General features: G+C 47.7%; 1 protein-coding gene across 3 annotated transcripts; it reads right to left on the reverse strand.

Annotated features, from left to right (window-relative positions):
• Positions 1 to 30,868: 30,868 nt before the first annotated feature.
• Positions 30,869 to 85,465, reverse strand: LOC133358640 (galactosylgalactosylxylosylprotein 3-beta-glucuronosyltransferase 1-like). Of its 3 annotated transcripts, XM_061577025.1 has the most exons (8): positions 85,416 to 85,465; positions 60,974 to 61,217; positions 59,467 to 59,659; positions 56,203 to 56,461; positions 43,867 to 44,064; positions 37,900 to 38,088; positions 36,195 to 36,299; positions 30,869 to 33,465 (listed from the first exon to the last, which is right to left on the reverse strand). In XM_061577025.1, the coding sequence occupies exons 2-8, from the start codon at positions 61,176 to 61,178 to the stop codon at positions 33,379 to 33,381; spliced, it is 1,236 nt and encodes a 411-aa protein (XP_061433009.1). In that variant the 5' UTR covers positions 61,179 to 61,217; positions 85,416 to 85,465; the 3' UTR covers positions 30,869 to 33,378. The 3 variants fall into 3 exon arrangements, with proteins under 3 accessions (XP_061433009.1, XP_061433010.1, XP_061433012.1); XM_061577026.1 differs by lacking the exon at positions 43,867 to 44,064; XM_061577028.1 differs by lacking the exons at positions 60,974 to 61,217; positions 85,416 to 85,465 and having other exon boundaries at positions 59,467 to 59,692.
• Between the last annotated feature and the right edge of the window lie 49,270 nt (positions 85,466 to 134,735).

Genomic DNA, 134,735 nt, shown 5'->3' on the forward strand with positions numbered 1-134,735 from the left:
CCCTGCAGGGTGACCTTTTCCTCCCAAAGGGCCGCCTCCACCGCCGCCAGGTCCGGGTCCCGCTGCTGGGCCTGTCTCAGCTGCTCGTCATCCAGGCTGGGGAACGCACAGCCGACGTCCTCTTGGATCTGACCGGGCCCTGGGGTGTAGGCCCCCCCTACGCGCGGTCCACTGGGTCCCTGGCTCCTTCTGCAGGAACCTCTGTGGCACAGACGGCACTTTGTCTCAGCAGAGGGGGGTTAGTCTCAGGGTGCTCCAGGGGGGCCATTGCCTGTCGGCAGCGTCCCCCCATGAAGCATGGGCAGGCCTCCTCCGCCCTCGTCTCGGCGCACACCGCGGGTCGCCTGGACAAAGCATTCGCGTTTGCGTGTGTCCGCCCAACCCTGTACTTGATTTGCAGGTTATTCTCCTGCAGCTGCGTCAGCCACTGGGCCATCTGCCCCCGCGGTTCTTTGAATGTGCAGAGCATAATGGTCAGTGGGCACGCAACATTTTCTGCCGTACAGATACGGCCGGAACTGCTTACATGCGAAAATCACGGCATACAGTTCCTAACAAGTCACGCAATAATTCAGTTCGGCCCCGCTCAGGGTCCGGCTGGCGTATGCGATGACCCGCTCTGTCCCATCCTGCACCTGTGACAACACCACGCTCAGCCCACTGCTGCAGGCATCGGTGTCCAAAATAAAATCGGTGGAAAAGTCAGGGAAAGCCAGGGTGGGGGTATTGGTGAGGTGGTCCTTGAGGGTGGTGAATGCAGTCTGGCAGGCCTCCGTCCACTGATCGGGGTTCTTAGGGGAAGTGAGTTGGGTTAGGGGGCATGCAATCTCGCTGAATCCCTTCACAAATCGACGATAATAAGTGGCTATCGCCAAAAATGACCTGATCTCCGTCAGGTTCCTTGGCCGTGGCCATCCCACTACGGTGCATACCTTTTCCGGGTCGGTGCGCACCCCTGCCCCGCTGACACGGTGTCAGAGGTATCCAAGCTCGCGCTGCGCAATATGACACTTACGCGGCTTGAGCTTCAGATGGGCTGCTCGCAGTTCATTGGAACACGTCCCGTAACCTGGATCAGTTTTCAGATAGGGACCTATTGAACACTATCACGTCATCCAGGTAAAATAGGCACTGTTCCCCATTGCAAGCCCTGCATCACCAACTCCATCAACCACTGGAATGTCGCAGGTGCGTTAGTGAGTCCGAACGGGTGTACTCGGAACTCGAACAGTCCCATCGGGGTGGTAAATGCGGTCTTTGGCCGATCCTCCTCCGCCATCTCCACCTGCCAGTACCCAGACGCTAGATCGAGGGTGTAAAATACCGCGCCCCTGCGAGGCTGTCAAAGGTGTCATTGATGCGGGGGATGGGGACGGCGTCGCCGAGGGTAACTGCGTTTAATTTTCGATAATCAACGCAAAACCGGGTCGACCCATCCTTATTCGTCACCAGTACAACCGGGGCAGACCAAGGGCTCGCTGAGGGCTGGATTATGTTATCGTGGAGCATATCCACGACTGCCTCTTTAATCTGGGCCCGTTCAGATGCGCCCACTCGGGATGCGGGGAGTTTAATGTGTCGGGCAGCACTTGTGTCAATTTGGTGCTTAACGAGGTATGTCTGGCCCACATCCGAATCGTGCTCACTGAACACGTCGGCGTACTCCCGCAGTAACCCTCGTAGCTGATCGGCCTCCCCCTTGGGTAAATCTGTCCAAGGTACATCTAGCGTGTCAAGCAGGGGGACGACCTCGGCTCTGGGAGTCGGGCCGACTCGCCATGCCAGTATGTGGTTGTGGCCATGCAACCCAACATGTGGACAGTAAAAATCATCGCAAGAGAGCGAGCGATTGCTGGGTCGCAACTTTATCGTTTTATCGTGGATTACACCCTGTATGTGCGTAATGTGTACACACGTTGTTTGCCTTAACACGTTCATTAAACGTACGTATAAAAGAGCAGTGCAATAGTCTAGTCAAGAGAGATACGCGTTACTATTATATCCATATACTGACATAGTAAAACCTGTAAAAAAACGACTTGGATGTCCAACAGAAGCCAATTATTGCGATGTTGAACTCTCTCCGGTTTCGTGTTTTTAAAGTTCAACCGTTGACGTTTTCATTTACAGGAAAAAAGGGTCACATAACACGTAATATCAAACACGTGTATTATATTTTAAGCCACTCATATTATTGTAATATTGTGTCCTAAGTGTCTGGTGACAATGAAGGGGTAACGACAGGGGTGGAAAAAAACTATTTTTTTTCAGATCCGAATTTGAGGTTTAAGGTTCAAACCTTAATTAACCTTACTAAACCTTAATAAACCTAATAAACCTCATGGTTTTATTTGCGATACTCCCAGATTAGTACTAGTCCTCCGAGGAGTACATGTCGTCGCCCTCGGACATATAACTGCATTCGGTGAACGCCCCATAGTTGCTCTTGAGGTAGACCAACTTCTCCCCCGATCTGGGTGCCAAACTGTTCCTGAGCTTGCTATGTGAAGCCCATCGTTGAGAAGTTGCGCTCCGAGGCTGCAGAGGATGTCGCCATCGTGAACAGCTTGACGCCGATCTTATGAAGATTGGGCCAGGCCATGCCGTCAGACTGCCCATACCCCAAAGGTGCCCTATGTCCCTTGAGCAGCATAATGAATCTAAACCCGCTGGCATCCTTCTCCTGCTGCGAAGAAACGACGTACTCAGTAAGAATTCTAGATTTGAAGCTTTCGTGACTGCAAGGATTCATATTCTTAGGTTTTTTCGGTAAAGTCACGTAGGTAAAACATCAAAATTAATAAAAATAAAATAAAACAAAAATCACGACGTTTCGGAGGCAACACAAGTCTCCGTCATCAGGTGGGACCGTCACAGCCGAATTAGCTGCATCAAGTGAGGCAATGATTCAAGATGTAATCCCTTAACAAGCAAGTTGAGGGGGAGGAGAGGGGGGGGGAGCTAATCAGAATGTGGTAGCCAATGAATGGAACGTATCGGGAGGGAGGGGGGGACTGGGGCTCAAAGACGGCACGGAGTGCCAACGTACAACGCATCGGGAGGGGGAGGGGGGGGCGGGGCCAAAACTGTGCAACGCATCGGCAGGGGGAGGGGGGGCGGGACCAAAGAGTGCACGACGGCATCGACGCTGTTGCTGTTGCACAACGCCAACGCATTGGACAGAGAGGGGGAGGGGAGGCCTGATACACATGATAGAAAAGAACAACAATTCCCATGTTTATACTAATGCTGGCTGAACAATGAAGAGAGTACTGTTAAATACTGGGGATGTTAACACTCGGTAAAGTAAAGTAAGATAGTGCCTGTCAGATAAGATGGTCCAAAAAAGTGTAATTAAGTCTTTTTTGCGTGGTTAATAACATCTTTCCAATGATTACTAAGTTTGTACCCATCATCACATAATTTCAACCGTGATGATGGGTACAAACTTAGTAATCATTGGAAAGATGTTATTAACCACGTAAAAAAGACTAAATTACACTTTTTTGACCATCTTATCTGACAGGCACTATCTTACTTTACTTTACCGAGTGTTAACATCCCCAGTATTTAACAGTACTCTCTTCATTGTTCAGCCAGCATTGGTATAAACATGGGCATTGTTGTTCTTTTCTATCATGTGTATCAGGCCTCCCCTCCCACTCTGTCCAATGCGTTGGCGTTGTGCAACAGCAACAGCGTCGATGCCGTCGTGCACTCTTTGGTCCCGCCCCCCCCTCCAGATGCGTTGCACAGTTTTGGCCCCGCCCCCCCCCTCCCCCTCCCGATGCGTTGTACGTTGGCACTCCGTGCCGTCTTTGAGCCCCGCCCCCCCTCCCTCCCGATACGTTCCATTCATTGGCTACCACATTCTGATTAGCTCCCACCCCCCTCTCCTCCCCCTCAACTTGCTTGTTAAGGGATTACATCTTGAATCATTGCCTCACTTGATGCAGCTGATCAAGCTGTGACGGTTCCACCTGATGACGGAGATTTGTGTTGCCTCCGAAACGTCGTGATTTTTGTTTTATTTTATTTTTATTAATTTTGATGTTTTACCTACGTGGCTTTACCGAAAAAACCTAAGAATAGTACTCAGTAAGCTGCATAAAAGGGCCGTCCATAAAGGACGTCACGCACCCAGGGGGGGGGGGGGGGGTCAGACATTTGTGACGATGTGTGACGAGGTGGGGGGGGCAGGGTTTGAGAAATATGACGTCGCATTAAAATGCGCAACTTTAAATAATTATAGACAACAAGTTCTATTTAATAAAATAGACTTAAAAAAAAAATTCTCGTACAACATCAGAGTGCAGCGCCACATAAAATACGCACTACAATGACAATAGTTCAAAGCGATTTGAAGCATGTTTTATTTTTTTGGTGGGGGGGCAGAGCTTTGTGACGTCATATTTGAGGGGGGATCTGACTTTTTGTGACGTCGTGTGACCGGGGGGGGGGGGGGGGGGGCAAAAATCGTCCAAAATCGCGTGACGTCATTTATGGACGGCCCCTTGTCACGTGGAAATGTCTAGTAGCCATTACTCTAAAAACGCTTGTTGATTCTAAATGTGGAGGGAAAAACCGGACAACCCGGATAACATTCCACGGGATCACGGGGAGAGAGAAAGAGAGACATGCAAACTCCAAATATACAGCAGGCGTCAGGCTCAGGATCAAACCCACGACCTCCTGTACACCAGGCGAGGTAGTTAACATCTCTCCGTACATCCCCCATACACAGAGAGACTGAAATACGGAAAGACGGAGACACGATATACAAATATCAATCAAACAATTCACGATGTATGCTATTTCATGTAATTAATAAGCAACGTTGCCGGTTTAACGATGATGTTAACCGTGGCGGTGCCGTCTCCCTGCTGCGAACGCATCGAGGCGGCTGCTGCGAGGTTACCCTGGCAAGGGCGCGATTCACCTCCCTATTGCAACGGGAGGGTGCGGTGGGGGCTATTCAAGATCCGACTGTGGGCCCCCCTCCTTTTTTCCCGACTCAATTTTACGGAAATAGCTACGGATGTTTTTAAACGGTATACAATGATATGTAGGCTATAACTATATATATATTATTTTATTGCATCGTGACAGTAATAATAAATAAATATTGAAAGGTACAATACTCACAATTAAGTTATCGTGCGTCTTGCTTTCAAACACCAGCAGTAGCGCTACTAGATTTGACGCAAGGTTTTTTTCGAAAATATTACTTTTGCATTTTAACAATGTTTTTTTTCGCATTTATGGATGTTGTTGGAATATTTTTTCTCAATAATTTTTCGTAACATTGTTGCTACTTGTTTTTCTGTTCATTCGGGGCCGTCTTGTGGCTGATTGGGCCCCGATTACCCCCATAATTGCGCCCCTGAACCCACCAACCCCCTGTTGCCTCCACAGTGCTGGATTAGAGGCCCTTTGCATAGCCACCACTGCCCACCCATCCAGGCTAATGCTGAATTCATTGCAGTTAAAGAACTTTGAAACGATCTTTACTCGTGCTGCAAGTACAAAGCACAACAAAAATACGATCACAAAATATTTTTAAAATGCATGTTTTGCCACAGGTATGTGTGGTTAATGCAAGCTTGATGCCATGCAAAATGTATCTATTTGGTGTTTGAACATCTTAACACTTCCTGTTTTATTACCAGAAAGGGTAAAAACTACTTGATACAGTAAATTTAGCTGTGACGGTCCCACCTGATGACGGAGACTTGTGTTGCCTCCGAAACGTCGTGATTTATAATTTTATTTCTATTATTCTTTTATTTTTATTATTTATTTTTACCTACGTGACTTTACCGAAATAACCTAAGAGTATGAATCCTTGCAGTCACGAAAGCTTCAAATCTAGAATTAAAACCTAGTTATTTTTCATCAGTTTTGAAATACTATTACCGACTTCCTGGAAACTATTGACGAGATGACCGTCATATTGTGACATTTTGGTATCATATCGTGAACAGTGATATCTCAACAAACTTACTAGCGACACTAGATCCAAAATTTACGAAGAAACAAACACGCGAAGAAACAAACACTTCCCGAAGAGTAACATATCCACGCATATAATAGGCGGCGTTTTCTGGCAATGGCCCTTCTTAACAGAAAAACAATCCCAGTTGCCAAAAATGGACTCCCCAGTCCCGCCACGAGGCGGTGCTCGTGTCTTTATGCTGGTTTCGCGACTGCAGGTGAAGCTCGTGGTTGATGAAGTGCCTGCTGCTGCAGTTGTTACCTTGGCTGTGGCACAGAATGCGCCTCTGATCGTCAAACCGACATCGTACTACCGGATCCATGGTCGAGAATCACGGAGCCGCGTGATCACAGCTGACGAATATGGCCATTGGTTGGGACTTTGTCATCAAATACAGGCGCCAGCTGACATTCCATTCTGCTCCTGGGCACGATGGTATCAAGGGCCGTCCATAAATGACGTCACGCGATTTTGGACGATTTTTTAACCCCCCCCCCCCCCATCGTCACACGGCGTCACAAAAAGTCAGACCCCCCTCAAATATGACGTCACGAAGCTCTGCCCCCCCCCCCCAAAAAAAGTTTAACATGCTTCAAATCGCTTTAAACTATTGTCATTGTTGTAGGAGAAAACATTTCTCAACCCCCCCCTCGTCACATATCATCACAAATGTCTGAACACCCCCCCCCCTAGGTGCGTGACGTCATTTATGGACGGCCCCTCAGCAATAGGTAGATGACAATGTCGAAGTCTGCTCACCACCACGGCAGGGCTTGAGGAGAGAGATAGTTCGTGTAGTTATCTATGAGTCTCTGTGTATCTCTATGTGGTCTTTGGGATTGTTAAATGCGCCATAGTATGGGTTGCCTGGCCACAATTGCACCACACTGGCATGTGTCTTTCATTTTACATTCGTGAAGGAGAAGCGTGCCCTGTCGACGTTCTGATGCGGTTTGATGGTTACAACGGTGTGTTCTAGAATTCGCTGTATATCCCGAATGTCCGTGTTGTTCCACTCTGTTCGCACACCAAGCGTTCTTCTGGATCTGGGTAAGAGCGTGTGGGGTAGAGGCTACAGGCAGAGTGGAAGATGCCGCGGGGCTGTGGTGGGAAATGCCCTGCGTAACTTAATTGTGAGTGTTATATATGAAGATATGTATTTATTAATACTGTTACTGTGACACTGTCTTCCTCGAAAGACAATACACGGTGCAAATAAAATAATATTTATAGTTATAGCCTCCATATGATTGAATACGAGGTTAAAACCAACCATAGCTATTTCAGTAAAAGTGAGTCGGGAGAAAAAGGGGAGGGGGCACAGTCGGATCTTGCATAGCCCCCTTCTTCCCCCGTTCAAATAGGTAGCTGCGCCCTTGGCCAATATCACATTCACATATATAGAGGATTGCAGAGCTTGGGTGGGATTTGGCACCTGCTCACCTCGTGGCTGCTGCTGCCCTTCCTGCCCGTCTGTGGATCCTCCACCTCCTGGAGTTTCTGAGTCGTCCTCTCTCGCTCTCTCTCTCTCCCTGGGAGTGAGCTGAGGCACGTCGTTACAAGTCGAGATCATTGCTCGTACTCGACAATCTGTAACGCTCGTAACGCACGTGCTCTCAGTCACACGGACACATTAAAACAATGCACTTGACTATGAAAACAATGGCATCATACGAAAGTCACGTCACCCATTGCTCCGATAAACATTTTAACGGGACTGAAGTAATGCATCATAGCTATTTTATGAACAACTCAGTTTGCTTAAGTTGCTATACCAGAATATTTTGTCACAAAAAGAAAACAAATTAGCAACGAGAGCCACGATATGACGATATTTTGAAAAAAACAGTCTTGTTTGCGACTCAAACAGTCTTGTTTGAGACTAGACTCTTTAGAAAGCTGTCTCTGGTGTGGACCAATCAGTTTAAAAGACAATGCATATATTGTCAGAGCATGTTTTTTTTGTTTGCATATTCACCACAAGTATATGTGGTTAATGCAGACATGATTCCTTGCAAAGGTTTCAGTTGGGTGTTTTACATCTTAACACCTGCTTTATTGCCAGAAAGGGGAAACCCCTATTATCATAATTTAATACTGTCAAAGGAGGTCTCATGATGAAACTTACGATTTAATTATAATGGACCCTATGTTGTACACTATATTGCAATATCTCCAGCGTAGGTGAAGTGTGGTGGAACAGCTTCCGTGGTGGACACGGCTTGGGAGCACGGGATTTCAAACGCGCTTGGAATTATTTGAATCGTTAACGATCATGTAAAGGCCGTTGGTCAAAATGTTAAACTTACATTGTGAGATAATGTTTTGCTGAATCGCACGTGGAGCTGGGGAGATCCCCGCTCTTCCACGTGGTGGCTACGCGTATCACGATTTTGACCCGCACGATCTCGCCAGCATCTACTGTGCGCAAGACACTTAAAGAACTAAACTAAACATTTTGTTTTATTTTACCATGTAAGACCCTACTGAGCAATGTAGCTCTTGTTCTAGAAGCGACCTGGCTATCACAAATGAAAGCTCAATAAAGTGTGGCTGATCACGTTGAAGTTTATAGCAGCCAAATTATCTAAACGCGTGATGTTGATTATAAATGTGGAGGGGAAAACTGGAGGACCCGGAGTAAAATCCACACCTTCCACGGGGAGAACATGCAAACTCCAAATATTACACGGCAGATGTTCGGACTGGGATTAAACCCACGACCTCCTGTATACCAGGCGACGTAGACATGTGAAAGAAATGTTTTTATTGCTTATATTTACGTATTTACGTGGCGTGGCGTCCAAGAGCTAACGTAAACAGATGCCCCATACACGTCTGGCAATTCACCAGCATTGGTTCGAGCAAGCCTGACTCTGCTGATGAAACACTGAATGTCGAAACCGATCCAGAGTTTTCTTTCGAGTTGAACGAAATCTGCCAAATTACGCACTCACGAAAAGGCGGTGTGGCATAATTGGATGCGTACAAGATATTCTTACTTTACCGCGGAGGGACAGATGTAGAAAGGATACATCTCAATCTGCGTGGTTATTCTGTGACTAGGTGTTCATCCCAGCACAAAGAGAGCACTAAAGCGCTACAGCAGGGCACCATCAGGGTCAATGTCAGAGCATGTTACATCAATAGACTGCGGTCCGGGATTATGGACCACATTTGAAATACTACCGCAAAGTTACTCATTTGCAGTTTATAAACAGAGAAATAATCGCGCCACTCCCCCCGACTGAGAAAGTTTGGCAAGACCCTAGTGGAGAAAAAATAATGAGACTCAATGACGCTATCCTGGTTAAACAAACAGAATAATCCATAATACAGGGGGGGGGTGGGTTAGATCGCGTGGTGGCGGGTGTCACGACACATTTCTATATTTACGTGATCTCACCCCCCAAAAAAACCTGTATTATGGATGATATTGGTCGCGAAACCCTACGTGTTAAGCAGAATAATCATCATCAGGTAGGAGCTTAACCCTCGTCACACAGTTACAGACAAATGCCAACAAGGTCGAGTTTAACAAAAAAAAATGTTTGCACGTGCATCGTCTTCTTCTTCTCGTCGTCGTCATATTCTCCTGTTAAACCCCTCCGGTATTTTCCCAACATTCTGCACAGGCCACTGCTTCTGGCGTTGATATTGCTAAATCTTGAGGAGTGCATTGTGGGTGCTGCACGGTATCTCAGGAGATGATCCATTGTCTGCTTCTCCCGACAAGCCCATTGGTCGGTTGTGTAGAAGCCCCTCGCCCATGATTTCATGATATTCTAGATTTGAAGTTTTCGTGACTGCAATAATTCATACTCTTTGATTTTTTTCGGTAAAGTCACGTAGGTGAAACAAAAAAGTCACGACGGTTCAGGCGCAACACAAGCGCCCGTCATCAGTTGGGACCGCCACAGCTAGAAACAACTGCTGGAATGGGTAAGAGAGCTACAGTGAAACAAGGCGCTATATAAATAAAAGAGGTGGGGGAGGAGCCAAGGAGGAGATACAGAGGAGGGGGGGGTGCATGGGGCGAGGCGCAGGGAGATCAAAGAGGGGACGGGAGGGAAAAGGAAACCGACAACGACAGCCGGAGGGGACGGGAAGGAAAAAGGAACCGACGACGACAGCCGGAGGGGAGGTAGGGGGGCGGGGGAGCAATCGGGGCTGGGAAGCTGAAGACACTGGAAATGCGGCAAAAAACAACAACATAACGTAGTTATGGTTTACCTGGTTAATAACATCTTTCCAATGATTGCTCAATTTGTAACCATCTTCTCGGTTGAAGTTATGTCTATGTTTGTATATCTGGATCGCTACATGAACACACCTTTGATAGTAGCCAGACGGTTTGCAGAGCACCTTGTTCTCGGAAAAAAACAATATCATGAGAACCCACAGCATTATAGCAATGATCAGCAACGGCGGAGGAATTACTTCTGCCGTGTTTCAAATCTGACTTGTGCTCGCGGATACGGTCAGAGACATGACGTTTCGTTTCGCCAATGTAACAATCACCACAAATGCAACTTAGTTTGTAGACACCAGGGTATTGTAAGTCAGGAATGACATCCTTCACAGATGGGATTAGATCACGGATTTTGTGTACTGTACTGAATCGGACCTGGATCTTGTGTTTGTTTAAGATTTTGGGAATATTTTTGGTAACGCCTGCTATGTATGGTAACGTGATAGTTTTGATCGGTGTCTTAGGGGGTTGTTTCTCCATGGTTGGAGAGACAGCTTTGCGGATAATGCTGTCCGAGTATCCATTCATCTTAAGGGCCTGGTGTACGTGTTCCAGTTCACTGGCTAAATACTCTTAACGCGTGTTGTTGAGTTTAAATGTTCGTTAAAAAAAACTCTGAGGACCAGGTGAAAAATCCACACGACCGCGGCGAGAACCACATTGAGTGGGATTTGCTAGATTCAGTAGGGCATTAATGTCGTGTACGTCGAAGTGGATATGGGTTTGCATAACACTACATCTGATGTCGATCACGAATACAAAGAAAGACGGTTGATGAGGTAGTTTAGACACCTGGTAAGGGGCCATCCATAAATGACGTCACGCGATTTTGGACGATTTTTGACCCCCCCCTCCTCGACACACGGCGTCACAAAAAGTCAGACTCCCCCTCAAATATCGCTTTAAACTATTGTCATTGTAGTGCGTATTTAATGTGGCACTTCACTCTGATGTTGTAGGAGAAAACATTTATTAAAAAGTATATTAAATTAAGTAGAACGTGTTGTCTATATTTATTTAAAGTTGTGACGTAACATTTCTCAAACACCACCCCCCCCCTCGTCACACATCGTCACAAATGTCTCCCCCCCCCCCCCCCAAGGTGCGTGACATCATTTATGGACGGCCCCTAAGAATGCCCCCCGAGAGACTCACCCTGAAACTCTCCCGGGCAGTAGCACTTCCCACTGGGCTATGACCCCGGGGCGGGCCCAGGACACGCTGCTTGCGGGACTATGTCGATCGGCTGCCCTGGGACCGCCTGGGAATTCCCCAGCAAGAGCTAGAGTCTGTGTATAGTAGTATAATATATGGTGTAGTGTCTAGTAGTATAGTTTATAGTGTAGTAGTGTATAGTAGTAGTATATCGTGCACAAGTGTATAGTAATGTAGTGTATAGTGTAGTAATGTATAGTAGTATAGTGCTGGAGTCTGTCGTCAACAACCAAGGATGGTCAGTGCATCGCGCGCTCTCAGATGTGCTTTTGTGGCCATCTGGAACGCTCTACCTTCCGACATTAGGAAGCCAATGAAACTTCTTCTTCCTAGCTTTGTTCCCGCTGTGGCGCAGGGTCCGCTTTTCGGCATTGTCTTCTCCATTTGGCTCGGTCCAGGGCATCTTCAGGGGATGCGTTGACCGTCTTTATGTCTTCCTTTATTCGATCCATCCATCGCTTTTTCGGACGTCCGCGTGGACGGCGGCCCTCTGGCTCAATACGCATGGCAGTCTTGGCCACTGATGACTCTTCACTTCGCATCACATGGCCGTACCACCGAAGCCTTGCCTCAAGCATCTTATCCGCAATGGGGGCCACACCAAGTCGCTTCCCAACGTCTTCGTTCATGACACGATCCCATCGAGTGAGTCCGAGGCTCCATCCGAGCATCCTCATCTCCATGGTGTGGAGAGCTTGTTCGTGTACAGTTGTGGCTGGCCAGCACTCGGATCCATAGAGTGCCACCGGTCAGACGATGGTCTTGTAAATTTTTCCCTTCAGCCTATCCGGCATTTTCCAATCACAGAGGACTCCGGTGACTTGCTTCCACTTCATCCATGCCGCATTGACTCGTGACCTCACATCAGTCGTGATGCTACCATCTGAGCTGATGGTGAAGCCCAGGTACTTAAAGTCCGTCACTTTCTTCAGATCTTCTCCGTCAATGCTGATGGTGCCGTCGGTTTGGGGGCCACACTCCATATACTCCGTCTTTTTGATGTTGAACCTCATCCCGTTTTCGTCCAAACGTTCCTTCCACAGGCGCGTTTGTCTTTCCACTTTTCCTCTCTCTTCATCTGAGAGGAGGACGTCATCCGCGTAGAGAATTGACCATGGAAGGGGCGTGTGCAGGTCGGCAGTGATCGTGTCCATGCACAGGATAAACAGGAGTGGTGACAGGGCCGATCCTTGGTGCACTCCAACGCTGATGGGAAATGGCGGTGATATGCCCACTGCACACCTGACTGCACTGGTGACGTTCTTGTATAGGAGTTGCACCCAATGCACGTAGGTTTTAGGGACTCCATGGGATCGAAGCGAGTGCCAGATGAGGTCGTGGGGGACCCTGTCAAATGCCTTTTCAAGGTCGAGGAACGACACGTGCACAGCTTTGTTCTTCTCTCTGTGCCTCTCCAGCAGAAGCCTCGCCGCGAATATGGCGTCCGTAGTGCCACATCCTTTGACGAAGCTGCATTGGTTGGGTGATAGGGTGATGATGTTTCTAATCCTTGTGTCCAAAACTCGCTCAAAGATCTTCATCGCATGACACAGGAGCCGGATTGGCCTGTAATTCGAGCATTCTGCCACGTCCCCTTTACCCTTCCAAATTGGAACCCTCGTGCTGTTCGACCAGGCTTCTGGGACCTCACCGGTGCTCGTGATGGTGCTGAAGAGCTGGGTAAGGAGGGCAGCACCCTGCCTGCCAAGGATCTTCCAGGCCTCAGCAGGGATATCGTCCGGGCCAGTCGCTTTCCCATTCTTCATTCTCTTGATAGCTTGTTCCACTTCGGTGATGGTGATATGTGAAACCGGACCGAGGACGTGTTCAGCGCTAATAATAGGTGGGTGGGGAAATTCCTGGTTGCAGATTCCAGAGAAGTAGTCGCTCCAGCGTTGAAGGATGGCAGGCGGGTCTCTGAGAGCGCTGTGATTCTCATCCTTTATGCATTTGACCTGACCAATATCCTGAGTCGTACGATGGCGCGCCTCTGCCAGTCGATAGACCTTCTGGGGTGTCCAGTTCGACATACAGTTGGTCGTATTGAGCAAATTTCACCGCTGCTACTACTCGCTTCGCTGCCGATTTGCAGTTTCTGTATTGTTGGTAATCCAGATCTGCGAGCGTTTGGCGCCACTTCTTGAAAGCTAGCTTCTTCTCTTTCACTGCTAGTTGAACTTCTTCGTTCCACCACCATATTTGCTTGTCAATGAAGTGTTTTCCTGGCTTAGTTAGCCCCAGTGCTTCCGTTGGTGCTGTGCACAGTTGGCCGGCGAGATCTTCCCAAATCGCATTCGCTGGTCGGTTGGTGTTCACGTCAATCTGATTGAGGGTGACTCTCAGCTGATCCTTGCATTCCTTCATCCGCCACCACTTAATTCGCTGCTGTCCCGTTGTTGGTGGGCGATGTCGCTGGCCAATGTCCATTTTCATGTCCATGACCAGGATGCGATGTTGTGGGGCGATGTTGTCCGATGGTATGACTTTAGTGTTTGTCACCGTTTTCAGCTTATCCCGCTTGACAAGCTAGTAATCAATTTGAGTTGATCTCCCACCACTGGCGTACGTAATGAGATGGGACGGTCTCTTCTTGAAGAAGGTCTTGGAGGGGACAAGATCATGGGCTTCCGCAAAGTCCAGGGCTCGGTTTCCCTCATCGTTCTGGGTACCATATCCTTGGCCACCATGGTTTCGAGGGTATCCATCCCGGGCGTTTCCAATGTGTCCATTTAGGTCTCCACTAATTACTAACTGCTCTTCTCCATTTATCGATTGCATGTGTCCATCAAATTGTTCCCAAGATTCCTCCTTGGTATCTGCTGGGCAGCCAGGCTGCGGCGCATAACAAGATACCACCCGGAGGCGTAGGTCGTTTGAGTCGATTTCGATGGACATGAGGCGGTCGGAAACACGGTGGACGGCCACGACGTTGTCTCGTAGATTTTGGCTGACTGCGATTCCAACGCCGTTCTTGGTGTTCCTTTCACCGTTTTAGAACAGTTTGTATCCTTCTCTAATCTCCCTGGCCTTTGCTCAACTCCGCTTCGTTTCTTGGATGCATACGATGTCGATACGATGGGCCTTTAGGGCAGCTGACAATTCTCGACTTATCCCTGTCAATGTTCCGATGTTGAGTGTTCCCAGCCGTAGTCGGACTAACTTCATTAGCCTGCCCCATCCATGAGCAGGTAGCCCTCGTCCACTTCTCGCGTCGTTTGGGCGAGGACGGCGCCCTAGCTTGTTCCAAGTTGATTTGACGTTGCCATAGATGCGACACAGAAATACTTTGGCCGGTGGGTCGCTCCATCTGACGCCAAAGACCCTCACCGTTGGTTGGAATCCAGCCGGCACCGCGTGGAGGTGGTGATGGGATTTTGCCGGCCAGGAAGCCAATGGAACTATGCGATTTTTAATCTAGATTGAAAACTAATTTCTTTAAATCTGCTTGTGTTCATTTTCCTGTCCTTCACCCATACATCCGATTAGCATGGTTGGCTACCTTTGGTGTGAAAGCAGTTTAACATACATACATATAACCCTGGCTTGTTCCATTTTTTTTTTTTGCCATTGTCTTGGGCAGGACTTAACAAGGGACAATGGCCGGTGGTCGAGACGAGTGGGAAAATGGTGGCTAAATAATACAGGTAGGAACAATGTTCCACACTGCCCACCAGGGATTTTTTGTCTGTCTGTCTGTCTGACTGTCTGTCTGTCATGCATAAATAAATATATAACATAAACAGCTCTTTGATTGGTGGAAACCTACTGCCGGGTACGGAGAGGGGAGGTGCCTAAGGGAGGAGGGTCAGGGGAGGGACCTAAGGAAGGGGGGAGTCAGGAGAGGGGCCTGAGGGAGGGGTCAGCGGAGGGGCCTGAGGGAGGGGGGGTCAGGGGAGGGGCCTAAGGGGGGGGGGTCAGGGGAGGGGCCTAAGTATATGGGGGGGGGTGCTCAGGGGAGGGGCCTATGGGAAGGGGGGACAGGGTTGGGGCCTAAGGATATGGGGGGTGGTCAGGGGAGGGGCCTAAGGGAAGGGGAGTCAGGGGAGGGGCCTAAGGGAGGGGGGGGGATAGTTAAGGGGGCTGTCTGCCTGGCTACCTAAAGTCAAGTTATCTTTTATACATACAGGTAGGAACAACAGGTTCCACACTTGCCCACCAGGGATTATTTGTCTGTCTGTCGTGCACGAATGCGCTGTCCAACCAAGTTCCTACCTGCCCACTTCGAAGGAACGCGTTGGACCACTCGTGATGAGAGGACGACAACTGCAGCCATGGAGCGATGAGATCAGCTCAGCGCACTAAATGGGTTTTGGCCTTTTCGGTCCCTTGAAATCGCGACATAGGAAAGCCTTCAATCCAGCAGTGGATGGGCAATGGCCCGCCGATAGATCCAGGGTAGGGCGCTAGTAAATCAAACTCAATAATAGCGTTCGTTGTCTGTAAGTGTAATCAACAAAGTGCTCATTGCAGAACTGCTTTCCAGCTGCACGTGCCTGGCTGGCAACTCACAAAACCAATCAAGGCTGTTCTGCAGCTGATTCCATTGCAGGTTCAGCAGTGTGAGTTTAGTCAGTCTGTCAAACACACCAGGTGGGAGAGATTTTAGCTGGTTTTGTGTCAGGTATAGCTTATACACGTATACCTTTCGAATCACAGTGTTAAAACTTACATCATAATCGAATACTATAATAAAGGGCAATGTGGATAAACAGAACAATGTTTTCATTCACTTTGTGAACATGTCTGTTTTAACATCTGAGATCTTTACACAGGGATGCTGGTATGGTGTAACGATTAGCACACCGGACTTGCAATGTAAAGACAGCTGGTTCGATCTCTTAGCGCGGCAGTTGAAACAATGAACATGAGCTCGAATCTCGATACCTCCTATCCGTCCAGCAGTGTAAATGGGTACATAGCGGTGTATTGGTCAGCAGGTCTCACCACAAGAAAACAACGCCAAATGAAAAAAACTCCCCTTCATAGTTGTAAAATATAAAGTCTGCTTTCCTCTATGATTACATAATTAGTTCTGTACTCAAACTACTGATCATCAGACTTCACTACCGTATTTTCCCGCATATAGCCCGCATACACATATAACCCGCAGACGCATATACCCCGCAAAAATAGCGTTTGTGTAAAACAAATTCAGGTAGCTCGCACCTCCATATACTCCGCATGCATTCATATATTTAACGTCGTTACCGCAGCTTAATTCCATCATATTAATACGAAGTTTATATTTATAATGCATTCCACTATCAATTGTTAACATTAAAATCATAACGTGCACAAAGAAAACAAACGAACCGGAAACGAGTGAACTTAACACAGTAAATACGTAACAAAAGTAAATATTCAATAAGTAACACATAACTGGTAGATAAGTACAGTTTAAACACTGGTATTTGTGCACTGCGTAGATAATAGCGGCACTACGGTACGTCGTTGCCTCGCCCCCAACCCCTCCCACCTCTCTCTCCCCCCAGCTGCCCCACCTCTCAACCCCTCCCCCCAACCCCTCCATCTTTCCAGCTCTCCCGTCGCCGCCGCACACCTTGCTCTGCCCCACCCCCTAACCCCCACCTCTCTCGACCCCAGCTGCCCCACCCCCCAACCCCCACCTCTCTCTCCTTCCAGCTCTCCCGTCGCCGGTAAACCGTGCGCACACTTCAAACATTGTCGTTTAATTGTACAAACAATTCATTTTAAACGTGATAACGTGCAATTTTAGTGTGAGTGGTTTATTCAGCAGTACTTTAGTCAAAGGTAAGTGTTGCATAGTGGATAATCCTACCATGAAAAAATGTAAACGATTCAAGACATGTCACACGTGTAAAATATTTTTGGGATAGCCCGCACCTCCATATATCCCGCAGGGTCTTGTTTAGTTTGTAAAAAGTGGTATACCCCGCGGATTATATGCGGGAAAATACGGTAGTTTCGATGGGTGGCAAGACGAGGTTTTAAACAATTAGGTTTGATAAGGTTTAAATTAAAAACCTCAATATCCCGAAGGGCCAGTTCGGGTGAGGTTTTGAGCTTTAATATGAAAAGACGCCAATTTGGTTTTTGCAGGAAGTTTGACTGAACTAACGGACTGCAGAAGGCCAGAGCTCGGAAATCAGAAATCTTGGCATTACCTGAGTTACTAGTGTCATCAAACGAACCCAATTTCCACCGTGAACAGGTTCGTGGATCAGGACCTGGATGAGGATGTACTCGATTCCGAAGAATGTGATAGTGATGTCGTAATTGTGATGGAGAAGAATGGAGTGACCGACGCGGAAAAGGATGGAGTGGCTGACGAGGCTTCGGCGAATGCAGGGAAGGCCAAAGGGTGCTCGATGGGCCAGTTTTGGCACTACTTTACCGATGATCCGGAACCGCACATGTTGAAGAATGCCGTCTGCAAACATTGTCGCACCATATTCAACCATCACAAGAAGAGTGAGCAGGCGATGAGGCACCTGAATACATGCGCTGCTTTTCGGAGGGCAATGAATGGCACCGATATAGATCGTCCCAAGTGGTATGCATCGGGCGACGCCATCGAAGGCAAGTGGCAGCTCAACTCCATCTACATCGAATGCTTCGTCATTGGAGAGGGTTTGAACCCTGCTAAGCGAAAAGCGCTGGAGAACATCTTACTGGAGACACCACTCGACAATGAGACGACGGTTGATGACGAGAGGTGAGAGGCGCTCTTTATACAGCTCACCGAGTACGTCATTTCGGCGCAGCAGGAGAAGGATGCCGGCGGGTTTGGATTCATTATGCTGCTCAAGGGACGTAAGACACCTTTGGAGTATGGGTAGTCTGACGGCATGACCTGGCCCGATCTTCAGAAGATCAGCGTCAATCTGTTCACGATTTGGGAGGAATGCAAATAAAACCATGAAGTTTGAACCTTAAACCTCAAATTCGGATCTGAAAAAAATAGGTTTTTTTCACCCCTGCTAAATCCTATCCTGGGCCATCTCCACATCCCCTCCAAGGTCCTTGATGTCCTGGTTCACCGCTTGAAACCACCTGTTTCTAGGCCTGCCTCTCGGTCTCCATCCTTGTGCTTAATTATCCATGATACTCTTTCAGAAATATACACAAATGGCCTACATTCTATATCTCTCCTACGTAAAAAGTACAACTTATTTTCACACATATCACAAACAAAGCCTTCTTGGTGTGCATAAACTCATCAATATTAGTTTAGTTCAACACAAGCGAATACTGGACCGATTTTAACATTTCATCTTGTAATGTGGATTTCTCTCTTCTTAAAGAATGTCCTAACCAGCTGTGCCGAGTATATTTCAGCCTGCCTAAGATGGGCACCACCTCTCTCGCCACGTTCCTCGTCTGCTGATCTCCGACCCAAACCGGTTGTGAGGGATTGCTCATTTTTAACATGGGGTCCATTTTCTCTCCCCCGCAATTCCCTCAATGTTTTATTGGTCACCAATGTAGATTTTTTTAAGGTGCTTTAACGGCGACAGAAAGGACGATAATTCGATCCGGAATTTAATTAATTTTAAGATTTGGAATGTATTAACCATGCTTTGATTCGTCATGCACTATTGACGCTATGCACAAGGACGCGAACCAATTGTGATGGATAATTTATTGACAACAAAGCACAACCAATTATTAAAACTCGCGCAACAGGAACAGCACACATTTACATAACCTCGTAGTTTACCAGCTTAACACAGCGACCCTGCGTGTCGACAATTGCAGACACCACGGCGACCGTTCGCACCAACCCTTACGCATGCTTCCTTCATGGGTGACGAGGCAACAGAGCACGCAAATCCGCTCTCGAGGTTGTGCACAGCCTCAGGTATGCCCCAGAAACCAACGATTGTGCCGCGTGTCCAGGATTCAGCGCAGAATCAACCTTGGTCTTGGTTTGCACTCACAACAGTGCTTGTCGTAATGGCTACATACAGCGGCAGTATTGGGACTTGGTTGGCACTCACAACAGCACTCCGAGCGGCTCCACGCAGCGAGAGTCTCGGGACTTGGTTTGCACCCTCAATAGCGCTCTGAGCAGTTCCACGCAGCGATAGCCTCGGTAACTGAGCGACCTGCCCTGCAGTAGCACGTTGCAGCAGCTGGTCTTCACCAGGAATCCCTTGGTCGTGGTGAGTGCCGACCATTTCCCCCCTCCCCCCCATACACTGGTAGTGCTTAAGGGGCCATCCATTTACAACGTACGCAAGGAGGGGGGAGGGGGGTTAACCCAAATGCGTACGCTTGGGGGCCGTTCATAAATGACGTCACACGATTTTGGACGATTTTTCATCCCCCCACCTCGTCACACGGCGTCACAAAAAGTCAGACCCCCCTCAAATATGACGTTACAAAGCTCTGCTCCCCCCCCAACCATATTTCCATTTTGAAAATAAAACATGCTTCAAATCAATTTAGATTATTGTCATTGTAGTGCGTTTTTAACGTGGCGCTGCAATATGATGTTGTAGGAGAAAACACGTATTAAAAAGGAGGCGGAAAGCTTAAATTTTGCATAACATTCACTTGGAAATATTAAACGTATAATTAAAACTGCAGATCTTCAGAATATTATATAGAAACTATCTTATAATCTATATATATAAAATCGCAAATCTGTCTGTGTGTGTGTCTGTGTGGCCGGACCATACGCAGTTTCATTGGACGGCGGTTGCCCCTGGCAACGGGTAGCGACGCATTCGCTGCGGGGTGGACGCCATTTTGAATTCCCCTTAAAAATATGCGCACGCATTAACACGCGACTCTGAGGTAAATTCATCAAAGTTTCACATCCTCTTCACTCCCCCCCCCCCCCACCACAATGTGTGCAATTACTATTATAGGGTCGGTAGATAATAAAATTATAGCGATTAGACAATATTATTGTAGCGCGGGGGGGGGGGGGTGTACCGGACCCAGTACCCAGCCTCAGCCGGGTGGGCAATCTAGGCGAGGCCGGAGGCTCTGTATGGTACTAGGCCTCGACACCCACCACGCGACTCTGAGGTAAATTCATCAAAGTTTCACGTCCTCTTCACTCCCCCCCCCCCCCACCCCAATGTGTGCAATTACTCTTATAGGCTCGGTAGATAATAAAATTATAGCGATTAGACAGTATTATTGTAGCGCGGGGGGGGGGGGGGGGAATGGCACCCGTACCCAGCCTCAGCCGGGTGGGCAATTTAGGCGAGGCTGGAGGCTCTGCACGGTACTAGGCTTCGACACCCCACCACACTATAGGCCGTACATATTACTGCACAGCGGCCGAGGAGATCGTGGCTGGGGGGGGGGGTTATTAAGAAATATATTTTTCACCCGGGCAACGCCGGGTACTTATGCTAGTACTTATATATAAACACCCAGCTCTGTTATTCTGTGACTGTGTCATTGTGATTAACGCGGCACGGATTGGTTGAAGTGCGGCACTTGATCGCGAGCAAGCAGCCAACCAGAGGTGTACTCCTCCCAAACATGTATGTCCCCGGATTGGTTGAAGTGCGTCACGTGACCGCGAGCAATCAGCCGGGTGAGTGAGAGTGAGGAGACGGGTGAGTGAGAGTGAGGAGACGGGTGAGTGAGAGTGAGGAGACGGGTGAGTGAGAGGGAGGAGACGGGTTATTGAGAGTGAGGAGACGTGAGTGAGGCAGAGCCGTGCTCCGTCCACTGCTGCCCTGAGGGACCCCCGTGCTCTCCACTGCTGGCTGGAGGGAGAGTGAGGAGACGTGAGTGAGGCAGAGCCGTGCTCCGTCCACTGCTGCCCTGAGGGACCCCCGTGCTCTCCACTGCTGGCTGGAGGGAGAGCTGCGCTGTCTCCACTGCTGCCGTGAGGGAGCCAGACGCGCTCTCTCCACTGCTGCCCTGAGGGAGAGCCGTGCTCTGTCCACTGCTGCCCTGAGGGAGAGCCGCGCTATCTCCACTGCTGCTGTGAGGGAGCCAGACGTACTCTCTCCACTGCTGCCCTGAGGCAGAGCCGTGCTCGGTCTGCTGCTGCGCTGAGGGAGAGCCGCGCTCTCTTCACTGCTGCCCTGAGGCAGAGCCGTGCTCTGTCCATTACATTAGTACTGAAGTTTTTTTGTGCTTAAATCCACTGCTGGATGAAGGCTCACCGCACACTGTGCGAATGGATCGTAAGGATTTACTTGACGAGTCTGTTGGGGGCCGCCGCACGCTGTGGATGTTTGGGGCTGCCGCAGGCTGTGGTTGTTCGGGGGCGCCATAGGTTGTTCGGGGGCGCCATAGGCGCCCCCCAACAACCTAGTTATCAAATATTAAAAGTAATTATAACTATGAAAAAATCATTGAAACTTTGTAGTAGAACGAAGCAAAATGGAGAATACAATTATAACAATCATATATTCATTCCACAGAATGAAAAGCCCTCGTAGAATCATTAGAATCAAAATGTTTAATAACAATCAAAATTTTAAAAATGTGTGCTTCTCCATTCTCCCATGGAGAAGCAAAATGCTCCTTCATGGAATAAATAAAAGGTTGCGCATTTTTATGTGACGTCATATATCTCACACCCCACCCCCCCTCGTCACACATTGTCACAAATGCCTGACCACCTCCCGCCCCCCCCCTAGGTACGTGATGTCATTTATGGACGGCCCCTTGCATACGGGGGGTCTACTGACAAATTATATACGCATAGGAAACGGGGGGGTTGGTGAAGCCTCGATAATAATTTGTCTACATTGGCCTTCAAATTAGTTAGATAGTCCGGTGGTGAACTGTCTGTTTGCTTAAACACGTTAATATTATGAATCCTTGATCGTTTCTGCGTGGATTAAATATCGGCCGTTCTATAGGATTGGGGGGGGGGGTGCGTCAAGTGTACATACGCATGTGGGGGGGGGGATTTAAAAAGTGCGCGTGCGTACAGGGAGGCGGGGGGGGTCAAGTCTTGACAGATTTTTGCGTACGTACTAAATGGATGGCCCTTAAATACACAAATGTGGCCCTGCACTTACATCCTCTGTCAATAAACTTGTCTTGTGCAGAGCCTCCCAATCGGAACCCTATAAAACCATTGTATAAGCCCTGACTTTTTGTTGACTTCAATTTACAGCAATCACGCACAGCCCCGTCGACTAATCTAGGCCGCTGTACGTGAGCTGTATCGTTCAGTTTCGTTCCGACAAACGGGGCACTACTTTTTCTTTTGCTCAATATGTTCAACGTTAATAAAAGGTATCCAAGCAAAAAGTTCTCCACGCATTATCCTGCAGTTAATGAGAAAAGTGTAATTTATTGGCGCACTATATTGACTGCGTATTGAGACATAAAAAACTGTTGAGCTAGATTTTCAACCAATCAGCATCGAAAATGTAAGTAGGTCAGAGCCAAAATCAAGCCAATATCATTACGCACATGTAAACATGGAGGAGGACTTAAGCAGCGCAGCTTCATCTGATAGCGGCGATCAAACTCGATTAACACAGGTATGTTTACTCACTTGAATTGAATGTTATGCAAGTTAATATATTGCCAACTGGGTTTATAATTTATTCTTCATATCTTTAATATAGGACTTCTTCGTGAGGCAGCTCAAATGAAATCAGATCAGAGCATTCTGACACACATTCGTGGGAAAGACTGCATTGCAATCGAGGTCCGATACCACAAATCCTGCTATCGAGATTACGCAAGATTTCTCAGCAAAACTGAAAAACATATAGGTAGGTAAAAAAAAATGTTTGTTCACAAATCTGTGGGGTCACTCCAATTACATTTACATATTGCGTGTGAATGCAATGTAATTCCATAATCAAATTATTTCTCTATAGAAAGTAGGGCTTTAAATATACATGTCCTATCTAATGCTCTGACTGGAGCCTTCACTTAGCACCAGTGAGACGTATGCTGGCATGGTATTTTGCATATGACCGCCAAAATTATGCAAGGTACCTATCAGCATATTGGGTCGAGATGATCAATCTTCCAAAGACTCATCCACACTGCTATGAAGAAGTTACTGCAAAAGGAAACTGGACAGTACAGCGTAAGGATGCTAACAGGTTCTCATCCATAGCTTGTGACCAAGCAATAGAACAAACCTGCAACCGTGATTCAAAGACCAAGGGCGGCATAACTGGGATAACATTGAACAGAGGTGCCGTCCAGCGATGGATACTGTCTCATCCTGAACGTTCTGCAATCACAAGGCAGTGTGAAATGATGGCTGGAATGCAACATGAAGAGAGGGGTCATAAAGAGTTGGATGCAACAAGAATTGCAAAAGACAATGCTGCTGTTATATCTTTGGTTTCAGCGGTTGAGTCTATGATCAATCCCTTGCTGCCTCGTGAAGATCTTGTAGGTATTAGCTCTGGTGTTGTTGCTACAAAGACTGTCAGAGATGACATACAAAGTGCTTGTGATAAAGGTGAAACAGCTCTGAAAATTTTCATCCAAGATCGAGTCCAGTCATCAAAAACAGACTTCTTCTCTCCAATAAAGTCATTGAAGCTCACTGCGTTTGGGGATCAAATGAAGAAATCACCCAAGACAAAAGATGGAAATCAAGTCATTCTAAAAAATGACAGGAGACTCTTTGCACGACTGTTAGTGATAAGTCAATCCCTGTCTGTAAACTTGAAAGAGATTCTGACATATTCACTTGGCAATATCTCATCCCCGCTAGCAAGCACTGATGGTTCATTAGCCAAAACAAATAAGGCTGCTTTTCTAGCTTGTTTAGAATCAAAGAACAAGGACTGTCATGTGAACAAGACTGTTGGTGATAATGGTGCCCTACTGATATATGGCATGGCATTTGTAATAAAGGACTCGACCACGAAGTCTGGCTTGGTGTCCTTTATTCGGTTCTTCCTCGTAACCCACACGGCTGTCCTTCTATAAGGCTTCTATACCGATACTGATACTGCTGTTAACCCCGTCACGCCAACAGCTCCTCTGTTGGTTTCCCGTTGTTCTCGTAGCCTTGCTGGCTGTTACCCTCACGCAGCCCCACTGGTTGCTCTCTCTCTGCAGTTTCTCCTCTCGTCGCTCTCGTAGCCTCTCTCTCTGCAGTGTCTCCTCCCGTCGCTCTCGTAGCCTCTCTCTCTCTCTTCTCGTCGCTCTCGTAGCCTCTCTCTCTTCACACAGCCTCGCCGGCTGTGTTCACTGCAGCTCCTCGACCGCCTTCTCTCTAGCAGCCCCACTGCTGTCCTCTCTCACAGCTCCGCTGGCTGCTCCCTTAGCTGGCCACCGCTGGCCGCCGTGCCACCCCTCTTGGCTTCGCCCAACGTGGCCTTACTCTGGTCCAGTCTCACTCTCTCTCCCCTCCTCTTCCGGTCGCATCTCTTAAGAACCTTAACCTTGCTCCCACGTCACCTAACTCCACCTCTCCGTGACGTCACATCCGGGAGGTCGCCCGCGCCCGCATTACACATTGATCAGGAGTCTCAACACATTCGGTGAGCTTGCTGATGATCTTCTTCAACTTATGATTAAGATGGGTAGAAAGTTCAGTTGTCCAAGGGTCGATTTTGTCATTGATCGCTACCTGGCAGTGAGCATCAAAAATGCTGAACGATCAAGACGTGCTGTTGCTGGACAACAATTACTGCAAATATACAGCATCAAGCAGGTAGACTCCAAGTCAGTGGACCAAGTTTCTAGCCAGTGGTGAAAATAAAAAAGCCTTGACAGACTTTCTCTTTGAGACATGGAGAACTGTGCCTTTACAAGCAGCTGGAAAAGACATAAGCTATCTTTGTGGCACACAGAAATGTATGTCATCAACTCACTCTTAAAGATGGCATTATGTCTGTCAAAGAGGTAGAATCTTTGACTTGTGACCATGAAGAAGCTGACACGAGGCTCCTACTTCATGCAAAACATGCCTGGAGTGAACTTTATAATAAGATAATCATCCAGAGTCCTGACACTAATGTTGCTATCATTTCACTTTCAATAATGGCTAAGCTTCCCTCTAGGCCGCTGTCGGTAGCCTAAAAGAGGCCTAGAAATAGGGTTTCGTTCCACCAAGTGGGGCACTACCTACTTTTTTAATATTTAACATCAGAAATATATAGAGATTCCTTAGGAAAAAGTTCTCTGCACACAACCTTGCAGTTTTTGAGAAAAATGATGCTAAAGGTGCCCATTTTGAAAAAAGGGAAACCATAGGGAATTTTGCACTTTTAAACCTGTTTATCATATAAACCCAAAAATGCAGAATTACCACTTGAAGTACAAAATTAACCAGTTTGAAATGTGTGATATACCTGAAGTTGCTATCTATGCACAGTAAACATGATAAGATTATCAAGAAAACTTCTGCTGTAGCATTAACATCCCAATTACTTCTCATTACGTTGTTCCAATTGAAAGGTAATATTTGAGGTAAAATCTGAATAACAAATAGAATTAAGCCAAAATATAATATATAAAAAAGCACTTTTCAAAATAACACGTTTAATGGTGAATTGTCAATTCGCATACATGAGCAGCAACTGTACTACATGTACATATTCACAGCAATGATTATTGTAAACAAGATTGAATTTTGATTGATTTATATTAATATATATGTCCTATATTAATTTTTTTTATCATATACACATCACTAAATATCAAGATCACTGTCCTCACTATCAGATTCACATAAAACAATATCCTCAGTTAATCTCACATTGTCACAATGAACACATTTACATAGGTCAGTGCAGGCCAGGTCAGCCTTGTGGCATGAGCACCTTCCACCTGTACAAGTACGAGACTTACACCCACAGTGGAGTGACCCCAAAATCTGTTGTGAAGCTGGATCTTTAGTCATCCATGATATGATGAGATCACCATCCTTGACAATCCATCCAAAGCCGTCTGGACTGGGAGCATTTATAAAAGGATCCAATGCTCTCCTGTGGATTGCAGCTAGGTAGTTAGCACGCTTGAAGTGCTCTGTAAGTGCATCTTTTGTTGGAGGTAATGCCTGTTCGGAAGAGGCCTGGACACAGAACCTATTGTATCTGGCCAAATTAACATCCGATACCTTTTCTCCATACAGCTCACACACAAAACGTTCTATGGTCACAAATGTGGTGCTGTCCATTTCAAATTGCCTCCCAAGAGCAATAAATGCACGGATGTACTCTGCATTTCCAGACACTATATTTAGTGGTTTCTCTTTTCCTTTCCCATAAAAGGAACTAGTTGAGTCACAGCCAGTGAATGTGTGTAGTCCTATCAGTGCCTCTGTTAGTGAAGGACCCAAAGCAGAACCAATAGCCTGGAGATCTAACATTCTTTGCCTGTCTTTTGTTCCTGTCAGAAAGTACATCTTTGCTGAGGGAAGCTTAGCCATTATTGAAAGTGAAATGATAGCAACATCAGTGTCACGACTCTGGATGATTATCTTATTATAAAGTTCACTCCAGGCATGTTTTGCATGAAGTAGGAGCCTCGTGTCCGCTTCTTCATGGTCACAAGTCAAATATTCTACCTCTTTGACAGACATAATGCCATCTTTAAGAGTGAGTTGATGACATACATTTCTGTGTGCCACAAAGATAGCTATGTCTTTTCCAGCTGCTTGTAAAGGCACAGTTCTCCATGTCTCAAAGAAAAAGTCTGTCAAGGCTTTTTTATTTTCACCACTGGCTAGAAACTTGGTCCACTGACTTGGAGTCTTCTGCTTGATGCTGTATATTTGCAGTAATTGTTGTCCAGCAACAGCACGTCTTGATCGTTCAGCATTTTTGATGCTCACTGCCGGGTAGCGATCAATGACAAAATCGACCCTTGGACAACTTTCTACCCATCTTAATCATAAGTTGAAGAAGATCATCAGCAAGCTCACCGAATGTGTCTGGTATATTCTTGAGACTCCTGATCAATGCCATGCCATCTATCAGTAGGGCACCATTATCACCAACAGTCTTGTTCACATGACAGTCCTTGTTCTTTGATTCTAAACAAGCTAGAAAAGCAGCCTTATTTGTTTTGGCTAATGAACCATCAGTGCTTGCTAGTGGGGATGAGATATTGCCAAGTGAATATGTCAGAATCTCTTTCAAGTTTACAGACAGGAATTTACTTATCACTAACAGTCGTGCAAAGAGTCTCCTGTAATTTTTTAGAATGACTTGATTTTCATCTTTTGTCTTGGATGATTTCTTCATTTGATCCCCAAACGCAGTGAGCTTCAATGACTTTATTGGAGAGAAGAAGTCTGTTTTTGATGACTGGACTCGATCTTGGATGAAAATTTTCAGAGCTGTTTCACCTTTATCACAAGCACTTTGTATGTCATCTCTGACAGTCTTTGTAGCAACAACACCAGAGCTAATACCTACAAGATCTTCACGAGGCAGCAAGGGATTGATCATAGACTCAACCGCTGAAACCAAAGATATAACAGCAGCATTGTCTTTTGCAATTCTTGTTGCATCCAACTCTTTATGACCCCTCTCTTCATGTTGCATTCCAGCCATCATTTCACACTGCCTTGTGATTGCAGAACGTTCAGGATGAGACAGTATCCATCGCTGGACGGCACCTCTGTTCAATGTTATCCCAGTTATGCCGCCCTTGGTCTTTGAATCACGGTTGCAGGTTTGTTCTATTGCTTGGTCACAAGCTATGGATGAGAACATGTTAGCATCCTTACGCTATACTGTCCAGTTTCCTTTTGCAGTAACTTCTTCATAGCAGTGTGGATGAGTCTTTGGAAGATTGATCATCTCGACCCAATATGCTGATAGGTACCTTGCATAATTTTGGCGGTCATATGCAAAATACCATGCCAGCATACGTCTCACTGGTGCTAAGTGAAGGCTCCAGTCAGAGCATTAGATAGGACATGTATATTTAAAGCCCTACCTTCTATAGAGAAATAATTTGATTATGGAATTACATTGCATTCACACGCAATATGTAAATGTAATTGGAGTGACCCTACAGATTTGTGAACAAACATTTTTTTTTACCTACCTATATGTTTTTCAGTTTTGCTGAGAAATCTTGTGTAATCTCGATAGCAGGATTTGTGGTATCGGACCTCGATTGCAATGCAGTCTTTCCCACGAATGTGTGTCAGAATGCTCTCATCTGATTTTATTTGAGCTGCCTCACGAAGAAGTCCTATATTAAAGATATGAAGAATAAATTATAAACCCAGTTGGCAATATATTAACTTGCATAACATTCAATTCAAGTGAGTAAACATACCTGTGTTAATCGAGTTTGATCGCCGCTATCAGATGAAGCTGCGCATGCTTAAGTCCTCCTCCATGTTTACATGTGCGTAATGATATTGGCTTGATTTTGGCTCTGACCTACTTACATTTTCGATGCTGATTAGTTGAAAATCTAGCTCAACAGTTTTATATGTCTCAATACGCAGTCAATATATTGCGCCAATAAATGACACTTTTCTCATTAACTGCAGGATAATGCGTGGAGAACGTTTTGCTTGGATACCTTTTATTAACGTTGAACATATTGAGCAAAAGAAAAAGTAGTGCCCCGTTTGTCGGAACGAAATTGAACGATACAGCTCACGTACAGCGGCCTACTCAGCAAAGATGTACTTTCTGACAGGAACAAAAGACAGGCAAAGAATGTTAGATCTCCAGGCTATTGGTTCTGCTTTGGGTCCTTCACTAACAGAGGCACTGATAGGACTACACACATTCACTGGCTGTGACTCAACTAGTTCCTTTTATGGGATAGGAAAAGAGAAACCACTAAATATAGTGTCTGGAAATGCAGAGTACATCAGTGCATTTATTGCTCTTGGGAGGCAATTTGAAATGGACAGCACCACATTTGTGACCATGGAACGTTTTGTGTGTGAGCTGTATGGAGAAAAGGTATCAGATGTTAATTTGGCCAGATACAATAGGTTATGTGTCCAGGCCTCTTCCGAACAGGCATTACCTCCAACAAAAGATGCACTTACAGAGCACTTCAAGCGTGCTAACTACCTAGCTGCAATCCACAGGAGAGCATTGGATCCTTTTATAAATGCTCCCAGTCCAGACGGCTTTGGATGGATTGTCAAGGATGGTGATCTCATCATATCATGGATGACTAAAGATCCAGCTTCTCAACAGATTTTGGGGTCACTCCACTGTGGGTGTAAGTCTCGTACTTGTACAGGTGGAAGGTGTTCATGCCACAAGGCTGACCTGGCCTGCACTGACCTATGTAAATGTGTTCATTGTGACAATGTGAGATTAACTGAGGATATTGTTTTATGTGAATCTGATAGTGAGGACAGTGATCTTGATATTTAGTGATGTGTATATGATAAAAAAAATTAATATAGGACATATATTAATATAAATCAATCAAAATTCAATCTTGTTTACAATAATCATTGCTGTGAATATGTACATGTAGTGCAGTTGCTGCTCATGTATGCGAATTGACAATTCACCATTAAACGTGTTATTTTGAAAAGTGCTTTTTTATATATTATATTTTGGCTTAATTCTATTTGTTATTCAGATTTTACCTCTAATATTACCTTTCAATTAGAACAACATAATGAGAAGTAATTGGGATGTTAATGCTACAGCAGAAGTTTTCTTGATAATCTTATCATGTTTACTGTGCATAGATAGCAACTTCAGGTAAATCACACATTTCAAACTGGTTTATTTTGTACTTCAAGTGGTAATTCTGCATTTTTGGGTTTATATGATAAACAGGTTTAAAAGTGCAAAATTCCCTATGGTTTCCCTTTTTTCAAAATGGGCACCTTTAGCATCATTTTTCTCTAAAACTGCAAGGTTGTGTGCGGAGAACTTTTTCCTAAGGAATCTCTATATATTTCTGATGTTAAATATTAAAAAAGTAGGTAGTGCCCCACTTGGTGGAACGAAACCCTATTTCTTGGCCTCTTTTAGGCTACCGACAGCGGCCTAATCCCTCACCGCACGCCAACTGGCCTGACCTGACTGGCCAACTCGTGCCCCGCCCCCGGTCAAGGCCAGACTTCGTGGCGACTTGGCTTCCGGAGATGGGGGAATGGGGGATTTCCCCCCGTCACCACTCACCCCCCCCATTACTTTATGTAACCTCGGCCACCACACATCACCCCGGTGCGACAGCATTTGACTGTTACACCAGGTCTTGTGCTACCTGAGATCCATCTCGCCATTATCAGTTTGGTGGTGCACAAGACCTGCTCCTGCCTCGTGTTATATTTAATCATGCACACTCACACATCACCGCATGAAACCAAAGTAAATAGCATTTGATTGCAAATTATACACCAAAAACCTCGCAACACTGTGTGAGATAACATACAAGTTCAAGTTAATGTATTAGGTATAGCCCTGTGAGCCATTCGGCTCTTGAATCGGGTGCAACCGCAAAAAAACAAAAAACAAAAACATGAACAAAAAACATCTTAAAGTGAATATGTGACTGAGTGCAAACAGTAAAGCTATAAGGAAGAGTGGCTACACTGCAGGTGCCTGGCATCGATTTCCACTACCCTTTGTAGATAAACAATCTCCAGTCGTTTATTTATGGAAAATTACAGACCACAAAGATTAAATATATTGTTTTAGTAAACCATGGTGGTAGAAATGGCAGATCGCTCTGCGAGCATGTTTATCTCTCACACTAACAGCCACGTTGGGGCGCTGGCCGTGGAGGCTGCTCAACGATTTTACGTGCTCATTTTTACTTGGCAGCCCTGTGATTGGTGGAAAACCCACCACCGTCGCGGTCGCTGACCACATTAACAGTGGCTGCTGACATTTGGGCTATGCCAATTTAAAACCTTTATAAACAGTTTCCCTTTAAAAACTAACCCCCTCTTCCTGATGACGAACGCATGTGTTGCGATCGAAATGTAGTTTTTTGTTATTTTCTTTGAACCGATCTACGAGACTTTACCGAAAGACCCAAAGAATATATATTTCTATAACCGCAAAAAAGAAGTAATCGAAAATGATCACAGGAGTCCTATGGAGTAGGCGTGGCGTTGGCCGAAAGGGGCGTGTGCCCATATATGGTAATTGTGACTCGTGGGTTTAAATTGTATCGATTTAACACAGTCGATCAGGCAGCCATGTTGAAAATATAGATTCATTGGCAATCGATTACATTGGCCAGCGATACTTGGGATCGAGTGTGGCCCCGCTCCCTTTATTTGATTGGATATTAGCCCTGAGGCACAATGACATGATTAAACCGCAAATTATGATTAGGTATTTTTGTTTCCTTATACTATTATTATGCCCGTTTTCATTTTAAACGTTATTCAATGAATTATGTAAAAATCGCATGTCATTAAATGCACCATTGTTTTGTTTAATCTGTGAACAGCAGAAAGTAATTTAAGATTTAAAAAAAACTGCCATTTCAAAGAGGGCTGCTCGATCAACTTTCAGCTGGGTGCCAGATGGACTGAGCCGAATCGATACCAATGAAACCTCGATTCACGATGACTATACATGGGCAAGAACAGGCCCCCCTTTGGCTGACGCCCCGCCCACTTCCATATATGGGGGCAAATATTTGATCGGTGATTTCGTTGTCCCGCAATGCCACCCCACCAAGTGCTCGAGGAGACGCGTGGTCAGCCTGCTGCACGTTGCGCGGCGTGCTTCACACAACTCGTGCAGCCATGAGCCCTTTCTGCAACACGGTCATTAGGTTACACGATGCAGGTTGTGAAGTGACCCTCGATGCAACTTATTACGATCATGAGCGTCGTTGTGCAGAAAACGAGTGACAATAAACAGACAATATAGTTCCCACATCTGGGACCCATCAACTCTCCGATAGGGTGCTTGGAGATACACATCTGCCAGTTCACCAGTATTGGTTCAAGCAAGCCGGACACGACTGATGAACCACTGAATGTCAAAACCGGTCTAAAGTGTATTATTTGTAACCAATGCTGCTGAAAGATTGAACTCCCAGAAGGCCGTGTGGCTGATGGGATGTGTAAACACACTTTATTGACGGGGAGGCATACTCCATGCTATGTGAACATTTTAACTTTGTATTTGGAGACATAAAACATTCCATATGTGATCGACAATTAGTTCACATCCCATACGCTTACACGGGAGGATACATTATGATCTCCGGCAGAGTCAATTTAGGTTCCTATTTCTCTTCCAGCGGAGACTTGTTAAATGCAGTTAAATTAGGGTATCAATCATTTTAACAATTGAGTTCCACGTCAATTTAGTTTATGAGATTTGGGCTCTGAAACCAGCACACATAAACACGGTCGAATCGTGCAATTGTGACAGTGGGGATCTGTTCATTCATGCAAGCAGGTGCCAGATATGTTTAAGTGCTCATCGCTACCATTTATGCATGTTACTGAGAATATTTATGAAAAATAACATTATGAATCAAAACCATAAAACGGCTCAATGTAAATAACTTCCGATAGCAGTCACAGTAAGCACCGCAAAGCAGGCGAGATACACAAATCGCATTATTGCATCTCGAGCAAAGGCAATTACTTTCCCATGCAGAGTGCATTTGTGATGTGCATGCGATGGAATGGACATCTGTGAAAAGAAGCTTAATAGCCCATGATAATCATCCGGGATAAAGAAAGATTTTGATTCTGAATGGAATTGATAAAAAAATGTAACTAAACCACGCAATAAAATGTATTAGTCCAGGATAGGGAGAAACTCGACTGGAGAGTGAGCAACAAGGGGGCCGAGCAGCCACGTAATAAAGATGAGAATATAGCACTCTTACTAGCCTTTGTTTCAATCAGAGCACCCAAGTATGATTGTAATAATAATTACTTGAAATCTTAAGGTGCATTTCATCTGTAGAATTCCATGTATGTGCAGGGATCATGACGCAAAGCAGTGCACTACTTGTTTAGGCAACAGGACCATCACGTCGCATTAAACCGTGCAAAACCCAGCATCGTGCATGAAGCAGTCATCTGTCATTACACCTCCACATTGGGGTCAGAAAAACCTTTTCCTCGTTCGCCCTGAAAGATGGGTTTCGAGGTGCGTGTGTGCCACACCAGAACCTGAAGGACACACAAGCGTGCACGTCTTTCCATTGTTGAAACTCACCACTGCTTCCATAATTCACCACTGTTTCCATCACACCCCACTGCTTTCACAACTCACCACTGCTTCCATCACCCACCACTGCTTCCATCACACCCAAATGCTTCCATAACTCACCATTGCTTCCATAACTCACCACTGCTTACATCATCCTCACCATTTCCACTGACCACACCCAGGCATATATCTCAGTCACCCTAGGTATATCAAAACTGTGCAGTCATATCATGTAATAACATTCAACACAATCCCATTGAACCTGGAATGAATTAATTCATAAAAATAAGAAACACGGAGGTCCAGGCCACTCTTGCACAAGAGACACTGTTCCATTTTTCTCAATGGGTTTGTTTAATCTCCTGGTTAAATAGGAGATTGAACACGAACACAAATACCAATCTCTGGAACACCTAGCCTCTTCCCCTGGGTAGGGACAATGGGGGGATATATGTGGATGCGGGTTGGGCAGTTGGGAGGAGAGTCATCTCATGTTTTCTCTCGACTTGACCCAACGCTCAGGGGTCTGGGCTACTCACGCAACAGAGGATTGCTTGCATCGAACCAACTACAGTATGTACACTATCAGGTGGAACTCGACTAAACTGATGACACACTGGAAAGTCAACACCGGTCCACAGTTTCCTTGAGTTGAGTCAATGCTGCTGAAACGATTCACTGCTAGAAAGACGTGTGGCTGATGGGATGTGTAAAAAATACCATGTTCTTTATAAAGAGGAATATACAGTAAACCCTCTATATCCGCGAGGGCTATACGTTCTTGAAAATGCTCGTGAATGCATAATTCTTGAGTGCAGAAAATTTGTTACAATGGGAAAAAATGGGGTTACGTTCGTGGTGCGAGTGATTACTGGGACACTTGTGGACTAAGAGGGCAGCTGAGGGGACATGCCTAATCTTTGCAGTTTCTAATGTGTAGTGGCATAGCGCTGGCTGCTGGCAGAAATGTGGATCTGCGGCATACGGCAGTCCTGACGTCAGCAGGCCAGGATATACACGAGAGGGGAATCTAGGGGAAAGGTCACAGAAGGGGTCCACCAGGAATCCGCTAGTAGGTTCCAGAAAGGGAGCGTGGCCGAGGCAGAGCAAGGCCACGCTGACAGTTTAAGAGGGGCCCCTGTGGGGGACCTCAGGCCTGTTGTTGGAGTGGGATCCCGGTCGTGCTGCTGAAGTCCATCGTCGCCATTATTCTCGTCGTCGTCTCCATTTCTACCATCTCGGGGAGCCACTAGCCAGGCAACTGTCCTGGCTGAGTAGCGTCGCCGATAATAGATGGACTAAATATTAAATGTGTTAATACCGATGGTGCTCATTAATATAGATGTGCCTCTTAGTCTTATTGTCTCCGAGTTAGTCACTTCAAATGTAACAACATTCTGCACGCACCTCCCTGGTGTCGGTGATCTGGCACTACGCACACTCGCAAATACTGGAGTCTGGCGGGTGTCGCGAATAGGGAATAAGTATACATTTAATTGTTCATGAATGTGAAACTCGCGAATCCAGAACTTGCGCATAGCGAGGGTTTACTGTATTCAGGAAAGAGGTGTATTTGGCAGTCAAAGATGCCAATAGTTATCTGTTTTCAACACGTCTGTACAGTTTGTCAACTTTCAAGTGACAGTCTGTCTCCCCTCGTTTTGTTGCTTTGTTTCCTGCTGTTGTGCCTGGTCTCTCATTGACATGCTAATTTCTCTACCCCCCCCCCCCCTCTCTCTCTCTATTTAAGGCCTCGACACAGAGGCGTTGTTTCTCTGTGTGCCTATGTATTTGTCTCTCTCTGTGTGTCTCTGTGTCATCTCTCTCTGCTTATGTGTCTGTCTATGTGTCTCCGGTTCTGTGTTTTATGTCTCTCTTAAATTTAACAATCTTTGGAAGAACGTAATCAACCAGGTAGGGTGTTGACTGATAATTGTTTTTTTACCCTTCTATCTGGCAACAAAACTGACGCATTTTTACAAGGAGTCATGTTTGCATAGACCACAATACCTGCAGTCATAATGCAAACAAAAAACATAACTCTGATAATGTGCACTGTCCTTGAAGTTGATTGGTCCACACCCGAGACAGCTTTCCTTAGAGCCTAGTCTCACATGGGTTGGACCAGATGACGCCAAAACGCGCTTTGGCGTCATCTGGTCCAACCCATGTGAGACTAGGCTCTAAGGAAAGCTGTCTCGGGTGTGGACCAATCAACTTCAAGGACAGTGCACATTATCAGAGTAATGTTTTTTGTTTGCATTATGACTGCAGGTATTGTGGTCTATGCAAACATGACTCCTTGTAAAAAGGTGTCAGTTTTGTTGCCAGATAGAAGGGTAAAAAACCAATTATCATATTTTTACTGGCAAATGAGGTTCCCATAGTGTAGGGTGTTCACTGTTATGTTAGCCGACTATCTGTGTTGTATTGCATTATATTTCTAAGTTTACTAGGTTTATTTTCTCTTTCATTTGTACCTAATGATGGTTGCTTGTGTTGCAATCGAAACGTCGTATGCTATTATTTAATTTATTATTTTCTCTTTCTACGTGACTTTACCGAAAGAACCAAAGAGTAATTCCTGCAGTCACGAAAGCGCCAAATCAAGTTTAGTCAAGATTATCTCTGTCATGCACTGCTTAAATTGACCTATCTGACCGGAATGATTGATCGGACAAGAGCTCACCTTGGTGCAGTTGTCAGCTTTTGGCTCCAGTTGGTCTCTGGTCACGAGTTGCTCGAGAAGGCTGGACTCCTGGTTCCCACTCCTCGCGTGGAAATTGAAGTATGCCTGCAGATGCAATATGCTACTATCAGCAATAATCTCGCGAAATTTCGAGAGTTTACATTTAAATGTGCAATCAGCATGTGCACAGGAAATTTTAATTAAAAATGTTGGAAGTCTGGAACCGGCTGTCCAGACGACACGCGGTGGAACTGATTCACCAGGATTCTTCACAAAACGCCTCGATGAGATTCTAGAATGGATCTGCTACTCACAACCGAATTGAACTAGATGGAACCGAATGGCCTCCTCTCTTGTTTTAAATATTTCTTATTTTATTATGTTTGTAGAAGGGATGTGAGTAGTCTGCTGGGGTAGAATGTGCAACGTGGATAAAACGGGTAGTGTAAACTTGTTGGAGGTAGCGCTACGGTAGCCGAGGCTGAGAATGAATGGCAGAGACAACGATTGACATAGGTAGAGTACGCGCTGTCTATAGCTAAGCTATTCAGCTAAGTTATTTTTTATTGTATTACTTAAGGCCCAGTGAGCTATGCAGCTCTTTTCAGAAGCGACCTGGCGTCAAATGATAGCTCAATGAAGTTGCTAATTGTGTGGAAATTTACAGCAGTCAGATACTCAAAACACACGTCAAATATAAATGTGTAGGGAAAAACCGGATGACCTGGAGAAAAATCTACGTGACCACGGACAGAGCACGCAAATTCCAAATACAAAGGAGGTGTCAGGGTCGGGATCGAACCCACGACCTCCTGTATACCAGGCGAAGTAGGTGACATCTTGCCACCGTGGCACCCTATGGTCGTAATTGTGAGGAATAATGGGACGAGACAGAATAATGAGAAACATTTACACGTTAGTTGTGGTTGGAGGGTGGTGGTATGACTGGGGTTGACTGGATAGAGTTGGTCAGTCTACAGGAGTAAGGTTGGCTGGGAGCTGGGCACAAGACAGGATGTGGGGCTCCCAGTATGACCTATATGGAAATTCTGACTGGTGGCATGGAGAGAGTGATAGAGAATAAAGGGTCAATACAGCGGCAGGGACACAATCGTTAATTTGCGTGTTGAGAAACAAAACATCTAAGGAGACATCACGTTTCCTTCCCATAGCTATCCCTCTCCACATACAACAAACAATTGTATTTATTACCCTATTCCGTCACTGCCTGTGGAATGTGTGGCCAATGGGATGTTTAAAATGGACACTTTATTTCTTATTCGGAGGAACATTTGCGGACAGGAGATTAATTTTCTGCTTAGTTATTATGTTAATCATATTCTCAACAAAGGCATTGATATTTTTGAGTCACGTGTTATGACTCGCATATAACCATGCAAAAGTTACGCTGGTTAGCACACTTTTTATGAAATACAATATTTGAGAATTTCCACAATTTGTCCATGTCAGCATTTAAACTAAAATGTAATGCTCTAAGTAGGCTACATCCCGAGACTAAAACATATTCATATCCGACACTTGTGATTGGTCGATCGCCTGAGCAGAGTTTACCTGCTCGAGAGGACCCTTGGCACTCCGAGACTTTTTTGGGGAAAATATGTTTATTGGTGCACGCTGGGCATTCTCAAAGATCTGGCAATAGCATCCTTACCATTAGCTCACAGCACCGGTGTTAGCCACCTACTTTAGGATTCTGCAGGAGTAGGTTCAGGTTGATGGCAAAGCCGGCCATGTCGATGGCGAATGATCGCGTGGGGCTGTATGCAACCTTCCAGCCGGTGACCATGCCATTGGCCCCCACCACTACAGATTCGTAACGCAAGCCGCCCACAAACGCCACGGGCCACACGGACACATTTGTTGTGTGTCGCATCTGAAAGAGTGTGGGGGGTGTGGAGGGGGGTGTGCACAGGAGGCAGCGGGGGGAAGGGGGGTATACGTTTATGTGAAGGATTACATTGCCCGTGAATCTATTTAATTAGAAACAGCATCACCTTATGTACCTTCAGGAATTAAACATTCCACAGAATAATCGCCAACCATAGGCAGAACTTACTCTTTGGTTCTTTCGGTAAAGTCACGTAGAAAGAAAATAAATTAAATGATAGCATACAACGTTTCGATTGCAACACAAGCAATCATCAAGTACAAATGAAAGAAAAAACAAACCTATAGAGAGAGAGGGGGGCAGAGAGAGAGGGGGGGATAGAGAAATGAGCATGTCAATGAGAGATTTGGAGCTTTCGTGACTGCAGGAAATGATAGAGCAACAACACGAGAACACAGAGAGAGAAACACACTTAATCAAATAAATTTAGCAAAATTTACAAATGCTAAGTTCGTTTGATTAAGTGTGTTTTCTCTCTCTGTGTGTCCTCGTGTTGTATTTCCTGCAGTCACGGAAGCTCAAAATCTCACATTGACATGCTAATTTCTCTATCTCCCCACCTCTCTCTGTCCTCCTCTCTATTTAAGGCCTCGACAGAGAGGCATTGTTTCTCTGTGTGCCTATGTGTGTGTGTTTCTCTGTGTGTCTATGTGTTATCTCTCTCTGCTCATGTGTCTGTCTATGTGTCCGGCAAAAACAACCCCCTACCTCCTCGTGGTGCCGCACGGGCAACATTGTCGTGGACAGTGCTGTGGGGGGGAGGGCCAATTCCGATTGGCCTTTTCCCTCGGGGCGTTTGTAACCACCACAGCGGCTAAATGGGGGCTTTGGATGGGTGCGAGGGGCTGGTAACCCGTCCACCTTCAATAAATTACCACAAAACCACGTAAAAAACATCTAATTAATAAGCGTGTGCCGGAGGCCCCGGGGGGACAGGCGTCTATGACGTCTCCTGGCCAAACCCCATTTGGTGGAGCCAGGAGATTGAATCTTTCCCCTCGGAATGTTCAAACGCTCACTGCGGAGGAGTTGCTGCCACTCCTCTGTCGGGAGCTGGAACAGTACCGTCTGGATCTCTGTGGTAATCAGGAGGCCCGGTGGACCGGCTCTGGCTCCTGCAATCATGAGGGGTGGACAGTCCTCTACTCGGGGCAGGAGACTACCAAACAACAGGGAGTGGCTCTTCTTCTGAACAAAAATAATGAAGGGGGTGTGGGAGCGTGGCGGTGAGGTGTGGGAAGTTGTAAGCCCCAGGCTATTTTGGGCTCGCCTTCCCATCAACCAGAGGCGAGGAGTGGTGGTCGTGGTTACTTATGCCGCCACCTAAGACGAACATCCGTGGAGGGATGCAGGCAAGGCCGATGAGTCAAATGCCTTCTAGGACCTCCTGTCACAGGTGTTAGCTAAAGTGGCCCATCGGGATAGAGTCATCTTGTTGGGTGACTTCAATGCCCGAGTTGGTCATGATGCTGGCACCTGGTCTGGAGTGATTGGAAGGCATGGGCCAGATCAGCTCAATAACAATAGTAGGAGGCTGCTAAATTTTTGTGCAACCTATGGGCTTGTAATTACCAACACGTTGTTCCGGCATCGGCGCATCCACACAACATCATGGATGCATGCCGGGTCCAAGCAAGAACATCTGCTGGACTACATAGTGACGGAACAGCGGATGCGCGCCCATGTCCTTGACACCAGGACCTACCGTGGAGCTGATCTGCCCTTTGACCATCGACTTGTCATCTGTACGATGCGCCTGCCATTTTTCCACTCCGGTGGTGGGTGTACACCCAGGACCCCATTCAAACCTAAGGTGGCCTGGTCTCAGCTAGCTGATGAAAGTTGCAAGTGAACATTTCATCATCGCTTGTGGCTGGGGTTGGCATCGTCCTCCACTCCTCCAGTTGTCGAGGGTAAATGGGCGAGGTTTAGGACTGTGACTTAGGCAGCTGCAATGGCTGCTTTGGGAATGCAGTCCAGACCTCCATTAGAGAGCCTTGAGGCGCTGCAAGGATGGGTGGTGGTCGTGGGTTGCTGAGGATATGGAGTCTGCCTCAATGGCCCGCGATTACAAATCCCTATTTAACTCCATAAAAAAGTAACCTGCAGTGCCACACCTATTACCATAATTAGGGGAAAAACGGTGATCCAATCTCCGACCCCCAGGAACAGGTTTGCAGATTTGCTGAACATTTCTGTGAAGTCCTGGGGGAGGGGAAATCACTCGACATGGAAAACATCTTTGGACAAAATGGGGATGCTGAGGCTGCGGTGCCTCAAATATTGGAGGAAGTAGTTACCCTCTATGAGTGACTGGCTGGGATGCCATCTATTGAGGAAGTACTAAAGGCGATCCAGAGTCTGAGACCAGGTAAGGCACCGGGCAGAGATGTTCTCCCAAGTGAAATGCTGAGGGAGGGTTGCGTTTGTGCACAGACTGCCCTACATGATATCATATCAACAGTTTGGAACACTGGACGGGTTCCACAGGATTGGAAGGTTTCCCTTGTGGTCCCCCTCTTTAAGAAGGGGGACCGCGCAGACTGTAACAACTACAGGAGCATCTCACTCCTCAGTGTGCAGGGAAAGGTCCTGTCTAGGATTATTCAACATCGCCTTGCTAGGCACGCTGAGGAGAGGCTTGCGGAGCACCAATGTGGTTTCAGGAAGGGGCGGTCTTGCACAGACGCCATATTTTCTGTCCGTTTGCTACAGTAGAGGTGTAGGGGATTCCAAGAAGACCTACATATCTGCTTTATTGACCTGAAACTTCATTTAGCGCTTTCGTGACTGCAGGAATTACTCTTTGGTTATTTCGGTTAAAGTCACGTAGAAAGAGAAAATAATAAATTAAATAATAGCATATGACGTTTCGATTGCAACACAAACAATCATTATCAGGTACAAATGAAAGAGAAAACAAAACCTAGTAAACTTAGACATACAATGCAATACAACACAGATAGTCGGCTAACATAACAGTCAACACCCTACCTGGTTTATTACGTTTTTCCAAAGATTGGTCAATTTAAGAGAGAGATTAAACACAGAACCGGAGACACATAGACAGACACGTAAGCAGAGAGAGATAACACAGAGACACACATAGAGAGACAAACACATAGGCACACAGAGAAACAATGCCTCTGTGTCGAGGCCTTAAATAGAGAGAGAGGGGGGCAGAGAGGGAGGGGGGAGTAGAGAAATTAACATGTCAATGACCTGGCACAACATCAGGAAACAAAGCAACAAAACGAGCGGAGACAGAGAGAGAGAAACCACACTAAATTAAACAAACTTAGTAAAATTTGGAAATGTAATGCAATGCAACACAGAAAGTCGGTCAACACACAATTAACGCATGGCCTGGTTGATTACATTCTTCCAAGGATTGCTAAATTAAAAGTTAAGTTTCTGTATCTTGTCTCTCTATCAATTTTCACACATGCTAATTTCTCTACACCCCCTCTCCCTCTCTGACACCCTCTCTTTATTTAAGGCCTCGACACAGAGGCGTTGTTTCTCTGTGTCCCTATGTGTTTGTCTCTCTCTGTGTCTCTGTATTATCTCTCTCTGCTTACGTGTCTGTCTATGTCTCTCCGGTTCTGTATTTAATCTCTCTCTTAAATTTAGCAATCTTTGGAAGAACGTAATCAACCAGGTAGGGTGTTGACTGTTATGTTAGCCGACTATCTGTGTTGTATCGCATTATATTTCTAAGTTTACTAGGTTTTGTTTTCTCTTTCATTTGTACCTGATGATGGTTGCTTGTGTTGCAATCGAAACGTCGTATGCTATTATTTAATTTATTGACCTGGTCAAGTCCTATAATATCATCAGTAGGCCTGGGCTCTGAGTTGTTCTTCGTGCTTTCGGAGTTACTGCCCCTCTGCTCACGATCATTAAGGACCTTCATGATTTTGAGCGGGCCTGGTTAAAACTACATGGCCGGGAGTCGGAGCCATTCCCTGTTCACCTTGGGGTGCGACAGGGATGTCCTCTGGCTCCCACATTATTTAACATATTTTCATCCACGTAGTTCGTGAAGCTTTTGATGGCTGTACCAGAATAATTTCCATCTGGTACAGATACAATGAGAGGCTGATCGATGCCCGGGTGTAGTCAAGGGATGGCTCCCTATTGGTCAACCATGTTATATATGCCAATGATTTGGTAATTGCCGCTCACTCAGATGAGGAGTTGGAGGCGCTGCTGTTGAAACTGGAGCGTGCCGCTAAGAGTTGGGGCCTTTCCATCAGCCACACCAAAACTAAGCACCTGCCTGGGTATTTTGTACCATCAGGCACTCCACCTCCACAATTTCCAACCGGTGATGGGGCAGTTGTGGAGAGAATGGAGAGTTTCCCATACCTGGGCAGTGTGCTCATGACCGGCTCCGGTTTGACAGCAGAGGTCTCACTCAGAATCAATCGATTGGCATTGTTTTTTCATCGGTTGCATATCGCTGTGTGGAAGCTACCTGGTCTGTCATTCCGCACGAAACTTCAAGTCTTCTTGGCCACGGTCATTCCCTCCCTTCTCTATGCTTGCGAAACGTTGACCCCCCTAATGGAGCATCTTCACTGATTGGAAACATTTAGGCTGGCCTGCTTACGATCTATCCTGGGTTTAACCAGGCTGGATTGTGTGAGGAGCTCACAAATCCTTGAAAAATCTGGGTAAAGTCCCATCGGTGAGCTCCTCCGGCAGGCAAGGCTGCGTTGGCTGGGTCATGCAGCCAACATGCCCAGTCACCGCATGCCTAAACAGCTTTTGTTCGGCCGGATAGAGTGGGCTGAACGGGCGCGGCATGGGCTAGAGAAGAGATGGAGTGATGTGGTACAGGAGGATGTGGAGCTGAGTGGACTTGCCGATGACTGGTACCAGCAGTGTCAAGATCGGCCTCTGTGGAGGAGGCTCGTGAAAGACGCTGCTTGGCAATTGGAGGCAGTCACCCTCCAACAACAAGGGAGGGCGGAGGAGTGACGCTCACAACAACGAGCGGAGCGCCGGGTGGCTAAATCACAGCAAGTTGGCACAGTAGGGGGCACAGGTGGTGCATAAACCAGTTGTCTCAGTCGACCCGTGGCACCTGGGTCTGCCCCTTGACCTCCTGCCAGCGGGCGATCGACACTTCACGTGGCCTCAAGGTGCACATATCCTGGCACAGGTGTCGTTGTGACGTCACAGTCACTTCGTGGCGAATGGCGGTTGTTGTTGTGTTAGTGTCTTGTTTCTCTCTCAAATTTATCAATCTTTGTAAGAACGTAATCAACCAGGTAGGGTGTTGACTGTTATGTTAGCCGTCTCTATGTGTTATATTACATTATATTTCTAAGTTTGCTAGGTTTGTTTTCTCTTTCATTTGTACCTGGTGGTGATTGATTTTGTTACAATCGAAACGTCGTATGCTATTATTTAATTTGTTTTCTTTCAACATGACTTTACCGAAAGAACCAAAGAGTAATTCCTGCAGTCGCGAAAGCTCCAAATCAAGTTTGAACCATAGGCAGAGTTTGACTTCTATATTTGGGTGGGGGGGGGGGGCAGGGGTTCGCTTTGTTCCTCACATTAGGAATCGCGGTGCATATGATGAATTTATTTTTTATATTAATTTTAAACTACTGAAAATGTATTAATAGGTGTCCAATTTGGAGGGGCGTTGCCACCCTCATGCCAAAACTCTGCATATGTCTTTGACCAGCAATTCATACAGTAAATGGTACAACCACCACACCCTACAGTATGCGAAACGGACCTCACCTCCTCAAAGATGTCCATGCTGTAAGTGTTGTCGTCGTCTGCAAAATAGACGACCCCGTTCAGAGCCCGAGGATCCAAGCCAGACTCCCCGGTGGCATCGTGAGACCCATACCGGTTGCCATACGTCTCCCTGAGCCAGCGTAGAGCCTCGTTCCTCTGGAACGTGCCTCTTGGAAAAGAGGAGCGGCTTCTGTTGGGCTGAGAGCAGGCATTTCTTTACGTTTAAAAAAATGTATTTCACCTTGATGCATGATACAGAACAGATGTTTAGTGGCTGCGAGACTATGCAGTGGGAAGCACAGCTTTCGCTCTTTCACTCTTCTCGCCCCTCCTTCACTGGAACAAACTTCTCCAAATGAAGCAGTCACCTTCGCTCAGTAGTTTCCGCTCTTCACTCACAACTCACGTATTGTTTTCTAGCTCACCCCACGACCCCCTTAATGCCCCCCTCGTAACACCATCGTTACTGTTTTCTCTTCATATTCTCATCGTATGGCCGTGATTATCTTCCCATTCATTCGAACCAATCATCATTTATTGTCATCAATTTCGCTTTCACCGAATTCACGCATCATCACAGATTCGTCCCCATTGCTTGCTCTCGTCTATTTAATTCACCTCATTTCCACCACTACATTCACACACGATATTGTACCGTTCCTAATTATCTGCAAAGCGCATTGGTGAAGTCGCTATATAAATTATGCTAAGATAACATATGCGGTCGAGTTTTGCTCCCGCCTTAAAATCAGACTGACCAGCGTGGGGAAGTATGGCAAAAGAGCCCCTCCACGACCCGCGTGGCATAGAGGCCCTGATCTAGCAGTGGATTGACACAAAACGACGCACATGTAACCAATTAAGGCACAATACTGAGATGTACGAATATATTTTTTAGTCGTTTAACCAATCTCATTCGCGTTATTGTCGATGTTTCTGTTTGGTTTGTACAGCTTTGTTCTCTCTGTGAGTTTAAGTTTAACGAGCACACAGTTTGCATGCGGTCTTCAGTACAGAAGACTCTTGATTATCTGTGTGCGGTTTATCCAATATGTGTATTAACCGAGCACCTGAGATTTTGACATAAATTAATAAATCATGGATTTTTCCAAAGCCCAAATGAGTAATCTAAACAGTTTTACATTGTTATTTTTGGGAACGTTTATTGATAGTTACGTGCTTAAACTGAACAAATAAGTGCGAAATCCACGTGATTACCTCTATAGTACAGTAGTTGCATATCTTTACAACAGTGGGTGGAGTTTGATTGATGTTGATTGACGTGGCTCTGCTATCCACTTACTGGGTGGAATCTTCTGTGCTGTAGCAGGAAAGTGTTATCACTGAGCACGCTCATCGCTTGGTCGTTAGATCATTAGTATTCGTTCTAAATCTAAAACGTAACAAATTGAAATCGTTAGTGAGTGATTTATCCCATCATTTACTGAATGTCGAGGGTAAAATCTTCTTTAGGGTCATTGCCCAGAGGATGGCCGAGTACCTGCAAAGGAATGCGTACGTCGATACATCTGTACAGAAGGCAGGAATATCAGGGTTTTCTGGCTGCTTGGAACATTCCAGCATGATCTGGCACCAGATCCAAATGGCCAAGGTGGAGAAAAGGGACCTCCATATAGTCTTCCTCGACCTCGCCAATGCATTTGGCTCTGTGCCCCATGAACTCCTGTGGTCTGCCTTCAGATTTTTCCACATACCGGACACCATCACAACCCTGGTGAAGTCGTACTTTCAGGATCTGCAGTTCTGCTTCACCACCTCAGAGTTCACCACCTCATGGCAATGCCTGAATGTAGGTATAATGGCGGGAATGTACCATTTCTCCATTGGCATTCATAATGGCAATGGAGGTTATCATGAGATCCTCAAAATGGGTTGCTGGTGGATAGCGATTCGACTCTGGTTTTCGCCTCCCTCCACTCAGAGCCTACATGGACGACATTACAACATTGACCACCACTGTCCCATGCACCAAGAGACTGCTTAGAAAACTCGAGGAGAACATCAGCTGGGCCCGTATGAAGATTAAACCATCCAAGTCACGCAGCATCTCGATTGTGAAGGGAGTACTCTGTGACCTGAAATTCTTTATCGGAGAAGACCAAATCCCAACAGTGTCTGAGCAGCCGGTAAAAAGCCTTGGAAGGTGGTATGATGCAAGCCTGAAGGACAAAGACCAGGTGCAACAGCTGCGCAAAGACATCAGTAGTAGCCTACAGTCCATCGACAACACCCAACTACCTGGAAAGTTAAAGGCCTGGTGTCTGCAGTTTGGTCTCCTACCCCAGGTGTTGTGGCCCCTAGCAGTGTATGAGGTTCCAATCTCAACAGTGGAGAAGATGGAAAGAGGAGTCACGAGCTACTTAAAGAAGTGGCTCGGAATTCCACGATGCCTTACCACCATAGGCCTCTATGGAGATGGTATGGTGTCCTCAAGCTGCCCCTCACTAGTCTAACCGAGGAATTCTAGTGTGCAAAAACCAGGCTCCAGATGACACTGAATGAATCTCGAGACCCAGTGGTGAGCAACAACGCGCCAACCTTGGCAACTGGGCGCAAATGGAGGCCAGGAAAAGCAGTCCAGGAGGCAACAGCAGCCCTCAGACATGCTGACATTGTGGGTCATGTTCAGCAAGGGAGAGGAGGCCTTGGGCTAACTAGCCGTGCTGCTTGGAGTAAGGCCACTGCACCAGAGCGGCGGAAGATGGTAGTGCAGGAAGTACGCCATCAGGAGGAGGCTGCAAGGTGGGCCAAGGCAGTCTCTCTTGCCAAACAGTGTGGAGAAGAGGAAGATCAGTTGGAAGGATCTGTGGGCCATGGAAGCGAGGCGGTTGAGCTTTTCCATCAGAGCAACATATGACGTCCTTCCAACACCAGTTAATCTTCACCAATGGTATGGTGAAGATCCGGACTGTGCCCTCTGTTCCATGCCAGCCAACCTCAGGCACATTCTCACAGGGTGTAAAACAAGCCTCACCCAAGGATGCTACACTTGGCGTCACAACCAAGTCCTTAAAAACCTCGCGTCCACCCTGGAGGACAAGCGAGCTGCCACCAACTCCCTACCAACCCTAGCAGCATCACACCCCTTACGGACGACCTTTGTCCGCGAAGGGGCTAAACCACCGAAGATCGGCTCTACACCAATAGAGCGAGACCAGCTGCGCTTGGCCCGCGACTGGAAAATGCTAGCTGACATTGGCTGGCAACTTGTGTTTCCTCCGGAGATCGCAAACCACCACCCTAAGACCTGACATGGTGCTCTGGTCCCGTTCGCTCAAGAAGGTCTTCATCATTGAGCTCACAGTACCCTGGGAGGACTCAGTAGATGAGGCTTATGAGCGAAAACATCTGCGCTATGCCGATCTAGCTGCCAAAGCACGGCATCATGGCTGGAACACAGAAGTCCGACCAGTGAAGGTGGGCTGCAGAGGTTTTGTGGCAACATCTACAACCAGACTGCTTAGAGACCTGGGAATTAAGGGCCAGAGCCAGCGTTCGGCAATCAGAGCTGTATCGGAGGCGGCAGAAGGCAGCAGTCAGTGGCTCTGGATGAAGAGGAAAGACCCCAGCTGGGCCCCAAAGTGAGAGGGCCAGGAGGTATGCAGTCAACAATGCTTGACTCAGGGAGGAGGACGCCCCTGCCATGCATAGTCCCATGGGATGTTGGCTATCAACAACAAGGCAACTCCTATGACTAATTGGGAATGGGACGCAAGCGTAGGATTGATCACCCTGTCGCTGGCCACCTTTGGGGAGGGTGTATAGTATGAAAGGCTGAAACACCCTAGGAACCAAAGATTCACTACTGACGATGCGCTCCCCAAATTTCACCAGGCTCACTGTTCATGAACTCTTGGAAGTGCTTGCACAAAGGATAGTAACATTTCATCCTGTGTTCTTTGGAATCATGAATTGGTAAACATAATTTATGCCTATAATCGTATTTTTGGGATAGACAAATCACGATTTTTAATTATCCGCAGCCGTCCTCCCCATCGTTAGCATGGATAATCGAGAGTCTACTATAATTGAAAAGTCGCCCCCTTAAGCAGAATACTTGATCCATGTATTTGTGAGCTTTGCGTAGCCCAGGGCAGTGAAACACGTGAGAGGAGTCTCTCATTAGCCTTTGCAATAATAACATATACTGACACGTAAAATGCACATGCTGTCAGCTACTCGAAAAATTATCACAACTGCCATGCCACTACTTGCTTCGGTAGACATTTCACAAATGGTTATTGAGCATTTAAATAAAATATACATTAATTATATATGTACATCATGCAAATGTGCGTCTGCGGTCTGCCTGGCTAGTGTGTAACTTCCCTTTCTCCGACATGCATGTCGTGCGTCAGGCAGGCAGACAGAAATCCAGACAGGAAACCACCCAGATCACTTTTTTGTAATATCGTATGAAGTATGATATACTCTTTGGTTCTTTCGGTAAAGCCCCGTAGGTAGAAAAAATGATAGATCACGATGGTTCGATCACAACACACGCAATCGTCATTAGGTGAGACAAATACAGCAGAACTGCTGAGGCAGGAGAAAAATAGCGAAAGAGCTGCTGCAACAAGAGGTTATATAGGTTTGAGGTGGGCTCAACCCAAGGGTAAATGGGCAGAGCTAGAGATGCAATTTGCATGTAAATGTAAGAGATTAGCATGTCAATGTGAGATGGCTCCAGCCACAGCGGCTGTGTTAATGAGAAGAATAGCTTGTCAATGTCAGAGAACCGGGCAACAAAAAAGCAACAATATATAAAGTGACAAACGGGGGAAGGGGACAGAAGTACAGAACTCTAATAGGCAAAACGCAAAGGAAGAGAGAGAGAAGAGAGGATAAAGAGAGAAAAAAACAACACGCAGTAATACACGAAACCTCAGGACCCCCTCCAGCACAAGCATCTCCCACTCTCACCGTGTAACAACACCCACAAGCACAATAAAGGCCAGGTTCAGCCAATGACCAATATGACATGCCGAGTCTGACAACCAACTGATGGTGTGGGAGTGTGTGTGTATGGGGGTCGTGAAAACTGAGCAGTCTTTGATCGAGTCCTTGTGGCCGGGCCCCCAGGTGAGGTAGGCGTAATCTCCCTGGAGGTCCCGGGGGGAATTTGAAAATGTCCCGTCGAACCCAGCTCCTCATGAAGAGCAGTCGGCTGGGTAGACGGGTCTTCCGTTCCCATAACTTGAGAAGACAGGTGGCGGCTTTGGAGATGTTAAACGCGTGTAACCTGAGGACAGGATCACATGACTCCCCTGAGGACCAACCTCAGCAGGTACACACCTCAGCTCGCCTGACACACCCGAAAATCGGCTCCTGCGTAGTGGAGATGAGATGAATTAACGTGGCACGATGAAAGGCTTGAGGCGAGAGGGACGTACAAACCAACTCCGTCGACCCCAGTAAATTTGAACACACTGGGGCCGAACGACCCGAATCACATCAACCGGCCCCCTCCAGGGTTTAAACAATTTGGATGACATACCCAACGGTATTTGGGGACAGTGCAGCCAGGCTCTGTCACCTGGAGCCCACTCATGTCCAGAAAGACAAAAACCCCTCAGCCATTCATTTGCCAATTGGTGCGAATGGGAATTTTCTCTGGAAGCCTCGCGCGCTTCCGAAAGCCTCTGAAGGATGAGGTGCTTGACTCGGCTCATAATTGGACATCAATGGGGGGGGGGGGGGGGTCGTGTTCTCTCCCGTACATTAAAAAAAGGTGGACGCATGAGGGGCCATTCTGTAGGCAGCCAGGACCCCAAGTTGGGACTCGCTGACCTCATGGCTCCGTCTGGGGGTGAAGAAATTGTTTAACCCTGATAGGGGCCCCCTTGTCCATCACATAGCTGTCGAGGAATGCATCGGTGATGGCCGTGCGCACTACACACACCCTTTCAATACATTACTCCGACACGCCGGGCCAGAAGAAGTCGAGCTTAAGTGTGGCTAGTGTATTATGCACACCCAGGTACAGCAGTAGTTTGTGCATCGCCCAGATTATTTACCCCGCGGGCAGTGGGCACCACAATGTTGTAACGGCGCAACCCTCCATCCCAATGCATGAGCAATCTGCCTCTGAGGATGACAGAGATTACACCCCATCGATTCCCATCCTTGTCCGCCCCCTTGACATGGCGTCGTAGCTTAAACAGGGAAGCATCTTCAACTTGGAGGAGTCCCCACTCCAAGATGGTACAAGCCAATAACGGCATCACGCGCCTCTGGACCGTCGGATTCATCAGAGGTGTCAACCTTGGCCGACGCTGCAAGGGGAGGGTGCGAGTCCTCGGCAGGCGTCTTACAGTGCCCCGATCCCAAGAAACATGTGCACCCGTCGCTTGTTGGTAATCACGACAGGGCATCCACGTTCGTGTGTTGGCTACCTTTGCGTGAGGAAACAGTAAAGGAATAGTCCTACAGGACTTCCAACCAACGTGAAAGTTCGCCGGACGGCTGTTCAATACGCAGCACGTACGATAGTGCTGCATGGTCAGAGCACACCTCAAAGCATCTGCCATGAAGATAGGAGCGATACTGTTGCACAAACAAAAACAATAGCCAAAGTTCCCGGCGTGTAACACAGTACGTTGTTCGGCCGGAAACAGCACTCTGCTGCCATATGCTACAACACTCTCCGCACCATTAACTACTTGAGACAGAAGAGTACCAATTCCGGTGTTGTGCTAGCATCCGTATCAAGGACGAACGGCAAGGAAAAATCGGGGTATCGGAGGGGAGGGGCGTTCACAAAGCCATCACGGTGCAAAATAAATTAGGCCTACTCCTTCTCCCACCAATGTAACTTCTGACCCTTTGCCATTAGGGCGTGGAGAGGTTTGGCGATAGTGGCGAACCTGGCGACAAAACAGCGGTAATTGGATGCAAAACCAATGAAACTCCGCTCCTCCCCCCACCGACCTGGGGGTCGGTCAAGAACGCACACAAGCGGTGCTGTCCGGGTCCGTCGCTATCCCTGATTCACTGACTATGTGGCCAAGGTACTGAACAGATTTTTGGAGCAGGTGACACTTCTGGTGTTTAAATTTGAGGTTTGCTGCACGCATCTTAATAAAAACAGCACTTAACTGTTCCAGATGTTATTTAAACATACCACTAAAAACTATAACATCGTCCAAATATATCAGGCACGAGTCCCACTGGAGGCCAGCCAGAACCAGTTCCATAAATCGCAGGAACGTAGCCGGAGTGGAGTTAAGACCCATCGGAAGGGGATTTAATTCAAACCAGCCTTGTGTTATACAAAAAGCTTTCTTAGGCTTACAGGATGCATCTCGGGGCAACTGCCAAAATCCGGATATGAGGTAAAGAGTTTAAAAATAATGGACTCCTGCTAGAGCATCCAGGGAATCGTCCATTCGAGGAAGAGGATACGTGTCAGCCATAGAGATCTTATTAAGCTTATGGAAGTCAACACAGAAGCGCAAACTGCCATCCTGCTTTTTAACAAGAATAATCGGGGCTCCCCACGGTCTGGTAGATGGTGAGATAATATTGGCGGCTAACATTTCATCAACCACCAGCCGTACGTGTTATTTTTCTATTGGGCTCAGCCGGTAGGGGTTCTGCCAGATGGGAGCGGCATCGCCCGTGTCGATGTGGTGACTCAAAAGAGTAGTTCGGCCAATGTCAAATTTGCCCTTGCTAAACACATTGGATAATATGTGCAAAAGCGCTCTCAACTCCCTCCTCTGGGACTCGGACAATTCAGAATTCTCAGAACAAAGCGTATCCATCCAATTTTCATCGGAAACCTGTTACGGGTTCATATTTGATGCGACCCCCACACCGCCAACGATGTTTCCCTCGCGAAGTGCGGGCGACGTTTGGGCTAGCACGGTGTCCTCCTGAATGACAGATGTGTCCAACCCTGCATTCATGACCTAAATGAACAGTTCCTAGTCATTGAATACCAGAGTCTGGACTCCACCAACGTCAACCCACGAATGGCTTTGTTTGAGGGTCCTAGGAGGATTCCTCCTGCAGTCGCCTCCTGGTCAAGCGGCTTCCGCAATCGTAAAGGAACCAACATTTGCGTGCCTAGGGGAATCTTTACAGTCCTACTCGCAAGCACTTGCACATTAGTGTTGGCCATGCACAATCGATGGGAGAAGGCAAAAAAGCCATGCGATGGCCCAATGGTAACTCGAAGCACCATTGATAAGTCAAAATTTTCAGGGGCATCTCCCCCAGGAAGTCAGTCCTGAGCAAGCAAGGAACAGCAAGGGATGTTGATACAAGAACTGGTCCCATCAATTTGATATCTCCAATACACACCTCTGTTGTTATTTTCCCAATGATGCCCAATGTGCTGCCGTTTGCAGCAAAGCACAGAACCCCAACGGAACATAGGGTACGGCATTTAGGGGGCAGAATGTAAAAAGTCAACTCGGAAATTAAAGTTTCGGACACACCAGTATCGACGAGCATTGATTTCAACCCCCTCTATCATTCCGATAACAGCGGATGAATCTGTGGCCACGGCACCCACCCTATGGGCCAACTCCGACCACTCACCCGGTCAGAGCGGCCAGTCAGCCCGAGCAAAATCCGTACCCTCATGACCCGACACACGACGCGATGAATGAGGTGGATTCAGGTGTCGAGTGTGTGATGTGCCGCAACTCACCTTTGGATATAGTGGAGTGGAGACCGGTCGGGCGGATTACAACGGTGGTCCAGGGAGGCGTCGTTGTGGCACGCGGCAACCCGACGAGACGTGTCTCGGCAGGCCGCAGTTGTAGCACACGACGAGCCTGCTCCCAGGACGAGGAGAGGTCTTTCGCCGTCGAAATTGTTAATTCCGTCGCACCATGCCAACCCCCCACCAGCCTCCGCTTTGGGCCGAATTACAGGCTTGAACGGGCTACACATCTTCGGGTGTATCACACATCTCACGAGGCGGGTACACGCCGCCAACCCCTTGTGTCGTTGCAAAAGCAGGTGCGCCTGGATTCATCTTGCAACCTTGAGAGAAAACAAATCGTCTTCGTCGACAGCCGGCAGAACGATGTTGAGGTCACCATTGGAACCTCATTTGCCAGTAAAAAATGATAATTATTTTTTTACCCTTCTATCTGGCAACAAAACTGACACCTTTTTTACAAGGAGTCATGTTTGCATAGACCACAATACCTGCAGTCATAATGCAAACAAAAAACATAACTCTGATAATGTATGCACTGTCCTTGAAGTTGATTGGTCCACACCCGCCAGCATCAATAATCTTTCAAGGACCAGTGGGTCGACTCCGTCATGGTCCATCTTCAGAAAGGCAGCCTTCTCTAGTGCCAGTAGTACACTGCGGAAGGCGGGGGGCGTCTCGACCTTCCCCCTCGTTCGCGCAGCGAACTTATCATGAATATTCGACAGCGGTTTGTAGATTGCCACCATCTGTGCAAAGGCTTGTTGGAGCGTGGCCCTCTCCGACGGCGGGATAGTGCAAAATTCTGCCAAGGCATCATCGTCAAGCAGAGCAGGCAGTGCTCTCAGCGCCTCCACCTCTGTCCATCCAGCTAGGTCGCAGTTCATCTGGAACCGGCGCTTGAAGGCGACAGAGTCGCCTCCCGTGGCAGAAAATTATTGAACAAAAGGTAGACGTCGCCTAAGGGATGGAATCTCAACAGGCAAATTTGGCGCAGTCTTAGATTTGGCGGGCTCTTCGCCCCTCTCCCCAAACAAAATGGCGGCCGCGTCTGCTGCCTGCGCAACAGAGCTTTCCAGGTGGTGGGAAACAGCGATGGGATGGTCAACCCTGCGCAGCTCCGGTGTTCTATCCTCCACCTCTGCCTCTTCGCGGTCGAGCTCCGTGACCATCGCAGCCACGGCCTCAAGGATTTCTGCGAGGTAGGTGCAGAACGTGTGGCGCTCTTTCCTCGACGGCGGTGAGCTGTCGCTGAGATGGCCGTCGCGATGCTCTGCCAGCTGCGCCTCACTCCCTTTCTCCAGGGTCGCCATCCCCAGTGCTGTCTGAGGAATAACGCCTTTGTCGTCCTCATTGTCCGACAGCGTCCTGGTACGTAGTCTGCTTCGCGTAAGCATAACCTTTTCGGCCAATCTTACTGACAAAATAACGTTTGGCCACTTTTGACACGAGTTGTAATGGGTTCAACCGAGTCGCAGACATAGACTTGGAGGCAACACATTTATTCAGTTCCAACACACAGGGTAACTTCCCCTTAACAGAATAACAACCTATGGTGGTGACCACCAGGCTAACTACACTAGTTACAACGCAACTGCTGCTATGGAACGAGACCAACAGCTTTAAGCCCAGGGCCACGTGTTGGAGACTCGTAGAATGGAGAACGTCTGCGAAGGTTCTTCCAGGATGAACAACAACCCCAGTCCCTCTCGAGACCCGACTTATAATCTCTGTGGAGTGGCCAGCTCCGCCTTTGGCCACGTCCACCTTCCAGAATCCTAGAGATATCTGGGTCCCAATCACATGACCACCCCCAGCCCCTTCCTGGGGCCCCTTTGTAGACTTAACTGGTCACATGTCCTCCCGGCTCAACCAGAGTGCAATGGCCTCGAGTAACCTCATCCTTCGGCTGGCACCCACACACCCTGTCCTGTAGGGTCGGCACTGCACGCAAAGCGCGGATGCCATCTAGCGCTATTATTCAGCACTCACCAGGCCCCTCTAGGGCCAGTACTACACCCACACCCCTGTGGTATCCGCGATGTCACTACACCACATGCCGTGCCTCTCTAGGGTGGGCACTGCACGCAACATGTTGACATCCAGCGATGTCACTACATCTGTGGAAGAAAGTGGGCGTGGCATTACCCATAGAGGCATGTCTTTCCAATATGTAGTCTTGTGGAAAATGAATCGTGGTGTCTATTGCATCGATTCTGCTCAGAGTCAATCCGCCAGCCACATTAGCGTATCGATTCATCATGGGTTAATCACTATATTGATTGGCGATCTACGGATTGAGTAATCCCATTGAATTGTACTATACAGCTTCTCGCGGAACGTGTGTTTACGGTAGGCGGTGGTTAATCTTATGCAAGCTCCGACCGAATGCACTGTGGAGTAAATCAAATATTGTATGTTTTATGCCATTATGAAAAGTTATTATTTGTTTTCATAAAATGTTGAAATAATTTATCTTGTATACGGAATCATTATTAAAGCCGTTACTGATACCCTAATGAAGCCCTCATATCGCTTATAGGTAAAAGATAGCGGTCCGGATCGCATCTCAATTGGAGCGATGTAATAATGGCCTCCTACAGTGCTGGTTCATGTAGCGCTCCGTTTGCGACCACAAACTAGCACGAATGGCTACATACGGTGCGAAAGAGGTCCACACCTACCGAGAACGAAGCCTGAGGATTATAGGGGGGATGCCTGTAACTTACAATGCGCTGCGGGAATCTTCTATCATGGCTGATTTCGCATTATTTTGTGTATTACCTGATGTCTTATAATGATAATGTTCTTCTAAATCCTGCTCATAAGTGCAAGCCCCTTAGATAAAAAAAAAATCGAGGCTCTTGACCAAATAATGTCTGGCTCACAATAGCCACTGGACATGATCATGGTGATGATGAAGAAGTTTGTGTTGTATGATGATGATAGGTGTGTAATGACCAAAAAATTACCCCAAGCCAATGTGCAGCCTACAGGCTATTCGAAGATAAACCAAGGTTTCCATTTGGTGGAAAGAGGCCTCTAGAGGGATCGGGAGGCAAGCTTTTGAAGTGATTGGAGGAATGGGTCTGAATGAGAATTGGTGGGAAACAAAGTGGAACCCCGAGGCGACGATTGCGATCCGTTAGAGGGGAGGGACAGGGATTGGCTAAGGGAAATACAGTGAGGGAACATTCTAGGAAGGTAAGTGGAACGATATAAGAGGGCAAAGCACAAGAGGGTGGGACGTTCGAGGGAAAGTGCAGCTTCAAGATCAAGCACCAAGCCCGGACCAAGATTGTGTTGCGTAAAAAAATAGTCGCTCCTAGTACTTCGTCGTCCGACTCATTACAGGTGTACACTGAACAAGAAAGACACTGACTGCCCAGCTACATTGCACATAGAAACATTACAGACAGTTTTGCTTATATTCATCAGTGTTCATGAGCTGAAAATGTTACGTATAATAATGTTAGATAGAATAAGAATAATGCTGCTAAATATTGGTGTCATGTGTTTGTATTTTATGTTTTGTGTCTATCATATTGGAGGCATTTGTACAATCGTTTGACCACGATGATGATCAAGCTGATGATGATGATCAAGCTTATAATGATTGTGATCGAGCTGATGTTGGTCACCTTAAGGGGGTCCTGTTTAGGTGTCTCCATGTGCAGGTGGGTGTAGGATAGCGGCCAGGCGTTGCGGAGCACGGCGGAGACGAGAGCCGAGGGCGCGGGCGCATCCTCCACGACCAGCCAGTGCAAGTTGGGCACCAGGGCCATGGTGTGCGAAAGGCGCGTGAGATCCGCTTTCTGTGTGGCGCGAGCATACGTGGGGGTCACGGCGAAGATAACGGGAAGAGCGGGGTCCCAGCGAGAAGTGCAGAGCCTCCTCCACCTAATCACCATCACCATCAGCACAAACATAATCACCACCATCACCACAATCACTACCATCACTGTAATTGTGATGCCGCCGCCGCGAAGCCGTTCGGCAGGCACCCAAATCCCCGACCTCGCCACCACCAAGCAACGGAGCCGACCCCGCGTCCCCCTCACCTCACCTCACATGAACACACCCGCACTCATTTCCCCCCCCCCCCATAGAGCTCCGAGGGGAGGTCGCCTGGCCGACCGGTTTTTTATCCGAGAGACCCTTATCGGGATTAATTCTCACGGTTTCCGGCGATCAGGGAATTGGATGACCTCCCCCGTGCTACGTGGCACCGCGGCGCTGCGGCCGGCCTTAATATGGTGTGGTCGCGGCGTGGGGCATTCGGCCACCGCGGTTGAGGCGCATTTCCCCCACACACACCCCCACGAGTCGACGGGGCAAGCAGGGGAGGCACGGGACAGCATGAATAGCGGGATCACAGGGGCTGTTGCGCATAGTCATGGAGGGTTGGGATAATTGCGCTTGAGCGCGCAGGCCCCATTGTTAGGGAGGGTAAGGGGTTAATTAGGATGTACGCCGCCAACGTCGCTCACTGATTAGCATATCAACAGCGCCCGGAACCGCCGGGCGCGGGCTCGAGGTGCACGAGCCCATTGTTCAGCGCAGCATCCCTTTGAGGTAGGGAGAATAAATAGGGGGGGCGCAAGGGGGAAGGGGCTCTCTTCTCTCCAGGCCAGCGGACCAGCAGCAGCTCCAGCCAGCGACCCGGACGTCCGTGCGACGCATCGAGGTACGCTGTTAGCGCAGAGAGCAGCGAACCTCCGCGGGCGCCAAACAGTGAGTGGGGAGGTGAAGTAGGATAATAGTCGATAAATAGGGAATAGGTGCCGGTTTAGTGGAATAGGCCAGCCTCGTCGACCCACTGATTCAACATTAGTTACCAGGTAATAAATCATTAATAGCGAAGCGTGGTCTCGCGTGATCTTGTCGTGCAGTGTGAGCGTGTGGGAACGCGTGTGGTACTGTGTATGCGTAAGCTCGCGGCGTGCGTAATCGGCGTACCCCAGGTGCGCGATCATAACGTGAGCGGCCAGCAGGCGGCGAGCGCTGCGCAGAGCGGCGCAAGAGTGGGTATCGCGTGTGGAGCTGTATGCGTGTGTGCGCGCACGTTCACTACGTGTATAATACAGGTGCGCGCTCCTAACGTGAGTGGTCTGTATTGAGTGAGTGCCGCGCAGAGCTGTGTGTGGGTGCGCTGTGTGCACAGTGGTTCGCCACGTGAGTGAGCGCTGCGCGGAGCCGAGCGCGCGGGTGAGCGTGTGTACGCAGTGGTTCTGTAGTGCTGCGGCTCGCCTCGGGGGAGCGCTGAGCAGAGCGGTGCGAGAGTGGGTGTCGCGTGTGTTCACCCCGTGTGTGATACAGGTGCGCGATCATAACGCGAGTATTCAGTGGTGAGTGAGTGCCGCGGGGAGCTGTGTGCATGAGTGCGCATACGTTCGTTACGTGTCGGATACGGATGCGTATTGGTAACGTGGTTATTCGACGTGGAGGCGAGTGCCGCACAGGGCTATAGACGGACACACGCTCACAGTGTGCGAGAGCTGCACGTAGCGGTGTAAAGAGGGGGAGTGTGGCGTTTGATTGATGATGCTGTGCGCACGTATGCTCGCAGCGTGGGAGCGCGGCGTGAGGCTGTAACAGTAGGGGCGTCATGTTCGAATGCTGGCGAAACCGTAGCGGGTAAATAGGGAAGTGGGGTAACGTAAACGAAATAGGGGATGCAGGCGGGAGGGACCCCGGGGGCCAACGGCCCCCACATAATCACCACCATCACCACAATCGCCACCACATGACCACCAATCCGATGAACAACAATCACCGTTCCCCACTAAGTGGTGGTGATGTCACCACGGCGCTTTTTGGCAGTCTCGGTTAGTCAACTTTCAGATGGTCAATGAAGCGGAATTTTATTCCATCAAATTTTCTCGAGTAATCATCAGAAACTATTTTTGATGGACATGTAAACGATGTGCACGGACTCACAGCCTCGTGTCTATAGTCCTGTATGCTATGTGGCTACCACATTGCTGGGAGGAGCTGGCAGGAAATTCCTCTGTCAGCTGCACCTACTTTCACGTAACCAAGCCCACTTGATCACGAGCCCAGTCTACACGGAGGGGTCTTGCTTTTCCTGACGTCGGCCCGACCTACTGCTTCATAAGCCCTACCGACGTCTCTTTCAACTTGGGAAGCCCCTGGAGCTTTGCACTTTTAAATCGAGATGGAAAATTAATTTCTGAAAAACTGCGTTTTCTGTTTAGTTTGTTGTCCTTTCCCTGCACCTCCGAATAGCACGGTTGGTTGAGTACGGTGCAAAAGAATTTCAACATACATACATACAGACATGCATACAACTTCACAAACTTCTCGTGCAACACTACCCCTTGACCATCATCATGAGTTTAGGCATGACACCAATTGATGTTCAAAACTCGCACAAAAAATATCGTTTTTTTTTAGATAGTAATTCTGGCTACTGTGACAGACATTGTAAATAGGAGACTGCACTCGGCCAAAAAGCATACATTATGACAGCATGATAATTTGTCAAATGCATTGCCCTTTGACAACCCTGACCCTTCTCTTTTGACCATACAACTCATTTAATGGTTAATATCTATGGAACCATTGTGCCAGTATAAAAACTGATGAAAAAATTGGAATAGCTTTGACCCTTTCTGGCAATGAAACAGGTGTTAAGATGTTCAAACACCAAATCGATAATGCTTTGCAAAAGGTATATATTTTCGTGGTTGAACATCTTAGCGCACCTGAATGGCTAATGACACCCGTTTAAAAAAAATAAGTCCTACGTTTTTTTTCTGAGTATACCAAAATAAGTGCGTTTCTGCAGTGCACTAATTGGGGCCCTTTGCATCAATGACTCCCACATGCATTGACATGAGCTGTTATTTGATTCAGTGTAAACTGTAATACTGAACATGTACCTTTTTTTGGAAGTGTCGATGCTATTCGTGTCGTCATCATCATGAAGGTCTGTGTCATTTAAACCATGTGGTGGGCTGCTTTTTATTCTCCGGGGAAACATCTCCTGCCTCCCGGAAAAATCTTCATCACCAACTTCATACGTGCCGAGGTCATCGCGTAGCCGCGTATTACACTGGGGATTTTTTCCTTTACCTGTGAACGCATTTACAGAACGTGGAGCTCAACTTTCACAGCAGGTGGTTATTGTAGATTTTAGTTTTTTTATCCCTCTGCCGTGTGCTCATTTTGACAAACAGGTCCCGCAGTTATAATGTCAAGCCTCTAAAAGACAAATTGCCACGAGACTAGAGATGGCATCCAGCACCCCAGGCATGTTACAATGTGGTCATTATTTAGTCCCAGCAAGAAATCATCGTTGCAAGTCTACTCTACCACGACCTCAGTCTGTTATGATAACTTTGAAAGATATCTAGACAAGCTGAAATTCAAAAGATCAACTTTTCTGTAACATCATTTCAGGCAAACGGGCGTATTGGCGGTACACTGGTGCAGCATAACACACACCGGGCCTCATAAACCAGATCCAAAATCTAAATTTGAAACGACATTCGTGTTCACTGCTTCGAGATCACGATAACTGATTTTGTTGACGCACCAACACCACCCCGTAAGATTTTCTGACCGGGTTTGCAAATCGCGGGAAAATAAATTTAATTGCGAATAATGGTATTTCTTTAAACACAGCACTTGTTCATGTGTAGAGTAGTATGACGATGTGATGTAATGCGTGCTGAGGCGCAATGACGTCATGTCTCGGGAGCTACTTATTGGGGACCCGGTGACGAAAGCGGGGTCGTTGTGGGAGCCCTGGTTTTGTTTTCTCTCTCATATTCCAATTGTGTTATTGGTTTTATGTTATGAAGAATTATTTCAGAAATCTCACGGAGTACATATATAAAAAAAAAAATAGGCGATCTTTTCATTATCATGGAGGAGGGAAGGGAGTCTCATGATCTTTAAGAGATTATGTCTGTCTCTGCTCCTTCTTTGTACTCTATGGCTGTGCCATAGCCATGTGTGTTTTATATGCACCATGCCTTAACTGTGATTTAAAATATAAACCGTGTTCAAACATGCCCACAAACTAAAGACGTGCTTGTAGGATGACTACTTCAACATATCCTTCGTGGGGAAAAACATGTACAAATGGACACTTAAATCATCTAAACCTGGACAACTCGGTCAATTTCTGTAGGGAAAATAGAATTTATTCGTGGCCATCTTAAACAAATGGCTGTCAACTTGGATTTTCAAGGGGCTAACGATATCTTGTCTGAAAAGACCCGCCATTGTGGACACATCTTGCATGTTTCCTGCTTGCATCACAATATATAAACGAGTCCCGTGAAAATGTTTTTACTTCTCTGCTTCCCTATAAAATATGTTAGTGAGTGAAAAAAAATGTCATTAGGCACAACAGAATGAACCCCTAAATAAGGGGCTCACATTTGCAGGTGTGATAGATTGTGTAGTCTGTGTCCTTCGTCCAAAGAATAATTATCAGCAGCGTCCAAAGGATGATGAACAGCAGCGCGGCCAGGCCAATTTGAGCGTGTCTCAAGCCACACTGAGGCCACCATCGCATCAGCCTGGGTTTCTTGCTGCTTTCTGTGTCTCCCATGAACCGTCTATGTTCACCAGAGGCCACCATTTAACGTGGTCCACTTCCAACAGTCGCCCGGGAAGAGGTCTACAAGAGAGGAGCAAAAGAAGACAAATAGCAAGAGACAGGGGCTCCATAATTTTTCTTTAGTCAACATTTGCCCTTACATTATATAATTAAAGTGATGAATACATCTTCTTGGTTCTTTCGGTAAAGTCACGTAGAAGGGAAGTAATAAAATAATAAAAATAAAACATAATAAAACAATTCTCACGACGTTTCGGCCACAATGCAAGCAGCCGTCCTCAGGCGAAGAATGAAACACCACCAAGCTTGGAGCGTATATTTAAGCTGGGTTAGAGGGGGGAGGTGGGAAGAAGAGCGCCTAAACAAAATAATTTGCATATCAAGAGGAATTCAGCATATGGAAAATGCGTAGGAGGTGGGCGGGGGGGGGGGGTTCCAAATCAATACTATGCCCGTGCATTATGCAGGATTAGCAGCATCAAAGGGGGGGGGGGAGGGGGTAGCATTAACAAAGGAAAGGAATGTTAATAGTATATAGCTGCAGTTACTAAACAACCACGTAAAAAACTAAAGTATAAACTGCATAACAAACTAAAGTATAAACTACATAGCATCATCAGTATACTTACTATACTCTACAATAAGCTGAGTTACTAACAGTAAGTAATATATAAAAAAACTCTACGTTGTAAAAAATTATATAATATGCTTCCATCTAAACTTTATTCTCTTACATCACACGCGTCTATACCGTACTATATACTGCCATAGGCAAACCCAACATTAAATTACATACTGTATTGCTATAAACCATCAAAATGGTTTATTACGTCCTTCCAGTGATTGCTAAGCCAGAATCCATCTTCTCGGTTAAAATTGTCTCTGTGTTTGATACACATTAGGGTGGGTAGAATAATACATAGTGTTATATTAGCAATACAGTATCAAGCAGTATGTAATTTAATGTTGGGTTTGCCTATGGCAGTATATAGTACGGTATAGACGCGTGTGATGTAAGAGAATAAAGTTTAGATGGAAGCATATTATATAATTTTTTACAACGTAGAGTTTTTATATATTACTTACTGTTAGTAACTCAGCTTATTGTAGAGTATAGTAAGTATACTGATGATGCTATGTAGTTTATACTTTAGTTTGTTATGCAGTTTATACTTTAGTTTTTTACGTGGTTGTTTAGTAACTGCAGCTATATACTATTAACATTCCTTTCCTTTGTTAATGCTACCCCCTCCCCCCCCCCCCCTTTGATGCTGCTAATCCTGCATAATGCACGGGCATAGTATTGATTTGGAACCCCCCCCCCGCCCACCTCCTACGCATTTTCCATATGCTGAATTCCTCTTGATATGCAAATTATTTTGTTTAGGCGCTCTTCTTCCCACCTCCCCCCCTCTAACCCAGCTTAAATATACGCTCCAAGCTTGGTGGTGTTTCATTCTTCGCCTGAGGACGGCTGCTTGCGTTGTGGCCGAAACGTCGTGAGAATTGTTTTATTATGTTTTATTTTTATTATTTTATTACTTCCCTTCTACGTGACTTTACCGAAAGAACCAAGAAGATGAATCCCTGCAGTCACGAAAGCTTTAAATTGATGAATACATCTCAAGAAGTGTGGGAATAACCCTTCAATATTTAAAGCATTGTTTTCTCTCTCGTATTCCAATTGTGTTATTGGTTTTATGTTATTAAGAATTCTTTCAGAAATCTCACGGAGTATAAATAAATAATAATTTAGGTGATCTTTGTATGATTTCCAGAGAACAGGTCACAATTTTTTCAGATCCATTGTTAAAACCGCAGACTTGAAATTTCAGCCAAATTAAGTAAGATAAAAATAATACATAACAGTTTGCTCTCCTGTCATTGAGGATCAGGTTAAGTCCATGAACTGTTTGCATTTGAGGAAATGGTATCATAGGTGGCTACTTGGATTCAAACCCATTATCTCAACGATTCTGGCTGAGCACTCTGACCCCTGAGTGACCCGACCTGTTCTCGATCATTACTGTGCATTCAAACATTTTAAACAGCATTTTCACAAATGTTGCTACAAGCTTAGTTATTATTGTCGTGCAGCTTCCACAAACAAGAGTTACGCAGCAGATGAAAATATCCTGCCTCTTGACTGATTCGGAGTGAAATCTCTAATGCCAAATCGGAATTCGTCAAAAAGCACATTTTCCATGTATGGAAACGCGTCCACTCTCTTGACAACTGTCCCATCACCCATGCGGAGTTGAAGTGCTGAGTTTTTTTAAAAGCGATTACCAGGTCAGATCAGCAGCTTGCGTAATATGTTTGACCATATTGAGTCATCCTTTAACCTCATACCGGGCATCGATTAGCCTCCCATTGCATCTGTACCAGATTGAAATTTCCCTGGCACAGCCATGGAAAGCTTCTAAAACTACACGATCAAGCAATATGTTAAATTGTGTAAGGGCCAAAAGACATCCCTGTCACACCTCAAGGTGAACAGGAAATTGGTCTGACTACCTGTCAGGCAGCTTCAACTGGACATGCTCACCATTATACAGTTAATTAATGGTTGTGAACAGGGGGTATGGAACACTCCGTTTCTCTCTCTTTTGCCTCTCCCTCTTCGCAGAGTTTTCATAATGGTTGTATATACGTAATCTTTATTGAATAAGACCTTGCTTCATGTACATTCAGGTTTATTCATTTTAAGCATTATATTACACTGGTACATGATTCACTGACACTGGTTCGTGTTTTGATGTAGATTTTGAAAATGTGCACGTGTGTTAAATTGTGATATCTCCTCCACACTACGCTTCCTTATCGCGCCTAAAATAATTAATCCATCCAGAACTCTCAGAGAGCAGTGCAACCTATAGAGGATGGTCCGCGGAAGCATATACTCCTTCTGAAAATCCCTTCAAAAGGACGTATGGTCCAAACAGTATGGGACATTACTATCGCACCGGAACTCTACATCTCCACTGCTGCCATCACCTATGCTCGCTCAGGCCCGCTCGCTCATCTGTCCTGGGCGGGGGGATCAGCCAACACCCGCCCGGCGACGACGTGAGGGTTGAGGTCCTGTTGACGGCTGGAGCGACAGCGGCGAGATGTCTTCACTCTTCGTCCCCGGCAACAACTACCCCTCCGCTCACGCACACACCCTTATATCCCTCTGCTAATTATCCAAGACCTCTCGTCTCTTTAAGCTCTCGCATGGCCGGCGCCTGTTGGCCCATCACTCAACCCTTATCTCCCATCTCCTTGGCAACACCTCTGGTCTCAACGTGCACAACCGGTCGACCCCGTTTGCACCTGCTTCGCCCCTTAACAACTGGCGGTTTGTCCATGCAAACCTCATGTTCACACGGGCACCTGTTTGTCCTCAATTGCCCTCGGTTAACTGTGCGCACCGCGTATTTCACTCCTCTATACTAATATTATCGCCTATGCAACTTCCATAGCAAAGTGTAGATGGGAATTTTTTTCACTATCATAAATACACAAAACATTTCCGAAAAAGGGGAATTTTGTCCGCACGCAGTACATATTGGCACTGCAATATGTTCACTCAAAAATATGACATTTTGAACACTAACAATAAAAGTTACCAACATGAATGTGCATGTAGATATGGCAAGAAATGTCATTCCTGTCACATCACTTATGTCATCAACTCGCCATAAGCCTCACTACTAATAACCAAAGGACACTTGAAAGTGGTGGAAAAGTCACGGGACCTTTAAAACACTGTCTCTGCTAACATAATAACCTTGTGGAGAGAGGTAGGGAAGACATACATGTGACACTTTATATTCTAGGTTGAGCAGATTCCCTGAAACGTGGGATTAACAATAAACCAATGCATAGCACCTACCCAATTATTATGGGATGAACGCTTGAGAAAACTATCCTAGTGAAGTATGGGAATTGACGGCAGGAACTTCTTGACGGGTAACACACTTTTATTCAATCCTTTAGGTATCACAATACAACGTGTGGTCTCTCTTCTTCCTCCGACACACTCCACTAATCTCGTGTAAGCTCTAGGCCTCTGGCTACACCCGATACCCTTGACTCGTGTAGACCCTATGCCTCTGGCTACACACAATATACTCGACTCGTGTAAGCCCTATGCCCTGGCTACACATAGTACATTCGGCTCGTGTAGACCTATGGCTACACCCACTACACTCGCCTCTGGGTTACACAGAGTCCCGGTCCCCTTAGGACAGCGGGGCTAGGTACCGCAGGGCTCTAGGTCTTCATCCCCGTCTTCCTTCTTCGCTGGTTACACACTGCCCTTACGCCTGTGTGCATCCCCTTTTATAGCCCCTGCTCACGAGGGACGGAGCTGATGCGGCGTCGACGTGAGCGTCGTTCCTTAATGACCCAATCACGACGCACTCTCTCTACGATCCGCTTTCCCCAGCGCGTGTTAACATTACTCCACCAATCACACTGCGCTGCCACCTGATCACTCCCTCTCAGCGCGTCACCGCCCACAGCCAATCGGTACCCCGTAACCCACGACCCCGCGCTGACCCCTGATCCTCCACCGTCAGCGCGCGTCACCACCTACACAGCCAATCATCACGCACTGTGCCTACGATCCTTAATCCCAGCGCGTATCACCTCTACATCACCCCCTCCCACATAGCTTGCAGCCGGCCCGGCTGTTAACCTACAACACAACATAACGCAACGCAGTAATAAAGAACTCCACATCCCAGTGTGCCCCGTAACACAACAACAACAACATAACACAACCTTAAATATGAAGCAATATACAGCCCGACGAACAACACAATAAAAGCGAACACCGTAAAACGAACGCGCCAAGTGTCACTGTGACCCACGCAGTGCCGAGGCGCTCCGGCTGCCTCGACTCCGCACGTGGTAGGTTACACAAAGTAGCGCGACCTAGCGCGAGTCCGTCTGGCCGGTCCGTCGTATGGAACGGGACGTTGGCGACCGTCCGGTGTCTCCGGCAGCTCTAGACGGCACGGGTCTGGCCTGGAAGGACCGGCCCCGCCGTGAAGATCCGGCCGCCGGTGGTCGGCAGCAGTCAGTTCCGAGACACCTGGGAGCGGATCAGGCGGAGACATGTGAGGAGCAGGCAAGGACAATTCCCCCTCAGGGTCGTCGGTCACGTCACATGCTCGGCCCTCACGACACAAGGGGAGGCCATACGGAGGCGAGAACGGTTTCAGTCGGGAGGGGTGGACGTACCAACGGCGTTTCCCCCATTTTATCTGAACGCACTGGGGGCGTGCCACCCGCACGACCTCCACGGGTCCCCGCCACGGCTTCAACAATTTAGGCGACGTGGCCAAAGGTGCCTGAGGGCAATGCAGCCAGGCCTTGTCACCTGGTTCCCAATTGTGCACGGACACCTTCCGTGCCCGCAACCGCTCGTTCGCAATTTGGCGAGCCCGCGAATTAAGCCGTGCGGCCTCCCTTGCCTCTGTCAGTTTATGAATATTAAATTTAATATGCTCTGCCAATTTAGAATTAGTTCGTGGTGCGGGCAGACCCAGCTGCGTTTCCATGGGCGGGTCGGCTTCCCGACCGTACATTAGAAAAAACGGGGAAAACCCCGTAGCTGCATGGGGGGCCATTCTATACGCGGCAAGGACCCCAGGGACCTGCAGGTCCCAATCAACATGCGACTCACACACCTGCTGGCACAGCATAGAGGTCAATGTCCTGTTAAGCCTCTCCACCATCCCGTCCGTCTGCGGGTGGTACGGGGAGGTACGCACCTTTTTGGTACCCAACAGGTCGCACACCTCCTGCAGTAATTTACTCGAAAAATTTTTCCCTTGGTCAGTCAGCAAGCGTTCGGGAGCCCCCTTGTCCAGGACATAGCCCTGGACAAAGGCGTCCGTCACAGCCGCCGCCGACTGGTTGGCGAGTGGCCACGCCATAGGCCACCGGGTAAAATATTCGACCCCCACCAACAGGTACTTATTACCCCTAGGCGTGACCGGAAAGGGCCCCAGAATATCGAGTGCAACGAGCTCGTTAGTGCGCGAGACCTGAATAGATTGCAGCGGTGGATTAGCTGCCACGGGCGGTGGTTTCCGTCTGGCGCACTCAACACAACCCTTCAGAATATTCACCACGTCACCCCCCATTCCCGGCCAATAATAGTCACGCTGAAGCAGGGCAAGCGTTTTGTTAACCCCCAAATGCAAGAGGCGTTCGTGTGCGGCCAAGACAACCTTCCCCCTCACAGCAGAAGGCACCACAATCGCATGCCGCCGGGACAAACTGTCCCATCTCATCAACAGGCCCTGCTTAAGCTCGTAGGAGCCAGTTCGGTCGTGGCTACCTTCGGAACCCTCCGTCTTTCGGCGCAATGCCAGCAGGGAGCTGTCCGCCATTTGGAGACGGCCCCACTCAATCAACGACAGTGAGAGCAGCGAGTCCTGACCCCCTGGGGTAGCGGGACCATCCCCAATTGGTGTGCTCGCGGTCGCAACCAACGCCTCCCTACCTTCCGTAACCGGAGGTTTACAGCGCGCCGATCCCGATAAGCACGCACATTTGTGACAAGGCAACAACCGCGACAGGGCATCGGCATTCGTGTGTCGCAACCCTTTACGGTACGTAGTCGTGAACTGATAGTCCTGGAGGACTTCCAACCACCGCGACAATTGGCCCGAGGGCTGGGCAACCCGTAATGAATACTGGAGCGCCGCATGGTCCGTCCGGACCGTGAAATGACGACCATAGAGATATGGCCTGAATTGTTGTACAAAAAAAACAATGGCAAGTAGTTCACGACGGGTGACGCAGTAGCGCTGCTCTGCCGGCGACAACACCCTGCTACCATAGGCGACCACCCGTTCGACCCCTCCAACGACTTGGGACAGCACTCCCCCAATGCCCGTGTTGCTAGCATCCGTGTCTAGCAAGAAGGGACTCTCAAAGTCCGGATAGCACAAGGGTGGGGCCCTTACCAAGGCGTCCCGGAGGGAGCAGAATGCAGCCTCCTCCTCCGGTCCCCACCGGAACTTCACTCCTTTTGCCGTTAAAGCGTGCAAGGGCTTTGCAATGGTGGCGAAGTGCTCAACGAATCGGCGATAATACGAAGCAAAACCGATGAAACTGCGCACGTCTGACACTGACGTGGGCGTCGGCCACGAACTGACACAGTCCGTCTTCGCAGGATCGGTAGAAATCCCCGAAGAGTCGACAATGTGACCCAAGTACCTCACGGATTTACGAAAAAGATGGCATTTGGCCGGTTTAAACTTTAATTTAGCCGATCGCATTCGCAAGAACACCCCTCTCAATCGCTGGAGGTGTTCTTCGAACGTTTTACCGAAAACAATGACATCGTCAAGGTAAATGAGGCACGTCTCCCACTGCAAGCCCGACAAAACCAATTCCATAAGACGCTGAAACGTCGCAGGAGAGGAGTGAAGTCCCATGGGTAACCGGTTAAACTGAAACAGGCCCCCTGGAGTCCGGAATGCAGTCTTAGGCTTAGACTCCTCGTCGAGTGGCAACTGCCAAAATCCGGACAATAAATCAAGAGTCGAAAAGTATCGCGCACCGGACAATGCATCGAGAGACTCGTCCATCCTGGGGAGCGGATACGCGTCGGCCACCGAGATCTTATTCAGGCGGCGGAAATCGACGCAAAATCGCAGGGACCCGTCCTGCTTTTTAACGAGCACAATAGGTGCTCCCCAAGGACTGGAAGAAGGCGAAATAATGTCGGCTTCCAGCATATCGTTAACTGCCGACTGAACATGTTCCTTCTCAGCAGGACTCAGTCGGAAGGGATTTTGCCTGACCGGTGCCGCATCGCCCGTTTCAATGTGGTGACGTAGCAGGTCCGTGCATCCGATATCATACTTATGTTTACTGAAGACATCCGAAAATTCAATCAGCAACCCGCGCAACGCACCCAACTGTAGCGCTGACAAATCGTCAGAGTCCGCGCACAGCATATCAATCCAATCTAGGTCCTCCTTTGATGGTACGCTATTCGTGGGGCTCGGATCAGCCTGCGCAACCAGCCTCTCCTCCGCAGGGACCCGTGCCGCGTGAGCCAGCACGGTGCCCTGCTGAATGACGGCCGGCCGCGCCCCAGCGTTTAAAACCATGACAAACGGATCCCTGTCTGCCCCAACCAAAGTGTGAGCCACCGATAAATCGAGACCTCCAACAGCCCTATTAGAAGGACCCAAAAGCATGGCCTGTTCCGAGGCCTCCTTCCCCCATGGCTTCCGTAACCGGAGGGGAATCAACATTTGTGAACCCGGGGGCACGTGCACGGTCTGTGTTGCTAACGCCTGAATGGTAGCGCACGCCGTCCGAATTACATTAGGGCTCGTCAAAAATGAAATACGGCGACCCGATGGTAATTCAATGCAACGCTGATCAATGAGAATTTTGATGGGCATTTTCGCCAAAAAATCAGTGCCCAATAGGCAAGGAACCGCCAGGGAAGATGAAACGAAAACGGGTCCCGACAATTTGATATCACCAATGCAAATGGACGCCCTAATCTGACCGATAATGCCCAACGATCCCCCGTTAGCGGCGTAAAATGGCACATCCACCGGAAGAAGCGGACGACATTGTACCGGGAGAATATTATAAATGAGATCCGAAATAATAGTCGCCGATGCCCCCGTGTCCACTAACACCCTGACCTCGACCCCATCAATCGATCCGGTAACGACGGATGAACCCGCTGAGGCAGCCACTATTCTGTGCCCCAATTCCGACCATTTAATGTCTCCCCGGTCCCGGCCGAACCCCCCTCTCCGAACCGAATCCCCGAACTCTACTCGGCTCTCCCTCGTCGCAACGCGACGACCCATACGTGTCGAGTATGCGGGCCAAGCATGTGAGGTGCCGCGACTTGCCGGGGTTTGCAGTGATGACTTGGGGCCTTGGTCGTCGTCCAGCCGAGGTCCCATGGCGCGCTGACGTGGGGCGCGGCAACCGGAGGCCACGTGGCCACGAAGGCCGCAGTTATAGCAGGTGATGACAGTAGTCGGAGATCTCGGTTGCTCCAGCTTGCGGGCCGCTCGCAGAGGTGAACGACCCCCCGACCTCCAGTCCCCCGCTCGTCCCGCGATGAACGCGTCCTCTCGTGGGCTGACGACTTGGGGCACGGTGTCAACCGGACCCGGAGTTGAGGCCACGGCAGCGTTGCAGACGACCCCCTGCTTTCGTTGAAGGACCTCGTGCGCTTGCATGCTCGTGGCGACCCGTAATGAAGAAATATCGGTGTCGTCGGCCGTGTTGATGGGGACCCCCAGGTCCTGCGCCAACTTGAGCAGCTGCTCCAAAACCATCGCATCTTGGCCCTCCTCGTCCATACGAGGGAACGCGGCGTCAGCGAGAGCGAGCAACGCCGTGCGGTAGGCGAGCACGGTCTCCGTGTCCGCCTTCCGTCTTGCGTAGAAATGATGGCGGCACGCCGAGGGAGGACCGTAGACTTTGGCCATGAGAGCCAGCGCATCCTTGAGCGTGGAGCGGTCCGACCTGCGTGCGGACGTGAAGGCCGCGAGCGCGTTGTCGTCCAGCATGGCAGGCAGTGCCCGCAGTGCCGTAGCGTCGGACCAGGCGGACATCTCTTGATGCGCCAAAAATCTGCGCTGAAATTGGCTCCAATCCCCGCCTTCCGCCTTGAATGCTGACAACGTGGGAAGGCGCTGCTGAAAGATAAAGTCGTCCTCCTCCTCGTGCTTCCTCTCTGCCCCCCCGTCGGTGTGTAAGATGGCGGCCCCAGTGGCGGGTGTGTGATGGCGGTCCGCCGCGCGCGTTGGTGACGTCAGCGGCCGCGCATGGAGAACCGCTGCCACGTGGTGATGGCCGTTCCCGCCAAAAGTTGGAGCGGATGAAATGGCGGGAATCGCCAAATCGTTTTGGCGGGAATCTGCAGGGCGACCCTGTAGCACGTCGGCCGCCGTCCCCGCTCCTCCCGACGAGCTGATCTCCGCCAAGATGGACGCGGCGGCGAGCAGCAGCTCCCCCAGACGGGAGTGTGCCTCGCGAAGCACGGTGTCAGTCCCCCGTCGCTCGACCGGCGCCGTCGGTGGATCCTGCCCCGTGGGCAGCTCCTCTTCCTCACCCCCTGATGCCCGCTGGCCCGCGTCGTCGAGGTTGTCCTCGTGGTCAATCCCGTGGGTCCGACGGTTCCTCCTTGTATCCATGCTTGGAGGACCGTTTCACTTCTGACGCCAGTTGAAGTATGGGAATTGACGGCAGGAACTTCTTGACGGGTAACACACTTTTATTAAATCCTTTAGGTATCACAATACAACGTGTGGTCTCTCTTCTTCCTCCGACACACTCCACTAATCTCGTGTAAGCTCTAGGCCTCTGGCTACACCCGATACCCTTGACTCGTGTAGACCCTATGCCTCTGGCTACACACAATATACTCGACTCGTGTAAGCCCTATGCCCTGGCTACACATAGTACATTCGGCTCGTGTAGACCTATGGCTACACCCACTACACTCGCCTCTGGGTTACACAGAGTCCCGGTCCCCTTAGGACAGCGGGGCTAGGTACCGCAGGGCTCTAGGTCTTCATCCCCGTCTTCCTTCTTCGCTGGTTACACACTGCCCTTACGCCTGTGTGCATCCCCTTTTATAGCCCCTGCTCACGAGGGACGGAGCTGATGCGGCGTCGACGTGAGCGTCGTTCCTTAATGACCCAATCACGACGCACTCTCTCTACGATCCGCTTTCCCCAGCGCGTGTTAACATTACTCCACCAATCACACTGCGCTGCCACCTGATCACTCCCTCTCAGCGCGTCACCGCCCACAGCCAATCGGTACCCCGTAACCCACGACCCCGCGCTGACCCCTGATCCTCCACCGTCAGCGCGCGTCACCACCTACACAGCCAATCATCACGCACTGTGCCTACGATCCTTAATCCCAGCGCGTATCACCTCTACATCAGAGATTGAGAAGGTGCTGGCCGTGAGGATTGATGGATGCATGGGTGGGAGAACAGTGGAGGGTCTTATAGACTAGAAATACAACTAAGCGACATGTCTCGGACCGTGTCCGTGAACATAAGGCAGATTTGAAACATGGTAGGACCAATACTTCTGCCATGGCTGATCATTATTTTAATGCAGCTGGCTTACACGAAATTGATTTCTCTAAGACGATGGTAGTTTGCAAGCCTACTGGCTATCAACAAATATTCGTTCATGAAGCCATCCATATATACAGACACAGAGACAATTTCAACCAAGAGGAAGGTTATTGACTCAGCAATCATTGGAAATATGTCATCAACCACTTTGGGTCATGACTTGATTTGTGTTTTCTTGTCAACTTCCACTGTTAGCAGTGTGGATGTGTGGAGCGAGGTGCAATGTTTTGATTGGTGTAGACCTACTGCCTGTGTCGGAGCTTTCTCCTACATTAACATTAGCTGCCCCACCTATCTCTAAACCTTTATAAACAGCTCTTTAATTGGTGTAGACCAACTGTCGGTGTCGGAGCTTTCTCTTACATTAACATTAGCTGCCCCGCCCATCTCTAAACCTTTATAAATAGCTTGCCCTCAGAGGCTAACCTCCCTGTTCCTGATGATGACCGCTTGTGTTGCGATCAAAACGTCGTGATTTTTTTATTCACTTTATTTGTATTATTTTATTGTTATTTTTTCTATCTACGTGATTTTACCAAAATAACCATATAATATGAATTCCTGCGGTCACGAAAGTTCAAAGTCAAAAATAGAAATTCACGTGTTAACCAGGACCGATCAACCTATTTTTCCTTTATACGTGCTGACCGATGACACAACCCACCCTCCCGAAAGAGGATGCATCACGCTCGGCATTCCAGCCGCGAGTGCCTTGGAAAATTTGTGTGGCACTTCTTCCAAGTCTTCCAAGTGGTAACCCTGCAAAATAACCTCCGATGGGACGTCGGAGGCCCTGGGCCACGATATTGACACCACTCGGGTGGAATGGACCCCCTAGACCCACAGGGAAAAGCTCCCCTGGATATATAAATTTTTCATACAGACCAAAGGGGATTTCGAGCCTGCTCGTTCACAGTTAGTTTTATATATATATACACTTCCCTTTAACCCAGAGCCCTTACGCAGAACATTGATTGATGATAACACCAAAACGCGTTTGGCCGTGGGGGTTTATGTGAATATACGGCACCACCTTGGTTACAGTGGCTAAACTATGCTGCTTATTAGTTTAAATTTTGGTCAGTGCTGAGTTCATATGGAGAGATTGACTCGACGCAGTTCTGATGCCACTTGCCAATGGTATTAGCCACTCTGACCTGGAATCGAACTCATATAGATGGCTATGTAGGATTCTGTGCTAACCGCTGCACCACAGCTCCCTCAGTATACGCCCGCCTACACGTATACGTCCAGCAGAGCGATGTGGTGTGCTGTGCTAGATGGCTTGGATAATAATTGAAGCATAACTCACACACATAAGCACACATGCGCACACAAACAACAAACATGTATTTTTTAGGCTGAGTTTAACATGTTTAAATGTAATTAATATGCTTTATCTTCTTGGTTCTTTCGGTAAAGTCACGTAGAAGGGAAGTAATAAAATAATAAAAATAAAACATAATAAAACAATTCTCACGACGTTTCGGCCACAACGCAAGCAGCCGTCCTCAGGTGAAAACCAGGTCCGTCGAGGCGACAGAGTCTGATACTGCTATATGATACACATTAGGGTGGGTAGAATAATACATAGTGTTATATTAAAATGGATAAGGCAGCAACTGCAGCAGCAGCAAGTGCAGCAGCAGCAGCAAGTGCAGCAGCAGCAGCAACTGCAGCAGCAGCAGAAACTGCAGCAGCAGCAGCAACTGCTGCAGCAGCAGTAACTGCAGCTCCCTTTGATGCTGTTATTCCTGCATAATGCACATGCATATGCAGTACTAATCACATTCCTGCATTTCCCATAAATATGCTAAATTCCTGTTGATATGCAAATTCATTTGTCAATGCGCCCAGCTTATATATATGCTCCAAGCCCGTGTGCTGTTTCATTCAGACTCTGTCGCCTCGACGGACCTGGTTTTCACCTGAGGACGGCTGCTTGCGTTGTGGCCGAAACGTCGTGAGAATTGTTTTATTATGTTTTATTTTTATTATTTTATTACTTCCCTTCTACGTGACTTTACCGAAAGAACCAAGAAGATGAATCCCTGCAGTCACGAAAGCTTTAAATCGAAATTTAATATGCTTTGTTTAATCGATTGAACAATCTGTTTTTTATATATATTGTTCTTTTTTAGTGTGGTTTTCATATAGCCCTCTTGGGCTTTCCAACCTCACCTCATGACCTTTTTTATTTGTACATTTTGTCTTTATTCAACGGTTTTACTTAACGTGACTCCTATGTTTGTCGTGGTCAAATCTTGTAATCAAAATTTAGTCTACTCCTGTTGTCCAATGCATTACAAATTTTGCACACGTACTCAGATCCGATTACAATACATGCCTGTATCAAATAATCAATTAATTGGCTCTTTAAAAGCAATTAACATTTGTGTCTTAGGCGCGCCGGCTCCGTGTCAACGAATTACGCAAGTAATCAATTCATTCGAGTAAGCGTTGATGTGGAAGCAGGCGCCGCATCATTGAAGTACTTCTCGACCGCGAGTTAAACGAAGTTGTTAATAACCCGTTGTTTTAAAAAATATATGTTTTTAAGGAGTTTATTTCTACTCTATCGACTAATAGGTAATTCTTCACTTACCAGTGTAAACAGTGTTAATCAGCAAACATTGCAAAATGTAAATTCTTATCAGGCCCCATGGTGTAAAGTACATTCTCCTACAAACTTGATTTGGCACTTTTGTGACTGCAGGAATTACTCATTAGTTATTTCGGTAAAGTCACGTAGAAAGAGAAAATAATAAATTAAATAACAGCATACGACGTTTCGATTGCAACACAAGTAATCATCATCAGGTACAAATGAAAGAGAAAACAAAACCTAGTAAACTTAGAAATATAATGCAATACAACACAGATTGTCGGCTAACAACAGTCAGCACCCTACCTGGTTGATTACTACGTTCTTCCAACTGAAGTACTCTTGAAGACGCGTGGACAACGTGGTAAGGCACACGTATTTATTTGCACAATGTCTTACAGCACTGGAGGGATGTATCGGCCCCCTCACCCGTACAACTGGGAATTCACCCCTAGCTAGCCTTCCTAGCCGAGTCCTCCGCTAACGGGCTAGGGGAGGCTGTCTGGCCCGACACTGGTCAGTCGGGCTACGGTACCCGGAATCCCAGAGGTCTAACTCTGGTTCCGGGACCACGCCACTGGCTCCAGCCTGCACTGCCCTTACAAGGGCGGCGTCCCAGGGGGAGTCCAGGGCCTATCTGGCCGGTCTTCTGTCTTCCCTTAACTACCTAAGACTGAGCCCCGAGCTCTCTGGCTCATCCCTTTTTATACCCCCCTAGAGGATCGAAACCCCCCTCACGCCGTCCAGTGCGGACGTCGTTGCGGGCACCACCCCGTGTGCTCACGGAGTCCCCGCCCACTGTGTTTGTTATCCGTTAGCCCCTATGCAAACAGCCCTACACAAACAGCCCCTCTGTAACAGCCCTACATCACCCCCCCCTGTACAGCTCGCAGCCGTCCCGGCTGCAACAACTTTAATAAAGGTTATTTAACCCCTGGATCCCCGCGTGTGCCTTAAAAAAAAGTTTTTAACGCTAACATGAAGGAAACAACAGCAACAACGACAACAACAACAACAATGACAACAACAAAACCCACAACCCCGAAGGGAACAATCCGACGCACCCCCCCTGAATAAATACGAATACCGTAAGAGCGACGTATATATACAGGTATAGCAGGGAACTCCCAGCACGCATGCAACACACAAAAAAAAATGTGGTAGGAGCTCCCCACCGACGCAGCACCACGCAACCGTACGTAAGAAAGAAGAGAAAAAAAAAATGTTCGTCCAATGCATTATAAGAGTCTGCGCATTTTTGCGCGTGTCCTTGCTGCAGGCCCGTCACACGGGGCAATCCCGGGTGGCGAACCCGCCGGTGGCGGTTGTTCGTTTTGTATAGAGTCCGCGTCTGACGTCGCGAGACCCTCGGCGTCCCTCGCAGCAGTAGGTGGGTGCGAGCTCGTCAGTCCCGGTGCACCTGTGGGTGGGACAGCCGGCGATACGTCAGGCGAGGGCAGTGAGGACGGACCCTCTGAGTCGGCCGACCCCCCACATGTTTGGCCATGCGTGTGTGGAGTGGGGCCTCGCACCGCAACGAATGGTTTTAGCCTCGAGGGGTGCACAAACCACCGGCGCTTCCCCCATTTGATGCGAACACACTGAGGCCGCAGAACCTCGACCACCTCCACGGGCCCCCTCCACGGCCGCGCCAGTTTAGGGGATGTTGCGAGCGGTACCTGGGGGCAGTGCAGCCATGCTCTGTCCCCCGGCTTCCACTGCAGCACGTGCGCGCGACCCAGTCTGAGGCGCTCGTTAGCTTTTTGACGCTGTTCCGAATTTAACATGGCAGCATCCCGTGCCTCCGTCAATTTTTCAAGGTTAAATTTGACATGGTCAATTAATTTAGTTTTTCCTAGTGGTGTGGGGATCTGCAGCTGCGCCCGAATGGGTGGGTCAGGGTCGCGCCCATACATGAGGAAGAATGGCGAAAATCCCGTTGCAGCATGGGGGGCCAATCTGTATGCTGCCAAGACCCCTTGGATTTTCAAGTCCCAATCCGTCTGTGAGTCCGAAACCTGCTGTGATAACATAGACGAGATGGTACGATGCAGACGCTCGACCATCCCGTCAGTTTGCGGGTGATAGGGGGAAGTACGAATCTTTTTCGTTCCTAGGAGCTCACAAACCTGTTGGAGGAGTTTTCCGGAAAAATTTCTACCCTGGTCGGTCAGCAGCCGTTCCGGGGCACCTTTGTCCATGACATAGCCTTGGACAAAGGCGTCGACGATGGCTGCTGCCGACTGATTGGCCAGGGGCCAGGCCATAGGCCAGCGCGTAAAATACTCGACCCCGGTTAACAAGTATCTGTTTCCCCTAGGGGTGGCGGGGAATGGGCCCAGAATATCCAGCGCGACAAGTTCGTTTACTCTGGAGACCCTGATAGACTGCAAGGGCGGGTTAGATTCTCGCGCTGGTGGTTTCCGCTGTGCACACCTCGGGCATGAAGCCAACAGATCAGGGACATCCCTTGTCATTCCTTGCCAAAAGAAATCACGCTGGAGCAAGGCGAGGGTCTTTTGGGTACCCAGGTGGAGGAGGCGCTCATGAGCAGCCCACACCACCCTACCCCGTAAGCCCGAAGGGACCACCAGCCGGTGTCGGTGGGATTTCCCGTCCCAGTGCAACAGCAACCCCGCGTGCATTTCCCATGCGTCGGCATCACCCGATCCCCGCCCTGCCTCCCCGGCGCGACGACGCAACGCGAGGAGGGAGGTATCCTCCATCTGGAGGCGCCCCCATTCCTGGATGTGCAAACCCAACAGGGAATCTTTCCCTTGTTGTTCAATGGAACTCAGAACAACTGTCCCGCCGTCGGCGGCAGCCACAAGGCCCGGAACCGACCCGTCCCCTGCTGGTTTGCAACGTCCCGACCCCAGGAGGCACGCGCATTCCGAGGTGGTTGGCATGCGCGACAGAGCGTCCGCGTTGGTGTGGCGGACGCCCTTACGGTATGTGGTGTCAAAATCAAAATCCTGGAGGATCTCCAACCATCGGGACAATTGTCCCGATGGCTGTTGAACTCGCAGGGCGTACTGCAGTGCCGCATGATCTGTGCGGACGGTGAAACGCCGACCGTACAGATATGGGCGATACTGTTGGATGAAATAGACAATTGCCAACAGTTCTCTGCGGGTAACACAATATCTTTGCTCTGCTTGAGACAACACCCGACTGCCGTACGCAACCACCCGTTCGACGCCGTCAACCACCTGGGAAAGCACGCCCCCAATACCCGTGTTGCTCGCATCGGTGTCGAGCAGGAACGGCTTTGAAAAATCAGGGTAGATCAAGGGAGGAGCTTTTACCAAGGCGTCCCGAAGGGAGCAAAAAGCAGCCTCCTCCTCTTGACCCCAGTGGAACCGGACCCCCTTAGATGTTAATGCGTGTAGGGGTTTGGCAATTGTTGCAAAGTCGGCGACGAACCGTCTGTAATATGACGCGAAGCCGACGAAACTCCTGACCTCTCCCACCGTGGTGGGAGTTGGCCAGGAGCTGACACACTGCGTTTTGGTGGGATCGGTAGCAATACCCGAGCGCCCTACGATGTGCCCCAAATAACGCACGGAATCGCGTAACAAATGACACTTTTGGGGTTTGAACTTCAAATTAGCAGCCCGCATCTTTAGGAAAACCGCCCGCAACCTCTGGAGATGTTCGTCAAAAGTTTTAGCGAAGACAATAACATCATCCAAATAAATCAGGCACGACTCCCATTGCAATCCAGCCAAAACCAATTCCATCAAACGTTGGAAGGTTGCCGGCGCTGAGTGTAAGCCCATCGGCAACCGGTTGAATTGGAACAGGCCGTGCGGTGTACGGAAAGCAGTTTTAGGTTTCGATTCATCATCCAGAGGAAGCTGCCAGAATCCCGAAAGTAAATCCAGCGTGGAGAAGAATCGCGCTCCCGCCAAGGCGTCCAGCGATTCATCCATCCGTGGGAGCGGGTATGCGTCGGAAACCGAGATTTTGTTAAGGCGCCGAAAATCAACGCAAAACCGCAACGAGCCGTCCTGCTTTTTAACCAGGACGATCGGTGCTCCCCAAGGGCTGGTAGAGGGAGAAATGATGTCGGCGGCTAACATGTCATCCACAGCCAATTTGACATGGTCCTTTTCGGCGGGACTCAACCGAAACGGATTTTGGCGAATTGGCGCGCTGTCACCCGTGTCAATATGGTGACGCAGCAGATGAGTGCAACCCAAATCATATTTATTCCGACTAAAAACGTCGGAAAACTCCTGCAGTAGTGCTCTAAGCTGTTGGCGCTCTGAATTTGACAGGTCCGTCGATCCCGCACAAAGCGCGTCGAGCCACCCGTCATCGCTGTCCGAATGTGGGTGCAGTCGGGTGGCGGTGCCGACGTGATTCGCAACCGGTTCCTCGCAGGGCATTGGCGTCGCGTGCGCAAGCACCGTCCCTCGAGGAACCACAACAGGTTGCGATCCCACATTGAGGACTGCGATGAAAGGGTCCCCATCTCCCCTCACAACGGTCAGGGCCGGGATCAATTGCGGTCCACTAACCCCGGCCCTAGACGGTCCCAACAAGATCCCGTGGGCCCCCATACCCTCTGCGAAGGGCCGACGAAGTTTCAGAGGTACTAACATCTGAGCCCCCGGCGGCACACGAACGGTTTCAACGACGGACGCTGGTATGGTTACGAACGCCGTCCGAATCACCGAAGGGGAGGGTAAAAACGCCATGCGCCGTCCCGACGGGAGCTCAATACATCCCTGGTCTATTAAAATACGGATCGGCATTTTTCCCAAGAAGTCTGTCCCCAGCAGGCACGGAACCGCCAGTGAGGAGGAGACAAAAATCGGGCCTGATAATTTGATATCCCCAATACAAATTTGCGCTCGAATTTGTCCAATAATACCAAGGGAGCCCCCATTCGCCGCATAGAATGGGACATTAACTGGTAGTAAGGGACGGCTTTGGACAGGCAAAATGTTGTAAATCAATTCGGAAATAATGGTCGCCGATGCCCCCGTGTCAACCAGGATGCGTACCTCAACCCCGTCAATAAGTCCCACGACGGCCGACGACCCTGACGATGCGGCCACAACGCGATGGGCCAACGCGGACCACTGCCCGGGCTCAATTCGAGTCCCCACAGTGGTACGCGCCGGCCCGTCGCGATGCAACGTCGTCCCCCCATTTGTTGCGATGCGAGAGTGTGCGACAGGTGTGTGTGTTGGCCAAACATGTGTGGTGTCGCGACTCGCCGGATCATGCTGATGGAGCTTGGGAGGAGGAGGAGGCCCGGCGTCCTGGCGAGGCGTCGTCCCACGCTGTCGGGGAGAGCGGCACCCCGAGGCGACATGGCCCCGGACGCCGCAGTTGAAGCAGCGCGGAAGCGGCGGCGGCGATGACGGACGGTCGAAGCGGCTCGACCCATCCCGGGCCGGCCGCGCTCCCGTCCCCTGCTGCCGACGATGGTTGACGGCGAAGACCTCCTCCGCCGGAAGGGTGGCTGCCGCCACCGCACGCCCAGCCGCTGCCCTGCTGGCCTTCCGCCGCTGCGACAGCAAGTTGGCGTGGAGGAGTCGCACCGCTTGTAGAGAAGTCATTTCAGAATCTTCCTGTGCCACGACGGCGATGTCCAGGTCGTCTGCTAGCAGGAGGATCTTCTCAGTTACCATGGCGTCGACCCCGTCCTCGTCCATGCGAGGAAAGGCTGTCTTGGCCAATGCCAGGAGGCTTGTTCTGTAAGCCAGCGGCGACTCCTTCGCGCCCCGCTGGCGGTCGTAGAACTGCTGCCTACACTCCGCGGAAGGCCCGTAGACTCCGGCCAGCAGCTGCAGCGCCATCGGCAGCGTAGAGCGCCTTTCCTTCGGCGCCGATGTTAGGGCGGCAAGCGCGTCGCCGTCGAGGAGCGCCGGCAGGGCGCTGAGAGCTTCAGCGTCTGTCCATTTGGCCATTTCTTGGTGGGCGAGGAAGCGTCATTGGAAGCCGCCCCAGTCGCCCTCTGCGCCCACGAATTCTTTAAGCGGGGGCAGCCTTTGGTGCAGCGCAGCGGTTGCCGTGGAGTCCCGTGGGCTGCTGTCTCCCCGACTCGGCTGTGTCTCGGCGCGAACGGCAGATGGTATCGCCTGTCGCAGCCTTGATGACGCGCCCTCCTCCGTCGTTGATGCGGCAGCCCCAGCGCGGCCGATGTCGGACCCCAGGTTGAGGTTGGCCACGCCCCTGGCGGTCGCCGCGTCGATGGCGGGAAATTCAAAATTTGAATCTTCAGAAATGGCGGGAAGGCGCTCCGGACGCCGGCTCCCCTCGCCCCGCGGTGGACCACCAGCCCCCAGCCGTGTGATATTTTCCAGCGTAGCGGCAGCGGCGTAGAGCAGTTCAGCCAGCCTCTCGTGAGCCAGCCTCAGGTCGTCTGTCCGCTGCTCCTCTTCATGGCGACGCTCCGGTAAGAACGCGTCCGGCCCCGGCTGCACGTTGTCTTGTTGAGCCATCTCGGGCTCGACAATTTCGGCGGCGTCTTCCGTTTGCTGTTCCCTTGGCTCGAGCTGATTGGCGCGTGTCCATGTTCTTAGTTCTTCTGACGCCAGATGAAGTACTCTTGAAGACGCGTGGACAACGTGGTAAGGCACACGTATTTATTTGCACAATGTCTTACAGCACTGGAGGGATGTATCGGCCCCCTCACCCGTACAACTGGGAATTCACCCCTAGCTAGCCTTCCTAGCCGAGTCCTCCGCTAACGGGCTAGGGGAGGCTGTCTGGCCCGACACTGGTCAGTCGGGCTACGGTACCCGGAATCCCAGAGGTCTAACTCTGGTTCCGGGACCACGCCACTGGCTCCAGCCTGCACTGCCCTTACAAGGGCGGCGTCCCAGGGGGAGTCCAGGGCCTATCTGGCCGGTCTTCTGTCTTCCCTTAACTACCTAAGACTGAGCCCCGAGCTCTCTGGCTCATCCCTTTTTATACCCCCCTAGAGGATCGAAACCCCCCTCACGCCGTCCAGTGCGGACGTCGTTGCGGGCACCACCCCGTGTGCTCACGGAGTCCCCGCCCACTGTGTTTGTTATCCGTTAGCCCCTATGCAAACAGCCCTACACAAACAGCCCCTCTGTAACAGCCCTACACAACGATTGATCAATTTAAGAGAGAGATTAAACACAGAACCGGAGACACATAGACATGCACGTAAGCAGAGAGAGATAACACAGAGACACACAGAGAGAGAGACAAACACATAGGTACACAGAGAAACAACGCCTCTGTGTCGAGGCCTTAAATAGAGAGGGGGGGGGCAGAGAGAGAGGGGGGAGGGGGTAGAGAAATTAGCATGTCTCTCTCTCAAATTTCACACTTAACGTCTCATTTATCAATCTTTGGAAGAATGTAATCAACCAGGCCATGCGTCAATTGTGTGGTGACCGACTCTCTGTGTTGCATTGCATTACATTTCCAAATTTCACTACGTTTGTTTGATTTAGTGTGTTTTCTCTCTAACTGTCTCCCCTCGTTTTGTCGCTCTTATTTCCTGCAGTTACGCATGTTTGAACTACCTCTAAGGGTAGGTTTTAAGTTTTTTTCTCTCTATCTGTGTTTGTGTTGTCTCTCTCTGTCCGTGTATCTGTCTTTGTGTCTCCGTGTCTGTGTCTTGTCTCTCTCTCAAATTTCACACTTAACTTCTAATTTAGCAATCCTTGGAAGAACGTAATCAACCAGGCCATGCGTTAATTGTGTGTTGACCGACTTTCTGTGTTGCATTGCATTACATTTCCAAATTTTACTAAGTTTGTTTGATTTAGTGTGGTTTCTTTCTCTCTGTCTCCGCTCGTTTTGTTGTTTTGTTTCCTGATGTTGCGCCTGGTCTCTCATTGACATGCTATTTTCTCTACCCCCCCCCTCTCTGTCCCCCTCTCTATTTAAGGCCTCGACAGAGGCGTTGTTTCTCTGTGTACCTATGTGTTTGTCTCTCTCTGTGTGTCTCTGTGTTATCTCTCTCTGCTTACGTGTATGTCTATGTGTCTCCTGTTCTGTGTTTAATCTCTCTCTTAAATTTAGCAATCTTTGGAAGAACGTAATTAACCAGGTAGGGTGCTGACTGTTATGTTAGCCGACTATCTGTGTTGTATTGCATTATAATTCTAAGTTTACTAGGTTTTGTTTTCTCTTTCATTTGTACCTGATGATTGCTTGTGTGCAATCGAAACGTCGTATGCTATTTTTTTATTTAATGTTTTCTCTTTCTACGTGACTTTACCGAAAGAACCAAAGAGTACATTCTCCTACTCTTACTGTCGAGTCTCTCTTTCAATAGCCTCTCTATGTGCTATGAAAAAGGACTATTGTGCAAAATGTTGCATATTCTATATACAGTATTAATTTGAAGATCACAGTGTTATTGGCGAGTATGTTTGTGGAGTTTTGTTTCTTTTTTGCTTGTGCACCCATTGCCATGCAGCATCGCCAAATACTGTTTCATACATTATGGAATGACTGGCCTTGCCAGGTGAGTGTAGATTTTCCACCACAATCTCAGGAACGCAATCAGAGATAGAGCAACAGCAAGTACAATTTGAGTTGACTCAAACAAGAAAGCTGATAGTAATGACGTTTTACTGCTGCTGCTGTTGCTACTGATGGGAGCGATTTTACTGCTGATGATGTTTCTGTTGCTGATTTATGTTGCTGATGAAGCATGAGTGATTGTGACAGAGAGGCTGAATTAAATTCCAATTATGTTTCAGGAGGGTTATAATGCTTATATATGTACAGACCACTCGAGTCGAATATTTATGTATAAATCAAGATCTAGAAAAAAATGTTCCGTCCGAAATGTTTCACTTGTAAAGGATTAAGGCTCAGCAGAACGTTCTAAACTGATCTCCGTGTCGGTGCTGAACGCTTCAATAACACAACGCTCGTCATCTGTGAACCCAGTAAAGCCCTTGTCGTGGAGCGAGACGCTAAAGCCGATAAAACGATGGCAAAGCTCGTTATCGGATACGCGTGAACAATAAGTACCCCCCCCCACTCACCCAAACAAAGACAAACAAAGACCTCCCGCATAGCCCTGAATCAATCCACAGGCACGCGTCGCACCTGAAGAGAATATTACCGTACTCTTTGGTTCTTTCGGTAAAGTGACGTAGGTATTAAATAATGGTGATTTTATTTATTTAATTTTATACATACGTGACTTTACCGAAAGAACCAAAGAGTCTGGATCCCTGCAGTCATGAAAACTTAAAATCTAATATGACCTTATTGGCGGTACATCGGTGGTGCGTGGTATATAAAACATCTCGCGGGGTGGTGGTGCGTCAAAACCAGTTCAACGCACCTTTCGGAAGACGAACGTTGCATGAATTAACCTTAAAATCGCGTCAAACTTTCCGACATGGTTAATTAAAGACTGATGTGCTCATTCATTTTTTTTCAGACTGTTTTATGAGAACCAGTTGATCATGCTGGACTGGTGTACCGCCAATACGTCCATATATCCATTTGAATACATCAGGTTATTTTCACACCCTACCACTGATTGTCTGTGATGTACTAACGTACGTATTGTCGTCTTATTGTAGTCCTCTCAGAATATTGCTCTTTCCTATTGTAATAATTGCTTTATTCATAGCAAACACGTAATTGATATTCATATGATAATTAATCATCTTGTATTTACCACGAAATGGATACCCATTGTAATGTAGATACATTCATTAAGCCCCTCTGCCCCTTCTCACGTGAAGGGCTCACAAGTGACTTCATCACATCTATCCCTCCATTTAAGGAACGAAACAGGAGGATTTATCAAAAATCTGGTTGTCCGCCTGATAATGCTGGTTGTAATTACTAGGGAAACGTCGTACTCAGCTTGTAAATGTTGTGGATTTACTCTCCAACACACCAGTGTGCTGTACTAGTAACGAATTAGCATGTTCGTTTTACGTGACAAACCTTACTAATTGACTTTGTTGGGTAGTGGTCGGTTTAACTACACATTTATATTAACGTGATCTGACCGTAAAAAAAAACCTCTATTATAATCATCTTCTGTTCACTTGTCAGAGTTAAGATTGTGTTGTTCACTGCCAGGTTGTCTTTTTCCGTGTTGACATTGTTTTGTCTGTCGCAGCATTTCGACGCGATTCTATTGCGAAAAGGCTCCGTGTGATAAAATTAATAAATACATACATAAATCCCATATGCCGATGCTGCCGCAGTCGTGCACAAATTACAAACAAGGCGAATATTCATAAAACCACAGACACTGCCCAACAGGAAATATATTACATTTGATTTCTCATCAAGCACACTTGGTGTTAGCCTCCGACCCTTATTATTAATAGTATACACTGTGTCTCTGGCCTCTGTTTACGTGATATAAAGGGGCTATTTCCCGAAAACGTGACATTTTGAATATATTTGTTTATTTTAAGGCCACAGCGCTATTGACAAAAGTGTTGAATCATATATATGTAAAGGTCGATTCATCGACGATATAAAACAGACTAGTGAATGTGCGCGTTACACTTACACTCAAACGCACATCACTTCAGCCGACTCCGCGTGCCCTGCAGTCTCAGGGGAAGTGCCACGTCCCTCCTCACCCTAATGCCCCTTTTAAACAGGAACAAAGATCCCCCGTGTAGCCTTAACAGACTGTTGGGGCAAGTGCTGTTAGCGTGCAGCACCTGTGGGGGCTGACGCCCACCTCCCTGCTCTCGTGAGCGGGAGGGGCGCGGCGTCCACCCCCTCCACTCCCCCCTCCTCCTCGTCGGCCGCCTATCGCCGGGCCCCCGCCGATCGCCGCCCCCCCCCCCGCACCAGCACCCTCTCTGAGGGACATGGCTCGCTGGCTGGCTCACCACCGCCCGGAGTTATCCCACACATTTCCACATACACCATCTCTCATGTGGAGGTGGCAGCGTGCATGCGCGAACACGTGCAGGCGCTCGTTGTACACACACACAAAGGCGAGCGATAAAAAATATCCGTATGAAATGCACACCTCCCCTCCAATGAGCCTTAATCCGCTGTACAAACAAAGGAGATGAACTGCGGCAGGGTGCAGGTCTCGCCGTTAAGGCTATTTTACACGCTTTTTATTTAACTCACTCAGTCTGTTGTATCCTCAACTCTGTCTGTTGTATCCTCAACTGTCTGTTGTCGTATCCTCAAATCTTGTAACTCAATTTTAACCCACTTTCCAATGTCGTATCGACTGCAAACTTGGTATACGTATGTCATACTGATGACAATACTATAGTCTATCATTAAAAAAACTAAATCTATATTTTTAAGCGATCTTTTTTATATCTTGTGTTTCGGCTTGGGTCTAATTGTCCACGCTTAACTCACCTTGGCTGTAAATCACCACAGTCCCTTACACTATGGCAAGCTTCGGGGCCACTTCCTGGAGTCGTGGAGTTCTGCAATTACTCGTACGGTACATTTCATTAAAGCGTGTTTAAAAAAAAGTATTTTTAAATATTACTTATTTTATTATTACACGATTTTATTTAACTCACTCTGTCTGTTGTTGTTGTATCCTCAAATCTTGTAACTCTATTTTAACCCATTGCCCAATGTGGTATCGACTGCAAACTTGGTATACTTATGTCATACTGAAAATACAGACACCACGCCGAAGTTCACCCACACACACAGAAATCACACTACACTGATCTTCTGAACTGAAATTTATTAATGACGCGTCTAAAGAAAATCCTGTGCAGCTCGGAGTAAATATTCTACGAGCAGCGCCTAGCATATCCTTATTCAATCCCTGGATGTACCCCCACTCTACGTCTCACCTCGCAGACTCACTCACGGTGTCACATGGACGCTGTGGGAGACGAATGGACGATGATCTGAGAGGAGAACTGCTTAACGTTTTTCTGTTCCCTCCTTTAATGCCCTCGGAATCCAAAGATCCAGGGTCACGCGGTGTTATCCTGCACGGCCAATTGGGCGCCTACCTTTCGATTTTAAACTGATGCATTGCTTCCCATTATGCCTCGATCCATTGTCGATGCCCCCGTCCTCCCCAGACTCAACCGGTTTGATTGGGGTGGCCGTCACGCAGAATACACATCTGCAGTGGGTCCAGGAATTTTCCTCCCACCTCTTATGCACTGCTCACATAGTGTTTGCCCTCGAGATCCTATCTCCCTGTGCTGTGAGTGTCTCATTGCGGTTAGCCCGGTGAGCTTCGTTGCGCCCATACAATTTTAAGCCAATTCCCGGGGGCCGCAATGCAATTTGGCCTGGGGGGGTCGGCCAATATCCTGGCACTGAGAAATCGTGGGACATCCCCGCTAGGGGCCCCTCTGGGAAAAAAACCCATGTTACCAGGTGACCCCCCCATGAGACCCTACGTGGGTGCGTGTGTGTGTTTAGTGGGGGTCTGCGTGCGTTCGTGTGGAGGGGTGCGAGGGGATGGCAGTGCCGGCGGAGTTGCTTCGTTGCTGTGGCACCACATAGCCCCCCGAGGTGTCCGTCCCTATCCCGGGTGGACTGGAGCACCTCACCTGGGCCGCTCCCACCAGGTAGCGCCGCGGAGTCTGGGGGAATCGCGGTGGCTCAGCTGCCCGAGGCTCCGGCGGTGGTCTCTGTCTCCATTCCAGAGGCCCCTCCTGCCCTCCCGCATCCACTGGCTGGGGAAAAAACTCAGGGTCAGAGGGGTTTAGGGGCCACCGCGCCTGTCACCTCCTTGTTGTTCCGGGACCCGCTGTGAACTGGGGCCTCGCGGGGCCCATATACATGGTGCGAAGCCCTCGGGTATGAGGGGCGCGGTGATCCCGGGGTGTCAGGGTACCTGAAGGGCGGGGGTCTCTCTCGCCGGGGCTGCCCTCCATGGTTTAAATCGGCAGACGTTGACCACCATCTCTCGGCCCCTCAACCCGCCCTGGATCAGCACTGTCCAGGAGGAGATCTACCGCACCACGTCCAGGGTCCGCGTCAGTAGGTGGTCAGCTTCCCCACCTGTCCAGCCCCTACGAGCGGGGTATGCAGCCATACCTTAGAGCCCGCCGAGTAGAAGGGGGGCTCCACACGGAGCCGGGCACCTTGCTCTTGCTGCTGTCATGCGGCCTCCCCCTGTTGGTAGGCCCGGCCACGGGCCCCTCGCAGGGTCTCCATCAGGTGCTCCATGGGCTGGCACCCTTCTTCCAGGTGCGGGGGGGGAACACCGAACAACCAGATCTGCTGGTAGGCGAGACTCATGACCAAACATCATTAGGAATGGGGTCTGTCCCATAGATGTGTGTACCATGGTGGTGTAGGCGAACAAGGCATAGCAGAGGTGTTCATCCCAATCCTGTTGATTGGCCTCCCGGCTAAGGTCTGGTTCATACGCTCCACCATACAATTCGGCTGGGGGTGGTATGCCGTAGTTTGGTCCTTCTGGATTCCGAACTCCCGGCACAGCGCCTGAAATAGCCCTGCCTTGAACTCACTACACTGGTCAGAAATGACTCGTTTGGGAATCCCATGTTTAAGCACGTAATGCTCCACAAATGCCCTGGTGACCACAAGGGCTGTTTTATCGGAGATGGCCACCGTCACTAGATAGCGCGTGAAATACTCCACCACCATGAGAATATACCAGTTGCATACCAGTTGCCTCGGCGGGATCGTGGGAATGGCCCCTGTATGTCGATCCCAACTAGCTGGTTCACCCGGCTGACAGGAATGGCCTCAGGGGCACCTGATACTACGCCAAATTCTGCCCACACTATAATAGTAGGTTTTTACCCTTTTAACTGGTACAAAACTGACACCTTTATTCAAGGCATCATGTTTGCAATGACCACAACACAAGTAGTCAAAAAAGCAAACAAAAAGAAGCAACTCTGATAAGGATGATAATATGCACTGTCCTTGAAGTTGATTGGCCCACACCCGAGACGACTTTCTTTAGAGCCTAGTCCCCATTGGTGTAGGGCCAGATGACACCAGAAGGCGTACAACTCAAACACAGTGCAATATCAGAGTATTGAGAGCTCGGAGTAAGCATTTACACTATGAGATCTCTTTTACCAGTGGCAAAATATAATAGTAGGTTTTTACCCTTTTAACTGGTACAAAACTGACACCTTTATTCAAGGCATCATGTTTGCAATGACCACAACACAAGTAGTCAAAAAAGCAAACAAAAAGAAGCAACTCTGATAAGGATGATAATATGCACTGTCCTTGAAGTTGATTGGCCCACACCCGAGACGGCTTTCTTTAGAGCCTAGTCCCCATTGGTGTAGGGCCAGATGACACCAGAAGGCGTACAACTCAAACACAGTGCAATATCAGAGTATTGAGAGCTCGGGGTAAGCATTTACACTATGAGATCTCTTTTACCAGTGGCAAAATATAATAGTAGGTTTTTACCCTTTTAACTGGTACAAAACTGACACCTTTATTCAAGGCATCATGTTTGCAATGACCACAACACAAGTAGTCAAAAAAGCAAACAAAAAGAAGCAACTCTGATAAGGATGATAATATGCACTGTCCTTGAAGTTGATTGGCCCACACCCGAGACGGCTTTCTTTAGAGCCTAGTCCCCATTGGTGTAGGGCCAGATGACACCAGAAGGCGTACAACTCAAACACAGTGCAATATCAGAGTATTGAGAGCTCGGGGTAAGCATTTACACTATGAGATCTCTTTTACCAGTGGCAAAATATAATAGTAGGTTTTTACCCTTTTAACTGGTACAAAACTGACACCTTTATTCAAGGCATCATGTTTGCAATGACCACAACACAAGTAGTCAAAAAAGCAAACAAAAAGAAGCAACTCTGATAAGGATGATAATATGCACTGTCCTTGAAGTTGATTGGCCCACACCCGAGACGGCTTTCTTTAGAGCCTAGTCCCCATTGGTGTAGGGCCAGATGACACCAGAAGGCGTACAACTCAAACACAGTGCAATATCAGAGTATTGAGAGCTCGGGGTAAGCATTTACACTATGAGATCTCTTTTACCAGTGGCAAAATATAATAGTAGGTTTTTACCCTTTTAACTGGTACAAAACTGACACCTTTATTCAAGGCATCATGTTTGCAATGACCACAACACAAGTAGTCAAAAAAGCAAACAAAAATAAGCAACTCTGATAAGGATGATAATATGCACTGTCCTTGAAGTTGATTGGCCCACACCCGAGACGGCTTCTCATAGTGTAAATGCTTACCCCGAGCTCTCAATACTCTGATATTGCACTGTGTTTGAGTTGTACGCCTTCTGGTGTCATCTGGCCCTACACCAATGGGGACTAGGCTCTAAAGAAAGCCGTCTCGGGTGTGGGCCAATCAACTTCAAGGACAGTGCATATTATCATCCTTATCAGAGTTGCTTCTTTTTGTTTGCTTTTTTGACTACTTGTGTTGTGGTCATTGCAAACATGATGCCTTGAATAAAGGTGTCAGTTTTGTACCAGTTAAAAGGGTAAAAACCTACTATTATATTTTGCCACTGGTAAAAGAGATCTCATAGTGTAAATGCTTACCCCGAGCTCTCAATACTCTGATATTGCACTGTGTTTGAGTTGTACGCCTTCTGGTGTCATCTGGCCCTACACCAATGGGGACTAGGCTCTAAAGAAAGCCGTCTCGGGTGTGGGCCAATCAACTTCAAGGACAGTGCATATTATCATCCTTATCAGAGTTGCTTCTTTTTGTTTGCTTTTTTGACTACTTGTGTTGTGGTCATTGCAAACATGATGCCTTGAATAAAGGTGTCAGTTTTGTACCAGTTAAAAGGGTAAAAACCTACTATTATATTTTGCCACTGGTAAAAGAGATCTCATAGTGTAAATGCTTACCCCGAGCTCTCAATACTCTGATATTGCACTGTGTTTGAGTTGTACGCCTTCTGGTGTCATCTGGCCCTACACCAATGGGGACTAGGCTCTAAAGAAAGCCGTCTCGGGTGTGGGCCAATCAACTTCAAGGACAGTGCATATTATCATCCTTATCAGAGTTGCTTCTTTTTGTTTGCTTTTTTGACTACTTGTGTTGTGGTCATTGCAAACATGATGCCTTGAATAAAGGTGTCAGTTTTGTACCAGTTAAAAGGGTAAAAACCTACTATTATATTTTGCCACTGGTAAAAGAGATCTCATAGTGTAAATGCTTACCCCGAGCTCTCAATACTCTGATATTGCACTGTGTTTGAGTTGTACGCCTTCTGGTGTCATCTGGCCCTACACCAATGGGGACTAGGCTCTAAAGAAAGCCGTCTCGGGTGTGGGCCAATCAACTTCAAGGACAGTGCATATTATCATCCTTATCAGAGTTGCTTCTTTTTGTTTGCTTTTTTGACTACTTGTGTTGTGGTCATTGCAAACATGATGCCTTGAATAAAGGTGTCAGTTTTGTACCAGTTAAAAGGGTAAAAACCTACTATTATATTTTGCCACTGGTAAAAGAGATCTCATAGTGTAAATGCTTACCCCGAGCTCTCAATACTCTGATATTGCACTGTGTTTGAGTTGTACGCCTTCTGGTGTCATCTGGCCCTACACCAATGGGGACTAGGCTCTAAAGAAAGCTGTCTCGGGTGTGGGCCAATCAACTTCAAGGACAGTGCATATTATCATCCTTATCAGAGTTGCTTCTTTTTGTTTGCTTTTTTGACTACTTGTGTTGTGGTCATTGCAAACATGATGCCTTGAATAAAGGTGTCAGTTTTGTACCAGTTAAAAGGGTAAAAACCTACTATTATATTTTGCCACTGGTAAAGAGATCTCATAGTGTAAATGCTTACCCCGAGCTCTCAATACTCTGATATTGCACTGTGTTTGAGTTGTACGCCTTCTGGTGTCATCTGGCCCTACACCAATGGGGACTAGGCTCTAAAGAAAGCCGTCTCGGGTGTGGGCCAATCAACTTCAAGGACAGTGCATATTATCATCCTTATCAGAGTTGCTTCTTTTTGTTTGCTTTTTTGACTACTTGTGTTGTGGTCATTGCAAACATGATGCCTTGAATAAAGGTGTCAGTTTTGTACCAGTTAAAAGGGTAAAAACCTACTATTATATTTTGCCACTGGTAAAAGAGATCTCATAGTGTAAATGCTTACCCCGAGCTCTCAATACTCTGATATTGCACTGTGTTTGAGTTGTACGCCTTCTGGTGTCATCTGGCCCTACACCAATGGGGACTAGGCTCTAAAGAAAGCCGTCTTGGGTGTGGGCCAATCAACTTCAAGGACAGTGCATATTATCATCCTTATCAGAGTTGCTTCTTTTTGTTTGCTTTTTTGACTACTTGTGTTGTGGTCATTGCAAACATGATGCCTTGAATAAAGGTGTCAGTTTTGTACCAGTTAAAAGGGTATAAACCTACTATTATATTTTGCCACTGGTTAAAGAGATCTCATAGTGTAAATGCTTACCCCGAGCTCTCAATACTCTGATATTGCACTGTGTTTGAGTTGTACGCCTTCTGGTGTCATCTGGCCCTACACCAATGGGGACTAGGCTCTAAAGAAAGCCGTCTCGGGTGTGGGCCAATCAACTTCAAGGACAGTGCATATTATCATCCTTATCAGAGTTGCTTCTTTTTGTTTGCTTTTTTGACTACTTGTGTTGTGGTCATTGCAAACATGATGCCTTGAATAAAGGTGTCAGTTTTGTACCAGTTAAAAGGGTAAAAACCTACTATTATATTTTGCCACTGGTAAAAGAGATCTCATAGTGTAAATGCTTACCCCGAGCTCTCAATACTCTGATATTGCACTGTGTTTGAGTTGTACGCCTTCTGGTGTCATCTGGCCCTACACCAATGGGGACTAGGCTCTAAAGAAAGCCGTCTCGGGTGTGGGCCAATCAACTTCAAGGACAGTGCATATTATCATCCTTATCAGAGTTGCTTCTTTTTGTTTGCTTTTTTGACTACTTGTGTTGTGGTCATTGCAAACATGATGCCTTGAATAAAGGTGTCAGTTTTGTACCAGTTAAAAGGGTAAAAACCTACTATTATATTTTGCCACTGGTAAAAGAGATCTCATAGTGTAAATGCTTACCCCGAGCTCTCAATACTCTGATATTGCACTGTGTTTGAGTTGTACGCCTTCTGGTGTCATCTGGCCCTACACCAATGGGGACTAGGCTCTAAAGAAAGCCGTCTCGGGTGTGGGCCAATCAACTTCAAGGACAGTGCATATTATCATCCTTATCAGAGTTGCTTCTTTTTGTTTGCTTTTTTGACTACTTGTGTTGTGGTCATTGCAAACATGATGCCTTGAATAAAGGTGTCAGTTTTGTACCAGTTAAAAGGGTATAAACCTACTATTATATTTTGCCACTGGTTAAAGAGATCTCATAGTGTAAATGCTTACCCCGAGCTCTCAATACTCTGATATTGCACTGTGTTTGAGTTGTACGCCTTCTGGTGTCATCTGGCCCTACACCAATGGGGACTAGGCTCTAAAGAAAGCCGTCTCGGGTGTGGGCCAATCAACTTCAAGGACAGTGCATATTATCATCCTTATCAGAGTTGCTTCTTTTTGTTTGCTTTTTTGACTACTTGTGTTGTGGTCATTGCAAACATGATGCCTTGAATAAAGGTGTCAGTTTTGTACCAGTTAAAAGGGTAAAAACCTACTATTATATTTTGCCACTGGTAAAAGAGATCTCATAGTGTAAATGCTTACCCCGAGCTCTCAATACTCTGATATTGCACTGTGTTTGAGTTGTACGCCTTCTGGTGTCATCTGGCCCTACACCAATGGGGACTAGGCTCTAAAGAAAGCCGTCTCGGGTGTGGGCCAATCAACTTCAAGGACAGTGCATATTATCATCCTTATCAGAGTTGCTTCTTTTTGTTTGCTTTTTGACTACTTGTGTTGTGGTCATTGCAAACATGATGCCTTGAATAAAGGTGTCAGTTTTGTACCAGTTAAAAGGGTAAAAACCTACTATTATATTTTGCCACTGGTAAAAGAGATCTCATAGTGTAAATGCTTACCCCGAGCTCTCAATACTCTGATATTGCACTGTGTTTGAGTTGTACGCCTTCTGGTGTCATCTGACCCTACACCAATGGGGACTAGGCTCTAAAGAAAGCCGTCTCGGGTGTGGGCCAATCAACTTCAAGGACAGTGCATATTATCATCCTTATCAGAGTTGCTTCTTTTTGTTTGCTTTTTTGACTACTTGTGTTGTGGTCATTGCAAACATGATGCCTTGAATAAAGGTGTCAGTTTTGTACCAGTTAAAAGGGTAAAAACCTACTATTATATTTTGCCACTGGTAAAAGAGATCTCATAGTGTAAATGCTTACCCCGAGCTCTCAATACTCTGATATTGCACTGTGTTTGAGTTGTACGCCTTCTGGTGTCATCTGGCCCTACACCAATGGGGACTAGGCTCTAAAGAAAGCCGTCTCGGGTGTGGGCCAATCAACTTCAAGGACAGTGCATATTATCATCCTTATCAGAGTTGCTTCTTTTTGTTTGCTTTTTTGACTACTTGTGTTGTGGTCATTGCAAACATGATGCCTTGAATAAAGGTGTCAGTTTTGTACCAGTTAAAAGGGTATAAACCTACTATTATATTTTGCCACTGGTTAAAGAGATCTCATAGTGTAAATGCTTACCCCGAGCTCTCAATACTCTGATATTGCACTGTGTTTGAGTTGTACGCCTTCTGGTGTCATCTGGCCCTACACCAATGGGGACTAGGCTCTAAAGAAAGCCGTCTCGGGTGTGGGCCAATCAACTTCAAGGACAGTGCATATTATCATCCTTATCAGAGTTGCTTCTTTTTGTTTGCTTTTTTGACTACTTGTGTTGTGGTCATTGCAAACATGATGCCTTGAATAAAGGTGTCAGTTTTGTACCAGTTAAAAGGGTAAAAACCTACTATTATATTTTGCCACTGGTAAAAGAGATCTCATAGTGTAAATGCTTACCCCGAGCTCTCAATACTCTGATATTGCACTGTGTTTGAGTTGTACGCCTTCTGGTGTCATCTGGCCCTACACCAATGGGGACTAGGCTCTAAAGAAAGCCGTCTCGGGTGTGGGCCAATCAACTTCAAGGACAGTGCATATTATCATCCTTATCAGAGTTGCTTCTTTTTGTTTGCTTTTTTGACTACTTGTGTTGTGGTCATTGCAAACATGATGCCTTGAATAAAGGTGTCAGTTTTGTACCAGTTAAAAGGGTAAAAACCTACTATTATATTTTGCCACTGGTAAAAGAGATCTCATAGTGTAAATGCTTACCCCGAGCTCTCAATACTCTGATATTGCGCTGTGTTTGAGTTGTACGCCTTCTGGTGTCATCTGGCCCTACACCAATGGGGACTAGGCTCTAAAGAAAGCCGTCTCGGGTGTGGGCCAATCAACTTCAAGGACAGTGCATATTATCATCCTTATCAGAGTTGCTTCTTTTTGTTTGCTTTTTTGACTACTTGTGTTGTGGTCATTGCAAACATGATGCCTTGAATAAAGGTGTCAGTTTTGTACCAGTTAAAAGGGTAAAAACCTACTATTATATTTTGCCACTGGTAAAAGAGATCTCATAGTGTAAATGCTTACCCCGAGCTCTCAATACTCTGATATTGCACTGTGTTTGAGTTGTACGCCTTCTGGTGTCATCTGGCCCTACACCAATGGGGACTAGGCTCTAAAGAAAGCCGTCTCGGGTGTGGGCCAATCAACTTCAAGGACAGTGCATATTATCATCCTTATCAGAGTTGCTTCTTTTTGTTTGCTTTTTTGACTACTTGTGTTGTGGTCATTGCAAACATGATGCCTTGAATAAAGATGTCAGTTTTCTACCAGTTAAAAGGGTAAAAACCTACTATTATATTCTGCCCACACTGTTGACAAGCGCGGCAGCCCTGTCCTCAGGCGGCTACGTCTTACGTCAGTTTGGGCCAGAGATACTCTGCGATGCAGGGTCTCCCGAGTGCGCCATTCCCCATCATGGCCCCCGAGCGGGTGGTCGTGCACCAGCCGTAGCAGCTGGGGCTGCACCTGGGTGGGAACAGAGATGCAGCCCGGTTGCCCGGCTTCGGTTAGTTCACGCACCACCCCGTTCTTTACACACAACCGGGCATACAAACCACTCCAGGGTCCCTGCAGGGTGACCTTTTCCTCCCACAGGGCCGCCTCCACCGCCGCTAGGTCCGGGTCCCGCTGCTGGGCCTGTCTCAGCTGCTCGTCATCCAGGCCGGGGAACGCACAGCCGACGTCCTCTTGGATCCGACCAGGCCCCGGGGTGTGGGCCCCGTGCCCACCGGACGGTCCACTGGGTCCCTGGCTCCTTCTGCAGGGACCTCTGTGGCACACACAGCACTTTTTCTCAGCAGTGGGGGGTGAGTCTCAGGGCGCTCCAGGGGGGCCATTGCCTGTCGGCAGCGTCCCCCCGTGAAGCATGGGCAGGCCTCCTCCGCCCTCGTCTCGGCGCACAACGCGGGTCGCCTTGACAAGGCATCCGCGTTTGCGTACATCCGCCCAGCCCTGTACTCGATTTGCAGGTTATACTCCTGCAGCTGCATCAGCCATCGGGCCATCTACCCCCGCGGTTTCTTGAATGTGAGGTGGATCTGCAGAGCATAATGGTCAGTGGGCACGCAACATTTCCTGCCGTACAGATACGGCCGGAACTGCTTACATGCGAAAATCACAGCATACAGTTCCTGACAAGTCAAGCAAAAATTCTACGCCAGCCGGACTTTGAGACTAGCGGTAAGTACCCGGCGTTGCTCGGACGAAAAAGGCAGACACACACATGGACTTACACACTGACATTGACCCACACACATAGAAACACATTGAGTTAGACGCACACACACACATATATGGTTAAACCCAGGATGGATCATTAGTAGGCCAGCCTAAATGCTTCTAACTGGCGAAGATGTTCCACGTTTCGCAAGCGTAGAGAAGGGAGGGAATTACCGTGGCCGAGAAGACCTGGAGCGTCATGCGAAGCGAGAGAGCAGGTAGCTTCCGCACAGCGTAATGCAGCTGATGAAAAGATGATGGCGCTCGACTGATTTGGAGTGAGACCTCTGATGTTAAACCGGAGCCGGTCATGAGCACACTGGCCAGGTATGGGAATCTCGGCAATCTGTCCACAACTGCCGCATCACCAATTGTGAGTTGTGGGGGTGGATTGTTTGATGGTATAAAATACCCAGGCAGGTGCTAAGTTTTGGTGGGGCTGATGGTAAGGCCCCACCTCTTAGTGGCAAGCTCCAGGTTCAGCAGCAGTGAGCAGCAATCACCAGAGCATCGGCATACATAACATGGTTGAGCAATAGGGAGGCATCCCTTGACCGTACCCGGGCATCGATCAGCCTCCCATTGTATCTGTACCATATGGTAATTCCTCAGGTACAGCCATTGAAGGCTTCATGAACTACGTGGTCAAAAGATATGTTAAATAATGTGGAGCCAGAGGACATCCCTGTCACACCCAAGGTGTAGAGGGAATGGGTCTGACTGACGGCCACGTAGTTTGACGCGGGGCTGCTCACCATCATGAAGGTACTTAAGGATCGTGAGCAACGTTTGAGGGACTCCGAAAGCATAAAGAACAACCCAGAGCCCAGGCCTACTGATGATATCATAGGCCTTGAGCAGGTCAATATAGCACATACATTCACTCACACGCACACATGGACCTACAGACACGCAAAGAAATGGACTTACACTGACTGATATGGAGCCATGCACACAAAGCGACTAACACAGACGCCCATGGACTGACACACACAGACATATCGACTCACACACACAAACACATGGACTTATACACACACATATGGACTCACACACGCATAGACATGCACTTTAGATACACACACATGGAGTTACACACACATCTATCGACGTACACACATACAGCGACTCACACATATCGACTCACACACAGACATACGTGGACTCACACAAACATTGACGTAAACACATTTACTTACACACACACATATCGACTAAGACACACACACATGGACTTACACACACATACATAGACTGACACACACATTGTCCTACACACACATAGACATATGGACTGTGACACACAGACATCTACTTAAGTTACACACACATGGATTAACACACACACATCGACTGACACACATAGACACACAAACGCACATTGACTTACACACTCAAATGGAGCCATGCATACACATCGACTCACACACACGCATTCACTTAGACACACACATCGAGTGAAACACACACGTTTGGACTTACACACACATGTGGACTAACACACACACAGCGACTGATACGCACACAAATGGACTGACACACACACACAAACACTTGTACGTACACACACACACATGGGGCGTTGTCCGTTTGAAAAAGACAGACACACACATGGACTTACACACAGACATGGACCCACACACATAGAAATCCATCGACTTACATGCACACAAACACATATGGACTCACACACAGACATCGACTTTAGGGACACACATGTAGTTTCTGCACACGAACATTATAATTGTAATATTAGGCAACTTATTAGTTTCATGATAGTAAACAATGAAGCAGAGTTGTTATGTACACACAAACGTTATCATTGTAATATTTGTAATCTGATTTGTTTAATAATAGAAAACAATAAACCTCAGTTCTTAGCGAAAGATGCAATAAAATTGTACTTTACATTGGCGTGGTGACGCCTCGTCCCGTGCAGAGCCCGCGGCCTCACCTAGATTGGCAAGCCGGAGGAGGTGAGACATTTCCAGGCTGCGGGCTGGGCCGCTACCCCCGCTCCCCCCACCATCCCCCTGCCCGAGGCAGAATAATACTATGTAAGCGCTTTAATAATATTAAATTCATATCTAAGGACTTTATAGCAGTAACTGCACACATTGGGGTGGGAGGGGGGGAAAGGACATCACACTGTGAAGAAAAATCGGCAGCGTGATGTGTATATTTATTCCATGTTAAACGCGTAAAATAAAATGTCCCCCGTGAGCTGGAGCGAACGCGCATCACTTGGCAGGGTCCGCCCCCCCACCCAGGCAATTGTCGTGAGTTGGTACGGTTGATGTCCCGCAATAAGTAAATAATTAAAATAAGAATGCCACTAATTCGTTAATTAAACAACTTTAAAATTTACGGACGTGAAAACAGAATAGCCTATTCCCAGCATGGGTGCTTAGGGCCTGCTGGCAAATTATTTTGGTCTTAAACCCCACCATCCGAGAGCCAAATCCCCTGCAAGCGCAAGCGCGCAGAGACTTTTTATATAAGAAGAAGAAAAAGAAAGAAAGAAAGAAGAAAGAAAAGAAGAAAGAAAAGAAAGAAGAAATATTATACCCTGTATGTGCGTAATGTGTGCACACGTTGTTTGCTTTAACACGTTCATTACACGTATGTATAAAAGAGTAGTGCAATAGTCCAGTCAAGAGAGATACGCGTTATTACTATATCCATATGCTGGCATAGTAAGACCTGTAAAAAAAACGACTTGGATGTCCAACAAAAGCCAATTATTGCGATGTTGAACTCTCTCCGGTTCCCTGTTTTCAAAGTTCAACCGTTGAAGTTTTCATTTATAGGAAAAAAGGGTCACATAACACGTAATATCAAACAGGTGAATTATATTGTAAGCTACTCATTATTGTAATAGTGTGTCCTAAGTGTCTGGTGAGAATAAAGGGGTAACGACAGGGGTGGAAAAAAAACTTTTTTTCAGATCCGAATTTGAGGTTTAAGGTTCAAACCATAATAAACCTTAATAAACCTTAATACACCTAATAAACATCACGGTTTTATTTTAAATATTCCCAGATCAGTACTAGTCCTTCGACGAGTCCATCTCGTCGCCCTCTGACACATAACTGCATTTTGCGAACGCCCCATAGTTGCTCTTGAGGTAGACCAACTTCTCCATCGAACTGGGTGCCAAGCTGTTCCTGAGCTTGCTGTGTATGAAGCCCATCGTTGAGAAGTTGCGCTCCGAGGCTGGAGAGGATGTCGCCATCGTAAACAGCTTGACGCCGATCTTCTGAAGATTGGTCCAGGCCATGCCGTCCGACTGCCCATACTCCAAAGGTGTCTTTTGTCCCTTGAGCAGCATAATACATCTAAACCCGACGGCATCCTTCTCCTGCTGCGCCGAAATGACGTCCTCGGTGAGCTGCGTAAAGGGGCCGTCCATAAATGACGTCACGCACTTAGGGAGGGGGGGGGGGTCAGACACTTGTGACGATGCGTGACGAGGGGGTGGGGTTTGAGAAATGTGACGTCACATCAAAATGCGCAACTTTAAAAAATATAGACAACACGTTCTAGTTAATTAAATAAACGTTTTAATAAATGATTTCTCCTACAACATCAGAGTACAGTGATACATTTAATACACACTACAATGACAATAGTTTAAAGCGGTTTGAAACATGCTTTATTTTAAAAATGGAAATATGGTTTTGGGCGGGGGGGGGGGCAGAGCTTTATGACATCATATTTGAGGGTGGTCTGACTTTTTGTGACGCCGTGTGACTAGGAAGGAGGGGTCAAAAATCGTCCAAAATCGCGTGATGTAATTTATGGACTTCCCCAAAGAGCGCCTCTCGCGTCTTGTCATCAACCGCCGTCTCACCGTCGATCGGTGTCTCCAGTAAGATGTTCTCCAGCTCTTTTCGATTAGCTGGGTTCAAGCCCTTTCCAATGAAGCGAGGATCTAACAGATACGCCAGACTTGCTACCAACTTGATCGGGTAGTTGATCTCTTCAGTGCTCGCATGACCGTCTCCGTGCAGCTTGGCTAACTGAGCAGGGAGGGCGTGAAAATCCGGCAAGACTTCAGAAACTGGTAAGGAATCGGATTAATATTTCACAATCAATGCGTCGATGGGCGTGAGAATGGCAAGGCACTTCTGCAAGTCGTTGCTCATAATGATGGTCTTGATTCGCATGTGCTCGGATTTCTGAGCTGCCTTCCCCTGGATGAAGTCGCGAGCTGTGACAATGGAATGCAAAATCCTGTCCGACTACATCAGCATCTCGCAACAGCCTTTGATCATTCTCCAACGTGTAGGATCCGGCCGAACCAACGCTTGAACACCAGCGATCTTCTGTTCAGCCTGCAGCTGTGCCTTGAGAACGTGACTGCTGTGAAACAATTTGACCGTGTCCTTGCACCCCATAATGAACTCAAGCAGGTACTCGAACGGATAGTCGATCAGGTATGTGTGTTTTGATTGGCCAGCTTTCATCGTCTTCGTGGCAGAGAATATGTCCTTGACAAGCAAATGCAGACCATGCGACGTACAGCTGTGGAAATAGGAGGATGGGTGAGCCTTTGAGAGCGGTTCCTATGCATTCTTGTTGGTGGCTGTGTTGTTGGTGACCGCGCCAGCGAATGTAGTCTTTGGATGGGACACCATCACACATTGAAGATCCGAGGCGATCCAGTCAGCGTTGTGGCCCTGCTTTCCAGTGGACACTGACTCGAGAAACATCTTTGTGGATGGCGATGTGACCATGTAGTTCACAATCGGATCATTCTTGATATTTAACCACACATCGGATGTCAAGCAAATGGTCTTATTGTCCAGGACAGTGTCAACCTTTTTCTTCATGTCGATGTATGCCCTGTCGAGCAATGGTCCGGCCAGCCTCTTCCTGTTCGGCAGCACTGCATCTGGGCAAAGGACCTTCACAGCGATCACCAGGTTATCCTCCTCGACCCGCTGAAACGACGTGCCCAAGACAAAGTAATGCATTGCTATGGCCTGCTAGAACTTCTCCTTCGTTCACTTATCGAGCTTGGGTATTAGGTGTTCTTTGATCGATCCTTGCTTCATTGACGAAGCATTCGATGTAGATGGAGTTGAGCTGCTGATTGCCTTCGATGGCTTCGCCCGCTTCTTGTTCGATGCATACCACTGGGGACAATCATCTATCTCAGTACCATTCATTGCCCTCCATAAAGTGGCGCATGCATTCAGGTGCCTCATCACCTGCTCACTTTTCTTGTGATGGTTGAATCTGGTACGACAATGTTTGCAGACGGCACTCTTCAACTTGTGCGGTTCTGGATCATTGGTGAAGTAGTGCCAAAACTGGCCCATCGATCATCCTCTGGCCTTCCCTACATTCGCCGACGCCTCGTCGGCCACTCCATCTTTCTCCGCGTCGGCCACTCCATTCTTCTCCATCACAATAACGACATCACTATCACATTCTTCAGAAATCGAGTAAATCCTCATCCAGGTCCTGATCCACGATCCTGTTCACGGTGTAAATTGGGTTCGTTTGATGACACTAGTAACTCAGGTAATACCAAGATTTATGATTTCCGGGCTCCGGCCTTCCGCAGTCCGTAACTCAGTCAGACTTCCTGCGGAAATCCAAGATGGCGTCTTTTCACAATAAACCTCAAAACCTCACCGTAATTGGCCCGTCGGGATATTGAGGTTTTTTTTATTTAAACATTATCAAACCTAATTGTTTTAAACCTCGCCTTACCACCCATGGGTAACGATAAATCTGGATGGGCGAGGGGTGGTGCCTCTCTCTGCCAGGAGCGTATGCAGCAGCTGTGAAGTCAACGTCCTCCTCAACTCCCCATGAAACGCTTTGGCTTTTACTCAGACGCGCGATGCATTGTCTTCACTACGATGGCAAACTAGTGTACAAGTCGCCTTACGGGAGCTGTTTTCACAGGGTTAGCGGCGACGCCGAGCACACTGATGGCATGGCTTTTAATGTCGCACAAATCAACAACCCAGGTGACAATTTGAGAGAAATTTTAACGATAATTGTAACAGTTCTGATAGCTGCAAAGCTTAGTTGCTGCTTGAAAGCGTATTATCAAGTGAGACACTTTTAACTGCATGCCTATACAGGTCACCATACCTCGAAGGTGAAAACTGAGCAGCAAATAACAGGTAAAATAAAAAAGGGAGCCTGTCCTGGCCCATCCCCCCCCCCCTCAACCAGTATATATACGGGGTAGTATCTCTTGGAATCTCTCATTTACTTGATACAGCAAGCGTGCTGTGACGGTTCCACCTGAAGACGGAAGCTTGTGTTGCCTCCGAAACGTGATTTTTATTTTATTTTTGTTTTATTAATTTTAATTTTTTACCTACGTGACTTTACCGGAAAAAAACCTAAGAAAATAACAGGTATTGCGATTTTTGCAACCAAAGACGCAAAAAGTGCATACATATTCCATTGGAACCTCATTTGCCAGTAAAAATATGATAATTGGTTTTTTACCCTTCTATCTGGCAACAAAACTGACACCTTTTTACAAGGAGTCATGTTTGCATAGACCACAATACCTGCAGTCAAAATGCTAACAAAAAACACAACTCTGATAATATGCACTGTCCAATCAACTTCAAGGACAGTGCACATTATCAGAGTTGTGTTGTTTGTTTGCATTTTTACTGCAGGTATTGTGGTCTATGCAAATGTAATTAACCTTCTTGAGACGGCTTCCGGAATCAGTCCTTTTTATTTTCAACTTCCACAGTTACACTTCACACACACTCTCCGTTGCTGACAGACAACGGAGAGAGGGCAGACTTCCCGCCAAGTCCCCACCGCGCACGTGGCACCCAGAGCCCCCGTACGCGCGTGACTCCTGCTCTTCTCGTTCCCAAGTCTGCTCTCGACTGCTCTCTCTCTCTCTTAATCCCTTCGTCACGTGGTACCCCCCAGCCAATCCTCCATAGACAGCGTTGACGTTCCCGATGGTTCCCTGTCAATCCCGGGACCACGCCTCTGATCCGGCTCCCCATTCGCTGAGGCCCCGATTGGCCAGGCCAATCACCCCTGCTAACATGCCGTGATCACACCGAGGCCATGCTCCCTGGCTCATCCCTTATTGGCTACAAAGCGGGACCGGCAAGCCAATCCCCACGTGAACCCTCTATGGCTGTTATTACACAAACATGACTCCTTGTAAAAAGGTGTCAGTTTTGTTGCCAGATAGAAAGGTAAAAAAACAATTATCATGCATACATATTGTACGTAAATCATGCGCGTGCATAATGTGCATGATGTGTAGATGTATGTTGATTAACTGTGAATAACGCAACCAATAATATACATCAATTGTAATTAATATGAATGCATTAGCCCCGCCTCACCCCCGCCCCACCCCTCTCTCGTCGTCGCACCTGATTGGTGATGTCATCACATTTATGTTGTAATTTCCGGCGATACACCACGGTACTCGAATTGTTAAATGTTGTAGTCTGTTTACTCTCCAATACACAACTGGTCAGTACTGAACTGGTAACGAATTGTCACGTTTTATTTACGTGACAAACCTTACTAATTGGCTGTCGGGTGGTGGCGGGTTTAATGACACATTTATATTTACGCGATCTAACCCCAAGCAAACCATCATAACGGATGATATTGGTTGCGAAAGCCTACGACTACCACGTGTTACCAATGGTTTGCGCATTTCCACTGCACATTGACCACAGCGCTGTAATGTGGCTGTATTGCACGGAACGTGAGCGAGCAGTAACCCCAGCGACGCAACGACCAATTTCAATGGGGCGTGGGGGTCTCCTCGATACGACCCTGGGCCCACTGAGCTATGTAGCTCTTTTTCAGAAGCGACCTCGCGACAGATGATAGTCCAACGAAGTGGCTTGGGGCCGTCCATAAATGACGTCACGCACCTGGGAAGGAGGGTCAGACATTTGTGACGATGTGTTTGAAAAATGTGACGTCACATCAAAATGCGCAACTTTAAATAAATATAGACAACAAGTTCTACTTAATATAATAGACTTTTAAATAAATGTTTTCTCCTACAACATCAGAGTGCAGCGCCAGATTAAATACGCACTACAATGACAAAAGTTTAAAGCGATTTGAAGCATGTTTTATTTTGGGGGGGGGGGCAGAGCTATGTGACGTCATATTTGAGGGGGGGGGTCTGACTTTTTGTAACGTCATGTGACGAGAGGGGGGGCAAAAATCGTCCAAAATCGCGTGACGTCATTTATGGACGGCCCCTTGTCACGTGGAAATGTCTAGTAGCCAAGTACTCTAAACGCTTGTTGATTCTAAATGTGGAGGGAAAAACCGGACAACCCGGAGAACATTCCACGGGATCACGGGGAGAGAGGGAGACATGCAAACTCCAAATATACAGCAGTAGGCCGTAAGGTGAAGACGTTTTACGTTTAATCCCGTTCCCATATATGGGGCACTACTTTCTTTTCATTCCAAAAAAAAGATCTATTGCTTTTGGCCATGAAAATAAAAGTTCTCCGTGTCTAATCCTGCAGTTTATTTTTTATTACTGTTTAAAGTCGGAAATATTTCTTTCCTCGCGTAATCATATTTTAATCGTCAGTGATTAGGCTTTGCGTCACGTGCTTCCCGCGAGACCAATAAGGTGGCTGCTTTTTGGGACGAGAGGTAAACATTAGTCCAAGATGTCTGCGCCCTTGTTGTCAACATCGAGTAGTGAAGAAGAGGAAATTACGGCCAGACCTCCTTCAAAAGTCTGTAAAAAGTATTTTAAACAATGCTACATACATCTCATGTCCATAAAGAAAGAAGAAACAAAGGATTTTACACGCACACGGTGGGATACATTCATAAACTGCGTCAAACGGAGGCTTTTTTTGTCAGGTGAGAATCGGAGAATAGCAGAAACATACAAACATTGTCTAGAAATCGAGTTTGACAATGTCCCGCAAAAAAACTTAGGTCCAGGACCGGCCTGCCAGTAGCTTGTGCTGGTCCTGTGCTTTCTGCCTTGTGCATAATTTGTAAGAAAACGGACAAGTACATTACTGTGGGAGGCAAACGCCAGAAGGACCATCTTTCACAGGCAGAAACGTCAGCACGTAGGTAAAAACAAAACACACACAAACACACACGTTTGAACTTTTATTCCCTTAAGCTGGGTACCATGGATAACTTTCAATTACAATTACATAATTTATGTAATGTTTATTTTACAGTCAGAGACAGATTTGCATTGTTTTGCATACAGCTACAGCCAGAACACTCAATATTGTTTAACTCTTAACACAGTTTTTTATTAGTTTAATTAGTATTTATTTATTTACAGGCAATTTGCTGAAAGCTGCTGAGATGAAGGAAGACACTAGCATTCTTGTGCATATTCGAGACAAAGACTGTGTCTCTGGAGGTGCGATACCACAAGGCCTGTTATAGACAGTACACCAGGTTCTTGACAAAGTCTCGTGCATCAGTTACTGTGACCTCAGAAGAACAGTGAGTTAGTAATATTTTATATTAATAAATATTAATTAATAATTCCCTCACATTTTCACATTTCAAAAGTAGGAGGTTGGCCCGTGATTTCCCCCAGCTGGTGTTTCACTACCCCAAGAAGCGCAACATAAGTGAGATGGTTTTCGTTGAGACATTGTCTGCAGATAAGCTGATAGACAGGCTACCTCATCCATCAGGTACAGAAACAACAGAGTCAACTGAGGTAACTAGCGAAAGTGACTGTGAAAACAGGGCTAGTGCAAAAGCTGGTCCACAAAGACCAAGTTCAATGGCCTCCATCAATACTGCAGAGGACACGAGGACACTTTACAGTGCGGCATTAATATTAAAGATGCTTCTGTGTGACTCTCCCGGTATGAAATGCCCGTGGCCACCCACATCAGATGATCTAAATGTGAGCGAGGCAAAATCTGTCGTTCCAATTGAACTGTACAATCTGATTTCCTGGATTATTGGTGCAACTGAGGAACCAACACTGGCCCATTATGTTGATATTCCAGATGATTTGAACCTAAAAGTGATATGTATCTGTCAAGACATTGTGTATCTTGCATCTAAGGGTCGGAGGCAGACCCCTAAATCATTGTGTCTTGGTCTAACGGTTCGCCATTTAACAGGTTCATCACAATTTGTGTCACTTCTAAATAGACTAGGACATTGTGCAGCATGGGACACAGTTGTCAGTCTAGACACTAGCCTTGCCCAACTTCAACTAGTAGAGGCAGAGACAAAATACCAAATGGATTCTCAAAGAAGGTTCCTACAGTACTTGTGTGGGACAATATTGACTTTGCGGAGGAGACACTGTCAGGTCGTAGAACTACCCACCACACAAATGGGATTATGCTGCAAAGTTCTGTAGTTGAACCTGTGTCAACAAAAGACAACCACTACAGAAGGGAAACCCCTCATTGAAAGTACCCCCTAGCATCCCTGTCGAACAGTACCATCAGTCTAATAGACAAGGACCACATAACTTGTTTCATCAGGAAAGTGTTCCATTACAGGCGGACACATACAAATTGAACACGGTGTCTGCTGTACAAACTGAACTGGCATATGTTTTTGTAAAGTCCATAGATGCTGAAAGATGCACAATACCAAGCTGGACAGGTTTACATACATTACTTCAAGGTGATGGCACTCTGCAAAAGTCAGCACTGTATTATCTTCCAGTCATTGAGGCTTCACCAACAGAGATGTCAACAGTAAACACAATTCTGAAGCGAAGTGTCCAAATTCATAATCAGCTAGAACTGGACCATATAGTGTTAGTTTTTGACAAAGCTATATATGCCAAAGCTCAGCAAATCTGCTGGAAAGATGATGACTTTACTCAGCGTAAAGTGATTAGACTAGGTGAATTTCACACATGCATGTCATACCTGAGCATTCTAGGAAAAAGGTTTGGAGATGCAGGACTGCAAGACATACTCATTGAGTCCAAAGTTGTTGCCCCAGGATCCATCAATGGAGTGATCAGTGGAGCTATTTTCTTTGATGGCATGGCAGTCATTCAAGCCATTCGGTCAATACCAAGTACCTTTGGAGAGCTTGCAGAGACCATACTGCAGTACATAGTCAAACTTTCTCTGAAACAAACTGTACACGGATAAACTTTGTGATTGACCAGTATCCAAAAATGAGTATTAAAAACCTAGAACGGTCACGTAGAGCTGGTGGTGGTACACAACTGGTGAAAATTTATGGACGGGATCATAAGACATCAACACAATGGAAAAAGTTTATATCAGATGGAACAAACAAAGAAGCACTGGCAGAATTCCTCTATGTTGTGTGGCGAGAGGCTGATCTTACCACTGTGGGAAAGGACTTAAGCTTGTACATAGCACATGGAGACCTGTGTCACTGCGTGACTGTAATGGAGGATTTACATACTCTCAGTGCTGTTGAAGATCTGACATGTGATCATGAGGAATGTGACACCAGGGTGTTTTTACATGCACAACATGCTGCACAGGAACATCAAACTGTAGTCATCAAGAGCCCTGATGCTGATGTGGCAGTGATTGCTTTAAGTCTGCAGCCAGATTTACCATGTAGGTTGTATTTTTTCACGGGGGTTGGCAACAAAACAAGGCTCATTGACTTAGCTAAGGTGTCGTCAGCTCTTGGCACAAGTGTCTGTTTGGCACTTATTGGGATCCATACCTTCTCAGGTTGTGACTCTACAAGTGCCTTTTATGGCAAAGGCAAAAGAAAGGCATTTTCTGTTGCTTGTGAGAAAGAGGAATATCTGACTGCTTTTACAAATCTGGGTAGCAGTTTTAACCTAGACCAGTCTACCCTTGAGCTACTTTGCACATGTGTGCCACCTGTATGGGCAGTCATCTGCCGAAAATGTGAACGATGCAAGATACAAAGCATTCTGTATGGCATCGTCAGCTTTTCTAGAACTATCCATGCCCCTTACAAGTGACGCCCTGTACCAACACTGCAAAAGGGCAAACTACCAAGCAGCCATAATGAGACATTCTCTGAAAGGTATAATGTGTGCCCATTCACTCGTCGGCAATGGATGGCACCTCGAGGATGGTGAGTTAACAGTGACCTGGATGACTAGAAATCCTGCCCCTGAAAGTGTGTTGCAGGCGGTCCACTGCAGTTGCAAGCATAGCAAATGTGAGACTGGAAGATGTTCCTGTATGTCTGCAAGACTGTCTTGTTCTGATTTATGTCGGTGCCAAAATTGTGCAAATGTTTCACAGGAAACAGAAGACCTACATGGGATGATGGCTCTGATAGTGATAGGGATGATACCGATGAGTAAATATGCGCTGTCTTATAATTTAAGGTGATTTTGAGCTGTAAAGAATCTGTGGTAGAATTGTAATTTTTTTTGGCAGCATTCCAAAACAAGGGGACAGTGTAGCATTTCGAGTCATTTCAGCCAACTTGGGCCAAAGTGTGCTTATATTTGTATCTTTCTGTGATTACACAGTACCTACTGAAAATTTTGATGTACAAAACATCACAGTTTTGCTAAATTTAAAATGTTTATGTTTAATTTTGCTTAGTGCCAATCCGTGAAGTTGAAGCATATTTTCTACAAATTTGCCATATTTCATGGTCTACATTCACACTTGAGTATATAATGCACCAAAACCTGTCTCAAGTGTTTAGGTACATATATGTGTCAGTTTGAGAGATATTTGGTGTTGCTAAAATGTATATAAATAAAGTTACAAACAAAACCAGCAGCATAAGATTTTCGTTTTTTCCAATTCACAATTATATACATTTATGGATTTTGAAAAAAAACTGCAGGGTATTTTGTGGAGAACTTTTAACATAAAGTCGAAAATGGTTTTGTCTATGAAAACATTCATTTAAAAAGTAGTTCCCAGGTGTGGGAACGAAAATCATTTTCTAGCCACTTTTTCCTTGTTCACCTTACGGCCTACAGGCGTCAGGCTCAGGATCGAACCCACGACCTCCTGTATACCAGGCGAGGTAGTTAATATCTCTCCGTACATCCCCCATACACAGAGAGACACTGAAATACGGAGAGACGGAGACACGCGATATACAAATCTCAATCAAACAATTCACTATGTATGATATTTCATGTAATTTATAAGCAACGTTGCCGGTTTAACGATGCTGTTAACCGTGGCGGTGCCGTCTTCCTGCTGCGAACGCATCGAGGCGGCTGCTGCGAGGTTTCCCTGGCAAGGGCGAGACTCACCTCCCTATTGCAACGGGGTGTGGGGGGGTATGCAAGATCCGACTGTGGGCCCCCTTCCTTTCTCCCGACTCATTTTTACGGAAATAGCTACGGATGTTTTTAACGGTATGCAATAATACGTAGGCTATAACTCAATATATTATTTGAGTTGCATCGTGACAGTAATAATAAATAAATATTGAAAGGTACAATACTCACAATTAAGTTATCGTGCGTCTTGCTTTTAAACATCACCAGTAGCGCTACTAGATTTCATGCAAGTTTTTTTTTCGAAAATATAACTTTTGCATTTTAACAATGTTTTTTTTTCGCATTTATGGATGTTGTTGGAATATTTTTTCTCAAAAAATATTCATAACATTGTTACTACATGTTTATCTGTTCATTCGGGGCTGTCTTGTGGCTGATTGGGCCCCGATGCGTCGCATAACCCTCAATTACCCCCATAATTGCGCCCCTGGACCCACCAACCCCCTGTGGCCTCCACAGTGCTGGATAAGAGGCCCCGTGCATAGCCACCACTGCCCACCCATCCAGGCTAATGCTGAATTCATTGCAGTTGAAGAACTTTGAAACGATCTTTACTCGTGCTGCAAGTACAAAGCACAACAAAAATACGATCACAAAATATTTTTAAAATGCATGTTTTGCCACAGGTGTGTGTGGTTAATGTAAGCTTTATGCCATGCAAAATGTATCTATTTGGTGTTTGAACATCTTAACACTTCCTGTTTTATTACCAGAAAGGGTAAAAACTACGTGATACAGTAAATTTAGCTGTGACGGTCCCACCTGATGACGGAGACTTGTGTTGCCTCCGAAACGTCGTGATTTAGAATTTTATTTCTATTATTCTTTTATTTTTATTATTTATTTTTACCTACGTGACTTTACCGAAATAACCTAAGAGTATGAATCCTTGCAGTCACGAAAGCTTCAAATCTAGAATTAAAACCTAGTTATTTTTCATCAGTTTTGAAACTGGCAAAGGGTCCCATACGTTCACAATGCGAAATACTATTACCGACTTCCTGGAAACTATTGACGAGATGACCGTCATATTGTGACATTTTGGTATCATATCGTGAACAGTGATATCTCAACAAACTTACTAGCGACACTAGATCCAAAATTTACGAAGAAACAAACACGCGAAGAAACAAACACTTCCCGAAGAGTAACATATCCACGCATATAATAGGCGGCGTTTTCTGGCAATGGCCCTTCTTAACAGAAAAACAATCCCAGTTGCCAAAAATGGACTCCCCAGTCCCGCCACGAGGCGGTGCTCGTGTCTTTATGCTGGTTTCGCGACTGCAGGTGAGGCTCGTGGTGATGGAGTGCCTGCTGCTGCAGTTGTTACCTTGGCTGTGGCACAGAATGCGCCTCTGATCGTCAAACCGACATCGTACTACCGGATCCATGGTCGAGAATCACGGAGCCGCGTGATCACAGCTGACGAATATGGCCATTGGTTGGGACTTTGTCATCAAATACAGGCGCCAGCTGACATTCCATTCTGCTCCTGGGCACGATGGTATCAAGGGCCGTCCATAAATGACGTCACGCGATTTTGGACGATTTTTTAACCCCCCCCCCCCCCCCATCGTCACACGGCGTCACAAAAAGTCAGACCCCCCTCAAATATTACGTCACAAAGCTCTGCCCCCCCCCCCCAAAGAAAGTTTAACATGCTTCAAATCGCTTTAAACTATTGTCATTGTTGTAGGAGAAAACATTTATTAAAACGTATATTTAATTAAGTAGAACGTGTTGTCTATATTTATTTAAAGTTGCGCATTTTGATGTGACGTCACATTTCTCAACCCCCCCCCCCCTCGTCACATATCATCACAAATGTCTGAACACCCCCCCCCCCCTAGGTGCGTGACGTCATTTATGGACGGCCCCTCAGCAATAGGTAGATGACAATGTCGAAGTCTGTTCACCACGACGGCAGGGCTTGAGGAGAGAGAGAGAGTTCGTGTAGTTATCTATGAGTCTCTGTGTATCTCTATGTGGTCTTTGGGATTGTTAAATGCGCCATAGTATGGGTTGCCTGGCCACAATTGCACCACACTGGCATGTGTCTTTCATTTTACATTCGTGAAGGAGAAGCGTGCCCTGTCGACGTTCTGATGCGGTTTGATGGTTACAACGGTGTGTTCTAGAATTCGCTGTATATCCCGAATGTCCGTGTTGTTCCACTCTGTTCGCACACCAAACGTTCTTCTGGATCTGGGTAAGAGCGTGTGGGGTAGAGGCTACAGGCAGAGTGGAAGATGCCACGGGGCTGTGTTGGGAAATGCCCTGCGTAACTTAATTGTGAGTGTTATATATGAAGATATGTATTTATTAATACTGTTACTGTGACACTGTCTTCCTCGAAAGACAATACACGGTGAAAATAAAATAATATTTATAGTTAGAGCCTCCATATGATTGAATACGAGGTTAAAACCAACCATAGCTATTTCAGTAAAAGTGAGTCGGGAGAAAAAGGGGGGGGGGCACAGTCGGATCTTGCATAGCCCCCTTCTTCCCCCGTTCAAATAGGTAGCTGCGCCCTTGGCCAATATCACATTCACATATATAGAGGACTAGCGGAAGTACCCGGCTTTGCCCGGGTGAAAAATATATTTCTTAAAAACCTTACATATATATACACAGATACTAAGGTATTGTCAAAGCCCGGTGGGCTGTTTGTACATTTCTCCACCAACAAATATATAAGAGGCTTTCACAAGTCCAAAAAGTTGTAGAAAGTGTGGGGTAAATAGTTGATGTCAAAATGTTTCCGAAAATTGCGGTCTCCCCCCCCCCCCCTCAAAAAATATTTTTACCCCTCGTAGGTATATATACTAACAACACCTTACATACAACAGAGGAAGTGGTATCTATTGACTCTGTAGTAGTATCTACTGACTGTACCGTAGTATCTACTGAGCCAGTAGTAGCTACTGACTGTGTAGTAGTATTTAGTGACTGTAATAACTACTGACCATAGTAGTATTTACTGGGCCTACAGTAGTATCTACCGACTATATACTCGTAACGACTAACTGTATAGTATCTGCTGACGCTATAGTTGTATCCACTGACTATAGTAGTAACTACAAAATCTATAGCAGTATCTACTCACTCTATAATAGTATCTACTGACTCTAGTAGCTACTCACCGTAGCAGTATGTACTGACTGTATAGTAGTATATACTGACTGTAGCAGTATTGACTGACTGTAGTGGTATATACTGACTGTTTTAGTATTTACTATAGCGGTATCTACCAACTCGATAGCAGTATCTACTATCACTACAGCAGTGTATACCGACTGAGGTCGTACCTGCTATCACTACAGCAGTGCATACTGCTGTGTTGGTACCTGCTATGATTACAGCAGTGCATACTGCTGTGTTGGTACCTGCTATGATTACAGCAGTGCATACTGCTGTGGTGGTATCTGCTATGATGAGAGGAGTACATATTGTGGTGGTGGTACCTGGTATGATAACAGCAGTGCATATTGACTGTACTCATCATTCACCCTCACCATTCACCACTCACAACTCACCCTTACCACTCATCCTCACCACTCACCACTCCCACTCACTATTCACCATTCACCCTCACAACTCACCACTCACCAACCTCCCTCACCAATCTCCATCACCACCCTCCCTCACCACTCACCCTCACCACTAACCCTCACCACTAACCCTCACCACTCTCCCTCACCACTCTCCCTCACCACTCACTCTCACCATTCACCCTCACCATTCAGCCTCACCACTCACCCTCACCACTCACCGTCACAATCACCACTCACCCTCACCACACAACCTCACCCTCACTACTCACCATTCATCCTCACCAATCACCACTGCCCAATCACCACTCACCACTCTCCACTAACCCTCACCACTCAACCTCACCACTCACCCTCAAAACTAACCACTCTCTCACCACTCACCCTCACCACTCAGCACTCACCCTCACCACTCACCCTCACCACTCACGCTCACCACTCACCCCTCACCACTCACCCATCACCACTCACAACCGCCACTCACCCTCACCATTCACCCTCACAACAACCACTCACCCTCACCGCTCACCACTCACCCTGACCACTCACCACTCATCCTCACCAATCACACTCTCACCAATCACCACTCACCCGCACTGCTCACCCTCACCACTCACCACTCACGCTCACCCTCACCACTCACCCCTCACTAATCACCACTCACCAATCACCACTCACCCGCACTGCTCACCCTCACCACTCACCACTCACGCTCACCCTCACCACTCACCCCTCACTAATCACCACTCATAACCGCCACTCACCCTCACCACTCAACACTCACCCTCACCACTCACCCTCACTACTCACCACTCATCCTCACTACTCACCCTCACCACTCACCCTCACCACTCACCCTCACCACTCACCCTCACTACTCACCACTCATCCTCACCACTCACCCTCAACAATCACCACTCACCCTCACCACTCACGCTCACCACTCACCCTCACCACTCACTCTCACCACTCACCCTCACAACAACCACTCACCCTCACCACTCACCCTCACTACTCACCTCACCACTCACCACTCATCCTCACCAATCACACCCTCACCAATTACCACTCACCCTCACTGCTCACCCTCACCGCTCACCACTCACCCTCACCACTCAACCTCACCCTCACGCCTCACTAATCACCACTCACAACCGCCACTCACCCTCTCCACTCACCCTCACTACTCACCGCTCATCCTCACCAATCACACCCTCACCAATCACCACTCACCCTCACCACTTGCCACTCACCCTCACCACTCACCACTCACCCTCACCATTCACCCTCACCACTCTCCCTCACCACTCACCAGTCATGCTCACCACTCACCATCACTACTCACCACTCACCCTCAACACTCACCCTCACCGCTCACCACTCACCCTCACTACTCACCCTCACCACTCATCCTCACCAATCACACCCTCACCAATTACTACTCACCCTCACTGCTCACCCTCACCGCTCACCACTCACCCTCACCACTCAACCTCCCCTCACCACTCAACCTCATCCTCACCCCTCACTAATCACCACTCACAACCGCCACTCACCCTCCCCACTCACCCTCACTACTCACCACTCATCCTCACCAATCACACCCTCAACAATCACCACTCACCCTCACTGCTCACCACTCACCCTCACTACTCACCCTCACCACTCATCCTCACCAATCACACCCTCACCAATCACCACTCACCCTCACCACTTGCCACTCACCCTCACCACTCACCACTCACCCTCACCATTCACCCTCACCACTCTCCCCTCTCCCTCACCACTCTCCCTCACCACTCACCAGTCATGCTCACCACTCACCATCACTACTCACCACTCACCCTCAACACTCACCCTCACCGCTCACCACTCACCCTCACTACTCACCCTCACCACTCATCCTCACCAATCACACCCTCACCAATTACCACTCACCCTCACTGCTCACCCTCACCGCTCACCACTCACCCTCACCACTCAACCTCCCCTCACCACTCAACCTCATCCTCACCCCTCACTAATCACCACTCACAACCGCCACTCACCCTCCCCACTCACCCTCACTACTCACCACTCATCCTCACCAATCACACCCTCAACAATCACCACTCACCCTCACTGCTCACCACTCACCCTCACTACTCACCCTCACCACTCATCCTCACCAATCACACCCTCACCAATCACCACTCACCCTCACCACTTGCCACTCACCCTCACCACTCACCACTCACCCTCACCATTCACCCTCACCACTCTCCCTCACCACTCTCCCTCACCACTCACCAGTCATGCTCACCACTCACCATCACTACTCACCACTCACCCTCAACACTCACCCTCACCGCTCACCACTCATCCTCACTACTCACCCTCACCACTCATCCTCACCAATCACACCCTCACCAATTACCACTCACCCTCACTGCTCACCCTCACCGCTCACCACTCACCCTCACCACTCAACCTCCCCTCACCACTCAACCTCATCCTCACCCCTCACTAATCACCACTCACAACCGCCACTCACCCTCCCCACTCACCCTCACTACTCACCACTCATCCTCACCAATCACACCCTCAACAATCACCACTCACCCTCACTGCTCACCACTCACCCTCACTACTCACCCTCACCACTCATCCTCACCAATCACACCCTCACCAATCACCACTCACCCTCACCACTTGCCACTCACCCTCACCACTCACCACTCACCCTCACCATTCACCCTCACCACTCTCCCTCACCACTCTCCCTCACCACTCACCAGTCATGCTCACCACTCACCATCACTACTCACCACTCACCCTCAACACTCACCCTCACCACTCACCACTCATCCTCACCAATCACACCCTCACCAATCACCACTCACCCTCACTGCTCACCCTCACTGCTCACCCTCACCACTCACCCTCACAACAACCACTCACCCTCACTACCAAAAACTACACATGTGTTAGTCCCTGGGTAGTGTTATTTTCTATACGCTGACATCTCAAAAGTTACAAATGGGAGAAAATTCCCCTCAAACTTAATTTTTTTTGACACTGACAGTGATATTTACAAATGGAGCTATTTTGTTAGGAAAAACCTGTGCATTTGTGTAATTCTTTCCTTTATATAAAGTTCTGGTCACAAAAGCAACATGTATGGGGAATAATAGCCATCTTATATACTTAGGAGGCTTAAGCAATATAAAAATAACACTTTTTACCCAGGGAAAAATCGTGGTGCATAGTGTATATTTACTATCATCAAACATAACTTAATCCCTAACATCTTTTAATATATAAGAGTGATACAAAATAGTAAACATAAATATTTAAATGTTTTAACTGAGCTGTGAAGTTGCGTGACTAACCTCGTAGCTTTTCGACGGGAATAAGAATCTCCGCGATTGTTTGAAGATATCGGGGAGGGTGGGGGGAAGGTAAACACGCCCACTCGTGACATCCCCCCACCCCCACCGAACACGGAGCAACGCCGCGAGTGTGTGCGAGTCTGAGCGTGTGAGAGCGAGTGTATGTGAGTCTGAGTGTTAGAGTGAGTCTGTGTGTGTGAGTCTGAGTGTTAGAGTGAGTCTGTGTGTGTGAGTCTGAGTGTGAGAGTGAGTTTGTGTGTGAGTGTGAGTGTATGTGTGTGTGTGAGAGTGAGTGTATGTGTGTGAGTCTGAGAGTGTGAGAGTGGAGTGTATGTACAATAATACTGTCTAATCGCTATAATTTTGTTATCTACCGACCCTATAATAGTAATTGCACACATTGGGGTGGAAGGGGAGTGAAGAGGACGTGAAACTTTGATGAATTTACCTCAGAGTCGCGTGTTAATGCGTGAACATATTTGTAACGGGAATTCAAAATGGCGTCCACCCCGCAGCGAAGTTGTTGCTACCCGTTGCCAGGGGCAACCGCCGTGGTCCACGCCGGCCGGCAATATTAAATAAATAAATAATTATATAACTAAATAAAGAGCAATCGCACTAAATCGATAATCGGTCCGATTTAAAGTTTAGAGACGAAAAATCGGAAATGCCTAAGTTTACCGCGGGCCGGGGGCGTGCCCACCTGCAAAATTTAATCTCGGCGAACCCCACGGTCCGAGAGCTAAATCCCCGGAAGGGAGCGTACGCAGACGGACAAACAGACAGACAGACAGACAAAAAATGAATTATATAGGTTAGATTACAGAGCTTGGGTGTGATTTGGCACCTGATCACCGCGTGGGCTGCTGCTGCCCTTCCAGCCCGTCTGTGGATCCTCCACCTCCTGGAGTTTCTGAGTCGTCTTCTCTCGCTCTCTCTCTCCTTGGGAGTGAGCTGAGGCACGTCGTTACAAGTCGAGATCATTGCTCGTACTCGACGGATTACAATCTGTAACGCTCGTAACGCACGTGCTCTCAGTCACACGGACACATTAAACAATGCACTTGACTATGAAAACAATGGCATCATACGATAGTCACCCATTGCTCCGATAAACATTTTAACGGGACTGAAGTAATGCATCATAGCTATTTAATGAACAACTCAGTTTGCTTAAGTTGCTATTCCAGAATATTTTGTCACAAAAAGAAAACAAATTAGCAACGAGAGCCACAATATAACGATATTTTGAAAAAAAAAACAGTCTTGTTTGCGACTCAAACAGTCTTGTTTGAGACTAGGCTCTTTAGAAAGCTGTCTCTGGTGTGGACCAATCAGTTTAAAAGACAATGCATATACTGTCAGAGCATGTTTTTTTTGGTTTGCATATTCACCACAAGTATATGTGGTTAATGCAGACATGATTCCTTGCAAAGGTTTCAGTTGGGTGTTTTACATCTTAACACCTGCTTTATTGCCAGAAAGGGGAAACCCCTATTATCATAATTTAATACTGTCAAATGAGGTCTCATGATGAAACTTACGATTTAATTATAATGGACCCTATGTTGTACACTATATTGCAATATCTCCAGGGTAGGTGAAGTGTGGTGGAACAGCTTCCGTGGCGGACACGGCTTGGGAGCACGGGATTTCAAACGCGCTTGGAATTATTCGAATCGTTAACGATCATGTAAAGGCCGTTGGTCAAAATGTTAAACTTACATTGTGAGATAATGTTTTGCTGAATCGCACGTGGAGCTGGGGAGATCCCCGCTCTTCCACGTGGTGGCTACGCGTATCACGATTTTGACCCGCACGATCTCGCCAGCATCTACTGTGGTCAAGACACTTAAAGAACTAAACGAAACTTTTTTTTTTATTTTACCAGGTAAGACCCCACTGAGCAATGTAGCTCTTGTTCTAGAATCGACCTGGCTATCACAAATGAAAGCTCAATAAAGTGTGGCTGATCACGTTTAAGTTTATAGCAGCCAAATTATCTAAACGCGTGATGTTGATTATAAATGTGGAGGGGGAAACTGGAGGACCCGGAGTAAAATCCACACCTTCCACGGGGAGAACATGCAAACTCCAAATATTACACGGCAGATGTTCGGATTGGGATTAAACCCACGACCTCCTGTATACCAGGCGACGTAGACATGTGAAATAAATGTTTTTATTGCTTATATTTACGTATTTACGTGGCGTGGCGTCCAATAGGTAACGTAAACAGATGCCCCATACACGTCTGGCAATTCACCAGCATTGGTTTGAGCAAGCCTGACTCTGCTGATGAAACACTGAATGTCGAAACCGATCCAGAGTTTTCTTTTGAGTTGAACGAAATCTGCCAAATTACGCACTCACGAAAAGGCGGTGTGGCATAATTGGATGCGTACAAGATATTATTACTTTACCGCGGAGGGACAGATGTAGAAAGGATACATCTCAATCTGCGTGGTTATTCTGTGACTAGGTGTTCATCCCAGCACAAAGAGAGCACTAAAGCGCTACAGCAGGGCACCATCAGGATCAATGTCAGAGCATGTTACATCAATAGACTGCGGTCCGGGATTATGGACCACATTTGAAATACTACCGCAAAATTACTCATTTGCAGTTTATAAACAGAGAAATAATCGCGCCACTCCCCCAGACTGAGAACGTTTGGCAAGACCCTAGTGGAGAAAAAATAATGAGACTCAATGACGCTATCCTGGTTAAACAAACAGAATAATCCATAATACAGGGGGGGGTGGGTTAGATCGCGTGGTGGTGGGTGTCACGACACATTTCTATATTTACGTGATCTCACCCCCCAAAAAAACCTGTATTATGGATGATATTGGTCGCGAAACCCTACGTGTTAAGCAGAATAATCATCATCAGGTAGGAGCTTAACCCTCGTCACACAGTTACAGACAAATGCCAACAAGGTCGAGTTTAACAAACAAAAAAATGTTTGCACGTGCATCGTCTTCTTCTTTTCGTCGTCGTCATATTCTCCTGTTAAACCCCTCCGGTATTTTCCCAACATTCTGCACAGGCCACTGCTTCTGGCGTTGATATTGCTAAATCTTGAGGAGTGCATTGTGGGTGCTGCACGGTATCTCAGGAGATGATCCATTGTCTGCTTCTCCCGACAAGCCCATTGGTCGGTTGTGTAGAAGCCCCTCGCCCATGATTTCATGAGATTCTAGATTTGAAGTTTTCGTGACTGCAATAATTCATACTCTTTGATTTTTTCGGTAAAGTCACGTAGGTGAAACAAAAAAGTCACGACGTTTCAGGCGCAACACAAGCGCCCGTCATCAGTTGGGACCGCCACAGCTAGAAACAACTGCTGGAATGGGTAAGAGAGCTACAGTGAAACAAGGCGCTATATAAATAAAAGAGGTTGGGGAGGAGCCAAGGAGGAGATACAGAGGGGGGGGGGGGGGGGGGTTGCGTGGGGCGAGGCGCAGGGAGATCAAAGAGGGGACGGGAGGGAAAAAGAAACCGACAACGACAGCCGGAGGGGACGGGAAGGAAAAAGGAACCGACGACGACAGCCGGAGGGGAGGTGGGGGGGCGGGGGAGCAATCGGGGCTGGGAAGCTGAAGACACTGGAAATGCGGCAAAAAACAACAACATAACGTAGTTATGGTTTACCTGGTTAATAACATCTTTCCAATGATTGCTCAATTTGTAACCATCTTCTCTGTTGAAGTTATGTCTATGTTTGTATATCTGGATCGCTACATGAACAAACCTTTGATAGTAGCCAGACGGTTTGCAGAGCACCTTGTTCTCGGAAAAAAAACAATATCATGAGAGCCCACAGCATTATAGCAATGATCAGCAACGGCGGAGGAATTACTTCTGCCGTGTTTCAAATCTGACTTGTGCTCGCGGATACGGTCAGAGACATGACGTTTCGTTTCGCCAATGTAACAATCACCACAAATGCAACTTAGTTTGTAGACTCCAGGGTATTGTAAGTCAGTAATGACATCCTTCAAAGATGGGATTAGATCACGGATTTTGTGTACTGTACTGAATCGGACCTGGATCTTGTGTTTGTTTAAGATTTTGGGAATATTTTTGGTAACGCCTGCTATGCATGGTAACGTGATAGTTTTGATCAGTGTCTTAGGGGGTTGTTTCTCCATGGTTGGAGAGACAGCTTTGCGGATAATGCTGTCCGAGTATCCATTCATCTTAAGGGCCTGGTGTACGTGTTTCAGTTCACTGGCTAAATACTCTTAACGCGTGTTGTTGAGTTTAAATGTTCGTTAAAAAAAAACTCTGAGGACCAGGTGAAAAATCCACACGACCGCGGCGAGAACCACATTGAGTGGGATTTGCTAGATTCAGTAGGGTATTAATGTCGTGTACGTCGAAGTGGATATGGGTTTGCATAACACTACATCTGTCGATCACTAATACAAAGATAGACGGTTGATGAGGTAGTTTAGACACCTGGTAAGGGGCCATCCATAAATGATGTCACGCGATTTTGGACGATTTTTGACCCCCCCCCCCCCTCGACACACGGCATCACAAAAAGTCAGACTCCCCCTCAAATATCGCTTTAAACTATTGTCATTGTAGTGCGTATTTAATGTGGCACTTCACTCTGATGTTGTAGGAGAAAACATTTATTAAAAAAGTCTATTAAGTTAAGTAGAACGTGTTGTCTATATTTATTTAAAGTTGTGCATTTTGATGTGACGTAACATTTCTCAAACACCACCCCCCCTCCTCGTCACACATCGTCACAAATGTCTCACCCCCCCCCCCCCCCCCCAGGTGCGTGACGTCATTTATGGACGGCCCCTAAGAATGCCCCCCGAGAGACTCACCCTGAAACTCTCCCGGGCAGTAGCACTTCCCACTGGGCCATGACCCCGGGGCGGGCCCAGGACACGCTGCTGGCGGGACTACGTCGATCGGCTGCCCTGGGACCGCCTGGGAATTCCCCAGCAAGAGCTAGAGTCTGTGTATAGTAGTATAGTATATGGTGTAGTGTCTAGTAGTATAGTTTATAGTGTAGTAGTGTATAGTAGTAGTATATCGTGCACAAGTGTATAGTAATGTAGTGTATAGTGTAGTAATGTATAGTAGTATAGTGCTGGAGTCTGTCGTCAACAACCAAGGATGGGCAGTGCATCGCGCGCTCTCAGATGTGCTTTTGTGGCCATCTGGAACGCTCTACCTTCCGACATTAGGAAGCCAATGAAACTTCTTCTTCCTAGCTTTGTTGCCGCTGTGGCGCAGGGTCCGCTTTTCGGCATTGTCTTCTCCATTTGGCTCGGTACAGGGCATCTTCAGGGGATGCGTTGACCGTCTTTATGTCTTCCTTTATTCGATCCATCCATCGCTTCTTCGGACGTCCACGTGGACGGCGGCCCTCTGGCTCAATACGCATGGCAGTCTTGGCCACTGATGACTCTTCACTTCACATCACATGGCCGTACCACCGAAGCCTTGCCTCAAGCATCTTGTCCGCAATGGGGGCCACACCAAGTCGCTTCCGAACGTCTTCGTTCATGACACGATCCCATCGAGTGAGTCCGAGGCTCCATCTGAGCATCCTCATCTCCATGGTGTGGAGAGCTTGTTCGTGTACAGTTGTGGCTGGCCAGCACTCGGATCCATAGAGTGCCACCGGTCAGACGATGGTCTTGTAAATTTTTCCCTTCAGCCTATCCGGCATTTTCCGATCACAGAGGACTCCGGTGACTTTCCTCCACTTCATCCATGCCGCATTGACTCGTGACCTCACATCAGTCGTGATGCTACCATCTGAGCTGATGGTGGAGCCCAGGTACTTAAAGTCCGTCACTTTCTTCAGATCTTCTCCGTCAATGCTGATGGTGCCGTCGGTTTGGGGGCCACACTCCATATACTCCGTCTTTTTGATGTTGAACCTCATCCCGTTTTCGTCCAAACGTTCCTTCCACAGGCGCGTTTGTCTTTCCACTTCTCCTCTCTCTTCATCTGAGAAGAAGACGTCATCCGCGTAGAGAATTGACCATGGCAGGGGCGTGTGCAGGTCGGCAGTGATCGTGTCCATGCACAGGATGAACAGGAGTGGTGACAGGGCCGATCCTTGGTGCACTCCAACGCTGATGGGAAATGGCGGTGATATGCCCACTGCACACCTGACTGCACTGGTGACGTTCTTGTATAGGAGTTGCACCCAATGCACTTAGGTTTCAGGGACTCCATGGGATCGAAGCGAGTGCCAGATGAGGTCGTGGGGGACCCTGTCAAATGCCTTTTCAAGGTCGAGGAACGACACGTGCACAGCTTTGTTCTTCTCTCTGTGCCTCTCCAGCAGAAGCCTTGCCGCGAATATGGCGTCCGTAGTGCCACATCCTTTGATGAAGCCGCATTGGTTGGGTGATAGGGTGATGATGTTTCTAATCCTCGTGTCCAAAACTCGCTCAAAGATCTTCATCGCATGACACAGGAGCCGGATTGGCCTGTAATTCGAGCATTCTGCCACGTCCCCTTTACCCTTCCAAATTGGAACCCTCGTGCTGTTCGACCAGGCTTCTGGGACCTCACCGGTGCTCGTGATGGTGCTGAAGAGCTGGGTAAGGAGGGCAGCACCCTGCCTGCCAATGATCTTCCAGGCCTCAGCAGGGATATCGTCCGGGCCAGTCGCTTTCCCATTCTTCATTCTCTTGATAGCTTGTTCCACTTCGGTGATGGTGATATGTGAAACCGGACCGAGGACGTGTTCAGCACTAATAATAGGTGGGTGGGGAAATTCCTGGTTGCAGATTCCAGAGAAGTAGTCGCTCCAGCGTTGAAGGATGGCGGGCGGGTCTCTGAGAGCGCTGTGATTCTCATCCTTTATGCATTTGACCTGACCAATATCCTGAGTCGAACGATGGCGCGCCTCTGCCAGTCGATAGATCTTATTGGCACCTTCTGGGGTGTCCAGTTCGACATACAGTTGGTCGTATTGAGCAAATTTCACTGCTGCTACTACTCGCTTTGCTGCCGATTTGCAGTTTCTGTATTGTTGGTAATCCAGATCTGCGAGCGTTTGGCGCCACTTCTTGAAAGCTAGCTTCTTCTCTTTCACTGCTAGCTGAACTTCTTCGTTCCACCACCATATTTGCTTGTCAATGAAGTGTTTTCCCGGCTTAGTTAGCCCCAGTGCTTCCGTTCGTGCTGTGCACAGTTGGCCGCTGAGATCTTTCCAAATCGCATTCGCTGGTCGGTTGGTGTTCACGTCAATCTGATTGAGGACGACTCTCAGCTGATCCTTGCATTCCTTCATCCGCCACCACTTAATTTGCTGCTGTCCCGTTGTTGGTGGGCGATGTCGCTGGCCAATGTCCATTTTCATGTCCATGACCAGGATGCGATGTTGTGGGGCGATGTTGTCCGATGGTATGACTTTAGTGTTTGTCACCGTTTTCAGCTTATCCCGCTTGACAAGCTAGTAATCAATTAGAGTTGATCTCCCACCACTGGCGTACGTAATGAGATGGGACGGTCTCTTCTTGAAGAAGGTGTTGGCGAGGACAAGATCATGGGCTTCTGCAAAGTCCAGGGCTCGGTTTCCCTCATCGTTCCGGGTACCATATCCTTGGCCACCATGGTTTCGAGGGTATCCATCCCGGGCGTTTCCAACGTGTCCATTTAGGTCTCCACTAATTACTAACTGCTCTTCTCCATTTATCGATTGCATGTGTCCATCAAATTGTTCCCAAAATTCCTCCTTGGTATCTGCTGGGCAGCCAGGCTGCGGCGCATAACAAGATACCACCCGGAGGCGTAGGTCGTTTGAGTCGATTTCGATGGACATGAGGCGGTCGGAAACACGGTGGACGGCCACGACGTTGTCTCGTAGATTTTGGCTGACTGCGATTCCAACGCCAGTCTTGGTCTTCCTTTCACCGTTTTTGAACAGTTTGTATCCTTCTCTAATCTCCCTGGCCTTTGCTCAACTCCACTTCGTTTCTTGGATGCATACGATGTTGATACGATGGGCCTTTAGGGCAGCTGACAATTCTCGACTTCTCCCTGTCAATGTTCCGATGTTGAGTGTTCCCAGCCATAGTCGGACTAACTTCATTAGCCTGCCCCATCCATGAGCAAGTAGCCCTCGTCCACTTCTCGCGTCGTTTGGGCGAGGACGGCGCCCGTTGAGTGTTCCCAGCCGTAGTCGGACTAACTTCATTAGCCTGCCCCATCCATGAGCAAGTAGCCCTCGTCCACTTCTCGCGTCGTTTGGACGAGGACGGCGCCCTAGCTTGTTCCAAGTTGATTTGACATTGCCATAGATGCGACACAGAAATACTTTGGCCGGTGGGTCGCTCCATCTGACACCAAAGACCCTCACCGTTGGTTGGAATCCAGCCGGCACCGCGTGGAGGTGGTGATGTGATTTTGCCAGCCAGGAAGCCAATGGAACTATGCAATTTTTAATCTAGATTGAAAACTAATTTCTTTAAATCTGCTTGTGTTCATTTTCCTGTCCTTCACCCATACATCCGATTACCATGGTTGGCTACCTTTGGTGTGAAAGCAGTTTAACATACATACATATAACCCTGGCTTGTTCCATTTTTTTTTGCCATTGTCTTGGGCAGGACTTAACATTACTACAAGGGACAATGGCCGGTGGTCGAGACGAGTGGGAAAATGGTGGCTAAATAATACAGGTAGGAACAATGTTCCACACTGCCCACCAGGGATTTTTTGTCTGTCTGTCTGACTGTCTGTCTGTCTGTCATGCATAAATAAATATATAACATAAACAGCTCTTTGATTGGTGGAAACCTACTGCCGGGTATGGAGAGGGGAGGTGCCTAAGGGAGGAGGGTCAGGGGAGGGACCTAAGGAAGGGGGGAGTCAGGAGAGGGGCCTGAGGGGGGGGGGTCAGCGGAGGGGCCTGAGGGAGGGGGGGTCAGGGGAGGGGCCTAAGGGGGGGGGGTCAGGGGAGGGGCCTAAGTATATGGGGGGGGGTGCTCAGGGGAGGGGCCTCTGGGAAGGGGGGACAGGGTTGGGGCCTAAGGATATGGGGGGTGGTCAGGGGAGGGGCCTAAGGGAAGGGGAGTCAGGGGAGGGGCCTAAGGGAGGGGGGGGGATAGTTAAGGGGGCTGTCTGCCTGGCTACCTAAAGTCAAGTTATCTTTTATACATACAGGTAGGAACAACAGGTTCCACACTTGCCCACCAGGGATTATTTGTCTGTCTGTCGTGCACGAATGCGCTCTCCAACCAAGTTCCTACCTGCCCACTCCGAAGGAACGTGTTGGACCACTCGTGATGAGAGGACGACCACTGCAGCCATGGAGCGATGAGATCAACTCAGCGCACTAAATGGGTTTTGGCCTTTTCGGTCCCTTGAAATCGCGACATAGGAAAGCCTTCAATCCAGCAGTGGATGGGCAATGGCCCGCCGATAGATCCAGGGTAGGGCGCTAGTAAATCAAACTCAATAATAGCGTTCGTTGTCTGTAAGTGTAATAAACAAAGTGCTCATTGCAGAACTGGTTTCCAGCTGCACGTGCCTGGCTGGCAACTCACAAAACCAATCAAGGCTGTTCTGCAGCTGATTCCATTGCAGGTCAAGCAGTGTGAGTTTAGTCAGTCTGTCAAACACACCAGGTGGGAGAGATTTTAGCTGGTTTTGGGTCAGGTATAGCTTATACACGTATACCTTTCGAATCACAGTGTTAAAACTTACATCATAATCGAATACTATAATAAAGGGCAATGTGGATAAACAGAACAATGTTTTCATTCACTTTGTGAACATGTCTGTTTTAACATCTGAGATCTTTACACAGGGATGCTGGTATGGTGTAACGATTAGCACACCGGACTTGCAATGTAAAGACAGCTGGTTCGATCTCTTAGCGCGGCAGTTGAAACAATGAACATGAGCTCGAATCTCGATACCTCCTATCCGTCCAGCAGTGTAAATGGGTACATAGCGGTGTATTGGTCAGCAGGTCTCACCACAAGAAAACAACGCCAAATGAAAAAAACTCCCCTTCATAGTCGTAAAATATAAAGTCTGCTTTCCTCTATGATTACATAATTAGTTCTGTACTCAAACTACTGATCATCAGACTCCACTACCGTATTTTCCTGCATATAGCCCGCATACACATATAACCCGCAGACGCATATACCCCGCAAAAATAGCGTTTGTGTAAAACAAATTCAGATTGCTCGCACCTCCATATACCCCGCATGCATTCATATATTTAACGTCGTTACCGCAGCTTAATTCCATCATATTAATACGAAGTTTATATTTATAATACATTCCACTATCAATTGTTAACATTAAAAACATAACGTGCACAAAGAAAACAAACGAACCGGAAACGAGTGAACTTAACACAGTAAATAAGTAACAAACATTGTCGTTTAATTGTACAAACAATTCATTTTAAACGTGATAACGTGCAATTTTAGTGTGAGTGGTTTATTCAGCAGTGCTTTAATCAAAGGTAAGTGTTGCATAGTGAATAATCATACCATGAAAAAATGTAAACGATTCATGACATGTCACACGTGTAAAATATTTTTGGGATAACCCGCACCTCCATATATCCCGCAGGGTCTTGTTTAGTTTATAAAAAGTGGTATACCCCGCGGGTTATATGCGGGAAAATACGGTAGTTTCGATGGGTGGCAAGGCGAGGTTTTAAACAATTAGGTTTGATAAGGTTTAAATTAAAAACCTCAATATCCCGAAGGGCCAGTTCGGGTGAGGTTTTGAGATTTAATATGAAAAGACGCCAATTTGGTTTTGGCAGGAAGTTTTACTGAAGTAACGGACTGCAGAAGGCCAGAGCTCGGAAATCAGAAATCTTGGCATTACCTGAGTTACTAGTGTCATCAAACGAACCCAATTTCCACCGTGAACAGGATCGTAGATCAGGACCTGGATGAAGATGTACTCGATTCCGAAGAATGTGATAGTGATGTCGTAATTGTGATGGAGAAGAATGGAGTGACCGACGCGGAAAAGGATGGCGTGGCTGACGAGGCTTCGGCGAATGCAGGGAAGGCCAGAGGGTGCTCGATGGGCCAGTTTTGGCACTACTTCACCGATGATCCGGAACCGCACATGTTGAAGAATGCCGTCTGCAAACATTGTCGCACCATATTCAAACATCACAAGAAGAGTGAGCAGGCGATGAGGCACCTGAATGCATGCGCTGCTTTTCGGAGGGCAATAAATGGCACCGATATAGATCGTCCCAAGTGGTATGCATCGGGCGACGCCATCGAAGGCAAGCGGCAGCTCAACTCCATCTACATCGAATGCTTCGTCGATGAAGCAAGGATTGATCAAAGAACACATAATACCCAAGCTCGATAAGTGAACGAAGGAGAAGTTCGAGCAGGCACGTCGTTCCAGCGGGTCGAGGAGGAGAACCTAGTGATCGCTGTGAAGGCCCTTCGCCCAGATGCAGTGCTGCCGAACAGGAAGAGGCTGGCCGGATTATTGCTCGACAGGGCGTACATCGACATGAAGAAGAAGTTTGACACCGTACTGGACAATAAGACCATTTGCCTGACATCTGATGCATCGTCAAACATCAAGAATGATCTGATTGTGAAGTACATGGTCACATCACCGTCCACAATGTTGTTTCCCGAGTCGGGGTCAACTGGAGAGCAGGGCCACAACGCTAACTGGATCGCCTCGGATCTTCAACGTGTGATGGCGTCCCATCCGAAGACTACATTCACTGGCACAGTCACCCACAACATATCCACCTACAAGAATGCGTGGGAACCGCTCTCGAATGCTCACCCATCCTCCTATTTCCAAGGCTGTACGTCGCATGGTCTGCATTTGCTTGTCAATGACATATTCTCTGCCATGAAGATGATGAAAGTCAGCCAATCAGAACACACATACCTGATCGAATGTCCGTTCGAGTGCCTGCTTGAGTTCATCGTGGGGTGCAAGGACAAGGTCAAATTGTTTCACAACAGTAACGTTCTCAAGGCACAGCTTCAGGCTGAACAGAAGATTGCTAGCATTCAAGCGTTCGTCCGGCCGGCTCCTACACGTTGGGGAACGATCAAAGGCTGGTGCGCGATGCTGTTGTCGTTGGAGAGGATTCTGCATTCCGTTGTCACAGCTAGCGACTTCATCAAGGGGACAGCAGCTCAGAAATCCGAGCGCATGCGAATCAAGACCAACATTACAAGCGACGACTTCGTCTCTCTGTTGCAGAAGTCCCTTGCCATTCTCACGCCCATCGACGCATTGATTGTCAAGTATCAATCTGATTCTGTACCAGTCTCTGAAGTCTTGCCGGATTTTCAGGCCCTTCCTGCCGAGTTTGCCAAGCTGCACGGAGACGGTCATGCGAGCACTGAAGAGATCAACTACCTGATCAAGTCGGCAGCAAGTCGCTTTTAGTTCATGTACGGAAAGGCTCATGGACTGGCATATCTGTTAGATCCTTGCTTCATTGGAGAGGGTTTGAACCCTGCTAAGCGAAAAGAGCTGGAGAACATCTTACTGGAGACACCACTCGACAATGAGACGACGGTTGATGACGAGAGGTGAGAGGCGCTCTTTATACAGCTCACCGAGTACGTCATTTCGGCGCAGCAGGAGAAGGTTGCCGGCGGGTTTGGATTCATTATGCTGCTCAAGGGACGTAATGCACCTTTGGAGTATGGGCAGTCTGACGGCATGGCCTGGCCCGATCTTCAGAAGATCAGCGTCAATCTGTTCACGATTTGGGAGGAATGCAAATAAAACCATGAGGTTTGAACCTTAAACCTCAAATTCGGATCTGAAAAAAATAGGTTTTTTCCACCCCTGCTAAATCCTGTCCTGGGCCATCTCCACATCCCCTCCAAGGTCCTTGATGTCCTGGTTCACCGCTTGAAACCACCTCTTTCTAGGCCTGCCTCTCGGTCTCCATCCTTGTGCTTAATTATCCATGATACTCTTTCAGAAATATACACAAATGGCCTACATTCTATATCTCTCCTTCTACGTAAAAAGTTCAACTTATTTTCACACATATCACAAACAAAGCCTTCTTGGTGTGCATAAACTCATCAATATTAGTTTAGTTCAACACAAGCGAATACTGGACCGATTTTAACATTTCATCTTGTAATGTGGATTTCTCTCTTCTTAAAGAATGTCCTAACCAGCTGTGCCGAGTATATTTTAGCCTGCCTAAGATGGGCACCACCACTCTCGCCACGTTCCTCGTCTGCTGATCTCCGACCCAAACCGGTTGTGAGGGATTGCTAATTTTTAACATGGGATCCATTTTCTCTCCCCCGCAATTCCCTCAATGTTTTATTGGTCACCAATGTAGATTTTTTTTAAGGTGCTTTAACGGCGACAGAAAGGACGATAATTCGATCCGGAATTTAATTAATCTTAAGATTTGGAATGTATTAACCATGCTTTGATTTGTCATGCACTATTGACGCTATGCACAAGGACGCGAACCAATTGTGATGGATAATTTATTCACAACAAAGCACAACCAATTATTAAAACTCGCGCAACAGGAACAGCACACATTTACATAACCTCGTAATTTACCAGCTTAACACGGCGACCCTGCGTGTCGACAATTGCAGACACCACGGTGACCGTTCGCACCAACCCTTACGCATGCTTCCTTCATGGGTGACGAGGCAACACAGCACGCAAATCCGCTCTCGAGGTTGTGCACAGCCTCAGGGATCCCCCAGAACCCAACGATTGTGCCGCGTGTCCAGGACTCAGCGCAGAATCAACCTCGGTCTTGGTTTGCACTCACAACAGTGCTCGTCGTAATGACTACATACAGCGGCAGTATTGGGACTTGGTTGGCGCTTACAACAGCGCTCCAAGCAGCTCCACGCAGCGAGAGTCTCGGGACTTTGTTTGCACCCTCAATAGCGCTCTGAGCAGTTCCACGGAGCGATAGCCTCGGTTACTGAGCGACCTGCCCTGCAGTAGCACGTTGCAGCAGCTGGTCTTCTCCAGGAATCCTTTGGTCGTGGTGAGTGCCGAACATTCCCCCCCCCCCCATACACTGGTAGTGCTTAAGGGGCCATCCATTTAGAACGTACGCAAGGAGGGAGGAGGGGGGGTTAACCCAAATGCGTACGCTTGGGGGCCGTCCATAAATGACGTCACACGATTTTGGACGATTTTTGACCCCCCCCCCCCTCGTCACACGGCGTCACAAAAAGTCAGACCCCCTTCAAATATGACGTCACAAAGCTCTGCCCCCCCCCTCCAAAACCATATTTCCATTTTGAAAATTAAACATGCTTCAAATAAAATTAAATTATTGTCATTGTAGTGCGTTTTTAATGTGGCGCTGCACTCTGATGTTGTAGGAGAAAACACGTATTAAAAAGCAGGCGTTGGAAAGCTTAAATTTTGCATAAAATCCACTTGAAAATATTCAACGTATAATTAAAACTGCAGATGTTCAGAATAATATATTGAAATTATCTTATAATACTTATATATAAATACCCAGCTCTGTTATTCTGTGACTGTGACTGTCATTGTGATTAACGCGGCACGGATTGGTTGAAGTGCGTCACTTGACCGCGAGCAAGTAACCAACCAGAGGTGCGCCACTCCCAAACGTGTACGCCCCCGGATTGGTTGAAGTGCGTCACGTGAGAGTGAGTAGACGGGTGAGTAAGAGTGAGGAGAAGGGTGAGTGAGAGTGAGGAGACGCGTTAGTGAGAGTGAGGCAGAGCCGTGCTCTGTCCACTGCTGCCCTGAGGCAGAGCCGTGCTCTGTCCATTGCATTAGTACTGGAGTTTTTTTTGTGCTTAAATCCACTGCTGGATGAAGGCCCACCACACGCTGTGCGAGTGGATCGTAAGAATTTACATGACCAGTCTGTTGGGGGCCGCCACATGCTGTGGTTGTTGGGGGGCGCCGCAGGCTGTGGATGTTTGGGGCTGCCGCTGCTAGTTATATAATATTAAAAATAATTATAACTATGAAAAATACTTGTTAACTTTGTAGTAGAACGAAGCAAAATGGAGAGTACAATTATAACAATCATTTATTCATTATGTAATGCGAGCGTAAATGGGGTTGTTGCTGGGCTCGGGTCCAATCACACGGCCCGGGGTATTGGGGGGCGGAGCCTGGTCTGCGGGGCGTGTGGGAGGGGCCACCGTTCACCTCGGCTCCAATGGGAGGCGAGGTGAATGGGGGCGGAGCCAGCGGGGTAGTATGGGAAGGCCGGATCTGAGGATCCGGAAGGGGAGAAGTCAGGGTCACGTGGGGGGAATATGTATAAGTGGGAGCCCGGAAGATATCAGGGCAGTCGGGGGAAGTTAAGAGGCTGAGCCACGTTGGGTGGTGAGGAAAGATCCGCGCCATCGGCCACGTGGCCGAAGGACCTCAGCACGCCGTCGGCCAGCGGTGTGCGGAGTGCGGGAATAGAGGAGGTAACGGAGGAGCGTGCGGAGCACGCGAGAGAGAGAGAGAGCGTGCGTGGCACGCGAGAGGGAGCGTGCGTGGGGCGCGCGCGAGACAACACTGGTCCGAGAGGAGGCCAGTGGGGGGTGCGGAGAAGAACCTAAATAAAAGACAAGCGGAGACCAGAAGTGCCTGACGGAGTCTTTTATTACAATTCCACAGAATGAAAAGCCCTCGTAGAATCATTAAAATCTAAATGGTTAATAATAATCATTAACAAAAAAAATTAATGTATGCATTTACATTCTCCCATGGAGAAGCAAAATGCTCCTTAATGGAATGAATAAAAGGTTGCACATTTTTATGTGACGTCACATTTCTCACCCCCCCCCCCCCCCTCGTCACACATTGTCACAAATGCCTGACCCCCTCCCCCCCTAGGTGCGTGATGTCATTTATGGATGGCCCGTTGCGTACGGGGGGGGGTCTACTGACAAATTATATACGCATAGTAAACGGGGGGGGGGAGGGGGGGTGAAGCCTCGATAATAATTTGTCTTCATTGGCCTTCAAATTAGTTAGATAGTCCGGCGGTGGACTATCTGTTTGCTTAAACACGTTAATATTATGAATCCTTGATCGTTTCTGCGCGGATTAAATATCGTCCGTTCCATAAGATTGGGGGGGGGGGGGGGGTGTGCGTCAAGTGTACGTACGCATGTGGGGGGGGGGATTTAAAAAGTGTGCGTGCATACAGGGAGGGGGGGGGGGTCAAGTCTTGACAGATTTTAGCGTACGTACTAAATGGATGGCCCTTAAATACATAAATGTTGTCCTGCAATGACAGCCTCTGTCAATAAACTTGTCTTGTGCAGAGCCTCCCAATCGTAACCCTATAAAACTGTAGGGGTGTCAGGGGAAGGATTCCCACCAATAGGAGGGTTAGTGGGAGGGGTAATCGAGGAGATATAAGGGGAGAACGGGCGGGAAGAAAGGGCCTTTGGCGGGAACGAGATTGGGACGGCTGGGGACAGGTGTGGATGGGAGAAAAGGATTAAAAGACAAACCCCCTGCAATCTTGTGTCGGCTCTCCTTTACAACTGGTGGCAGCGGTGGGATTTACAATGGCTACGAAGAAGAATCCCCGCGGAAAAGAGCCAAGGGAAGAGGAAGCAGGGGCCGGGGATCCTTCCCATCCCGGGCAACAAGGGGGCCTGCTACCAGAAGCAGCAGCAGGGGGCCCGGATAGCCTGGAGGACCCTATGGAGGACCGCATGGCCCGCGTGGAGAGGGCACTCCAGGAGCTACTGCAGAGGCTCCCTATGGGGGCCCGCCGGCACCGGGACCCCCACCCCCACGCGTACCACGGGAGGAGAAGCCACGGGACCTGGAGGCCGACTAGCCGGCCGGGCAGGAGCCACAACCAACCTCATCACGCCAGCCGCCGCCGCTCCCGCCAAAACCCCCAGGGCTAAACACCCAACACGGAGAGCAGGTGGCAGGACGGGCGCGTCGGCTGGGGCCCGTCGACAAGTTCGTGGCCGAGGGAGGAGATTGGGAGGCGTTTGTCCGCCGATTCGAGGCTGCCTTCCACGCTCTCGAGTGGTCAGACGAAGAGGCATTACGAGCGTTGCCATCCGTTCTGGACGACGATGAGCTCTCCTCTTACACCTCCCTTCCCTCGCACAGCAAGACCACGCTACAGGCGGCCCACGAGGCTTTGGGGGAGATCTACTGCCCAGCTGAAGGAGCCTTTAAACGATTCCAAGACCGCCAGCGAGGGGCTAGAGAAGCCCCTTTAGCCTACAGGGGTGCACTGCTCGTGTTGGCGAGAAAGCATTATCAGTTTGGTGGTACACAACACCTGCTCCTGCCTCGTGTTATATTTAATCATGCACACTCACACATCACCGCATGAAACCAAAGTAAATAGCATTTGATTGCAAATTATACACCAAAAACCTCGCAAAACTGAGTGAGATAACATACACAACTGTGTTTAAAACAATCACCAGTCCTTTATTTATGGAATATTACAGACCACAAAGATGAAATGTATTGTTTTAGTAAACCATGGTGATTGAAATGGCGATCTGCCATTAACATGTTAATCTCTCACACTAACACATTCTAATTTTTACTTGGCAGGCATTGGATTGGTGGAAAACCCACCACTGTCGCGGTCGCTGCCCACCACTTACATTAACAGTGGCTGCTGACATTTGGGCTACACTCATTTCAAACCTTTATAAACAGTTTCCCTTTAGAAACTAACCCCCTCTTCCTGATGACGAACGCTTGTGTTGCGATCGAAATGTCGTAGTTTTTTTTGTTCTTTTCTTTGAACCTATCTACGAGACTTTAACGAAAGACCCAAAAAATATATATTTCTATCACCGCAAAAAAGAAGTAATATGGAGTAGGCGTGGCGTTGGCCGAAAGGGGCGTGTGCCCATATATGGTAATTGTGACTCGTGAATCGGGGTTTTAAATTGTATCGATTTAACACAGTCGATCAGGCAGCCATGTTGAAAATATAG

The sequence above is a fragment of the Lethenteron reissneri genome, chromosome 63 (assembly GCF_015708825.2).
Source record: "Lethenteron reissneri isolate LAM-NWPU_2019-01 chromosome 63, ASM1570882v1, whole genome shotgun sequence".
Lineage (NCBI taxonomy): Eukaryota > Metazoa > Chordata > Hyperoartia > Petromyzontiformes > Petromyzontidae > Lethenteron > Lethenteron reissneri.

Bases quoted from the DNA above. Each gene is read 5' to 3' on its own strand.
- LOC133358640 (XM_061577025.1), bottom strand. From the start codon at position 61,178: ATGGTGGCCTCTGGTGAACATAGACGGTTCATGGGAGACACAGAAAGC. The intron at 38,089-43,866 runs GTGAGGTCCGTT...ACACTCTTTCAG, and splicing joins GCATGGACATCTTTGAGGAG to ATGCGACACACAACAAATGT. The intron at 36,300-37,899 runs GTAGGTGGCTAA...TTGCATCTGCAG, and splicing joins TACTCCTGCAGAATCCTAAA to GCATACTTCAATTTCCACGC.